The 140076-nt window shown below is 36.9% G+C and overlaps 21 protein-coding genes across 30 annotated transcripts; 9 read left to right on the top strand and 12 right to left on the bottom strand.

The window, feature by feature from the left end:
- Window positions 1-1251: 1251 nt before the first annotated feature.
- On the bottom strand, window positions 1252-2642 carry LOC131009157 (protein LIGHT-DEPENDENT SHORT HYPOCOTYLS 10-like). The gene is made up of 2 exons (XM_057936385.1): window positions 1950-2642; window positions 1252-1719 (listed from the first exon to the last, which is right to left on the bottom strand). The coding sequence occupies exon 1, from the start codon at window positions 2480-2482 to the stop codon at window positions 1973-1975; it is 510 nt and encodes a 169-aa protein (XP_057792368.1). The 5' UTR covers window positions 2483-2642; the 3' UTR covers window positions 1252-1719; window positions 1950-1972.
- A 10190-nt stretch (window positions 2643-12832) lies between these two features.
- Window positions 12833-15304, top strand: LOC131009156 (F-box/LRR-repeat MAX2 homolog A). The gene is made up of 2 exons (XM_057936383.1): window positions 12833-15203; window positions 15247-15304. Exon 1 carries the CDS (start codon window positions 13005-13007, stop codon window positions 15144-15146), a length of 2142 nt encoding a protein of 713 aa, XP_057792366.1. The 5' UTR covers window positions 12833-13004; the 3' UTR covers window positions 15147-15203; window positions 15247-15304.
- Window positions 15305-15364: 60 nt separating this feature from the next.
- On the bottom strand, window positions 15365-24496 carry LOC131009154 (serine/threonine-protein kinase EDR1-like). Of its 5 annotated transcripts, none has more exons than XM_057936378.1 (16): window positions 24303-24496; window positions 22730-23097; window positions 21203-21406; window positions 20575-20760; window positions 20142-20401; window positions 19843-19959; window positions 19448-19534; window positions 18770-18853; window positions 18516-18633; window positions 17549-17741; window positions 17017-17140; window positions 16902-16921; window positions 16249-16405; window positions 15825-16110; window positions 15659-15731; window positions 15365-15578 (listed from the first exon to the last, which is right to left on the bottom strand). In XM_057936378.1, the coding sequence occupies exons 2-16, from the start codon at window positions 22958-22960 to the stop codon at window positions 15499-15501; spliced, it is 2220 nt and encodes a 739-aa protein (XP_057792361.1). In that variant the 5' UTR covers window positions 22961-23097; window positions 24303-24496; the 3' UTR covers window positions 15365-15498. The 5 variants fall into 5 exon arrangements, with proteins under 5 accessions (XP_057792361.1, XP_057792364.1, XP_057792362.1 ...); XM_057936381.1 differs by having other exon boundaries at window positions 18770-18848; window positions 19448-19524; window positions 24303-24488; XM_057936379.1 differs by having other exon boundaries at window positions 24272-24477.
- A 3613-nt stretch (window positions 24497-28109) lies between these two features.
- LOC131009152 (uncharacterized) lies at window positions 28110-30175 on the top strand. Of its 2 annotated transcripts, XR_009096405.1 has the most exons (4): window positions 28110-28262; window positions 28621-29184; window positions 29289-29767; window positions 29847-30175. XR_009096405.1 is itself a non-coding variant. In XM_057936376.1 (3 exons), the coding sequence occupies exons 2-3, from the start codon at window positions 28636-28638 to the stop codon at window positions 29694-29696; spliced, it is 957 nt and encodes a 318-aa protein (XP_057792359.1). In that variant the 5' UTR covers window positions 28110-28262; window positions 28621-28635; the 3' UTR covers window positions 29697-30175. The 2 variants fall into 2 exon arrangements, 1 of the variants encoding a protein (XP_057792359.1); XM_057936376.1 differs by having other exon boundaries at window positions 29289-30175.
- A 313-nt stretch (window positions 30176-30488) lies between these two features.
- On the bottom strand, window positions 30489-35068 carry LOC131009153 (plant cysteine oxidase 4). Its single transcript, XM_057936377.1, has 6 exons — window positions 34765-35068; window positions 34039-34329; window positions 31888-32033; window positions 31567-31714; window positions 30906-31112; window positions 30489-30787 (listed from the first exon to the last, which is right to left on the bottom strand). Exons 2-6 carry the CDS (start codon window positions 34136-34138, stop codon window positions 30669-30671), a joined length of 720 nt encoding a protein of 239 aa, XP_057792360.1. The 5' UTR covers window positions 34139-34329; window positions 34765-35068; the 3' UTR covers window positions 30489-30668.
- Window positions 35069-42338: 7270 nt separating this feature from the next.
- LOC131009151 (phospholipase A1-IIdelta-like) lies at window positions 42339-44459 on the bottom strand. Its single transcript, XM_057936375.1, has 2 exons — window positions 43385-44459; window positions 42339-42841 (listed from the first exon to the last, which is right to left on the bottom strand). Exons 1-2 carry the CDS (start codon window positions 44201-44203, stop codon window positions 42407-42409), a joined length of 1254 nt encoding a protein of 417 aa, XP_057792358.1. The 5' UTR covers window positions 44204-44459; the 3' UTR covers window positions 42339-42406.
- A 2118-nt stretch (window positions 44460-46577) lies between these two features.
- Window positions 46578-48121, bottom strand: LOC131009150 (phospholipase A1-IIdelta-like). The gene has a single exon (XM_057936374.1). It carries the CDS (start codon window positions 47955-47957, stop codon window positions 46788-46790), a length of 1170 nt encoding a protein of 389 aa, XP_057792357.1. The 5' UTR covers window positions 47958-48121; the 3' UTR covers window positions 46578-46787.
- Window positions 48122-54412: 6291 nt separating this feature from the next.
- LOC131009149 (phospholipase A1-IIdelta-like) lies at window positions 54413-55810 on the bottom strand. Its single transcript, XM_057936373.1, has one exon. It carries the CDS (start codon window positions 55790-55792, stop codon window positions 54638-54640), a length of 1155 nt encoding a protein of 384 aa, XP_057792356.1. The 5' UTR covers window positions 55793-55810; the 3' UTR covers window positions 54413-54637.
- Window positions 55811-62021: 6211 nt separating this feature from the next.
- LOC131009147 (sec1 family domain-containing protein MIP3) lies at window positions 62022-66789 on the top strand. The gene is made up of 8 exons (XM_057936371.1): window positions 62022-62190; window positions 62340-62406; window positions 62640-62783; window positions 63003-63152; window positions 63715-64224; window positions 64656-66197; window positions 66274-66342; window positions 66471-66789. Exons 2-8 carry the CDS (start codon window positions 62359-62361, stop codon window positions 66597-66599), a joined length of 2592 nt encoding a protein of 863 aa, XP_057792354.1. The 5' UTR covers window positions 62022-62190; window positions 62340-62358; the 3' UTR covers window positions 66600-66789.
- Window positions 66790-68147: 1358 nt separating this feature from the next.
- LOC131009148 (probable serine/threonine-protein kinase PBL7) lies at window positions 68148-71245 on the top strand. Its single transcript, XM_057936372.1, has 6 exons — window positions 68148-68534; window positions 69265-69506; window positions 69588-69723; window positions 70098-70356; window positions 70444-70576; window positions 70749-71245. Exons 1-6 carry the CDS (start codon window positions 68378-68380, stop codon window positions 70995-70997), a joined length of 1176 nt encoding a protein of 391 aa, XP_057792355.1. The 5' UTR covers window positions 68148-68377; the 3' UTR covers window positions 70998-71245.
- A 1254-nt stretch (window positions 71246-72499) lies between these two features.
- On the top strand, window positions 72500-74879 carry LOC131009146 (60S ribosomal protein L11). Its single transcript, XM_057936370.1, has 5 exons — window positions 72500-72618; window positions 72724-72831; window positions 72917-72959; window positions 73718-73913; window positions 74447-74879. The coding sequence occupies exons 1-5, from the start codon at window positions 72616-72618 to the stop codon at window positions 74643-74645; spliced, it is 549 nt and encodes a 182-aa protein (XP_057792353.1). The 5' UTR covers window positions 72500-72615; the 3' UTR covers window positions 74646-74879.
- Window positions 74880-75598: 719 nt separating this feature from the next.
- LOC131009967 (cytochrome P450 CYP72A219-like) lies at window positions 75599-84304 on the bottom strand (the record flags this gene model as incomplete). Its single annotated transcript, XM_057937363.1, has 5 exons — window positions 75599-76192; window positions 76296-76668; window positions 82229-82467; window positions 83003-83220; window positions 84097-84304. Coding segments are annotated over 5 exons (1470 nt in total), but the record flags the coding sequence as incomplete, so codon positions are not given.
- Window positions 84305-91936: 7632 nt separating this feature from the next.
- LOC131009145 (cytochrome P450 CYP72A219-like) lies at window positions 91937-96099 on the bottom strand. Its single transcript, XM_057936369.1, has 5 exons — window positions 95646-96099; window positions 94463-94680; window positions 94140-94384; window positions 92945-93317; window positions 91937-92604 (listed from the first exon to the last, which is right to left on the bottom strand). Exons 1-5 carry the CDS (start codon window positions 95917-95919, stop codon window positions 92173-92175), a joined length of 1542 nt encoding a protein of 513 aa, XP_057792352.1. The 5' UTR covers window positions 95920-96099; the 3' UTR covers window positions 91937-92172.
- Window positions 96100-97836: 1737 nt separating this feature from the next.
- On the bottom strand, window positions 97837-104055 carry LOC131009144 (cytochrome P450 CYP72A219-like). 2 transcript variants are annotated; one of them, XM_057936367.1, is made up of 5 exons: window positions 103694-104055; window positions 100195-100409; window positions 99420-99664; window positions 98767-99139; window positions 97837-98374 (listed from the first exon to the last, which is right to left on the bottom strand). In XM_057936367.1, the coding sequence occupies exons 1-5, from the start codon at window positions 103965-103967 to the stop codon at window positions 97943-97945; spliced, it is 1539 nt and encodes a 512-aa protein (XP_057792350.1). In that variant the 5' UTR covers window positions 103968-104055; the 3' UTR covers window positions 97837-97942. The 2 variants fall into 2 exon arrangements, with proteins under 2 accessions (XP_057792350.1, XP_057792351.1); XM_057936368.1 differs by lacking the exon at window positions 100195-100409 and having other exon boundaries at window positions 103694-103831.
- A 542-nt stretch (window positions 104056-104597) lies between these two features.
- On the top strand, window positions 104598-105099 carry LOC131009966 (protein AGENET DOMAIN (AGD)-CONTAINING P1-like). Its single transcript, XM_057937362.1, has 2 exons — window positions 104598-104991; window positions 105080-105099. Exons 1-2 carry the CDS (start codon window positions 104598-104600, stop codon window positions 105097-105099), a joined length of 414 nt encoding a protein of 137 aa, XP_057793345.1.
- A 577-nt stretch (window positions 105100-105676) lies between these two features.
- On the bottom strand, window positions 105677-109827 carry LOC131009142 (cytochrome P450 CYP72A219-like). The gene is made up of 5 exons (XM_057936364.1): window positions 109281-109827; window positions 108102-108319; window positions 107311-107555; window positions 106649-107021; window positions 105677-106277 (listed from the first exon to the last, which is right to left on the bottom strand). The coding sequence occupies exons 1-5, from the start codon at window positions 109552-109554 to the stop codon at window positions 105846-105848; spliced, it is 1542 nt and encodes a 513-aa protein (XP_057792347.1). The 5' UTR covers window positions 109555-109827; the 3' UTR covers window positions 105677-105845.
- A 2210-nt stretch (window positions 109828-112037) lies between these two features.
- Window positions 112038-116300, bottom strand: LOC131009143 (cytochrome P450 CYP72A219-like). 2 transcript variants are annotated; one of them, XM_057936365.1, is made up of 5 exons: window positions 115939-116300; window positions 115450-115667; window positions 114987-115225; window positions 113326-113698; window positions 112038-112490 (listed from the first exon to the last, which is right to left on the bottom strand). In XM_057936365.1, exons 1-5 carry the CDS (start codon window positions 116210-116212, stop codon window positions 112059-112061), a joined length of 1536 nt encoding a protein of 511 aa, XP_057792348.1. In that variant the 5' UTR covers window positions 116213-116300; the 3' UTR covers window positions 112038-112058. The 2 variants fall into 2 exon arrangements, with proteins under 2 accessions (XP_057792348.1, XP_057792349.1); XM_057936366.1 differs by having other exon boundaries at window positions 115450-115677; window positions 115939-116039.
- A 1475-nt stretch (window positions 116301-117775) lies between these two features.
- Window positions 117776-118216, top strand: LOC131009965 (protein AGENET DOMAIN (AGD)-CONTAINING P1-like). The gene has a single exon (XM_057937361.1). The coding sequence runs from the start codon at window positions 117776-117778 to the stop codon at window positions 118214-118216; it is 441 nt and encodes a 146-aa protein (XP_057793344.1).
- Window positions 118217-120258: 2042 nt separating this feature from the next.
- On the top strand, window positions 120259-126043 carry LOC131009141 (cytochrome P450 CYP72A219-like). Its single transcript, XM_057936362.1, has 5 exons — window positions 120259-120682; window positions 122853-123070; window positions 123939-124183; window positions 124568-124940; window positions 125454-126043. The coding sequence occupies exons 1-5, from the start codon at window positions 120409-120411 to the stop codon at window positions 125889-125891; spliced, it is 1548 nt and encodes a 515-aa protein (XP_057792345.1). The 5' UTR covers window positions 120259-120408; the 3' UTR covers window positions 125892-126043.
- A 1090-nt stretch (window positions 126044-127133) lies between these two features.
- Window positions 127134-130506, top strand: LOC131009140 (cytochrome P450 CYP72A219-like). 3 transcript variants are annotated; one of them, XM_057936360.1, is made up of 5 exons: window positions 127134-127511; window positions 127678-127895; window positions 128505-128728; window positions 128971-129331; window positions 129921-130506. In XM_057936360.1, the coding sequence occupies exons 1-5, from the start codon at window positions 127445-127447 to the stop codon at window positions 130383-130385; spliced, it is 1335 nt and encodes a 444-aa protein (XP_057792343.1). In that variant the 5' UTR covers window positions 127134-127444; the 3' UTR covers window positions 130386-130506. The 3 variants fall into 3 exon arrangements, with proteins under 3 accessions (XP_057792343.1, XP_057792342.1, XP_057792344.1); XM_057936359.1 differs by having other exon boundaries at window positions 128484-128728; XM_057936361.1 differs by lacking the exon at window positions 127134-127511 and having other exon boundaries at window positions 127690-127895; window positions 128548-128728.
- Window positions 130507-137723: 7217 nt separating this feature from the next.
- LOC131009964 (NDR1/HIN1-like protein 6) lies at window positions 137724-138089 on the bottom strand. The gene has a single exon (XM_057937360.1). It carries the CDS (start codon window positions 138087-138089, stop codon window positions 137724-137726), a length of 366 nt encoding a protein of 121 aa, XP_057793343.1.
- Window positions 138090-140076: the final 1987 nt, after the last annotated feature.

Genomic DNA, 140076 nt, shown 5'->3' with positions numbered 1-140076 from the left:
TGCCTTATTCATCACTATATACTGACTTATTTATTAGTCTGACATTTCACAAAAAATAGCAATATCATTAAAACCTAATCCTATATATATAGCATTATCACTGGATCATTATATCTCTCACTATATTCAAAATACTATACATATAAGCCTTATTCATTACTATATACTCATTTACTTCCTCCGTCCCACGAAGCATGATCCAGTTTTCTTTTTGGTCCGGCCCACGAAACTTGACCTATTTCCTTTTTTGGCAAAAAATTTATCATTTATTCACATTTTCACTTTTCCACCTACCACACTTAACACACAAAATACCAATTTCTTAATTCTCGTGCCGAAAAAAACTAGGTCATGCTTCATGGGACGGAGGGAGTGTTTATTAGTCTGATATTTAAAATATATATATATTTATATAGTAATTCTCAGTGGATCATTATATCTCATATATAATAACACATGTTGTTCAAATGAGAGATAGATACAATACAAAACAAAATATAATAATTACGATAAAATTATAAAGGAAAACAAGGGCTACATATGCTTCTTTCAGCAGCAAGAGCAAATTTCATATCAGGTTCATTTAAAGTAATTTGTCCATTATATATCTGAAAATAGTACACAAATATGTACTCATTGAAACAATTTTTCAAACTGGGAATAATCAACTTTAAGAAATTTAGTTAGTTTTCGTTTTGTATTAAAGGGGAAAATATGGCATTAGGACAAAAATTGAATAATTGTGATGTCCCACAAAATCTCAACAAAACAGAAGGCAATCTGGTATAAAGATCGATGGTAAAGACAATCAATTAAACATTCAAATTATATACTCCTTCCGTCCCATGAAGCATGACACACTTTTTTTCGGCACGGGAATTAAGAAATTGATATTTTGTGTGTTAAGTGTGGTAGGTGAAAAAGTGAAAATGTGAATAAAGGGTAAATTTTTTGCTATTTTTAGAAACGTGTCATGCTTCGTGGGACAGACCAAAAGGAAACTGTGTCATGCTTTTCTAAAATTGCCCTCACTGTTGGTGATACCATGTTGAGTAAAGAAATGAAAATTAGTGGGATCAATTAAATTATTGGTGCTTTTTTCAACAGAATCTCAAGGTGTAATTAAAAAAGTTAAACAAAAAATATATATATTTCTGATTTCTCGTACGCACCAAATGATAAGATATGTGCATGGTCTAAAATATAATATCTTTTGATTTGATTGGCTTTGTTGTTGTACCATGAACAAAGTAGAGCTTGAAATTAATGAATATGCATATTATAATTTATATAATATAGTATATATGTGTGTCCCATTCTTGATTTAATTAACATATACACTTACCCTCTAACGCAATTTACTATTTGTGGGGGCAAAAGATCTGCCACAATCTCTAAAGATGCTCATGAAATGGAAGGCTGACATGCAATACTGCAGAGCTACTCAATTTGGTGGGGGATAATCTTACTAGCTAGCTTACTGTGTGTGTTTGTGTGTTTTTTTTTTCTCCCTTTTTTTGTATGATTAATGAAAAATTTGCCTAAATAATGTGAGCTAAAACTTTGGCTTTCTGTCAAGAAATGTTCATGTTTTAGGGTTTTTGTTTTCATCTGCAGTAATTTTTGCCTTCTTCTCTCTCTCTTTGTGTGTGTGTGTGTGTCGGAAGATTCAGCACAAGATGTCAAGATCCTCAATCAGATTATTCCAGAACAGCGAATCTAGTAAAATAACATAAAAAAATATGCAATTAAATAGCTAGTTAATTTATAGGAGAAATGAACATAATGGATTTGATTTACATGATATATCCACGGTTTTGACATAGAAAGATTAATGAAACACTGAGTCATATATATATTTGAAAACATGCAATCACTTAACATGATATATAGATTGAAGAAGAAATGAAGAATATATATATATATATATATATATATAGAAAAATTACCAAATATTAATCCGATCCGATTCTTAAGAAAACGGCGTCGTAGACGACGAATTGGAGTGATCATCATCATCGTTTCGCGTGGCTCCGGATCTCTTCTTCTTCTTCTTGTAAGGAACCCCTCTCGCCTTCGCCTGAAACTCCTTCACCTCCCTCAGATAAACCCTAATTTCGCCGCTCGCGAAGGGGTTCGTCTCCGGCGATCCGCCGTGCTCCTCGTAGGCGGCGCGCAGCCGCCCGATCAGCGCGTCCAGGCTGCCCCACGCCTGCCTCAGCGGGCAGGCGCACGGCGCCGGCGGCTCGGGCTGCCCGTAGAAGAGGCATCCCTGCAGATGGACCTTCGTCTTCCCGAACTGATCCAGATACCTCATGAATTCCAGCACGTGGCTGCTGTTGCAGTGGTGCAGCTCCACCGCCGGCTGCTGGTTCCTCAGGAACTGCCCGAAGGTGTTCCAATCGCGCCGCTTCTGCGACTCGTACCGGCTCGGCGCCGCCGCGGACGGCTCTGCAGCTGCCAAATCCTTTCCCCTCTCCATGATCTGATCAATTTTTTGCTTGATTTTTGACTGCTGATTGCGAAATTGAATTTTGTGCGTGTGTGTGTGTGTTTGATGCTAAATAGGGCAAAGTTTGAAGGAAGAGAATGAAGGAGATGACGGAAAGATCTGACTATTGAGTTGACATGCAATGGGCCACCGAAGCTGTTGCTTTCTGCTTCTCTTTTCTCCATTAAACTTTGAAAAATAATGGAAAATTTCGTGAATTTGGATCTTTGCATTCATAATTAATTTTTATTATTATACAAATCTGTGCTAAATTATTGTGTATATTTTGCACTTGAGATGTTTATCTCGGTGCTGGGAAACTGATTAGGAGGGTGACGTGGAATATTTGAAATAAAGGAATGACAGATTATTAAGATACAAACTATATTTGCAATATTTTTGAAATCAACCATATATCTCTGACCTTTGATAATATATCAAAACTATTAAAAATTATGCAAATCTTAGATGTGTGCTCTTAGATGAAATTAGGAAAATTAGAAGATATGCAATTTTGTATTATAAATTTTTGTGTGCTTTTTGTATACTCCATTCGTACACAATATCGTTGTTATTTTGTGGAAGACACATATTTCAGAAAAATAGTGGATAATAATTGATAATAGTAAGTATTATTGTGAATGGAATTTGGATTTCACTACTATTGCGAGTGAAGTTTGTGGACCATACTATTATATATGAAATTGACAAGGATATATATTATGGATATATCAAAGTGACAAAAATGGCAACAATATTATGGACAGAGAGAGTATTTTTTTTTTATAGTTCATGATTGCTGTAATTGATATTTTCAATCATCCAGGAGTATAGTAGTTTAGGATTTAAAGTGATAGCATCGTTTTTTATAGTTCAAGATATTAAGTGGAAATTTATATAGTTTAAGGCATTTTTTATTCTATAAAATATTGTGGTATTTTGTACTCGATTCCTTCGTCCCACTAAATACGACTCATTTTTCATTTTGAATCGTATCATTTCTATAAAATACAATATTTAACTCTTGAAAAGTTATAAGCCCTACTATTTTTATCTAATTTACAGCTTCATAATTTATGTACAATATGAAATATGATCAGCTCTGGACCCTGTTAGAGATTTTTTTTTTCTTTTGAATTTTGAATTGGGAGAGTGTAGAACAGTAAACATTGAACCCGATAGTTCAATTTCTATATGTGCAGGTGAAGAGGCATGATATGTACCATGATCAAAATGTGACGTAGAAATAAACCATTGCAATTATCATCAAATATTAAACTAATTTTATATGTGTATCATATAATAATAGGATTAATTATTGAAACTCTCTCCTTAATTAATTAATTTGTGGTCCCATACGTGATGACAGTTCCACAATCCTCTAAATTGGAGTCAGTAAGTATTACTATGCGGATTTGAGATGACAATGTGTAATAAACGATTATATTATATGTGTCTTACTTTATTTTTGACAGAAAAAAGAGAGATTTGATTAACCACACGAACATGGAACATGGAGATGACCCTCCACAAACGACGGGGGTTCATTCCAAACATGTAACGTAGAAATATTTCTCGCAACTTTAGCTAAGCAATATGTTATAGCGTTTCTAGTACGACGAACATTGCAAATACGGACACTCGGCATGGTCAAAAGCTCACGTCGACAGTAATCGACAAGGACGCCTCGCTCATTGATAAAGCCCGCACCCTTCAAGACTGCATCACAAGTTACCTTACTGTCGCAATCAATCCAACCATGCACATAAGACTTAAGCCACGACAACGCCTCCTTTATACCCATGAGCTCACCTTTCGCAACGTCCCTACTCCCCGACACCTTCATCGACTTTCCAATCACAAACTCACCTGCATGGTCTCGCACCACCATGCCAATACCCATTGACTTATCATATATGCTTAAAAAAGTGCAGCATCCACACTGCACCGCACCCGACCCTCCTGAATAGCGTGCCAACCAGCGCACGAGTTAAGGTCCGGTGGCGCCTTACTTCGTAATGTTAATTTATGTTTTATTTAGACATGTAAGTAATTATTGTAACAATTCTTATATTTAAATAATTAGATATATTATAACTTTAAATGAGTTTTGGTAATTAATAGATATTACTATATGGGTTTGGTACGTGAATGAGAATGAAAATCAGTCGACAAGTCTACGCGTTCCTTTTTTGGTCGCCCCACATTTTAGTATCCATTTCTATTTTCGGTAAAAATAAGTGGGGCCTTTACTCCACTTTAATTATTTTAACTCTCACATAAAATGTGGGACCCTTATTCCACTCACAACACATCAATCATTTTATTAAAACTCGTACCGTTCTCAACTGGATACCAAAAGTCGGGACGGAGGGAGTATATTTTAATCGAATATAGATACGTAAATAAATCGTACTAGCCTGATCATCATTTCAATTTATCGTCGTGTTTCACCACTATTAACAATTTCAAATCACTGATCATACCCAAATACTCCTAGTTCCTAATTATAAATTACTCCAATATAAAATAATGCACATCAAAACTCGACAAGTTACACCTAGTTCTCTGTAACTTATATTATGATCATGTCCCAAATTCGTGAACTGAGGGTTTAAGAACAACACAAACGTAATACTCCCTCTGTTCCAACGAAGATGTTACATATTTCTTTTTGGCTCGTCTCAACGAAGATGCTACATTTCTAAATATGAAAAAAATAAGGAATTTTAATTGCAGAATTACAACTAATTAATCACTCTCTTATTACCTTCTCTCTTCTACTTTATCATTTTATTACTTTCTTTCTCCTACTTTATCACTTTTATACTACACACTTAAAACACTTATTTACAACTCCTTAAGTCACGTGCCAAAAAGAAATGTATCATCTTGGCTACGACTGAGGGAGTATAATTTATCTTTGAAAAAGTATATATTATATACAATTATTTCAAACATAAAAACAGACACAAACCATAAGCATTATCGAGTAGTTTTGAAGTGGTGCTTGAGGAAATGTCAATACTCATGATCCCCACTGCCTTGTACGATGATTTCCCACTTGTTGACATTTTGTAATCTCCATTATATCGAAGAGTGCAATGTCTGCCAATACCACGACTATATATAATACTCCCTTCTCCCTTCGTCCCGTTAAAAGTGATATATATTTTATTTTGGATCGTTCTACTATAAGTGACGTATTTTCATAAATAAAAAAATTTGACTCTTAAAGTGTAGACCTTAGCTACCACTTTTAACCAATTTACACATTCTTTTTAATTTTCGTGCCAAATTTTTTTGAGCCACTTATAGTGAAACGAAGAGAGTATATATACGAGATTCAAACAAGATTAATTATTAAATAAAATAAGAAAGGATAAATTATTAATTTATATGCACACATTCTCTATTAATTATCTAACTATATATATGTGGAATAGGGTATAAACACTTCTTAACATATAAAATACGAACTAGCTAAAATATACGAATTCTATGTAGAACATGTACAAATTCGCTGTGTAATTATATGAATCGTGAAATAATTTTTTTTGCTACCTATGAAATTCGAACTCGGAATCATGAATTCATGATCTAACAAGGTGACGAATCAATCGTAGATTTTGATGATCGGAGGGCTGAAAATGAATCATATTTTATATTCTAAGAATTTGTCACCAAACTAATACTCGATTCGTTACGTGTACACGTGTGCCAGACTGATTGACTCTAACCTCATAAGTTTCGTTATTTAGGCACTCCCAACTTGATAGATGTTATGTTACCTCAAAAAAAAAAAAAAAATCGAAAAAAAGGAAAAGCTTGATAGATTTGAATGCACAACAAATCTGAATATTCTGATGTTGGGCCTTCTATTGGTTCATGGCCCAATCAAATCACTGAAAACCCCAAAATATAATTTTATAGGGCCACATTAAAATAAATCAGCCCCAAATCATTTTAATTTTTTTTATTAAGACTTTTGCATTTCTTTAGGCCCAATAATATTTTTAAGACTCTTCTCCATTACTTAAGGCCCCAAAGCATTTTTTTTGGACTTTTTGTTTTTTTTTAATGACCTCAGCCGTGACCATAGATTATAGAATATGCATATAAGATATCAACTTATAACTTATAAGTACGGATATCAATTGAACCAACTTATTCAGTTTTGGGTCAATTTATATATATTGAGAGATACAAAATACAGATATATATTACACTTGAATTAATTAAATAATAATTATATTATTAAAAATTAGATTAAATATTCAAAATAAATACAATTCAATATCCAAATAAAATATAATTTATACGCGAACCATGGATACTTGAACCATTGACTTGTTGAATAGAAAGTCCTTAGTGTCTTAATTTACTGAATTATTTTTTTTTTGAGGGAATTTACTGAATTATTTGTCATAGTTAATTGGGTTAAATTATAAATTATATATATGTACTAAATTAAAATACTGTGACGAGGTAAAGTCGTTATATATTTAGAATAAAAAACTTAACAAGAAATTAATTTCTCTCTCCGTCCCACGCTAATATGTTACATTTTGTTATTGGAACTTCTCATTTTAATAGACCATTTCTTAAAATGAAAAGTCAATAAAAAAAATAAATATTCTCATATAACTAATTATTTACATCATATGCCATTAATGTAGTTCATACATAATTAATTAATTATCTCTATTTTTATTTACAATATTATCAAAAATATTTTTGAAATTGTAAATAATATCAAATTAGATCATAATTCAAATGACAATTATCTCTTGTTATAAACACCTCCTATTTGATCAAGTTTTTTTTAGTTTTTTTTTTATATAGGACGTGGTTAGCTTATAAATCTAAGTTAAAATTTGAATTACGAATCATAATATTTTAATGAATTTTATCATCATGAATTTACCGTGAAAAGTGATGAATTTAAAAAAATAAAAGAGTCGACCTTTATGGGATTTAAACCTAGGGTTGTGAATTCATTCAACAAACTGATGAATTTACTATAGATTTTCACCATTGAAGGATTGAAAATAATTCTTTTGAATCTTTTCATAGGTATAAGCTAAAATAAAAATTTATTTTAAAATATAAAATATGATTTATTTTCAACACTTAGAACACGAAGATTTACGATGAATTAATGACTTTGTTGGATGAATTCATGATCATGAGATCGAATTTCATATGAAATAAAAAATTAATTTTTAAACTTCATATATTTACATAGCGAATTGACACGTATTCTGCATAGAATTGAGTGATTCACACACATATATATATATATATATATATATATATATATAAAGAGAGAGAGAGAGATAGAGAGTTTGGGTGTGCGAAAATGACATGATGATTGGTGGAAATTGTAAAAGTGAGAGAGAGGGCATGAAGGATGTGAAGTAAGAGTAATACTCCATTCAACTAATCATTCCAAAACATTGACAATCTGGTTGGCCCTTTCATATCCAAAACCTAATCCGAAGAGAATCCTCACTGTTACGATAAGGCGACCCAACGCTTTAGATATATACAAATATGTTCATCCATCCAAACATTTGTTTCATGCTCTCTCTCTCTCTCTCTCTCTCTCTCTCTCTCTCTCTCTCTCTCTCTCTCCATAGAGCTTTAAATAAGAATTCTTATTTTAATTATTCTTAATCTTTTTATCATATATAAACATTTTAATGTATCATTGCAATGAATTAATATGGCACTTGAGTTCAAATCTTAAAAAAAAAATAAAAAAAAAATATTTTCTTTAAAATTGTAATAAATTTTATTACGAATAAAGTAAGTTTATGTGTCAAGCGCAATATTCTCATGCTTTCGCCAACCCCCTCTATCTATATATTGGTCAATGTAAAAATTATATTTTATCGTGAGAGCTGAAAATACGGTACTAAATGTATAAATGCTATTGAAAAAAAAAAGCGCCCTCATGGAATTGAAATCGAAGTGATGCATTCATTCATCTAGATGATGCATCAATCGTAAATCTTGACGATCCAAGGACCGAAAATGATTTTGATCACGTTCATAATTTAAACAAAAAATAGTTAGTCCAACCATTTCTTTTGGTATTTTGGATCAATATATAAATATATAGTAATAAATTGGACCAAAATAGAAACCCCTATTTTTCTACTTCTATTACCGTAGAGGCATGCACTTGTTCATCTACTTTTTCCATTATAAGTGTAGCATCTTTTTTCTGTGAAATAAATTAAAAAATATAGTGTTGGAAACTTTAATAGTGGGATGGTAGATTTGGATAAATCATAAGTTGTGTATCACTATCTCCCGATTCAAAGCTCTCTAGGCTACAACGTGGTGGGCTCTTTGCACCGTCACTTTCTCACTTCACTTGCGCCTTGCCCCTTCTCAATTTACCTTCAATTTATGCTATACTTGGTTAATTATATATGTAACTTTTTATTTTATAGGATTAAAAAAGTGATTAAATAATCTATTTAATTTTACAATAATAAATAATCACTTATTTGAATATTAGATATAAGTCGAGTTATCAATCATGAACTTAATTATACAAATTAAATATTTGATTAAAATAAATTGTTTTACCAATCATGTCTTATCACTCAAATCAAATACCAAAAAGGAAATTCACATTGCAAAATCTACTAACTATCTAAAAATCATATCATTTGAATCTAATCCACATCATCCAAACTAATTCTCAAGTAGTATCTATACGTCTATAATAGCTTGAAACTTGAGTAGTACCTGTATCATCCATATCAATTACTCCATTCGTCTCATAACAAGTGTCTATTTTCTTTTTGTTACAAGAATTTAGGTGATTGGTGTTTAAAGAGTAAAAAGATAAAAAGTATTGGGTTATTTTTATTTTTTGAGAGGAATAAAATTCAAATCGAAATGACTAAATAATAAAAGGATAAAAGAATAATAAAATCCATTTCTGTTTTAGAAGTAATTAAGACACTTGTTATGGATCAACTTAAAATGAAAATGTAAATACTTATCATGAGATGGAGGAAGTATAACATGTAGTCATCTTACACACACAAAATACATATTGACAATTTTAATTTCATTCGACAATTAATGAAATAATAATAATAATAATAATAATTAAAGATGCATGGGTAAGGTCCGAATCGTCCGATCACCGATTTACATATAAAAGTTAAAACATATCGGATCGATGGAATAATCGCATCACATTTTTATCTAAGGTGAAAAATAAAGTGGTAGACAACTCTAATTAAAATTTACTTTCCAATCATCACGTATATTGTTCTTGGAATCATAAACACTATATACAAGTAGCAGGAAATCCGAAAACCAGCTCAAGATAATTCATCAAATTACTAGAGGCAAATTCTTGCAGCAGTGCGATGATCGATCGATTTGAAAGTTTACATTTTTTCACAATAATATTTACTTTTATTCTTAAGAATTTTTACTCACTAATACTTATATTTTTAACTATTTGATCAAGTAATCATTGTCGTAATAAAAAATAATTATTGTTACATGAAATATAATATTTCTAAAGTATTACATTTATTCATGAAAACTTGTATTATTATATAAGTATACATTTGTGCGAACAAATGCACATCTTATGCTTATTAAAAATAATCGGCCGCATGTATGACCAACCCATTATCAGACCTATAAGAAATATAGCCTAAATCTAAAATAATAAAATTCATTCTTAAAAATTAGGGTTATTAGCCTGTAAATACACGAACTTTTTATATTTTCTGAAATTTAACATGACTTTTATTTTTAGCCCACAAATACACGAACTTAGCATTTTTTCTGATTTTTGACATCGACATGAAAAAAAGTCTATTTATTGTTGAGGTGGAGGCCGGAATACATGATGTGGACTACGAAATATGCACTTGAATAGAGTAATTTGATTCATTATTTTGATTAGAGAGTGAATGACATGGTACACCGGCCTTCACGTTAATAGTAAATTAGAATTTTTTATTGTCGATGTCAAAAATCAGAAAAAATGCTAAGTTCGTGTATTTGTGGGCTAAAAATAAAAGTCATGTTAAATTTCAGAAAATATAAAAAGTTCGTGTATTTACATGCTAATAATCCTAAAAATTAATATCTGCTTGTACCACTCTAGTCGTGCACTATTTCAATTCGACCATGACAAAGAAGAGCCCATAATTTGGGAGGTGCACCTAGCTGGCTAGCCCTCGTCCCAACTGTAAAATTTAATGCTATTCATCTAATTTTGATGCGCATTTATTCATTTCGTAATTTCCTGCCTTTTCAATTTTGTAACTTTTTTCCAGTTCAAATGCTCAAGTAAATTTTATTGAAATGTTTATTTTTAATGCTTCAATCGATCGACTTCTTTTTGAAATTTAGGATATAGAGTAACTATTACGAGTATATTGAATAATTACATCTTAAATTTGAACTGAGATACATTCTAATTCCTCCATAAAAAATGAACATTTTTGTTATTTTGAAATGTTCATAAAAAAATAATCCATTTCTATTTTTAAATATTATATGAGCTCATTTTTTCATTCACAATATGATTAATTATTAATTCATTCGTTCCATAAAAATATGCATATTTTTCCTTTTTTATCAGTCTCATAAAAACATGCACACCTTATTTATAGTAATAATTTTCACACTAAATATCATAATTAATGTGGGACCTTTCTCCACTCACACTACACTTTATAGAATTTCTTAAAACATGTGTTGTCTCATATTATACATGTTTTTATGAGATGAAGAGAGTATTATTAATACTCGCTCCGTCCCAACGAAAGCGATGCGTATTCTTTTTTGAGTCGTCCCAACGAAAATGGTGCATTTCATTTTTTGATAATAATTTTACACTATAAACAATGTGGCCCCACACACCTTTTACACAGTTTTACACTACAATCTTATTCTCCCTAAATCCGTGCCGAAAAGAAGCGCATTGCTTTCGTTTGGACATAGGGAGTATTATTTTTTAAGCGAGATCTCTTGTCTACTTACAGTACATTCAATTATTTTTATTACTCTCTCCGTCCACCAAAAATATGCCACTTTACTTTCGGCACGGATTTTAATAAAATGTGAGTGAAGTTGGTAGTGGAGTAAGGGTCCCACTTTAAATGTGAGTGGAATGGTGTGGACCCTACTACTAAAAATGGATGTGGCATATTTTTTGTGGATGGACGAAAAAGAAAATTATGGCATATTTTTGGTGGACGGAGGGAGTATAAATTTTACTCCCTCCGTCCATGAAAAAACTTCTTAGGAGGGAGTGACACAGATTTTAAGAAAGAAGTTGTTGAGTCCATTGAAAGTAGAAAAAAAATTGTTGAGTGTATTGGAATTGGTAAAAAAATGTTATAATTATTATAGAGTTGTGAAAAAATGAAAAATAAGTAATTATAAGTGGTGGGACATAGTTCAAAATAGGTAGAAAGTTTTTTTATGAACGTTCCAAAAAAAAAAGATAAGAAGTTCTTTCGTGGACAGAGAGAGTATAATTTTTTAATAATATTTTTTATGAACATAAAAAATAGTAGTAATAAATTTCATGCCATTTTTTATTGGTGGATAATAGTGTGAAACTATTTATATGGAAGTATTTATCATATTTTGTGTGTGGGTAGTATAACAACAGCAAAAGGGGTGATATATCACCTTTTTTGTGCCTGCTGAAACATTTCCACGTTTCTGCAAATTTGGGAGCTCCAATCTTTAGACTTCAAGACCTCTGTCACATGCATCATGTCACGTGGGCCAAGTCGTATGCAGACAAATCAATTTCATTAATTTAAAGAAATTAAAATTTAGTTTTTCTTTGCCACAAAGTGTTCTTAATTAATTTATGTCTACGATATGAAGAAATTAAAATTTAGTTTTTCTTTGCCACAAAGTTTTCTTAATTAATTCATGTCTACGATTCAATTCTGTCTCATTCAATTACATCGAGTACAGAAGCAGATCTTATTACTTCATTCAACACCAGTACAACTAGTATCCAGGTACAATATTGAATTTTACCACTTTCACTTATTTTATTCACTTCAAAAACTTGCATCTTTTCTTTAATAAATTTTTTAAATAATCTTCCGTCCCATTAAATATAATTTCTTAATTTTGAATATATATATATATATATATATATTTTAAAATAAATCATTATTGAAAGTGAGATGTTATTAATGAAATTGAGGGAGTAAAAAGAAAGGCCTAATTATGTGAAACCAAACTGCAAATTTAATTATGGTTTAATGCTAATGACTCCGTTTGTTTAATTCCTCCAGCCCCTAAACTAGACACGTCACAGAAACACTATTTTAATAATATTTGCTGAAAAGATCTAGGAAAGAAAAATATCGAAGAAAGAAGAAGATAAATACTACAAAAAGAAAGACTGAAGAAAATTAGCACTCACCAATCGAAAAAAATAAATAAAAATCAAGCCGATACCACCAGATTTGGATTTCCGCCGCCGCGCATGGCCTACGCCGCCGACGACGGGACCACCGTCAGCGACCTCCCTGACGTGATCCTCTCGAACATAATCGCCGCCGTGTCGGATGTCCGCAGCCGCAACTCCGCCGCCTTGGTGTGCCGGAAGTGGTGCCTCCTGGAGCGCGCCAGCCGCGCCGCCCTGAGCCTCCGCGGCAACCTCCGCGACCTCTTCATGGTCCCCACCTGCTTCCCGTCCGTCTCCACCCTCGACCTCTCACTGCTCTCCCCCTGGGGCCACCCGCTCAGCTCCGCCTCCGACCCCGCCCTCATCGCGCACCTGCTCCGCCACGCCTTCCCTTCCCTCTCCTCCCTCACCTTCTACGCCAGGAACCTCTCCACAATCCAGCTCGTCGCTTCTCAGTGGCAAAACGTCGAGCACGTTAAGCTAGTGCGGTGGCACCAGCGCCCCCAGGTCGCCGCCGCCGGCGACGAGCTGAGGATGCTCTTCTCCGAATGCCGCCGCCTCAAATCCCTCGATCTCTCCTCCTTCTATTGCTGGACAGACGACGTGCCGCCGGCGCTGGAGTCGCACCCCGCGCTCGCCTCCAATCTCACTCGTCTCGATATATTGAATCCGTCGTTCTCGGAGGGTTTCAAATCCGACGAGATCAAGGTCATCACCAAATCGTGCCCTAACCTGAGGGAATTCAAAGCCGTCTGTAGGTTCGATCCGCGGTACATCGGATTCGTCGGAGACGATGCCCTAGTTTCTATATCAGTTAACTGTAAAAAATTGGGGATACTTCACTTAGCCGATACATCGGCGCTGTTGAACGCGCGTGGCGATCCCGAGCACGACGGATTCACGGCGGAGGACGCGAGTATCAACGTGGCCACCTTGATCGAGAGCTTCTCGGGTCTGCCATTGCTGGAGGAGTTGGTGCTGGACATTTGCAACAATGTCCGAGATAGTGGCGCGGCGTTTGAGGTGCTCAATTCGAGATGCCCTAAGTTGAGATCGCTCAAGCTGGGGAATTTCCATGGGATCTCGATGCCTATTGAGTCGAAGTTGGACGGCGTGGCGCTTTGCCAAGGGCTGAAATCGCTGTCGATTAGGAATGTGGCGGATTTGGATGATATGGGTTTGATCGGAATAGGTAGAGGTTGTTGCAGATTGGCCAAGCTGGAGGTTCACGGCTGCAACAAGATCACGACGAGAGGGATGAGGACTCTGGCTTCCTTGCTTCGTAGGACTCTGGTTGATGTGAGAATCTCCTGCTGCAGAAACCTCGCTGCGCGCCAGTCCTTGAAAGCGTTGGAGCCCATACAAGATCGGATCGAGAAGCTTCACATCGATTGTATTTGGGATTCGGCGCAAGAACTCGAGGATCTAGATGGAGTTGGTTTTGATCTCAACTGCTTGGATCAAGGCGATGCGTCGATTCACCAGCCTGCGAATTCGGATTATGATTATGATTATGATTATGATGGATTGAGCAAGGCGAGCAAGAGGTGCAAGTATTCATATGATCTGAATTTGGAATTGGATGTGAATAGCAATGGCAATGTACATGGTGTGAGGGCATGGGACAAGTTGGAATACCTTTCGCTGTGGATTGCGGTGGGGCAGCTCTTGACTCCTCTGGTGTCAGCGGGGCTCGACCACTGCCCGAATCTCGAGGAGATTCGGATCAAGGTGGAAGGAGATTGCAGGGAGATGTCGAGGCCGAGGGAGCGCGAGTTCGGGCTGAGCATGCTCGTCAGCTATCCTAAGCTGTGGAAGATGCACTTGGACTGCGGGGACACCATCGGGTACGCCCACACGGCGCCCTCGGGGCAGATGGATTTGAGCCTGTGGGAGCGGTTTTACCTGATCGGGATCGGGCACCTGAGCCTGACGGAGCTCGACTACTGGCCGCCGCAGGACCGGGACGTGAACCAGAGGAGCCTCTCCCTTCCGGCGGCGGGATTGCTGCAAGAATGTTTCGGGCTTAGGAAACTGTTTATACATGGGACTGCACACGAGCATTTTATGATGTTCCTGCTGAGGATCACAGAGTTGAGAGATGTTCAGCTGAGAGAAGACTATTACCCGGCGCCGGAGAACGATATGAGCACGGAGATGAGGGCGGACTCGTGCAGCCGCTTCGAGGCTGCTCTTAATCGGCGGCGGATTTCGGATTGACTGTTTTCCGATGTTGTGTTTTATATATTTCGAGTTCAGTGACACATTTTTAACATCTGTGTTTTATATATTTCGAGTTCAGTGACACATTTTTAACATCACTTGTATAACAAAATTTTGCCATTTGAATCACGTGAGTCTACTGTTTCATTCACTCATCGCGGGAAAATTGTTTATCTAGCATGCCATTTATTCGCTCGTGAGTCTTGATACAGAAGTGGCAAAACGGAAATTGATTCCTTGGATGGAAAACTCAAATGAATTTTACAGTGTGCCGGAATTAGATGGTGAAAATTCAAGAGTGCTGTTTTTCTGTACAGAGAGATGAGCTTAAAGATGGTATTTTGTGTTATCAAGGTTGTAACTCGCAGTCTAGCAGGCGAGCAAGTATCTCCTCACAACTCGGTCGAGCATGGGGTTCTGCCCAGCAATCTGCAGCCAAGAAATTTAAATGGTTACAATCGACGAAAAAACAATAGAGTTTTAAGATCTTTTTTCAACGCGACTCATACCTGCAATTAACCTGCCCACAGGCCCTTGAGGCATCTCCAATCGCAAACCCTCGTTTGCAACGGCGTGAACAACCTGAAAAAATGGGCGGAATGTTGGGGGAAAGCCGATTAACATCTAAAGCTGAATTGGTGAAAACGAAAGAAGTGGAAAAGAGTTGGGGCATACCCGCTCGGGTGGCGTACCATCCCACGGCCGATTCAGAGTGTAGAGCTCCCATATGATGACGCCGAGGCTGAAAATGTCACATTTCTCCGTGAATGGCTCGTTGCGGATGACCTCAGGAGCCATCCATTCCGGCGTCCCACCTGATGATGACTTGATGGGCGCATCCGTCATGATTCTGGAGAGACCGAAGTCGCAGATCTTAACTGTCCAGTGCTTGCTAACGAGACAATTAGCACTTTTAAGATCATGGTGGATTATCTTCATTCGATGTATGCACATCAGCCCTCTAGTTGCCAAATCAGGAGAAAATCGAATCACTACTCTCTTCGGTCGTCAATTTCAGAGAACTTCCAGGAGTTGCAGAAGTAGCCAGAACAACGTATTTTAGAGAGACATTATCAGAAGGGAGTTTCGACTGACTGACCTGCATATGTCGCGTAGCATCTTGATTCTCCTCCGCCAGCTGAGTTTATTCTTCTGACCACTTAAGTGGATCAAATAATATAGAGATCCCATTTCCATGTACTCAGTGATCAGTGACAATTGTGGAGGCTTCATGGAGGCACCAAGAAACAAGATGACTGCAGGAACATTATAAGTTGAAACCAAATGAGTTTGACGTCAAGATTCCCAGTGAGGGCATAGATATAAGAACACAGATTACAATTTTCAATTGTAATGAATTCCATAGCATATATAACATTGAAATTAGCACTCTACTACAGACAATTTTCCATAGTTAAAGCTTTCAATAAAAAGTTGCATATGGAGATAAGAGCATTGCCCTATCAATATGAGAGAGAGAGAGAGAGAGAGAGAGAGAGAGAGAGAGAGAGAGAGAGAGAGTAAAATGTACAGCAGATCAGAATCCACCTGGCTGTTCTGTAAATCTGGTGAACTGCCCGGAAATAAACTTTGTTTTGATATTATGAATCTTTAAATATTGCTTTAGATATGTGAAGTTAAGGTTAATCTCAAATCCCTTTATATTGTAAGTAGACATCGCCAAAAATTATAGTAATGAATTTGCTCCAAACTAGGTAGAACAAGTTCAAGGGCTTGCTTGAAGAGAAGTACCATTTGGATGGCGAAGGCGACTGGAACAAGAAAAACCAGATGAAAATTTCCGAGTTAGAATGATATCTCAGAAAAACTGGATGCCAGCAAAGAGCCAAAACCATATAGATCACACCTGAGGATGGATATTTCATTACAAAAATCCTCCATGTTTTCAGCAGTGAGATCCTGCTCCAGAAACACTTTGATAGCAACCTCTGTTCCGTTCCAAACGCCACGAAAAACTTCCCCAAAGAACCCTGGAAATGTGATCTTCATTTGTCAAAGAAATAATTGAATTGTACGTGGAACATCAAGCGCTAGCTACAACTAAAAAATCAAGAAGATATTTTACTATCAGATCTAATATGAGATATAACAATTTCAGGGCCAAGACAACTCTCATGTTCATCTTCTTTCATGAAATTCAGCGCACCAAAGAATTAGTAATAAAAGACAATTGCAGTTACCTATTATTGGCTAACAAATTAACCAAATCTTCAATAGTCGTATTAAATGCCTTCCTGATCTCCTATCTCCATCTTTCCATGTACTTTTTGTGACTATAAAAATTTTAATTGCTAAGTGCATTCAGTGGAGTGCATAATGCAGAGTTTTTGGCCTCCCAACTTTCTTTCTAGTCAATGATATAGTGTTATGGCTCTTACCGATCCCAACACGAGTGCCAACAGTCAATTCTGAGAAATCAATATTCCACTCTTCAAATGGTAGCAAAGGCTTATTACGGAAGATTGGTAAACCCAGAACTTTGTTCCATGTTGAAACCATTTCTTCAGTCAGCCCACGCATCCCACTTCCTTGAGAAGACGAGGACACTGCTTTCTGAGAGCTATGCTGTCTCTGTGGCGCATATAGGGAAGACGTGTCATCAGATGCCTCATTAAGTACCAGTCATTATAATATTAATAAACTTAAGCTCTTATAACATGATTCATTGAGTAAATGAAGTGAAGACCAAATAAAATAATGGAATGGAAAGAAAACCAGGATTTCCAGTTACATCTTATGCAGGACAGATGACATTTTGCCTACCACGGGCATAGGGCCACCATCAGCATGAAGACAAGCATTAGATTTGATAGCTAATCCAGACTGAGCTTTATAACTGTGCTCTCTATTGAAGAGTTATTAAAGGGAATTGTCTGTTTTAAATGGTCATCAAGTTATAATGACATACCAACTTTGACAAGCATACTGAACAAACCAAGTATGAATATTCTTCAAAAACATATAAATTGAATCTCCGATGAACTAGAGTTTTAACATATTAAAGAACAAGAGAATTACTCTTCAGATACTCGCAAGGCAACTCAAAATGGGTAAAATCGCAGAGAAAGGTTCAGTAGAAATGGAGAGCAGCTGATAAGTTCAATTTCCTAATTGACTGATTTAATGAAGCTCGGACTAGATTTACAATTTACAACCCGTCCACAAAAGAGAAAATGAAGAGGATATAATCTGTCTGGAAAAATGAGAAATATGTGGAATCAACTAGTGATACAAAGTATGGGTGGATTGACAATAAAATATATCTTTAAGAAACACTTCTGATCAATAAAGTAAAATAAATATATAGCAGTTTAATGACAAAAGGACAGATTAAAGCATACTTACATCTTTTGTTTGACCTGTGCTGTGCTTCGCATTTGAACCTAAGGACTCGCAGCCACTGTCCTCATGTTCTTGTACAGGGCGATTCTGCTTCATAGATACATTCATTGCTCGCACAGCCCTAGTATATAGTTCAGAATATGTGATGTAAAAGGTGGGCAAAAAATCCTCATCTTCTACCCAGCAAGAGCTTCAATTGGAGTCATTTTACAAGTGAAAGTATTGAAATATAATGTCATACAAGATTCAATACTAACCTTACAATCTCGTCACTAATCTCTGGAGTCATACTCATGCTTCTTCTTCTTAATCTATGCATATGTGATGATGTACCTTCTGACCTGCAGAATGGCTTAGATCAAAAATCAAGAAGCTCAAACAACACAAAGCAACCTAAACCACTCTAACTACATTAGTGCATTCGAGTTCATGTCTTGAAGTACCAAGAAAACAAATATATTTTACTTTGTTTCATTATAATCCAAGAAAAATGATTGCAAACAGAAAATGTAATAAAGGTGAAAGATGATTTTGGCTATTAAGTCACTACAGATGATGATGATGATGACGACGACGATGGTATGAAACCAAGAACGATGACATCAAAGTCACTAGAAATTTCCTTCAGTTTACTAGAACAAAATGCTCCGTAGTATGTAATCTTCAGATGAGGTTCATAGTTTGTTGAGACAAACATCCCATTGTCTTCACTTTTTTTCATAAAAACATCGAACGATCATATGACTTGCTCTGGTAGTGTTACCAACTTGTTAACCATTAGGAGATTAAAAGAGTTCTCAAATTTTAGCATTCAGAAAGCCAAGGAAATGCAGAGGAAAGCAGGAACCAAAATCTTAGCAGTTAGCAGTACTTTTTGAGTTATATGAATTGAAAGTTAGAGCACAAGTTTTATCTGAACGTCTTATAAAAAAAACCTTGGATTTGCTGCCCTATTAGAAGCAATGGCCTTCCTCTGACTCTTCCAAAATGAATCAGCAATGTTCGGATCACTCTGTGACAGGCTGAACAATAATGTCAAACCTATGGAAATAGTCTCCTCATTCTTGAGAGAAGAAAACAAGTAAAGAAAACTAGCACTAATCAACGAAGCAAAGTTTAGGAGATTAAAAGAGTTCTCAAATTTTAGCATTCAGAAAGCCAAGGAAATGCAGAGGAAAGCAGGAACCAAAATCTTAGCAGTTAGCAGTACTTTTTGAGTTATATGAATTGAAAGTTAGAGCACAAGTTTTATCTGAACGTGTTATAAAAAAAACCTTGGATTTGCTGCCCTATTAGAAGCAAAGTTTTGAAATCTGAACTACTATAGTACCTAAATTTTCTATCAATAGATTTTGATCGCAGCAGCATCATATTCCTTAACGAAGGGCCCGCTGCATTTGAAGATGTTTCTCGCCTATACTGCATCAGACCATCTTCTTTTTCAGCACTGCAGAGAGTAAATAAATTAGCTGTGGCAATATACATGCAGACATCACTCAAAAAAGTCTCTCTTTACCAGAAGATGGCAGATCCCCCACCCAATATCGAAAAACCAAAATCATCAATGATGTGTTGAGTTTAAAACTACAATAGTGGTCGAACAAGAACGAAAATAACCATTCTGCTAACCTCTGAGCTTCAGCTCTCTCAGAAACCCCATAGAGAGGGCTGTTTGGTTCCATTGGTGAATCACAAGAATCATAGTCTCCAGAATCACTCTCCCCAGCAGCAGATATGTGAGTCATATAAATGGCCTTAGATGATCGAGGTATCAGTTGGCCAGGAAACCGCATTAGATCCACTAGCAACTCCACAGAATTTAGTACTACTAAGACAGACATGTGCTTGTATGAGTCTACACACTCAGAATAACCTTCTGTAGGTAAACCCTGATAAGATAAAACCATGAGGAAGGATGAGATAAGATAGTGGAAAATTTTCAAAGCTTTTTAGGATTCCAGAGTCTGAACTAAAATTCCCAGTCAAAGCTACAACAATAAGAACACACCTACGCAGAAATAAATAATAGAATAAAAACATTCCCCATACACTTAAATCTTACCACCACCAGCCTACTTTCAAGTCCTACAGCATCTGCAAGAACTTTGAACAATATTGCTCGAGGTCTGCAAGAACTATACTTGATTTGCCCCAGCAATTGAACACCCTCATTTTCAGATAAAAGCGCCTCTGGAGAGGCTTTCTTGGGACTTAGATCGAGATTTGGTCGTTTGTAGACATCAGATACCTAAAAAGGGTGTGGGATGATTGGTCAAGAATCTCTCATCACAATTGACCATGAGCAATGCTGAAGGACAAATGAACACTGACATGATGAGAACGGAAAAATCGACTGAATAGGTATTATAAGAGACAAAATGCGCCACTGTGTTTCATACATGATATAAAAGAAAGACGTTTAAGAAGATTGATCACAACTTCATAAACCATTTCAAAGCCATAAGACAATATGCAATATGTGTCTCATAGAGCAAGTCTGTAAGACTTTTTATCGCACACTATTCCTTGGACAGAGCAATGAAACATGATAGTGAAGTAACCCGTTGAAGTCCTTGAATATTACAAAGTGAATAAGATCATACAAGCAATTGAAAAGAAATAGATAGTGTTCCGGATAACAAATTGGTTATGTTTGATATTCAAATTTGAGAAGACTAAGATGAACTTACTAATCCAGCAATCTTTTTTATCATAGCTGGAGGATTCGCATGTAAACCCTTGACCAGAGCTACAATATACTGCTTTAGCTTAGAAAGCTTCTTATCTTTCTCAGCATCAACAAGAATGATGTCAACTTTAAAACCATTAGTCTCCAATCCACGAAGATCATCTATAGTAGGTATATCTTTGTAAAGCTCTTTGAGCTTTTTATCCTGTCAGAAATAAGACAGTAAGTATTGCCGTTAGAGAGATAGATCACAAAGGTCATGAGCACAGTACATTTAGTTACTTGATTTAAGAAAATGAAACATAAAGTTGTTAGGACAACCACGAAAAAGAAATAAATTGCACACTGCTAAAAGATACAAATGCATTGCATCCAACAAGAGTGTATTAGACAACAACTCCCAGACTTTACAATGATAAATCAGGACATTTCACAGTTGTACATGCTTGTTTGACAATAACAATTATCCACCAAAGAATAAAATTTGCTTTTATAATCCAGTTTAATCTTGACACATGTTGTACAAGAAGGGCAGAATATAATTTTAAATAAGGTGGTGATATCCTCTCTCCTCTATCTAATGAAGAGGACAGTTAAAAGACTTGTTGCTTTTTCTACTTGTGAAGCTGTATGAACAATATTTACCTATAATGAAGAGGACAGTTAAAAACTTAGATGCTAGTGCCTATAATCCCTCTCATCAATAGATAAGATCACGAGAAAACTTGATCATGCAGTAACTAAAAGGAGAATCTGTCTAGAAAAAACATAAAGAGAAAGCAGACTTCAAGTGTTCACAAGTGATCTACATGAATAATATATTTTTAACTTTTCTGAGAAATATATAATATGACCCAAGTTAGAAGGTTTTCTGCCAAGTGTGACTGTTTAATTCAACTAAAACTGTTTTATCTTAGCATTTAATACTCTTAAAATTAGAAACCATGCACACAAAAATTTATTTTCTATAAAACCACAACTTGTAACTGCAAGTCTTCGACTCTTAATGCTTTTGCACAGCATGATCTATATACCGGCTGAATGTATTACCATATTAACCCTGATTTTCTATTCATATATAGATCAAAGTACCACGAAAAATCTAATGACATGCTTCAAAACTACTTTTCTTCGCAAAGTTTTGAAATGGACTTCTCTAGAATAGATAAAGAAAAACTCTATGCAGTTAGAGACGGAATTTTGAAGTTCTGAAACTAATGGAACAACATTTGGATGTCTATCCAAGGATTGACTTAAACCCCACGACTTGCAAAGTTAGTGTCCATGTATTGCTGCAGCCAGAATATAGAATGTCAGCTGACATTTATGCATGCAGAATTTAGTTTCAGATTCTTAAGCTACCCTCAAAGAGCATCATGATTACTAGGATAAATTATCTCTGCACAAGGTAAGTAACTACTACTTCCTGTTAATAATGATGCGTATTTTAATCCAAGTCCAAAGGCATGAAATCAGAAAATTAGGATAGACATATATATTCGAAACATGATATTAGGCGTATGCTTACAGCAACAATAGAGTAGAAACCGTTGGGAATTGGCTCAGAGAGCATCCCTGTGGTCCAAAGAATCTGTGATGCTGAAGTGCATGAGGACATATCATACTTTTCCTCATCATTCAATTCTTTATTTCTCAGATTATTGTCCTTGGAATCCAAGGAGACAGAACCGGACTGTTTGTCACCAGGTGACCTATGCTGTGAAGACTCAGTGTCATCTCGTCTATTTTCCATGTCCATAGTCTCGTGAAATGCAATATCATCTCAGTACTCTTATTACTCTTTTAAAGTGCTTATCCGTTGCACAGTTCCAAAAAGCAACAAACTTATTTCTGCATCAACTATCTTTCAGACCCGAATGGAGGGCCACATGTGACCTGAAAATTAGAGAAAAGTTGAGCATTTAGAACTTGCATGCAAGTATTATCTCATCAAAATCCAAAATGGAGTGAATGTAGATTCAAAGTGACAAATGGAGTAGTAACTAGTAAGTAACTATTGAAGAAAACCTACTAAACTTGGTATTCAAACTTCAACAAGCACAAAAGAGAATACCATATAGCTAATGCAGAAGGCACAGACAAGATGTGGAAACTTCACAATAAATTAAAGAGAGTGAAAAACTTCGTAGACCTCTATTCTCCAGCAAAATAACCTAAATAAATTAATATCTAATAAAAGATAAAGGAACAATACAATCAAAACACGAAGTCTATTGCAGTGACACCTAGAACGTCCTCATGCGTATATAATTTTGTATCTTCAGTACCAGACTTCTCAGATCTTAATTTCTAATATCTTTACCATAAACAAATGGTCTAGCATTTACATCTGGCTTATCTCCATATAATCCACATCTTAAATCTCACTCCTCCTTGATCCTATCATTTCTAATTTTCCAACATCTGGACTTCAGAAACAGTGTGAATATGAACAAATACTGTCCGCATCCCTCTCACATTCAAAACTAAACCAGATCTCCACACCGTGAAACTCAACTTCCAGGTTAAATAGAAGTAGTATCTAACCCTTGTGAATTTCAACTGAAAGGATTAACAAAATTTCACGGTGCAAATCCTCACGAATAACAAAAGTGTCAGTCTCTTCTATTACATTCAGGATCAAAGGCGCTTATCAAACAAGCAAAAACACATTATTGTAAGGCATCCGATTCCGCCCTAACAACTTGAATTCAAGCCCAACCATCAATAGATTATGGTAGCATTAACAGCAGCAGCATTAATTACCGTCAAATTTTCCAGCCGTACACCTCTGACACCACGCGTATCTAAAATAACAACGAAACAGCTACTAAAATCGAGTTTCCAGATCTAAACCGACATCAACTTATTAATCACCAGTTCAATCACATATCCTCCTCTTCCACATAAACGAGGACTTCGATCACTTCAGCTCAGTGCAAATTAACACAAACAGCTCGAACAACTCGCAACTCGAATAACACAAAATTAATAATAATAATAATAAAAAAACTAATATTATTAATCTTAATAAGAGCAAATAAAATTTGATCAAAACTTAAACAAATACCAAAAAACAATGTTGTGATTGAAGAACTAACCGCCAGCAGATCTTAGCACGAAAATTCAACTACATTTGAATCCAGCAACTGGCGAAACAACTTACTTCATCTGCTGAATTCGACAAAGAAAAAATTCAATGCAATCTGTTTGAAGTATTAAGTTGCGAGAGAAAAAAATAGAGAGAGCATAGATGTAAACGAGGTAACAGTGAAATGCTCAAATTTATATACCGAGAGGGGCGGGGGTTTTATTCCTTTCAACGATAATTAATTACTTTTCCGGGCGGGTTCAGATCCGGGTTTCCATTCGGATTTACTAGATTAGGAAAAATTGAAGTAGATGGGCGCGGCGAGCCACCTCTTTATACTTTGTTTCAGCTTTCAAATATTTATATGCATTATTTTTTTTTTATTTTTTTTTTTTGAAGAAAAAGTAAGCTTATATTTATATGCATTATTATTCAGTATATTATTAACTTTAAAGTTCCATAAAAGAAAGAAGAAGAAACTTTTATGATATCATTATTTTATTATGTAGCGGTAGAGCCTAAAAGGGGTTAATAATTCGGAAAACCTTTTTATTTTTATACGTTATATACAATATAAATGATGTGTTATTTGACCTAATTATGAGCAAGAAAATAAATGAAAAAAAAATACTCAAATTTGGAAATTAAAGTTTGACTTTAAGGTTGAATTATCACATAATGATCCGCAAGGTTCATTCCACTTATGTTGGTTATTTCTTTTTTAGGAAAGACGTGATGTAAAAATTAAAGTGTTTAATGTAAAGTTGATAGTTGAATCCGAATAAATTTGTAAGTCCCACGCAAACACAGTTTATCATTCAAAATATGGAATTGATCTTGAAAATATTTTTAAGAAACACACATATAAAAACCAACATATATGTCAGACTCCAAAATCAAGACGAATTTTGTATTATACACTCACAAATTTATTAGTTGAAAATTCAAAAATACATAAAAATATGTAAGTCGGCTGTTTATAGTTTCTATATTTTGCTTAAAATGAAGCCAGTTCGTGGTTACAACTGTTGAACGCTTCTACGTGTCGATATTTCACTAAGTGATAAAAGTTTTATCAATAAATTAATAGTTTATATTAATATAATGAATATATTACTGCATGGCAAAGAAAATACACAATCCGTGTAGCCTATTGCATGTATATAATGAAAGATTAATTATAGCATGCATATGCATTATGAGGTTTGTGTTTATGAGGAAAATAATAATATAAAACCGATTAAAATAATCTTATTACTATTCGTTTTAGAAAAATGATATAAATGTTTTTGGGGCATGTCACGAGTTATTGGTTTGACTACAAGATTAAAGCAAGGTTTAGTCAAATTAGGCGCAACAAAATTAACTTACCGTGGAAGCGAGATATTTGACCCTAAAGAATATATTAAGGTCTAATCTAGTATAGTCTATTTTCTAAAGTCACCTAAAATTAGGTTCATTAATTTAATAGATTGTGAATTTGCAAATAGAATTTATTATTCTTATCATTTAAAAATTGCTACATGGGATCATTTATTGATGTCGAAAAATCAGTTTACCACGTGTATCTCAAATCGAATAAAGTAACGATGACGAGGAAAGTTCAAGCGATCTACGATCGTCACGAATTGAACGTACAACCTTGCTTTTAAAATGAGTAATTGATGTATAAATTACATTGAATTTACTTATTTTTTAGTATTTGATATGAATTTTAAATTTAAATTATAAACATATAAATTTTACTCACTTTTTATTTTTAACATGAACTTTGAATATATTTAATTTTTTACCCATTTTTCATTTTTTCTACAAATTAAATTTAATTTGGAATGCCTGAATCTTGACATACATGGACAATTTTTCGCTTTAAAAAATAATCATTGCCAATTCAGTTTCTGACCCGTTTTTTTATATGATGAACTTCTGAATTTGACTTTCTAAATGACGAAATTGGCTTTCTGAAATCTCCAATTTTTAAAGACGAAACTGGCTTTCTAAATTTGTGAAATTTATAGGTAAATTTTTATATATCGTTCATTTTCATATTTTAGTTTAGAGTTATTTTTTGTTTTTAAAAAAATATAATTGTAGACATTTAGTATTTGGGTTATTTCATTAAAAGAGTGAAATCGAAGAAATCCTAATCTCAATAATAAAAATATCCAATCATCCATCGTATTATCATATGCAAACGTCCTTATTAAGAAAATATTATCCAATGGAACAACACGATTCATTCTTCCCTTTTTTAAAGGATTAATTATAATTTTTTTCCCCCTTTGGGTAAACAATATTAATATATAACGAGGTAAGTTTATTTTAAATTTTTCTATATTTCTGTATTTTCACATTGTTTTTGTAAAGTTTCTATGAATTTAGAAATCTTAGTTATTATAACAGGACATCGAACTCAATTGAGGTGATAATTCATACTAAAAAGTAAAGCATGCACATATATATATCATATACTAGCTTCAATTAAGTACATATATTAAATAAACATTGTGTAAAAGCTAAAGTGGAAACATATAATACTCACCAAGTACATGCCATTTTTGAAAGATAATTAAATTATTCTTACCACAAAAGCCAATCGTGTTCAGTTTATGGTGAGTGCAAAACTAAGAAAGAAAATGGCACATATGATTCACCTAATTTTGTAGATTGTGTACCTCATGTAATAAGTATATTCACATAGTATAAATTTGTAGAAATATATATTAATTACTATTTAGAACTGAAATCCCCACTCAGTCAATTATGAAACAGAAGTTATTGATAACCATTCTCAAAAAAAAAAAAAACCGACAAAAAGGGATTATATATCATCCAATCTAAAACACACAATCCAGTTGAACTATTAATATCCTGAAAAAACACTACATGATATATATATTTTTTGACAATATTACTACATGATAATTTAAGTACGCATTTTTTGAGTTTCTATAATTCCCATTTATTCCGCATAATCCAGAACAAATAAAAAGTAAGATGAGAAATCCAAATTCCAGGAATTTATTCTGCATATGATGCCTTAAATAACACACACATACACAAAGAGAAAAATATAGTGAGAATGCTATCTTTCGTGAGATGAAAATTAATTTGAAGAAATCACTAAAATTTATGAATAAACATCTTCAAATGCACGAATAACCATTTAAATTTGACTTCGAATCCTAGAGAAAACGAAAATTTCACCATATTCTCTAAATACGTTATTACTATAATGCATTACAAAATAACTTATTCATGAATTTATATTATATATATGCACGCTCCATGTCTATTTATAACTCATTAATTAAATAGTAAAATATGTATATTTTCCTACAAATAACGAAAGTAGGTGACACATAAAAATGTCGATTACTGCACATCAAAGTGCAACACATGCATACTTACGAGATTATTTGTGCGTGTATTGGCCTAACAGTAAATGATAAATGTCCAATGCCTGATGTTTTGGGTTCGAGTCCATACCACAGTCTTTATATTTCTTTGGATAAAAAAAAGAGAATAGAGCTTAGACTTTGGATATATCACTTCCATTATTCCATATTTAAAATAAGGTCACGTGATCCAAAAACGGATTGTAACGAATATGCAAAATCCAGAAAATACTAATACATTAATTTACAGATTTCCCTAAGGAAAGTATAGATTCTCATAATTAATAACGAGAAATGAATTTCGTGAGCATAAGATAATGAAGATATATGCATAAAACATGCTAAGTTATTTTTCTCCATTTTACACAAGGTATAAGCTTCTTCTCTTTGTCTCCACGTAGTTTAATGATCTCTGCCAATTGAAATCATTGCAGAAACGTGCAAACTCGTTTACTCTCTCTCTCTCTCTCTTATAAATATTGGGGGCATGACTATGTGAGTGTGTGGCATATTTGTTTACGAAGAATTTGACCAAAGTTTGAACATATCTCTCATTTCTTGGATATTAAAAGGTAAGACCTTTTCATCTCAAGATTTTGGTTGTTTTTTTCTCTCTTCTTGATTCCATGTTATGCAATGCCAACATTTCTTTCACTTCAAAATCTAGCTCAACGTTGAAAACCTTAAACTTGAAATGAAACAAAGTCTGGTTTCTTGTTTCTGATTAATGTTTTATGGTGTAATTAAGTTGGAATATCACTTCTTTTAATTTGAATAAATACTCAAAATGCAAGATTTTAGAGCCTTGAATGATACCTAATTTAATGCTGTATATTTTACAAGCAAAGCATGTGGAGCTATCAATGAGAATATTTGAAGATTTTTGGTTTTTCAAAACCTATAAACTTCACTCTTGTGTTTTCACAATAGAGCTGCTGAAAAAACATGGTGGAGAAGAAGCTGAATTTCAATCAACCAATATTATCTGTGAGAAAATACTCACCCAAGAAGGCCTCACACATAGTTGATCAAAGGGAAGGCCTCCCACTCCCTCACAGACCAGAGCGGAGCTCTGGTCCTGTGAGGAACCCGGGCTCTGTCCCCTTCATGTGGGAACAGATCCCGGGGCGACCAAAGGAAGAGATCCTGGCACAGTCCCACGTCTGTGCCGGGCCCTTGGTTTCTCCAGAGCCTCCGCCCAGTACTGGGATGGAAGCTCTGCTAGAAACCAGTGAACCGGTTGAAGACGAAGGAGATGATTTAGGCACGAAGGCGTTGGTTCGCCAACAAGAAGAGGCAGTGGAGAAAGCATGGAGTGATCAACAACATGAAAATGTGATCACAGTTTGTTGCTTGCTGCCTCGATCCTGCTTGAAAAGCTCGGCCTTCAGCCTGAATCCTGTTTCTGCAATGAGCCGCGTGATGACATTCCCCGGCAGCAGGATGCTGTCGGAATCTCCGGTGTCGGGTTCCTCGACAGACACTGAGAATGAGGTACTAATAAGTAGTAGCCCTGTTTTCCAAGATCAAAAGGTATAACAATTTTGCACCATGTTTATGTACTTCACTTGTTTGTTTTGTTTTGTCGCGTCGTGCAGTGCAACGAACAACACGGGCCGTTTCTTGAAGAGGCGCCGCGCAAGAAGAGCTTCAAGACCTTGCAGGAATTACTGGCTGATGATGGTGTGAGGAATGTGGTGAAGATGATTGAAGATGATGGTGTCAAGATAGGTGGTGAGGTGAAGATGATTGAAGATGGAGATGGAGATGAAGATGAAGATTCGGATCAAGATTCGAGCAGTGGAGACGACATAAGGTTGGCTGTGAACAAAGCAGCTGAGAATGCAAGAGAGCGGCTGGCAAGAGGGAGTGTTGGTCCTCCACCACCACCACCACCTCTGCCGGTGTCTCCATCGGATTCTTGGCTTTCGCGCACTCTGTCGTCCGCCTCTGCGAGGAAGGCGTCGAGCTCTGCGTTCGTGTCTCGGTTCAGCAACAAGTGCTGAAAACTACAGCAGATATAGAGTGGAAGGCTAAGGTTAAAACTACAATGTCATACTTTGCATTTCTCTCTGAGGTAACTTCTGCTTTGCTGGTTTCAGTGATTTCCAAATGTAATATACCAAACTTACTTTGTTTTTGTTTTTTTAAATCAGGAATGGTAGCTAGCTAATCTTGAAGTTCATGGCTTGATTCTATTTTGAGGAGGAAGAAAAAGGGTTAACACACACACACACGAAGCTTATTTTGTTTCATGAGTTGGTAATGGTATTGAGGTTGACGAGGTTTTACATGTCGAATGTCAACACAATAAGAATTCTTGAATTTTGTATGATTTTTGTTTTCTCACTTTTTTGTGATAGGGAAATAAAATCGTTTCCTTTAATGATAGTTTGTCTTGTATAATTGTAACAGGTTCTCTTGAAGCACGAAGAGATATTTTTGTGTTACACAACTAGAAATCCATAAACTGATTATTTTTAAATGCTGTCAAATCATAAGGAACAAAATACACTTTAAATCCTAAATCATTTCAAGCTTCACAAACTATCCCAAATTATTGAAAATTGAGATCAAACGATCGAATACAATTGGCAATCCAACAAGCTCAAAGTCGAATTAGAAACTCAAATAATATGTCTAGCTTTTAACTAAGTTCATCTATATCTGCAATTCCAGCTTATAGATAGTTATATTACACAATTAACATTCACCTCCAACCAGGTGCATTGAAGATGACAAATTAAAAGATTAAAGAAAATATAAATTATATGATCTCAGAATATGTAGGGGCCCAGTAAGGTCAATCAAATAATAATATATAATACCTCAACTATGTACATCTCAAAAGTCTAATTTCTGCTAAAGGAATATTATTGTCACCACAGTTAAAAACCATACTAAAATTGAGGCAAATTAAGACAGTCTTGGCTCTTTGAGAGCTTATAGAATTTGAATATATGACATCAAAAAATTCTTCAAGTTTTGAGCACGCGGCCTTTGTACTGTCCTCTCCTTATGACAAAGTCATCTGGAGGCTGAAACTCTTCTAACCAAGTAATTTCGGGTATCGTTTCTCCGTCCACCTCGATAGTACCTTCATTAAAGACCAGAATTGAGAATAAAATAAATAAATGATCAAATTTTAGGACTTACCAACTTTTGTTTTAGCAAGAATGCACGTAAATGTTTTCAGTTGCAACGAGTGGTTTTACCAGGTAGATCTGCGGCAGGGGACATTCTAAAATAAGTGCAATGGCGTCCGTCTTCGGATGAATAGGGCGGAGAAAGGATGTCAAAGATGGCGCAAGGAGTGATGGCCTTGAAATAATGGATGTTACCACCACTAGTTGGATAAAGAACTGTTGTATCACATGGAGCTATCATCTCACAATCTCTCACAACCTTTACAGGTCTTGCTCCTGAAAAAAAATCAAATAAATAGTCTTAAGAACATTATTAGTTTACCAAGATTGTAAGGAAGTGGTTAATATTGCATTTATATGCAGCATCATGTACCTCTTGAGGATTTTAATACACAAATACAGATGAAAAAAAAGATTTAGACATGTTTTGCATATTCTGATAATTTCAAGAATCGAGACAGAAAAAGAAAGAAAGCACACGCGTCGGCACGTGCAGAGGGGAAGTCTGGAAGGAAAGAGAAACCGAATCATCATTGACAACAACATCAAGAAATCTAAGTCGGTTATCATCCTCTAAAGATGGTTTTTCCATGTTTATATGGAACATTCACGTTATTAGCTATAAAATCAACATTCAAGAATCAAGATAGACTGACGTTTCAATAAAAACATTAGCAACCAGCATGAAAGCAGAATCCAACACTAAGACAGATGCCTAAAGTTACTCAACCTTGAGATGGATCAGAAGGCCCAGGAATGTTGATCCAATCATAGGATTTTACTTGTAACGAACCATACAGAAGCTTACTCAGCACTGTCATCCCAGGATGGTTATGAAGAGGGATGACTGAGGAAGGTGGCATACAGAATATTCCCATCTGCCAAAGAGAGAAGTTACTTATTACACTACTTTAAGGCTTAAAAAATTATAAAGATGCATACAAGCTCATCAATAAATTGTGGACCGTGTGAAGCAAACTAGTCAGAGAAAATCTGAAATGGAATAAGAAAGGAAAAGAAAACGTTGATAAATCATAAGGAATAAACTTACAGAGAAGCCATCACACTCATGCAAATGCAGGTATTTAATTGTGGGGGGAGACCGAGTGCTCCCATTGCGTTCTGTGAAGGTACCTTGCCAATTCCGTAATAGTTGGGCCTCTTGCTCGAGACCTACATCAGAAGGCTTGATTTTCTCTGAAACAAAGGATGTAAAGTGTTACTAACCAATAAAGCTAGCAGCTTAAGGACCTACAAAGCAATTTCAGATTTAGAATGTCCTTTCACAAATTCAAAGCACGCAATCCCTAAACCAACATAAGATTAATTATGTATGGCAGGTAATGGCATGTGGAACATGAGACCGTAAGGATGATCAAATAGAGCGATAACTAAAGAATCATGGTAAAGATGGATAGAAAACTCAAAATAGAGTTAGGTTTACAAGAACTTTATTTGCATCATCATACAACAGAAATATGAATTCCATATAAAAGCCACTGGACTTAAATTGTCAACAAGATATTCTCTACTAAAAATTGACACTCCTTTCTAATAGCTTCAACCTTTGAACAAGGTATGAGATGGTCATGAACATAAAATGAGAGACAAACCAGTAAAAGGTCTTCATACTATCTTTAATTACAATAATATATAGTTACTCATCTCAATCAGTCTTTCATACATAGCAGACATCTATCACGGGCAAGATGCAAATTGCTATGACTAAGTACTATAAAAGTTGTTTTCTACTATTTAATTGTTGACATGACACGCAAACATAAAAAATGTGTTGACATGAAAACTTTTGTGTTCAAGTTCATGTAACCGATGTGGCTTATAGTGTAGTGCGCCGTGATCATGTCAACCCAAAAAATGACACGGCTACACAAATTGAAATTGAAATTGAAAGCTCTAACTTTCAGCCTTTTGTGTCTAGTTGAACTCAGCAACATCTGAATTATGATACAAAGTACATGCAAAAATTATGGCAATGAAGCATAGTAGTTGCCAAATCTTCAGAAATATATAAATTTCCTCACTACAGTTATATTTGATTTTAAAGAGCTAATAAAATCCAATAGCTTCGCGTAAGTTAAATCAACCACCAGCTGTACAACTCAATCCACATAAGAATACCCTTACTATTATAAAATGTATTCCGTATTTAGCTATCTTAACTGGCTGATTTTCTATAGCCAGTAACAGCTATTGCAACACTTTTCCTTTACATTGTGAATAAGCTCTAAAATAGAATATTTATATTTTTCATATCCTAGAAATACTATTTACCTACAATGAACCTCAACAAATTCACCCATGAGGCCATGAGTACATGCTAGAATTTCTTGATACAAGTCAATAGGTGCATAGAAAGACAAACCAAAGAAAGAAGCCCTTCGCCAATTAATTATCATTATTTCAACAAGAAATATGGCGATATTATATGCCATAATGTATGCTATTCATGTTTTCATTCAATATGGCAGGTTCATCTAGCTTTGTAACATCAGCAAATTTATCTCAAACAAAGAATACACAAGAACACATTCGTTATTACATTCATTAGCACTGTAACACCAGTTGATATGGGAAATACAGTTATAGACAAAGGGCCACTCTCATTTAGGAAGTCATTTATGAGGCACCCAGACAAAAAAAATGCACGTGAACAGAGGAAGATGATATACATCGTGGTAATGTCATCATCTAATAAAACAGTTGTCTTACTTGAGGTAACTACCTTTCTGATGCCTAAACTGAATTCTATTTCACTGAATACAAACTAAGACCACCAAAAAGAAAACAAGAGAAAACCACTAAGCCAAAAAGGTGGTTCATTACAATAATTCTAGGGCACGCAGATACCATTTTGCAGACACATGGAGAATGATCATCAAAGTCAATTTCAGATCTCGTTTACTTTTTTGTTCTTTTTTGTCCCGAGTTAATCCAAATTATCATAGAAAGTCAAAGAAGAAAGAACCACATGTTGATTGTCCTCTAAAAAAGAAAGTCTTCTTCTACCAACTTTATTAACTACGACGAACTTCATCAAACATTACAAAGAGATACCAAGTGTCACCATACATAATCATAAATGCATATGTGCTTCCGTTTTATCCCTTTCTAAGAAGGTCCATAATAATAAAAATGCAGGGAAAGAATAAAAGTAAAGGATGGGGACTTTTCTTCTTCTTACCTAATAGGTTGCGAACTTTTTCTAAACCCTCTTCTGAAATGGGTCCGTTAGGCGTAAGTGATGCTTTACACGCATTATAAAGCTTCTGCACGGCTGGCATTGTCTAGATAACGAACCAACTAAACTCTAAGAAACCGTCAAAAACAACCGCTTGTGTTCCAAACTGAATCAAGGGTCCTCTCTTGAAGACCCTCTCACTTAATTGCACCCAAGTTTATGCAAAAAACTGCTGATCATCAAATCTGTGTATCCACATGAGCACCTCACTTAATTCATCTCCGCCGACAATACCTATTCAACACATGAACATTGCAACAGTTTAACTTGATTTCCAGATAATACTGCAAAAATGTACCCATGACAGCTCAAAGAACTCCCAACCAAACCCAAAACCGAATCATGCAGGCCCACTTGTAACTGTCCAATCCGAAGAAACTAAACAAATAGACTAACACTTACTCATGCGCAACTTCAATTAAGAGAGTGCTGCAAAAACTTGGGGGCGCGCCTAATAATTCAAATTAGTCTCAAATTACGACTTAATAGAACAAAAGAAGAGGTGAATTGAACCCAAAACCAATAGAAAACGGGAAAATCGCATCCGAAACAGATCAACAAGCATGAAATAAACAGAAACTATTCAAATACAGCAAAACGAAATCACGTAATCAACCGAGCACAAAAAAAAAACTGGTATTCGTGGGGAGGAGGCGTAGAAGGACTTACGGCGAATTCGAAATCACAGCGCGCCCCGCAGAAATGAAGATCGGTGGCGTCTCCGAGAGAGAGAGAGAGATACGTATTGGTGAGTATTGGTTAAGCGATGAGGGGAGGGGGAGGGGGAGGGGGCGGGGGTGGGAGTGAAGGAATTTGAGGAGGTTTGGGGGTCCGGCGAAAGTCGGAAGCAGATTATAGCTTTCACTATAATTTGATTCTGTTCAACATTTGACGATTTTGCCCTTTGCCCCCAAAACTATCTTCGCTGTATGTAGACTGCGTCCAACGCCAACTTGTCCAGTTACTTCTAACTGAAACGCCGTTGGAGTAATTAGTAATGGGGCGTTGCAGAAATCCAATTAAATAGTAATAAATAGTAATTTTTTTTTTCTCCTTCAAAAAAAAAATTAATTTTTTTTTTTTGATAAACTAACTGTATTAAATAAATAAATTTAAAAACCGCATCACAAGGACTTAAACCCAAGACCTTTGATCTTAGGCATTAGCCCTCTTTGAAATTTAGTTGTGGGTGAAGTGTTCCTTCTTACCCGTATATAGTTGATTATTTTATCAAAAAAAAAATTATATGGTTGATTATTCCATTTTCTATTGGATTTACTTGGAAATTGTGAAGGAAAAAAAAAAGAGAGATCCAAAAAGTGATTCTGATTAATATATTCGTATGCGGTGAGTGTGGTTCAAATGAGTTCAGCTTCGATCATACACTATGAATTTGCTCTAAAATATTATGAATTCAAAACATAACAAACATTCGATGTCTTTAGAGTTCAAACCACCATGAATTTATTTATTAAAAAAATAAATTTATTTTAGATATTCACAGTTTAATAAGTAAATTCTTTTTTTATAGAATAAGAACCATTTTCGATTACACGTGTAATTTTGTAGTTAGAATAAAATTGAAGATTTATTTATAAGCTATACATCCTTTTTTTTTCCTTTTTCTTTAATTTCTTATTTTTCTATTTTATTTCTTTTTTAAAATTGTGAAATTCGACTAATTATAAAATATTCGATATGCATATCAAATTAAAGATCATGACAAGAGCTTTAATTCGATACATGTTATGTAAATATTGGATTTAAAATATAAAAAATATATTTATTTAAAGATTAAAACTTAAGAAAATTCTCTCTCCTCTCTCCTCTTTTTTTTGAATAAATCTATTTTTTTCAATTATCTTTTAACTTATATTGTTTTCTTTTTTCACAATATCATTTTTTATTAATATGAATTATTCTTTATTATTTTTATATTAAACTAAAATATATTTATCTTAAATTATTGTATTTTTAATTATATTTATAATTTTTATATTATAATCAAATGATAAACAATTTTATATTCTAAAACAATTGAAACCAAATTTTAGTTAATTTTATTACAGTCCATTTCAATATGAGACAATCCGATTTAGTTTTTCTAGGCAAAATCTATCGAAATTAATTGAATGGTTAATGATCGAGTTTAAAAAATTTGAGTTTGAATTCATTTGTGGCGTGATTTTTAAATTTAATTATTAGTAATTTATAAAAAAAATTATGAACTCTCCAAAATATAGCTTCACTCCACTCCACTCCACTCCACATGAGCGAGATGTCTTTCCAGGAACGTGTACTTTTATTTTATGACTAGGACTAAGAATAAATCTAATTAAAAAATTATGTGCAGTAGATTCGTTTTGAAGAATATTAATTTAGAATTAACATCATTAATTAATTAATGAATTGCAAATTACCAATCCTACCATTAGGTCACCCATTGACGGGTGAATTAGAAAGTTCTTCGTATGCACCGATAGTAAATAAAACCGAGTGTTATTATGGTAGGATAATTAAAATATAATACTCCATCCGTCCCATCGAAAGTGGTGCACTTCTTTTGGGCACGGGATTTAAGGAGAATAAGATTGTAGTGTAAATGTATATGGGGTCACATTGTTTGTAGTGTAAAATTATTACCAAAAAACGAAATGCACCACTTTCAGTGGGACAGCCCAAAAAGGAATACGCACCACTTTCAGTGGGACGGAGGAAGTATCAAAAATATCGAATTTAAGTTTACCATGACGTGGTTTTATAATGTTGTTTGTTAGGGTCCGTTTATTATAGATGTAAAATTTTCATTGGAAACAGATAGATAAAAAGGATGCATGAAAAAATATTATCTTGTTCTCATGTTTTTATCATATGTTTATAGAGATGAAAAGATAAGAAAATATTGAAAAATATTTTCACATTCCAACCCTAGGATAATATTATCCAATATTGGAGAGAAAATGAGTGTAAAGAAGCTGCCTGAGAAAATATTCTACTCTGTTCAATCGGATAAAAAATTTCATCATAGTACACATATGAAAATAATAGAAGATTGATGAAAATTAATATATATTTTTTCTTTTTTTCCATCAAAATAAACGCAAGTATTGAAATTTTTTTAAGACGTATATTGCATATCGTATTGATACTTTTTGAGCTTTTACAGTACCTTTTAGTTGGCGAGTAAGTATCCTTAATTTCTACAATATTATATAGTATAATTTGGGTTGACATTGATAGCATTAATTTTAAGCAACAATATATTAAGATGTGCACAACAAAGATTCGCACCTTTTTGTTGCAAATAGTGTCAATTGCAATATGAATGGTGACAGTAGCAAAATGAATTAATATGATATTTCCATGCATAGTTATGTGGTGATTTGAGAATTATAGTATCTCGATATGCTATAATTCATAAGTTATTTAATTTATATTGCATAAAAAAGGTAAATGCTTGCTGTCACGACAATATTCTTTGACTAGCTTTTCAGCAAAATAAAAAAGAGAAGTAATGTAATAGCGTACTACAAAGTAACAAAAAGTTGGTCGATAAGTACTTTTTGGGATATAATATTTGTTTTTTAAAGGTTTGGGATCTTTTAAAGAAAAGATCAAAAATAAATAAATATGATGAAAAATAAAAATTAATTTGCAACGTGAGATATTTAAATTTTATAACTGATATTATTTCGATATTTGATATTTCAGAGAAATTAAAAGCATTTCAAACTCGGATAAAATCTATAGATCTATAAATAATAATCGAGTGATGAATAAGATTGATGGAACACCGGAAGGTAAATTGGTGGGTAAAGATATTTTACCTTACTATTGGGTTGACTGAATTTTTTTTTTTAGAATTACAAGAATTATCTGTTATCTGATTAAATAAGTGACTGCACATAAGTGAGATCTCTACATTATATAAATGTGGAAAAATAATCGTACGCAACTACTCACACAAATGTAGGAAAACTACTCACATAAAAGCGAGAAAACTACACAACACGCAAACGTAATTGAACTCAATACTTCTCACAAAAAAAAAATGAATTTAAGACCTTTCATAAATGAGAGTTATTGGATGCCTCAACTTTGTCACTTGAACTAGGCCTCGTTGACGGTTCGACTGAATTTTTACTCTATCATATTTTCTTTTTTTACTGAATATTTACTCCATCATATTTTCTTTTTTTACTACTTTAATGCATTATCATTATTATTGAAAATGGAATAATTAGTGTTAAAGATCAGCCGTTACATGACTCATAAATTCATAATCCATAGCTGCACATGAGCTTCGAAACAATCTCATTATCGATGATTGACACTTTTTTTTTTGAATATATAAGTTGGTAGGATAGTATTTAAAGTTAATTTTATCTGAAAGAGATGTGACTACTCCTAATTATATCATAACTGGAAATTTAATGGCGCAATTAGTCAATTAATGTTTAATTAGTTGAGTTTAAGCACGTATCTTATTCGATATGATCGACGTTACATCGATTTGAAATGTTTATAGGGAGAGAAGATGCTACAATCTTTTTGCATATTTTTGTCACCGTATTAAATCATTAGATGATAAGAAATTGCAGCACTAATCATCATTATCATTATTATTATAAAACTAATTGGATATTTACTACTTTCCATCAGCAAGAAAGAAGCATATGAAAGTGATGACTTGAAAACACTACTAAAAAAACGCTCATACGTAACGGTAAATTTCCGTTATGTATGTACCAAAACTACCGTTGTATATAGTCGTGTTATGTATGAGTGCGCTCATACATAACGGTCATATACCGTTACCTATACTATGTATACATAACGGTAAATGAGATATACATAACACTTTAATTACCGTTCTATATGAATATCATAACGGTAAAATCTGTTATAAAATGTATTTTTTCCATTATGTATTGTAACTATACATAACGGTTTTTTATATTTTACATAACGGTTAATTACCGTTTTCTTATGATAGCAAACATAACAATTTTTCACCGTTATAAAATTTATTTTTTCCGTTATAAAATATATTTCTTACGTACTGTGTGTAGTTGTTATACATAACGTTTTTTTGAATTTTACATAACGATCATTTCTGTTATCTTTTGTTATGAAACATAACAGTTGTTTTTTTCGCCTATTTTTATAATTTCCCAAATATAAATTATACAATAGCCTCAAACACAACAAATACTACAATCTAAAACATATATTATATAAATAATTAATCATCCAAACATTGTACTAAAATAAACATTGTAATAAAATTCTCATCCGAAGATAATCAAAATGCTAAGTACAATATTTCTATCTAAAGTCAAAAGAAAACAAAAATAACATTAAAAAAAAAACTACCATAAACCAATCTGCCCATACAACACCTTACGAAACTAACTCTGTCCATGTCAACACCACTCAATAGATCCATGTACAGCAAGAGTACCTGAGATTGAGAGTCATTCACGATAGCTTTCAAGTTTCAACTAATAGCAAACGTGAACAAACAAGCAGACAACATTATAATTTTATAATCCAGTTATGCCATCAATTTTACTGTTGTAGCTAGGAAGAAACTTAGAACTTTTAACTCATATTAAAACACTAATAATTGATATCTTTAAAGTATCCAATACCTCTTGCGGAAAAGACAAAGAATGAATATCTCGCAGCATAAGCATTTTCATATATATCAATTTCACTTGAGCTTATATCTAACTTTGACATAGATTCAATTTAACTAATATACTTACCGAATTATGGCTTGAACTACACTTCGAGTTTGAAAAGGACATGACTTTAAAATTTAAAATTAACATCCTAATTAAAATAATCCGATTTCGATTTTCTAATAAAAATCGTAAATGTAATATATATGATATTTTAATTTTTTTTTTAGAGGAATAAATATAATTTGATATTGCTTATTCGCTAGTGTCATTTTTTACGTTATTCTCACCAACTCCCATGCACTAGCTATATATATAAAGAGAGTTAATAGACCAACCTATACATTCTCAGTTAGTAGTAAAAGAGAATAAATATCCATGAAGACAAAAAATTGGAAAAACTAGTTTTTTGGATGCAAATGTACAAATATATCCTTAATGTAATTTTTAAAAATTAAAAAATTCAAACTCTTCCCCCAAACCCTAATTTTCCCCATCCGTACCGCCATTGGCATCTCCCCTTGCATTGTTGTTGCCGCCAACGCTTTCAGGTTTCTTCTTCTTCTCTCTCTCTTTCCAATTCTGGGTCAACCCCTCTGTGACGCTGCCGCCATATCTTCTCTGTGGCGTTGCAGACGCTAAATTCAAACCCCTCCTCTCCAACATATCGTTTCTCTCCCTTCCCCCAAACTTTTAATGTCCCTCTCCGCGTCGCCGCTTCCCGCCCTATACCAATGTTGTCACCACTCCACCGACGCTTCTAGGTTTCTTCTTCTCTCTCTCACTCCCTTTTCTGGGCTACTCGCCGCCTCTTGCCTACAACGTGACTCTCACTGTTGTCCCTTTTCCTCTGGCGCAACTCCATCTTCACCTCCTGTTGCCTCTGCCCCGTCGATAGCTCCTCCACCAACATCCGCCTCTCTCTTCGCCTCACCGCCTCCCGCCTCCATGCTGTTGTCGTTTTCGAATGCCACCTCCGAAATCATTATTATTACACATATTTTTCGCAAAAATGTATAATAATAGTAGTATAAATGTGTAATTGTGAAAAAAAAATGTAATAATTCAAAATACATTATTACACATTTTTCGCAATTATTATACGATTTTACAAAATCATGTAAATTGAAGAAAATGTGTAACAATATATTACACTGTTATTTTATTATAGGGGTATTTTCATCAGAAATATTATTATTTTTATAATTTTATTTGTATGACTAATTTTTTTAATTATTATTATACTATAGTTTTGGGTAGAATATATATGGTGTTGACTCTCTCTATATATATTCCTTTTGAGTGAACCAAAATGATCATTAAGTACGACAATACACGCATTAAAGAAATAGTTTGTAATCATAACTAAACATAGATGTATTTAATTCATCATAGGAATCGAATCCAAGTTCTTGTTAAATTATATACTGCCAGGGTCCAGGGGGGATGAACTTCTGCAGCTTAAATTATGAGAGAGAGACAGTGAGAGGGGGATGTTTAGTGGCTGTCTGCTTACAATTGTATTTCTGGTGGCTGTCTGCTTACAATTGCATATGCATACAGATAAAAGATTTCCATAAATATATAGATATCATAAATCACAATATTTTTTCTTAGAAAGTATAAATCTTCATTTACACTTTTAAAATGCACTGTCGCAAAACGTGATACTCGGTTTGAACAAAAGTTTTGTTGCAAATCATCATTTTTTGAAGTTGCTGTCTGATTTGTCTTAATGCAAACAGTATGATTCCTACACGTATCTAATTACCTCACCAACTTATAAGATCTAACCAAAATAAGGTTTTAAGGAGAACTTAAAAGCATTCACATCAGCTGAGTTAATTACTGATTCATCCACATTCGGGATTACTTGTGAGTTATGAGCCAATGTCCTATATTTATCTGGCTCATCCTGTTATCTCATACCCATTAATTTTGATTTTTGCATTTTTCATTTAATTGCATTAATGTAAATTACATTAATTTAATTTAAACGACATCAATTTAAATAACACATTTTCTTAAATTAAATTATTAAAGTTAAATTAATTAAAAAATTGAAAATTAAAATAATTAAATAAATCATTTTTAATGTTTAGCAAAGCCCAAACTAATTTTAAAAGCTCAAACTAATTTTAAAAGCCCGTTATCTAATTTTATGGAGTATTTTAAAAGCCCACTCAAAACTCTCTCTCTCTCACGATTTCACCTTCTCCATCTTCTCCATACGAGCCGCAGCTCGAGTTGAGGGAGGCTGCATTGGCCAGCTCATCACTTGGGCTGACTCGAGTCAGCTCTATGAGGTGACTGATGTGAATGCTCTTATAAGCTGTAAAAATATGCTCTAAGAGCTTATAAGCTTAAGTTTCTCTACCTTAATTGTTTTTTTATTATCTTATAGGCAACACTCATTTTACAAAAATAACTCAATTACTATATAGTATATTTTTTTAGATGTTGTTTCTTTTATTGCAAATTTATCATAAAAAAAATACTAATAATGAAAAATGGGAAAAAAAATTAGTAATTCCCACCTAAATTTAAAACCAAAAAGAAAGGAAAAAAGCAATGAATGCGATTAGCTCTGTATAAATCATTGGCAAACAACAACCGAAACATATTCACGGAAACTCCGGCACCGGCTGATCCTCATCCGCCGGCGCCGCCAAAATCCAGTCACCATTCTCATCAAGCACAATCCCCTTGTTCTTCTCCACCCACCACGAACCGGGAATCAAATACTCATCCTTCAAATACTCGCTCGATTTATTCACGAGCGCCACGCTCCTCTTCACCTTGAGCTCGAACTCCGCCTCCGCCCCGTTCCACCCGGCCACCACGTGCAGCATCCCCTGCAGGTTATGCCAGTCCGAAGGATTCGTGGAATCCTTCAGGCTCGGCGACTTCCTGTTGTCAATCACCAGCTCCACCCCCACGTCTCTGTACCCGAGTATCGCGCTCGGGTACAGCGGGATCAAATCGATCTTGTTCTTCACGTGCAGGATTTTCAAATTCGGGTATCCCGCCACCCTATCCCTAAAGGCCTTGTCGCCCACCTGATCCAGGGACGAAGTCGGGATTTTAAAAATAAATGAATGAAATTATATTTAAATATTTAAGAAAAAGTTTGACTAGTCGGTACTAAAATTATGTATTTAAAAAAATTTCAGAACGAATATAAGGATTAATTGTCTATAAATACATAAAATATTTACAAATTTTAGTTTTAACCAATATATTTTTATTGGTCATAAAATGCATGATCATGTTTAATTATTTAGAATTTTAGAGGAATAAAATTTCGATCACACTTGATCTCGTGTGAAAGTCGAAAATTAATTACGTAGCAATTCAGAAGTAAATATGCATGTCAGAATTGATATATGTTCGATAATAATGTTTAATTTTCGACTCCCACATAGAATTAAATATGATTGGATGTATATTTCGGCTGAATTCCAAAAAATAAAAAATTTACGTTTTTTATTTAAAATAAAACAAAATTGAATTAAAAGTCAAAATTTAAATATACTATAATGTATTTAACTCTAAATATAAAATGCAAGCTAAATATAGTTTAAAAACAAGCGATCCCTGACCTGGGGGCTGCCAAACACGACGGCCGCGACAGGAATGTCGCGGACGCCGTTCTCGACGAGGTCGAATGCGGCGAGGATCGCCAGCGACGCGCCGAGGCTGTGCCCCGTCAGCGTGATGCTGAGGCGATCCTCATTGTAGAGCTCCCTCAGCTGCGCGATCTTCGTCTGCAGCTGCGATCGCGCGCTGAGTTTGGTGAAGGAGGAGTTCGGATCGGAGGAGACGTATATCGTCATCCACCCGCTCATGACTTTCGGCACATTCTCGCCGTCTTCATCGCTGCTGCTACTGCCGGCGGCGGCGGCATCGGCGCCGGCAAGCAGCTGCGCGGCGGACTGGGGGGTGGCGCCGAGGACGTTGATCCACTCGTAGTTGCGGGAGGTGCCGCGCCAGACGACGTAGATCTCGCGGCGGCCGAGGGCGGCGGTGGCGGCGTCGGTGGTGACGGCGATGTAGCCGATCCAGTTGGACTCGCGGTCCCAGGCCTGGCGGGAGAGGGAGTGGAGGAAGACGGCCTCGGCGACGCTGACCTTGGCGGTGGCGTAGAGGAAGCAGGAGACCTGGTAGTCGGCGGCGGCGGACTCCAGCATGACCTTCTCGAAGAAGGATTTCTTGCCGTAGCGGCTGCTGCCGGCGTACTTGGAGTTGGCGTCGTTGTTGAAGGCGTCGTAGGTGGCTTGGCAGAAGTCGCCGCAGCGGAGGATGAGGCGGCGGAGCTCCAGGTTTAGGGGCTCCAGTAGGCCGCTCCAGTCGTTGCTGCCGAGAAGCTCCGGCCACGGCACCGCCGCTTCTGCGTTTGTTGACGCCTGAGTTTCTTCCATGGCTAGCTAGAATTGAATGATTAATTTTTTTATCGAAATTTTTGAATTTGAGAAAGATATGAGACAAGTAGGAATTGAAGAAGATATGTTCATTATTAGAGGATAGGGTTTGTGTGAGTGTTGTGTGAACCATTCATTCATTCCAATTAGTGTAAAGGTTAATTAGCAATTATGGGAGAGAGACTGAGATTGAGAGTGAGAGTGGTATGTGTGATATAACAATGATGTAAAGGTTAAATTTATATAATTTTGGAACTAATAATGTGGAATTGAAGATTATGTTGCATTTACGTGTTATTGGTGTAATATATATTGTTATGTTGAAAATGAGATGGGCATGTTAATTAATGCCGCTATGAATAAGTTTGAATAAAAATAATAAATTCGATATAAATTTTCATTCAACATAATTCTACAAGATGGGTTTATTAGACGAGTGAATTACAAACTTTGATTAATTTCAATAAATTTGAAGAAGATTGAATCACAAGTTGAGTTCATATCGTCTACTAGCTAGCTGAGTGTTTTTATTGACAAAAATTTATAGTATGAGTTTTTCCTCGTTATATAGGTATGCTAAGTGAAAAGTGACCGTTCTTGTAATTAAAAGTGATATGAGTTGGCCTAGCGGTAGGAGGTTAATGCCCGAGAGCCCGAGACCTCAAGTCCTTGGTTTGAATTTTACGTCGCACGGTTTTTCAATTTTTTTATTTATTTATGTAATTTATATAAAAAAATGTAATAATATTTCGAATAAAATTAATAATAATAATAATAAATAAAAGTGATAATTTTTATAATGTGTGAGTGTGTTGATTTAGTGTTAAAATAATTAACGTTTAAAGCCAAAGACCTTGAATTCGACTCCATTGTAAGTTTGTAACATGTTTTTTTTATTTATCTTTATTCAATAAAAAAATGTATTTTCTCATTTCACGAAATATTTTTCTCGACTATGTGGACACATGATTTAAAAAAAAATTAATTATATATTTGATGAGTAAAAGGAAAGTCCTTCAAATTAAAAAAGTGATATAGTTAGTGAGTTTATTATATAAGAATTAAAAGATAATAGTAGTTAATGAGATTATGTCCGAGGTGAATAGGAAAATATTCTATAAACGGACAAAAATATAGAGTTAGAAAGATGATGATTGTGAACGTTGAGAGCGTGAGTGAGAGTGCACTTTTTACTAGTAATAGTTACAGCCTGCAGGCCCAAGATCGGAACATATTTTGGAGGCCCAAACGCATTTATAACTATCTATGCAAGCATTAAGATCAAAATGAAGAATAACATGCAAGTATCTGGGTACAAAAGTTTAACCAGCTAGGGCTTTTAAAAAAAAAAAAATCCAAGACGGGTATTTCTTTTAAGAATAGTGCTCCTCATAAAGTAGATTACAAAGTCAACGAGAAAAATCAGCAATCCAATAGACTGGTTGCTGATAAGAATGCGCAAATTGCATAAGACTATGAGCAATACTATTCGTCTCCCTATACATATGATTAACACTAATAAGCATAGACGATCCAACAATTGAAAGAATGTTCCAGAATATCATCTGACAAGATTCGACCCTCATTTTAATTTGGGGCAGGTCCCCTAAACATGTATGTGTATACATCTATACACTATATTATTAAATTTCTTTAGTTAACAAAAACAAAATTTTCTCATGCCTATATATTACTTATAATAAATTTGTAAGTAATATATGAATCCATATATCATTAAAAAGGTATGTAGAACATATACCAAAAAAACCATTAATTTATTATGGAGTAGTTCCTTAAAAAAAATATTATTTTATTTAGGATTTATTGACTGTAAATTCATAAATTATTTGTGAATTTTGATTCTTTTTTCATGTTCTAAGTTGGTGAATAAATTCACGAATTTGGATAATTTCAAGTCGAAAGTGACGTGACATTCGAATTTTCCCAATTTTTCAAAATCCCTCGTGTGTAAAATTTTTAATGTCATGTCATGTCAGTTTTGAGTTGATCGAAACCTTCATTCTGGATTTTTTTTTAAATAATAAAAATTCATACATTCATTCATCAATTTTATAGAGTATGATGAGAATCAGAATTCACTTATACTCCCTCCCTCCCTCCTTGAACCATATTCCTTTATTTTTCATAGTTTATTTTTTAAAACAATTCCACTAACTATATTATCCTTACAATTCTCACAGACGCCAATTGCCACAAATGGACCCATCACTTTTCATTTTAATTGGTTCACTAATCATTATCGTTACTTTTTAAATCATCGATTTTCCTAATTTGTCGAACTTCTTCTTCACTCATCAAATACACAACTAATTTTTATTAAAATATGTGTCGCCTCCCCCCATACTCACTCATCAAACACACAATTATTTTTTATTAAAATCTGTGCCGTTTTTCCTTACAAAGATGTTTTAGAAACGGATGGAGTACTAATTTATAGATAGAGCCAATTACACTTTTATTTATTAATACTCCCTAAGTAAGAACCAAATACACAAATTACTGCACGATTGATTATGCAATAGAAACACAAATTCGCAATAGAGAGGATCCCGTCCGGTGTGGATCACTCCGGCACGGCGGGGCAATCGTCGTCGAGCGGCGGCTTCAAAACCCAGTCCCCTTCTTCATTAAGCATCATCCCTCTATTCTCCGCCACCCACCACGACCCCGGGATTTTACACTCATCTTTCAGAAACGCGCACGACTTATTCACCAACGCCAAGCTCCTCTTCACCGCCACCTCGAACTCCCCCTCCTCCCCGTGCCACCCCGCCACCACGTGCAGCATCCCCTGCAAGTTATGGAAGTCCATCAAATCCTTCGGAATCACCCGCAGCCACGGCGACTTCCTGCTGTCCACCACCATCTCCACGCCGGCGCCGCTGTACCCGAATCCCTGCGGGTAGAACGGGATCGGGTCGAGCACGTTCTTCGCGTGCAGGATCTTGAGGTTGCGGTGCGTCCGCAGCCTCTCCACGAACGCGCCGTCCCCGACCCGCGGGCAGCCGAAGACGACGGCCGTCACGGGGATGTCGGGGACGACGACGTTTTCGACGAGGTCGAACGCCGAGAGCACGGCCAGCGCCGCGCCCAGGCTGTGCCCCGTCACGACTATGCTGAGGTTTTCATCTTTGTAGAGACCTTGAAGTTGAAGAATCTGGGCGCGGAGCTGATCGCGGGCGCTGAGGGTTTGGGATTGGGAATTAGGGTTTGAGGAGGTGTAGATTCTGAGCCAGCCGTCCATGACGTTGGGGGCGGGGTCGGCGGCGGGGGTGATGGCGGAAGCGGGGACGGGCTCGAAGTGCGCGACGTCGATCCACTCTTTGTTGGTCTTGGTGCCGCGCCAGACGACGTAGATCTCGCCGCGGCCGCCGGGGAGGGTGGAGGCGGAGGTGGCGACGTAGCCGATGAAGCTGGTCTCGCGGTCGGGGGTGACGGGGATGTCGAGGGTGGCGGTGGCGTAGAGGAAGGAGGAGATCTGATAGGCGGAGGCGGAGGGGAACTTGACCTTGTGGAAGAAGGATTTCTCGCCGTAGCGGGAGGAGCCGGCGTAGGGGGAGTTGTCGTCGTCGTCGAAGGCGTCGTAGGTGCACTGGCAGAAGTCGCCGCAGAGGAGGAGGAAGCGGCGGAGGGAGAGGTCTAAGGGGTCCAGAAGGCCTTCCCAGTTGTTGCAGCCGAGGAGCTCCGCCCATGACGGCGGCTCTGCTACGACATCGTTAACGGTTTCTTCCATGGCCTAATTATAAGTATACTTTGCTTGCTGAAATGCTGTGGTTGATAGTTGATATCACGAAAACGGTTATGGATAGCTATATACATAGTGTTTCAAAAAGGAAATTTAACATTTTTTTTTCGCGGTTGAATTAGATATTTATGTTATTGATCGAATAAATATCTAATTCGGGAGATCGAGATCCAATATCCCACAATTTTATGTGTACCCTAATTGGGCTTATAACGAGTATGAGATTTTTTTTGTTTATTATTACATTTTGGTAGTACTATATATAAAATAAAAAGAGAGCGGACTTTAAAAATGTCGGTTTTGAAATAGTAGTAAAAATAAATTAAAGATTGTCCATTTAAATAATTTTTTTTAAAATAAGTCATACTTACCGTTTTTATCTTTTTTGTTTATTATTACATTTTGGTAGTACTATATATAAAATAAAAAGAGAGCGGACTTTAAAAATGTCGGTTTTGAAATAGTAGTAAAAATAAATTAAAGATTGTCCATTTAAATAATTTTTTTTAAAATAAGTCATACTTACCGTTTTTATCGTTGACATAAAAAAATTTAAAAATTATCCATTAATTATCCATTTTAATTACCATTTTGTTACGAAATGGGACACAATTAGAAACTTTGATATATATGTGAAAATGATGTTTTGAGTTTATGTGAAAATGTGAATGGTATGTTTCCAATAAACTAGGTGGAGATTGAATAGCATGTGGAACGAGATAAGATAAGGATAATATAACTTAACTATATATAAAAAAAAACTTAGCTATATATTTTTGGACGTCAATAGAAAGTAAAATTAGGTTGCGTAACTCGAACAAAATATTATAAAATAAAATGATGGAACTCAAAACATTTTGGCGCATACATGCCACAAAAATTAAATATTAGGACCATCTAGACATCACGTTTTTTAACTTCGAATAAGCATATGTACAGTATTTGGAATTTTGGAGCACACAACATAATCATGCCGCAAGTATTATGCGTTAATTAACTTTATTTGCAATATGCTCAACTCTTTTTTTATTTTTGAATTTAGGAGAAAACTTTATTGATAAATCTCACAAGAACACCCGGGAAGAGGAAGACCAACCACAAAAGGAGGTGTGACTCAGTCCATACATAAGAGATAATGTGATGTAAAGCATTACAAGCAATATAATGAGCTAAAACATTAACCTCTCTACTGATATGTGTAATCTGAAAAGAGTTATTCTCAGGAAACAGGATCTTACATGTTTCTATTATTCCTCCAAACTCCCACCTATTTATACCTGAATCCAAGGAATTGACAGCATATATATATATATATATATATATATATATATATATATATATGTATATATATATATCCACCACGATCTTGCTGTCCATCTGAAACACCACTTGACCAAGGCCTAAACTTTTTATCCACGACAATGCCTCATGAAAGCCCATTGCTTCCTCTTCATTAACACGCATGCAGCCATGGAAACAACGAGCAGTCCGAGCTCTAGCTTGCACCAGAACAACAGCGGATCTAGCATAGAACGTGGGGGTACAACTGCATCCCCAAAAAATAATAATAATAATAATAATAATAATAATAATAATAATAATAATAATAATAATAATAATAATATTTTTTATATGTAAATTATTTTAGATTTAGTTTTTGCACCCTAATTAAAAATATAACCTCAAACAAATATATAAGCTCAACTTTAAAACAAATCCTAAACTTCAAAATTAAACAATATTTGGGGAAGTTTATGTTTATTATTAAATATTTTTTAAATTTATGATCATGTAATTATTTATCGCACCCCCAATTTAAATATTCTGGATCCGCCACTGCACCATAACTCCACCCTCATTTCGCAGCACACCGATTTTCAGCCTTGAAGAAAGCGGCATCTATGTCGCAGCAAATATTTCCTCCAATCTCTTATCAAAGCAGCTTGTGAAAGCCGAAAATAACTAAAACGAAAAGAAGTTACTCCAAGTTGATATATATCTTTTCGTTCTGATTAATTAATGCTCTAAGTTCCAGTTAATTTCTTTAATTATGATTATTTGGTTTCAAATGGTCTATCATTGTAATTAGGTTTGTGTTGTTACTAAATTTAAGGATGTTTACTTTGCATGATTAATGATAAATGCTCGATTTAGTATTTTTATTAATAGGATTTTTTCAATTCCACCTTTTAATGAAATAAAAATCAAGCAAATTTATATTAAATGATAGAAATATGATTTTGGGATATTCTAAAGTTTCAATCCATCAAAATAAATGAGGGATTAATCTTATTATTTTTGTCTAGCTCTCAAGATATAATAACCTTTTAAAATAAACGCCCCTAAGAGCATCCACAATGGTGAGCCCACCTTGGCTCACAATTGTGGTTCACACCACTATTGCACCCACTCTCCATAATGGGAGAGCCTACCCTTGGCTCTTTAAAACAAATCTATCTTCTCAATTATAATTTGCCACGTGGATAATAGGGGAGTGACTTGCACGCGCCCTCCCCTTTTCACCATTGCACCCGGAGCGGAGGGGTGCTCCGAGTTCGCGCAACGGGGGTGCAGCAATATTGGTGGGGGCTCACAAAAAGGGGGCTCGCACCCACTATTGATCCCCCATTGCTGATGCTCTAACATAATTTTCAGACAATTAGTCTAGATGGTGGTGCATGTAGTCAATGGAATAAAGAGGAGTTTTATATGTTAATTAGTAACTATAATTTGGTACATGTCTCTTTTATTTCTTTTTGTCTTCGGTTTCTTTTGTTGTTAATTTTGTTATTGTTAATGTATATGTATTTCTTTAAACAATTAAAATATTGAGTGTTTACTTTCTATGATTAAATATTTTATTCTTGTTCTCTAAACTCATTTTTTCAATGTGATAAAAATCAAATAAAATTAGCTCAAATAATTGAAATAATTAAGAACATTTGAATATCTCAAATTAAGTTCCAATCAATATAAGTAAACAAGAATTAACTTTAATATTTTTATATAACAAGGTTAATCTTCAAAAATAAACTCCCCTTATTGATGGAGTGTTTGAGTCAGCTTCATCGTTGTTGAAGGCATCGTAGGTGGCTTGGCAGAAGTCGCCGCAGCGGAGGATGAGGCGGCGGAGGTCAAGGTTTAGGGGCTCCAGTAGGCCGTTCCAGTCGTTGCCGCCGAGCAGCTCAGGCCACGGCGACGGCCCCGCTTCTACGTTTGTTGACGCCTGAGTTTCTTCCATGGCTAAGCTAGAATTGAATGATTAAATTGTGATCGGAATTTTTGAATGTAAGAAAGATATGAGACAAGTAGGAAATATGGGAGAGAGAGTGAGAGTTGAGAGTGAGAGTGAGAGTGAGAGTGATATGTGTGATACAACAATGATGCAAAGGTTAAATGTACTATATAATTTGGAATTAATGTGGAATTGAAGTTTATGTTTCATTTACGTGTTTTTGGTGTAATATTGTTATCTTGAAAATGACATGGGCATGTTAATTAACACCGTTATGAATAAGTTTGAATGAAAACAATAAATTCGAAATAAAATTTCATTCAACATAATTATACGTGTGAATTACAAACTTTAATTAATTTCAATAAATTTGAAGGAGATTGAATCACAAGTTGGGTTCATATCGTCTCTCTTACTAGCCGAGTTTTTGTTATTGACAAAAATTTATATGAGTGACAATTTTTATAACGTATGAGTGTGTTTGATATAGTGTTAGAATAATTAACGTTTAAAATCTGAGCAAAAAAAAAAAGAAAAACGTTCAAAGCTAAAGACCTTGAATTCGACTCCATTGTAACATGTTTTTTTAAAAATTTATATTCATTTAATAAAAAAATGTACTTTCTCATTCCACGAAATATTTTTCTCGATTATGTGGACACATGATTTAAAAAAAAATTAATTGTATATTTGGTGAGTAGAAAAAAGTTCCACAAATTAAAAAAATGATATAGTTAGTGAGTTTATTATATAAGAATTTAAAAGATAGTAATAGTTAATGAGATTATGTCCGAAGTGAATAGGAAAATTTTTTACTCCCTTCGTCTCACCTATCTTGAGACATTTTTCTTTTTGAGCGTTTCATCTATTTTAAGACATTTATTTATTTGGCAAAATTTTTACTCTTTATTCATCTTTTCACTTTTTCATCAGTACTTTTTTAATTTTCGTGATAAAAAAAAAAAAAAAAGTCTCAAGATAGTCGGAACGGAGGGAGTATAAACGGACCAAAAAAATAGAGTTAGAAAGATGATGATTGTGAACGTTGAGCGTGAGTAAGAGTGCACTTTTTACTAGTAATAGACTAATAGTTACAGCCAGGCCCAAGATGAGAACATGATTTGGAGGCCCAAACACATTTGTAACTATATATGCATGAAGATCCAAATGAAGAATAACATGCAAGTATCAGGGTACAAAAGTTCAATCAGCTAGGCCATTTTAATTTGGGGCCTGCCCCCTAAATATGCATGTTTTGGAGGCCCAAGAAAATTTATATATGCACTTATTTTCCCTCTAGAATTAAGATGTTGATTTAGAGAATGTTTGGCTGACCTTATAAGCTCTTTAAAATAGCTTATAAGTTGTTTAAAGGTTTATAAGCTTCTTCAAAGTATTTGGCAAAATAAGCTCCTAATTATAAGCGGTAAAATTAAGCTTTAAGAGCGCTCCCCAAAAAATAAGTTCTTCTATCTCAACTTACTTTCTCATTTTCTTATAAGCAACACTCATTTTACAAAAATAACTCAACTACGTATGATTTTTTATTTTCATTATATATCATTCTAATTTTATCTCTTTTCGATTTTCTCTCTCTAAATAAAAATTCTTTTTCTAGCTTATATGTAAGCTCAATTATCCAAAACACTTTGACAACTTATAAGATCTTAAAAACTAGTACATCTTATAAATTCTTGAAATATCTTATAAGCTCCAAGAACTTATAAGCTTTTTAAAATAAACATAGCCAAACATCCTCTTAGTCGAACGTTAGAAAGTTCAGTTTTTTCTAAGTAGAACTCCAACTTATTCTACAAGCCAGTGTAGACAGCAAACTCAAAATTCAGCCATTTTCATTTATGCAACTTCAAGAAAATTTCACTATAAATACCCCTCTCTCTCAATACATTTTGCACCACCATCTTCTTAAATTTGTAGTTTTAGTACTCAAATAATTAAGTAAAGCAATTTGTAGTTTTAGTCTCAATATTTTTTTATGATTTATTGTGCTATATATTTTTGGCATAGTTAACTTTAATTTGCAGCAGCACAACTGTGCATGTAGTTGGAGACAGCATGGGATGGGATATTCCCCCAAATAAATTGGGCTTCAGCCAAAACATTCATGGTTGGTGACATAGGTACATACATGTATATCTCTCTCATCGTGCTTTCAAAGGTTTAAATTCTTTTTTTCCTTTTCCTTTTTAATGCAACATCTATTTCATTCAATAGCAACAAAATTAAAAATTAGTTAATAAAACACTTACAAGTATTCTATTGGAGCATGTGAGTGGTTGATTGACAAGTTTTGTGATTATAAATATACTTATATACACTTGATAAAATCGACCTACCTATATTGATATGTTATATTAAATTATTTGTCTAGTATTCAACTAACCAGCATGACGTAGTCCAAGTGCCCAAAGCTTCCTACGATGACTGCAGCGACGATGGTGCCATCGGCAGCGTCATCATCGCCGGACCAGCGAATATCACCCTCGACTCTGCCGGCGACCGCACACAAATTGATTGATTAATTATTATACAAAAGTAAGTAGAACATATACCAGAAAAACCATTTATTATTTTCTTAAAAAAAGATTATTTTATTTAGGGTTAATTGATTAAATAAATTCATAAATTATTAATGATTTTTTTTTTTGCATGCTCTATTATGTTGTGAATAAATTAAATACATGAATTTGGATAATTACCCAAAATTAAGATTTTCTCTGATGAGATTTTATTAAAAGTCATATCGCTTCCCCATATAAAGGTATTTCACAGATGGAAATGAGTACTAATTTATGGATATAACCAATTAGCATTTTTTTTCTTTTTTCTTTTTTATAAATTACATAACTAAATACAGAAATTTAAAGACTTTTCTTTTCTTTTCTTGATAAATTACATAAGTAAATAAAAAAATTTAAAGACTTTATTTTTTTTTCATTTTTTGATAAATTACATAACTAAAATTAGTAATCATTGTTAACTATTTGGTCAAGTAATCATTGTCGCAACAAAAAGTAATTATTGTTACAATAAAATGTAATATTCATAAAGTATTACATTTATTCACGATAAGTGTTACTTTTATTCATGAGAACTTGTACAACTACATAAGTATACATTTGTGCGAATAAATGTATATCTTATGCTATATATTAAAAATAACTAGTCGCATACTATGCGACCGGCCACATGCAAGACCAACCCCAGAAATTTAAAGACCGTACGACGAAGGACTCAAACCCATAAGACTTCAAGTCTTGGACATTAACCTCCTGCCGTACGTTAGGGCAACACGCGCGCGCATTAGCACGTTTATTTATTAGTAATACAAAGCATGAACGAAACATACAAATTATTACGACACGTACGATTATGCAATAGAAACACAAATTGGCAATAGTAGAGGATATGATCACTCCGGCACGGCGGGGCAATCGTCGTCGTTGTCGTCGAGCGGCGGCTTCAACACCCACTCCCCGTCCTGATCAAGCATCATCCCTTTATTCTCCGCCACCCACCACGACTCCGGGATCTGACACTCTTTAGTCAGTAAGTTACTCGCCTTATTCACCAACGCCAAGCTCCTCTTCACCACCACCTCGAACTCCCCCTCCGCCCCGTGCCACCCCGCCACCGCGTGCAGTATCCCCTGCAAATTATGAAAGTCCCCATTATTATCCGTCGGCTTCAGCGACGGCGACTTGCTGCCGTCGACCACCAGCTCCACGCCGGCATCCGTGTACCCGAATTCGACCGGCGGGAGGTTCGGAACCGGGTCGAGCAAGTTCTTCGTGTGCAGGATCTTCAGGCTCGGGTGCGTCCCGAGCCTCTCCACGAACGCGCCGTCCCCGACCCGCGGGCAGGCGAAGACGATGGCCGTCACGGGGATGTCGGGGACGACGTTCTCGACGAGGTCGAACGCCGAGAGCACGGCCAGCGCCGCGCCCAGGCTGTGCCCCGCCACCACTATGCTGAGGTTTTCATCTTTGTATTGATCCCGAAGTTGGAGAATCTGGGCGCGGAGCTGCTCGCGGGCGCTGAGCTTTCCGAATTGGGAATTAGGGTTTGAGGAGGTGTAGATTCTGATCCAGCCGTCCATGACATTGCCGGGGGCGTCGGGGGTGATGGCGGACGCGGGGACGGGCACGATGTGCGCGTTGTTGAGCCACTCGAGGGTGGACTCGGTGCCGCGCCAGGCGACGTAGATCACGCGGCCGCGGCCGGGGATGGTGGAGGTGGAGGTGGCGACGTAGCCGATGAAGTTGGTCTCGCTGTCGGGGAAGATGTCGAGGGTGGAGGTGGCGTAGAGGAAGGAGGAGATCTGGTAAGCGGAGGCGGAGGGGAACTTGACCTTGCGGAAGAAGGTTTTCTCGCCGTAGCGGCTGTTGCCGACGTAGGGGGAGTTATCCCTGATGTAGGCGTCGCCGACGCACTGGACGAGGTCGCCGCAGTGGAGGAGGAAGCGGCGGAGGGAGAGGTCTAAGGGGTCAAGTAGCCCTTCCCAGTTGTTGCTGCCGAGGAGCTCCGCCCATGACGGCGCTGCAACATCGTTAATGCTTTTTTCCATGGCTTAGTATATATACTTTGCTTGATAGTTGATATCATGAAAACGGTTATGGATAGCTATATATATAGTGTTTCAAAAAGTAAATTAACACTTTTTATTTTTTCGCGGTTGAAATTAGATATTTAGGTTATTGATGGAATAAATATCTAACTGAAAAATTTAAAAAGAATCGACTTTAGAAATTCTACTTTCAAATAGTAAAAATAAAAATTTTCCATCGAAATAATAAAACATTGGTCACTTATCATTTTACCATTGACATAAAAAACTTAACAATTATCCACCGATGTTTTAGTTGTGCATTCGAGTTCTCAAGTTACATTAATTCACAACTAATAATATTTGTAGACGTGAATTCAAATTTTACAGTTTGAATTCATCATTAAAAAGTGTGTTGATTGTGAATTCCACTTTTAAAATTTGAATTTACGATTAATATTATTAGATTTTAATTAAAACTTCAATCCACAACCAATAATAATGTTGATTGTCAATTCAAGCCGCATGCATGCATATAATACAGAGACAAGTATTAAACTAACCATTTTAACCAAAAGTTTATTCTAACCGCAAAAATGATGACCACTGCTATCTAAAATATCCTATCATATTTATGTATTTAAAATTTATAAAAAGACGATTGAAAAATTAACTAATTTTTGAAAATCTGAAAATTTAAGAAAAAATTACAAATCTAAATTTAAATACAATAGATAAAATATGTAAAAGTAAATCTTAACCCTAACATCAAAATTGAAAAGCCTCTACATCCTTATAATTAACTTCAGTCGCCCCCCACCCCCCCTCTCTACCCACACGTCGTTGCCGGATGAGCCTCGACATCAAAATCTTAACTAATTCTTCTTCTATATTTTAATTTCATCGGTATCATCAAGATGAGATCAATTTATTTCTGTTCAATTCAGACAACAAGCGACTTATATTGGACAAGAAGTGTTGAAAAAGAAGTAATTAAATTGTTGGATATAAGAGTATATATGAAAATTTAACAATATTATTTAAGAAGTGCAAGACATAGAACAGTTAAGAAGAAGAAATGGATTAAAGGAAAAAGGAAAAAGAAAGGAAAGAAGAAGAAGAAGAAGAAGAAGAAGAAGAAGAAGAAGAAGAAAAGATAGAGAAATAAGAAAATAATCGAACCAAAAAGATTAGATTGAAGAAAAGAACTCTCACAGTAAAAATAAGAAACAAGAAGAAACGAAGAAAATAATTTTATTCTTACGGAATTTCATATGTTTTTAAATTATTTTTTGCTATAAGTTTTGAAAATAAATAACAGTTGTCTCTTTTCTATAAAATTGATTAGTATTAAGATATTTTTATTTTTTTGGTTATTATTAATTTTAAAATCTTTATTAAAATTACTCAACTATTAATTTCTTCTCATTTTGTATATTTACCTATTTTTTATTGTGGTGACATGACATAAATATACTTGCTTGACATGAATATGCTCGAGTAGCATAAATATGACTGTGTGAAAAAATAGAACTGACATTATAATGTATAGTTTAATGAAAATGAGGCTCAAAGTTGGATTGGAAAATGAACAAATATGTAAACTAAGAAGAAATTAATAGTTCAATAATTTTAATAAAAAATTTAAATTAGTTCATGTGCAAAATGAGAATTTGTTGAAAATTCAGTAATAATTATATGCAATTAACCCTAAAAAAATTATGGGCAGACTTTGCAAAAAGAATCTGTATATAAAATCATTAGATTTACCCTTTAAAAAAATCATTAGATTTAAAAGCTATTCGTATATATATGTCATAAAAGCAGCTGGACCATTATATGGTACCATGCCGACGTTATCACGTTAACAAATTCTGCATGTATTTTTTTACGAAATGGGAACACAATTAGAAACTTTGGTACATGTGGAAATGATGTTTTGAGTTTATACGAAAGGGTTAATTGCATATAAATTACTGAATTTTTAATAAATTCTCATTTTGTGCATGAATTTTAATTTTTTTTATTAAAATTACTCAATTATTAATTTTTTCTCATTTTACATATTTGTCCATTTCTCATCGTAGTAACATGATATAAATATACTCATTTGACATGAATATGCTTGTGTAACATAAATATGATCGTGTGGAAAAATAAAATTGACATTGTAGTTACAATGTATAATTGGATGAAGACGAAGTCATTTTTAAACCCAAAGTTTGACTAAAAATGAACAAATATATAAAATGAGAATAAATTAATAATTAAATAATTTTAATAAAGATTTTAAAGTTCATGTACAAAATGATAATTTGTTGAAAGTTTAGTAATTTATATATATATATGCAATGAACCCTATATAAAAATGTGAATGGTGTGTTCCCAATAAATTGGATGGAGATTGAATTAATAAATTAGGTGGAGATTGAATTGAATTGCATGCATGTGGAGCGAAAATCGAACAAAATCTTAAATAATAAAGTGATGGGACTAACACAATTAAATATTAGGACCATCTAGACATCACGTTTTTTTAACTTCCAATAAGCATATGTACAGTATTTGGAGCACACAACATAATCATTTTCGAAAATCGCAATTATGTCGGCGGTGGGAGGCTAGATTCAGATCGGAAAATTTTTCACTAAGACCGACAGCGTAAATTTTACAAGTGATGGATGAATAAAAGATAGTCCCCTCCTCCCCTTCCCCGTATCCAATCTAATAAGCAAGCTTTCTATTTATGGATGATTCTATTCATAGCCCCTATTTTACTCTTTATAGCCCCATATATAAAATAATAATTAAAAATGTACTATTTTACCCTCTACTTCATAGCCCCTGAAATTAAATTAAATTTGTAATAAACTAAACGTCAAGCTTCTCCCTGCCTCTTTCTCTGTCCTATCAAATCGTCGTCGCAGCGGCCAAATATATTTACCGAATCTCCTCTCTGTCAGTCGCCCATGTGAGATTCCGTGTCGGCGACTCCACCTCAACACCAGTCCCTATTCCGCGACTCTACCGCGGCGGCGACATCACCTCGTCGATCTCCAGTCCACGGGGATCACCTCGTCGATCTCCTGAAGAATCATTTAAGTCATATCCGCCTCGCGAGAGGAGGAAACACTCGCCTACTAGCGGTGATTCGGCGTGGCATTTGCCGAGGCATGAATTGCCTCTGCAATCCGAAGCATCCCGGCAATGGCAAAAGTGGCTTTGTTGAGCATCGTAGACATCACTCAATAAATTTAATTTAATTTAAGGTGTTATGAAGTAGAGAGTAAAATAGTAAATTTTTAATATATAGGGCTATAAAGAGTAAAATGGGGGGCTATGAATAGAATCACCCTCTATTTATATGCACTACGGTTTAAGGCCCTTAGGCCCATTAGCACAAGTAGTTAGGCCTAAGTCCTATTACAATGATCTTTCTCTTTGGGCTGAATAAACAGTATTGGGAGCTAAAGCCGAATACCTACGCTAGAAGCCAAAGTTAGGATACTATCAGCGCTGAGAGCCAAATTTACATCTCGGTTGATAAAGTCGAACATATCAAATTAACGCAGTACCAAATATTCGAAACAATAATATTAATTGCATTAATATTAATAGTAGTTGAAATAAGTGCATAATTTAGCCCTCGTCACCTAACAAATTATGGGCAGAATTTGGAAAAAGAATCCCTATATAAAATCATTAGATTTAAAAGCTATTCGTATATATATGTCATAAAAGTAGCTGGACCATTATATGGTACCATGTCGACGTTATCACGTTAACAAATTCTGCATGACTATGTAATTTTTTTTTTATATAAAAAAAAAACGAACACAATTAGAAACTTTATATATATGGAATGCATGTGGAACGAAAATCGAACGAAAACTTATAAAATAAAGTGATGGGACTCAACACAAAAATATTAGGACCATGTAGACATCACGTTTTTTAAACTTCCAATAAGCATATGTACAGTATTTGGAGCACACAATATAATCATTTTCGAAAATCGCAATTATGCGTTAATTAACTTTATTTACAATATGCTCGACCCTTATCAAAGCAGCTGTGAAAACTGAAAATAACTAAAACGAAAAGAAGTTTCTCTCCAAGTTAATATGTACTCCATCCGTCCACGAAATAAACTCCTACTTGTACTTAAATATTTGTTCACGAAATAAACTCCTACTCTGCTTTTATGAACAATTATACCCTCCCTTGCTTTTAAATTTACTACACTTTTATCTATTGAGTCCACTTTATTCTACCGTTACTTATGTAATTAGTCTCCCCCTAAACTAATTATTGTTATTGTAATTATTATTATTATTATTATTATTATTATTATTATTATTATTATTATTATTATTATTATTATCCTTATTATTGTTATTGTTATTGTTATTGTTATTGTTATTGTTATTATTATTGTTGTTGTTGTTGTTATTGTTATTATTATTATTATTATTATTATTATTATTGTTGTTGTTGTTGTTGTTGTTGTTATCCTTAGTATTTTTTTATTATTATTGTTATTGTTGTTGTTATTATTATTATTATTATTGTTGTTGTTGTTGTTGTTGTTGTTGTTATTATTGTGTTGTTGTTGTTGTTGTTATTATTGTTATTATTATTGTTGTTGTTATTATTATTGTTGTTATTGTTATTATTATTATTATTTATTATTATTATTATTATTATTATTATTATTATTATTATTATTATTATTATTATTATTATTATTATTATTATTATTATTGTTATTGTTGTTATTATTATTATTATTATTATTATTATTATTAGGGTTAAGTACCAAATACCTCCCAACGTTGGGGCCCATATCGCGTATAGGACCCTATAGTCAGGGTAGACGCTGTTTACTACCTCAACGTGGCTAAACCTAAGCAAATTCCCCCTGCGTTTTAACACCGTTAAGTCACTGTTAAAAAAATTATTTTTTTTAATTTTTTAATTAAGATGGTCTCTCTCTCTCCCACTCCCCCCCATCGAGCATCCTCTCTACTCTCCTCTGCGTTCTCTTTCCCTCTTTGCTATACCGTCTCTCTCCCTCCTTTTCCAGTGAGCGTCGTCGGTTCTCGCCGCCTCCGGCGCCTCCCTTATTTCCCCTCTTTTCCTTCATTTTCTTCCCCTTTTCCTCAAATCAGAAATAGATCTAGGGTTTCTAATTTCCTCTCCACAATTCTTGTTCTCCAGCGAATAACGCCGCCACCGTTGCTGCTTGTCGCGCCGCCACCGTTTCTGTCTCAGGTAAGCTCCCTTCCTCACTCTCTCATGATGTCGCGCCGCTGCGCATGCAGTGCCCGCGGTCGCCGCCCTGCTCTCTTCTCTCTTCCTCTATCTCGCTATGTCATTTTCTCCCTCGTTCAATCTATATCTCTCTGTCTCCCCTCTACTTCACTCCCTCAATCTCCCTCTCTCTCTGCTATCGGCGGCCATCGAGGACCACCGTGGCGCGGGCAGCCCGTCTACTGCTCAAATTAATAAATCTCTAATTATTTCTTACTTCAGGAATCGATGGCTCAGACGTCTCCGGCGAGGCAGCCCGTCTACTGCTCAAGACTCTATTTTTTTTTTACCTTTCTTTTGTTATTGATCTGCTTTCCTATTTAAATACTGTAAAATTAAGGTTTTGATGGTGAAGCTATGCTTATGTTTAATCTGGTGTAGCTATGTCTATTCTGCTTTGATGGTGAAGCTATGCTTATGTTTAATTTGTGAGAGATCTTCGGAAATGATTGTTTGTGTACTGGAGGTAGAGAGAGAGAGAGAGACCATCTTAATTAAAAAAATTTTAAAAATAATTTTTTTAACGGTGACTTAACGGTGTTACAACGCAAGGGGGGATTTGCTTAGGTTTAGCCACGTTGAGGTAGTAAACAGCGTCTACCCTGACTATAGGGTCCTATACGCGATAGGGGCCCCAACGTTGGGGGTATTTGGTACTTAACCCTTATTATTATTATTATTATTATTATTATTATTATTATTATTATTATTGTTGTTATTATTATTATTATTATTATTATTATTTTTATTATCCTTATTATTTTTATTGTTATTGTTGTTGTTATTATTATTATTATTATTATTATTATTATTCTTATTATTATTGTTGTTGTTATTATTATTATTGTTATTATTATTATTATTATTGTTATTATTGTTGTTATTATTATTATTATCCTTATTATTATTATTTTAGATGAAAGACCATTGTATATTTAGGTATCATTTTTTAAAACACTTTGTTTTGTTTACGGAGTATAGTTTCTTTATCAATATGCAATATCTGGATCTGTTGGTCCTAACCTGGAGTCGGTCTTGTAGAAATTGAACCGCTTCTGATTATCTGCACTCCCCATTTTGTGGGTTTCTTCAGTCTTTAATCATAGGTAAAATCTTCAAAACCCTAGCTCCATGTGTCCCAATTTGATTTCATTGCTGGCCCCGCCTTTTTTTCCCTTCTTTGAAATCTCTAATTTTTGTCTGGTATGTTGATGATTAATTGAATGATTTCATGAATTTTGCTATTCTCCTACAGAAGAAAAAGGAGCTGATCGATGGCCACGGTTGATGTGATCAAATGCTGTCATGATTCCATCCGACAAGTAAGTTGCAGCTTTTCTTCTTCGTTGTTTCTCTTTTGCGACACACTAGAGTTTGTTAACAATTTCAGTTTGAAATTAAATTGGTACATTTCTTTTGTTGCATTGCCATTCTTGTGAATTCCCTAAACAAACGGTTTGGCTGTAATTAAATTGATCGATGGAATTGTTTTGGGGGGAAATTATGGGTTTTGGGCCTTGTCTATGATCTTTTATTGAATTTAATATTTTGTCAGGCCTCGGAGAATATTAAAGATGCAATTGTGTATTTGGATGCTGGAAGTGCTGAGAGCTTCCAGTTTCTTGGCGCATTTCCCTTGCTTTTGGAGCTAGGGGCACGAGCTATTTGTAGCTTGGAGAGCATGTCGGTTGTTGATAAGGTGCGCTCTCACGGCCTGTTTTCGTTACTGCATCCCCTTTAATTTGTCGTCATATCATGGAGTTGCTCATATGGAGTCAAAGTGGGTGGATTTGAATTATTGTGGGATCACTTGCCCGATTATTTAGAGTTCGTGCTATCCGTTTTGGAGTTTTGGTGGATTAATCTTTTATTGCCTTCTACGTCCATACCATTATTCTTATTGAACCTTGTTTTCTAGGTTGTTGACTGGAACACCTGTTCTGATCCTGCCACTAAGATTGTGGTCATCACGTCGCGTCTTCTGAGTGATGCACATCGCTATGTTTTACGTTGCTTGAGCACGCTTCAAAATGTTGGCTGCTGTGCAGTATATACTTCCATCTCAGAGGTCTTCTTTTAAATTATTGTTGGACGCCATACTTTTCTCTTTTTTATATCAATAGTCCTACAGATGCTCCTGATCACAACTTTATATACTCTTATATAACTTGGCTTAATTGGTTGGTTATGTATCTATGTTGCAAAGTTAAAGACACTGAAATGGGTTTATGGGAGCAATTATTATGGAGTTACAATTAAAACATTGAGTGCAGCCCTTAAAGATTTTGTAGGTTTCCAGGTTTATAAAACTACTGGGATGTGATAAAGTTTGAAATAGCTTTTCTCAAGCTTAGGGGCATCTTACGACGCATACAGGCACCATGCAGAAATCCTAGATGTTCTTCTATAAATTTATTTTGCTGCTGACAGAAAATATGGCTTAGGTTTTTATCTGTCAACTGTTTTTATCTAGATAGTGGCTAAAAAATCTCCGATAATTGCACCAACCAAGAGTTGCCCGTGTTTTTTATTGTCTTTTCCATGTCACTGTCGCAGATACAGGACAAGAATGTGAAGGTTCATACTCTGATACCCTGTTTGCTCATATATAGTCGTTCTTTATAATGTAGGTAGCTCACTCAGCATATCCTGATTCTCCTCTCGGCCCAGATGCTTTCCGTGAATATGAATCTCTACTCAACCAAGATTATGAGGAGCTTGTTAAGAAACACGAAAGACCTCGCACTGTTCCCGACGACAGTGGACTTAAGGAAGGTACTGCATCTGAAGCGGAAGGTTGGTCAGAACTAACTGAGATTGATGATCATAGTTCCATAGATTATGGCATTTCAAATGCAAAACTTCGAGGGGAAGATTACTTCAGTGGGTACCCGGAGGACGTTGGACAAAAATTGGTGGTCTCGGTGCACCACTTTCCTCTGATTTTGTGTCCTTTGTCACCCAGAGTCTTTGTCTTACCTTCAGAAGGATCTACTGCTGAAGCTAGCTTATCTACTGAGCATGAGAGTTCGATAAGCTTTGGTTTGCCTCCATTAAGTACAGGGAAGCTTGCTGACACTGAGGATGTCAGTCCTGGGGCAAATCTTACAGCTCAATTTCTCTATCATTTGGCTTCAAAGGTGCTAAAGCTTTGCCTTTCCTAGATTTTCTATTATGAAGTTCATTACCATATGAACAACTTGTCTTTCAGTGAATTTGCTTTGCTATATCCCTATATAGATTAGGTTTGTCAATGGGAATTTTCTTTCTTTTTACTTGGGAAAGAAGAAGAGTCTACTTTTGACATCGAGGATTTATCTTGATAATAAAATCAGAGAGGTTAAACTGCTCCTCAAGTACCTCATGGAATTTTAACAATCCTATGTAGATTTCAAGGCTTTATTACTGTGCCACAGGAGTTTTGTATTTGCAGTTGAGTCCAGATTATGACCTTAAACAGTTGCACTTGTATATTATCTAAGTGATAGTGTTCCTTTGTCAACTATGTTAATGCTGAATGTTAAATTTGTCTCTTTGATAATGTTATATTTTTTCTATCTAAAACTTGCAGATGGATCTGAAACTTGAAATATTTTCTCTGGGTGATTTGTCCAAAAATGTAGGGAAGCTTATGACAGATATGTCAAGTCTCTATGATGTTGGTCGGCGTAAACGATCAGCAGGGCTACTGCTCATTGACCGTACACTTGATCTTCTTACTCCATGCTGTCATGGAGACTCACTTGTGGATCGGATGTTTTCATCTCTGCCTCGTATGCAACCGATATCATCCTTAAGCCAGTCGAAAGGTTCCCAAAGCCAACTCAAAATTGCCCCTCTCAAAGTTGAGCGTGCTCGTCTTTCTGTACAGATTCCACTTGAGAAATATATTGTTGAAGAAGATACTGAATGTAATTTTCAGCTATTGGAAAATATCGAAGCATTTTTGAGTGGGTGGAATACTTTCAAATCAGATGCTCCGAGTGTTGACTTCATGAGGTTCAGAAAGAAACTGAATGATGAAAGTTGCTTTCAACGTACTGAGAGTAAACTTCTGCATGGGTCGTTTGTCTCGACTGATAACTTCCGTGGAGCACCATACCTAGAAGCGATACTTGACAGGAGGACGAAAGATGGGGCAATGCTGATCAAGAAATGGCTTCAAGAATGTCTACGTCAGGAGAATATAACATCTAATGTGAAAACCCGCCCTGGTTTAGCTTCTAAATCGGAGTTACAGTCTTTGCTTAGATCACTAGCCAAAAGGCAGTCCTCGTTGGTAAAAAACAAAGGGATTATTCAGTTAGCAGCTGCCACGGTGCATGCGTTAGATGAATCGCACTCTGCTAGTTGGGATGCATTCAGTAGTGCTGAGAAGATTTTGCACGTGAATGCTGCGGATACGAGCCAAAGCCTTGCTGCTCAAATCAGTGACCTCATAAATAAGACTGTTCTAGCGGCTTCTCAGGGGCAAAAGCACAATGCAACGGGTAAATCGCAGGGCTTATTCACTCTCGAAGACGCACTGCTCCTGACTGTGATCGGGTATATATTAGCCGGCGAGAATTTCCCAACCTCGGGTTCCGGTGGTCCATTTTCATGGCAAGAGGAGCATTTCATGAAAGAAGCTATCGTGGATGCCATTCTTGAGAACCCCACCGCATCGCGCCTAAAGTTTTTCCATGGTTTGTCGGAAGATCTTGAAGGCAAAATTAAATCTAATGAGAAGAAGGAAGATCCCAGTGGCCACTCGGATGGTTTGGATTTTGACGACGATCAGTGGGATAGTTGGGGCGATGAGGACGCCGATAAAGACACGAGCAAAGATGGAGCGTATGGTGACATGCAGCTAAAGCTAGAGCTTCGGGACAGAGTGGATAATCTTTTCAAGTTTCTTCACAAATTGTCCGGCATGAAAGGACATTCATCACTGAGGGAAGGGATGTCGGCTCTGGATAGCAGACGCAACGATGATCCTTCTTCGACTAAGGGATTGCTCCATAAAATCCTCACAAATGTCTTAGACCACAATGAAATACCTGGGATGGAGTATCATTCATCTACCGTGGGACGCCTTTTCAAAAGTGGATTCGGAAGATTTGGCCTCGGACAGGTATTAATTGTTCGATCACGAACGTCTCTGTTTCTGCCTTAGTTTCCTTACCGTGTTTCTCTTTTGCATCCCGCAGGCTAAACCTAGTCTTTCGGAGCATAACGTTATCCTGATTTTTGTAATTGGAGGCATAAACGCAGTGGAGGTTCGCTTTCTTCAACTCTATTCCTTTTCTATGCACCGTTCTTTCTTTATGAGCTTATTTTGCCGAACACTTCTCAAAACCTTCGTAGTTCTTTGTTGTGATACTTGTTTTCTCGTTGCACCGTGAAGGTGAGGGAAGTGCAGGAGGCGGTAGCCCGGAGCAGCAGGCCCGACATCGAGGTATTACTGGGAGGAACTACTTTTCTTACCCCAGATGACATGCGTGAATTGCTTTTTGGTGACTATTCTCATATCTAAAGGCAACTTTTACATTTAATTTTGCTCTGGGAATTGCAGGTTTTCCTACTGCTTTCCTATTTCATTTTCTAGGCACAAATGCATCAAACTAATGTAAAAAGTGAAAAATGTAATGTAACAGAGTAACAGTGAATATTACGAGATTGTCACTCTCAATGTTCAACGATGATAATTTTCTTTGATTCTCTTATGGTGTCTGTTAAACCCTAAAACAAGGTCAATCCTAAAATCTCATGTTGGTTTGTATATGAAAATAATCAACTTTTAGTCATGGTCAATTTCATGTTACTATTTCAAATTGTTCTATTAGTTCTAGATAGTTTACGAGAGACTAAGAGCATTTTCATTAAGTCTTTCAGTTATTGAGAGAGATTATTCGCGGCAACAAGCATGATCACCAAATTTATTAGAGTAAAAAATTAGTTCCATGAAAATGGATTAGTCATTGAGGGAATCTAAATTTGGAACCCAAATACCAAGATTTTGGGTCAGTTCTATTGGCCTCAGACTATTATCGATAAGGATCGACTCTAATCTTTTTTTTTTTTTTTTTAGGCTAGCCCACTTGAAGTTTACACGTATAAATTTCCTTGATAATTATATTTGAAAGATTACTATCATTTCATCATCGACTATAATGACTATAAAGCAAGTCGTCGAAAGATAAAGATTGACAACACTTTTTTAGGAGATTTTTTTTTTAAATTGCATTAATTTTTTCAATCATGTGTTAAACTAAAAAGATAGAGAAATGAAACGAGAAATACCCCTCCATCTCACTCTGCTTTTCTTTTTGAGTTGTCTCATTCGATTTGATCTAATTTTTTTGGACAATCAATTTTTATCACAATAAATATAGATCCACACACTTTTACATATTTTTGCACTATAATCTTACTTTCTTAAATAACTATGCTGAAAAGAATTAGGTTACGTGCCGAAGATAGTACAACTCTCGAATAAAAAATAAAAACACATTTTACAAGCACTTATTATCAAATCCAGAAGCAATAAAGTTCGAAGAAGAAAAAACTTATTATCAAATATCAATCCATCCAATTTTAGAACCAATTTCAGAAGCACTTATTAGTCTTTATTGTTTTCTTTGGTCTGTGGTTAAAGAGTGTTTAATGCCTCAGCCCTCAGGCAAAAATCTCGAATTATTGACGCGATTTTTTAATTTTCTTTTTGTCCCAAAAAAGGAAAACTAGCGCGGGTACTAAAATGATACTCCCTCCGTTCATCAAAAATATTTCACAATTTCGTTTTTCGTCCGTCCACAAAAAATATGCCATATCCATTTTTAGTAATAGGGTCCACATCATTCCACTCATATTTAAAGTGGGACCTTTACTCCACTACCAACTTTACTCACATTTTATTAAAATCCATGCCGAAAATAAATGGGCATATTTTTGGTGGACGGAGGGATTAAAAAAAAGGAAATAGAAAATGACGTGGACGACGAGGGACGTGGACGTAAATAAAAGAAATCCAGGGATGTAGATGCAAAATTGATGAAAACTGTCAACAATTGGTCTCCGCGCCACGGAAGAAGACAAACACAACCTGAGCAGAGAAAAGGAAAGAAATCAGAGGAGAGAGAGTGAGAGAGAGAGAGTCCCCCCTTCCATTGAGACACTGGTGCCCCATTTGTCACTTCAGACTTCAGACTTCACGTTTTCCTTTCCTTCTCTCTCTCTCTCTCACAGCTTCTTCATTTACATTTCGCCATAAAATATTCAGATACATAATACATATATTGGCAGTTTGCGGCAATGGGAGGTGAGAACGAAGATTACAAGAAGGAGAGCATTGCATTGGCTGCAATCCTCGTTTTTGCATCTCTCTCCGTTGCTTCAGTTCTTGTAACATTAACCTACTACTGCTACTTGAGGTACCAACTCTCCAAGCGTGCCAAGATCCAACAACAAAGTTAGTACCTTTTCCAAAATCCTTCTTTTTCTTGTTTGGTATGATTCAGCAAAACACTTTTTTGAGCATGTACAACTCTAGCACTCTTTAGATTCTAATAAAAAAGCATTCTTGGCTGTTTTTACAATGTGGGCATGCTGGATGAGATGAAAAACTTCAATTTTTGTTGTTGTTCCAGACAAAGTTGGTACCCTTTTAAAAATCCTTCTTTTTCTTGTTTGGTAATGCTTCGGCAAAACACTTTTCCGAGCATGTACAACTCTAGCACTCTTAGATTAGATTCTAATAAAAATGCTATCTTGCTTGTTTTTACAATGTGGGCATGCTGGGTGAGATGAAAATCTTCAATTTTTTTGTTATTTCAGACAATTTTCTTGAAAAACCCCTGTTGAAGGAACAAGAGCTAGTTTTGTCAATGTGGTCCTTCTTCTGTCAGTACCTATTTACTATTTGGACAGCTGAAAAATGTGGAGTAGATGGAAAATAGTTATTGCAATTAGTCCAAAGTTGGAAAACAGCTACGTCCCAAAATTGAGACATTCCTAATTTATCACTTGCTAATGTGATGTAAGGTGTATACCAAAGTGCATTGATTAAAGCTGTTATCTTCACATATTAGTATTAGCAGAACATTAAATGGGACAAAGGGTTGGTTGATCAATTTTCTGTGTGTGTGTTTCTGATTATGTATTTGTTTTTTTTTGGCTGTGTGTGCTTTTGGAATTGTAAGAGATCTACCATGAGGAGAAAGCTAGCAATTTTGCCAACATCCAAGTTGCCACAGAGAGAGGGCTTCAGGTCTTCACTTTCAAGCAGCTGCATTCAGCCACTGGTGGATTTGGGAAGTCTAATGTGATTGGTCGTGGTGCGTTCGGGTTGGTGTACCGTGGAGTTCTTCAAAATGGAAGGAAAGTTGCAGTTAAGTTGATGGATCAAGCTGGAAAACAGGGTGAAAATGAATTCACTGCAGAGGTTGGATCTTTTTTGCTCAAATTTCCTAGTAAAATTGTGGTGTGGAGGCTTGTCTAACTGTTTCTTATAATGAAATGATAGGTAGAATTGTTGGGGCGGCTAGCTTCTCCGTATTTGCTTTCGTTGATTGGCTTCTGTTCGGAGAGCAACCACAAGCTGCTAGTTTATGAGTTTATGGCCAATGGAGGACTGCAGGAACATTTGTATCCCATCAGTGGTAGCTTATTTTTGTGTTTTTTTTCAGTTTATTCATTTTTATATTGTGGGATTTGGAGGTTCTTGTGTGAAAAAGTGGATTATGATTCGTGCAAGAGGCAAAATTGGTTGTCGTTCATTCATTTGGATGTCTGCCTTGCGTTAATAATCAACTATGGACATCTTGAAACTTACTACTTTGTATTAGTTCAAGTTTTGCTTGTAAATAGTAGAGCTTGTATGCCAAGCTTTGAGCTTTCATTCTTAAAATCTTTGTCAATTATCTTGATTAGTATAATAATATGAAGTTTGTCAACTTGATTGGATTTTATTTTGAACAATCAAGTTTGAGTTTTTCTCATGGGAACTGCTTTGTTTGTATGGTGAAACACTCAGGTAGTAAATCCATGCCTTCAAATCTAAACTGGGAAACTCGACTGCGGATAGCATTAGAGGCTGCCAAAGGCTTGGAGTACCTCCACGAGCACGTTTCCCCCCCGGTGATTCACCGAGACTTCAAAAGCAGTAACATCCTTCTCGACAAGAACTTCCATGCCAAGGTCTCTGATTTCGGGCTAGCAAAACACGGGCCTGAGAAAGCCGGGGCTCATGTCTCCACACGAGTCTTGGGCACACAGGGATACGTTGCACCTGAGTACGCGTGGCCAACACTTTTTTCCCTCAACTGTTTCACGTACTTACAAATCAATGCTTTTCTAATTCTTGTGCAACGTTCCTGCAGATATGCTCTGACCGGACACCTGACCACAAAGTCGGATGTCTACAGCTACGGAGTAGTCCTCTTGGAGTTGCTGACGGGCAGAGTTCCCGTTGACATGAAGAGGCCTCCCGGTGAAGGCGTCCTCGTTTCTTGGGTTGGTTTCCCTACTTACTTGTCTTGTTTAAACTAGTCATTCCTTTACATCAACCTTAACTCTAGACCTTTTCAGCCGGCCCGGCCACTTTGGCAGCTCTACTTAGAACTAGCTAAGATGGCCATTATTGTCTCACCTCACCATTTGAGTCTCTCTCTCTGTCTCTCCATAGGCGTTGCCGCACCTTACGGATAGAGACAAGGTCGGAGAAATCATGGATCCGGCGTTGGAGGGCCAGCATTCGAGGAAGGAGGTGATTCAAGTGGCGGCCATTGCTGCGATGTGCGTGCAACCAGAGGCCGACTACAGGCCGCTGATGGCCGACGTGGTGCAGTCGCTAGTTCCCTTAGTGAAGCATCATAGACCTTCCGGTGCAGGCAACTTCGCAACCTCTCTAGCTACGCCATCTCCGACTGCGTGAGACGCAGTTGAAGCCCATTTTCGGAGGAGAAAACTGTTGCTAGATTTCATTCCACTCTTAGTATATGTTTTGTAGTGTAACCTAACTTTTCAGTTTTCGTGATCAAACTTTTTATGTAGTTTTTCTGATTAGCTCTACGCATGTTATATATTGTAGTTTCCATAATGTGTATATTTTTATGTTACGGTATCACTAGGTTATGTACTCAATAATTACTTATGAAAATTTGGATTTTCTTAATTTGACAATTCCATCTCTTCTTCTTGCATTCTTAAACTTCTGATTTGTATGGGTAATTAAATACTTGGATTGGTTTGTGTGATGAATCTAACTTCTAGTGGAACTGTAAATGAATAGAGCTACTAGTAAGCTATTCGAGATTTGATTTGAAAAAGTTCGTTCGAGTTTGAACATCATATATACGAACGTTTAATGAGCCAAGCTCGAGCTTAAGCTCAAATTCAAAATTATCGAGCATCATCCGAGCCGAGTTTGAATCGAGTTTGAGCTCGGCAAGTGGATGATAAGTGGAGCTCGATCAACAAGATAAAACTCGGATTAAGCTCGAGCTGAGCTCAAACACCAGAATATTTAAACGAATCGGGTTCGAACCTGTTAATACGCGTTTAGAGCCCTAACATATAGTGATGATTAATATATCTCCTTTGTTTTGGTTTCAAAAGAAAACACTTTTGACCTTTGATTTTGGCTCTAATTGTATCTTCATTTGAATAATAAAAAAAATGTGAGATAAATATTAGGGCGTGTATGAGAAGCACAAATACATATTATCACCCTAATTATAAATTTACAAGGCATGGTGAATTTATTTTCCTTTCCTCGTCATAATAAATTAAACAAAGTATTTTATTTTTAATAACTGAAAAGAAAAGTATCCCATTGATTAAGATGAGCTATATAATAAAATGACAACACAAAGTTCAAAGCCTAATCCTCCACCCGGCGAAGCCGGAACAAGTTCTTTTCAGCGCGAGTTTTAAGAAATTAACATTTTGTATATTAAGTGTGGTAGATAAAAAAATGAAAAGGTAAATAAAAGAAAAAACATTTGCCATATAAGAAAAGTACTTAAGCTTTGCGGAAAAAAAATATTGTTCAAGTTTCGCGGCAACATAAACTGCAACATCGTAGTAACCTAACTAAACCAAATAAAATTGTAAATCTCATCTTTTCATGTTTTAGTGACATGGCATCTTATAGATTGTATTTTCATTTATTTGATTATTTGATCTAATTTATACTAATTTAATTGTTGATTTTTAAATAAATTGATTGATTCATTGTAATATATATTCAATTTCATAATATATATTGTATCTAAAAAAATAAAATAAAATGTAAACGTCCAGTAAAGAAAACAAATTATTAAAAAACAAAAAATGAACATGTTGATTTATTTATTTACTATTTACTATTATTACTCCTAAAATATCATCTGTCCATGCTTATTTATAAAGAGGTCCTCAAAACTAGCAATAATTACGAAACACCCCCAACCCACTCATCAGTATTTAGTTAGGGTTTTTTTCTTCACCATTTCATAATCCCTAAAACCCTCTCAGTAGCTGCAGCGTCCGCGCCTCCCTACCTCAACGCCATGGTAAGCACTCCGCCACCCGCCGTCGATATTTGTATCTATAGTATATTTATGTTTATATATATGCATCTATGATGGTCTAATTATTGTGAAAATGCGTGGTATCAGGCATCGGAGAAGAAACTCTCGAACCCAATGAGGGAAATCAAAGTTCAGAAGCTCGTCCTGAACATCTCTGTCGGTGAGAGCGGAGATCGTCTCACCAGAGCCGCCAAGGTACGGCGGCCCCACCGTATTTTTCGTCTACCACCATTATTGTGTTCGTATGTTTTTATGATTGCTATATTTCTGTTTTTTGTAGGTTTTGGAACAGCTTAGCGGCCAAACCCCTGTTTTCTCCAAGGGTAATATATTCACACATATTCTGATTTTAGTTTTCGTTTATAAAGATTTTTAGGTTGGAAAAGAATTATACTTGGGCGGAGTAGTTTGTTTTTGCATTTTGATATTTGTAAATTACTTTTTGGGATTTTTTTTTTTCGTGTGGTATGTGTATGAAGCTGCTTGTCTTGATTCTCTACTTCATTAACTGAATTATGAAGGCTTCATTTATTTAGTTGAATGGTTGAAGAAGCTAAAGTTTTTTAATGAGTTTTGAGGTTGTTTTTATGTAATGGCGTGAAAATGGTACCGGAAATGTGATATGCACTTTTACCTTTATTTTGCCAACTATGGCTAATGTTTAGTTGAGATAACCGATCTCATCTATGTATTATTGTTGAATCGATTGATTTGGAATGATGGTAATATTTGCTCTGTGCAGTTGGTCGTTGGGTTTTTTACTTGCTAATTGCTATAAATATACACAAACAATTAAAAAAAAGTTAATCATTTGGTGTATTGTTTCTTTAACTATTTTGGAAATTATAGTGCATGATGCGTACAGTTAGCAGTTGAATGACCCAAAAAAAGTCTTGGATTATTTCTCATGCACATTCAATCTTTTGAAGAAAAATATTTTGTTGCTGATTTTTTTGGTTCTGGGTTTGGGGTTCATCGGGTTTCACTTGCATTCAAGCTTGATCTCTTAAAGAAACTATTGCAAGATATGTATGGCAGGGAAGCATATTTCTCATTCTTGGGTTGACTTTTTGTTTGACAGCAAGGTACACAGTGCGTTCGTTTGGGATCAGACGTAACGAGAAAATTGCATGCTATGTGACAGTGCGGGGTGATAAGGCAATGCAGCTCCTTGAGAGTGGACTGAAGGTCAAGGAGTATGAACTGTTGAGAAGAAACTTTAGTGACACTGGTTGTTTTGGCTTTGGTATTCAGGAGCATATTGATCTTGGAATTAAGTAAGAAAATCTCACTTGCTCTCCTGTATAAGTTGCTGCTTGATACATCTCGTGCTGCCATATGTTTTGAAATACAAATTGAATTATATGGTTGATAATTGCTCAATCTGCATAATGTTGGTAAGCTGACTTAATCATGAAAATGTTTGAATTTTGGTGTTTCACAATGTTTAAAAACAATCAATCTTGGCCTTCCACTGCACTTTAAAGTACAACAGTATGTGACAATGCCATGGCTTTCTGTAATTAATTAGGCTTAGCTGTGAGCTTTGCATAATTGTGGATTAAGCTTGAGGTCGTTATAGTCTATTTGTTATTTCGGTTAAATAGCCTCTAACTCACTCCCTAGCTTTAAAAACATTCAATTACAAATCTCAAATGGGAAAAGATAGTCCAAATTAAACATCTGAGATTCTGAATTAAAATTCTATTGTTAATCAAATCATGAGTGACAACTACAACTTGATTCATTAGTCATTACTATCACACTCTAGTATTATGTTTGTGTCTTTCTCACCATTCAATCTCCACAGGTATGACCCTTCAACTGGTATTTATGGTATGGACTTCTACGTTGTCCTGGAGCGCCCTGGTTACCGAGTTGGCCGTCGCCGTAGGTGCAAGGCCCGTGTTGGTATCCAACACAGAGTCACGAAGGAGGATTCAATGAAGTGGTTCCAAGTAAAATATGAAGGTGTTATCCTCAACAAGGCCTCCAACATTGGTGCTTAGTCTGGATCTCAGTCTCAACAAAAACCTCAGTGTTGGACCAGCTTAGGACATTCGACATAGAACTTGAATCATATTTCATATTTGCACTTGTTCCACCGACATTTTTTCTACTTTTCACCTCAAGACTTATCTATTTTCTGAAAAGAATTTTCATATTTTACTTTGTACTTTTGTTGGCAAGATTACATGGCTTGTACTTGTGATTTCACCCCTAAATTATCTTCTTTTTTTGGATGTGTTATGGTTGATACTGCTTCGAAGAGATCAATGTGCCTGTGCTTGTGGATATCGAATTCTTGAATCATCATAAAAATTCAGAAACAAGCGATTCCTCACCATGAAATTGTACTGTATTTTGATTCAAAGTTGTTCCTATTTCAGTTTTTGCTACTGTCAAGTGCTTAAATTTGTGTAAGAACTCAAAGTAACCAAGATTAACCAAGTCAAGAATGAAAGAAACAAGGGTTAACAAAGTCACCATTGCAAAGGAGCAGCCATACTAAGGTATAATAAATACATGATCTTACCGAGTTTTTTTTTACACCAACAAAAAAAATTCTAATTTACCGTGAAAGTCGAAATACCATTTCATTCGCTCTACAATCAAAATAATGAATGCAACTACTCTATTTAAGTGCATATTCTGTAGTTCACGTCTTGTATTTTGGCCTCGACGTCAATAGTAAATAGAACTTTTCTTTGTCGGCGTTAAAAATCAGAAAAAATGTTAAATCCCAAATAAAAATAAAAAATAGTTCCCCACAAAAACCAGCTTCTCGGGACAAATTATTATGTTTATAATAAGATTATAAAAACTGAAATTCTAGTATATAACTAAGTACAAGGCCTCATTAAACATACATGAAGCATATATAATCCCAATTTCAAATTCCACCACATATATAAAGAGTTGAGTTATTGTAAACATCTGATCTTCGATAAAACTATAAATCTTGCACGTATAAAGTAATTATACTTTCGTGGTCTTATAATTATCCTATAATTGCTTTACCTATGAGATTCGAATCCAACAACACGAAAGTACAGATACTTTATATGTTAAGTGCAAGTAATTTTTAAATGAAGTCCTTTTTAATCCTAATCCTATATCTACATTATTGTTGTAGTTTGGTAAGGATCAAGTGTGCTCCATGTTGAGGTTGGAGAATGATGACCGTATGAGGAGCATGCGTATACGACGGCGACAGCCGGAACGAAAACCGCTGCAGAATCATAGCCATCGCCATTTTAGCTTCCAACATTGCGAAGTTCTGCCCTATACAGATCCTCGGCCCCCATCCGAACGGAAAATACACAAGCTGCCCCTGCGTCGCCTTCGACACGCCTTCAGCAAACCTCTCCGGTTTGAAGCTGGTCGCGTCGTCCCCCCACAGCCGGGTGTTGTGGTGCACCGCCAGCACCGGGAGCATGAGCTGCACCCCCGCCGGTATACTAATCTCCCCAAATCGAGCTTCCTTGTGAGTCGACCGAGCAAGTGTCACCCCCGGCGGGTATAGCCTCAGCGCCTCGTGGAGGATCATGTTGACCTGCACCGGCAACAGAAATAGTGCAAATTTGACATATTTTTACAAATCGCCCTAAGATAGTGGTCTAAAATAATTTTAAACTCGTAGAACAGGACTAACTCACCGTTTTGAGGTGGTTTAGCTCCTGGTAGTCGGGCTTCCCTCTCCCGAACACTTGCAGAACCTCGTCCCTGGCACGGGCTTGCCAGTCGTCGTGCTTGCTTAAAAGGATCATTGTCCAAACCAGCAGAGACGAGGTGGTCTCCTGGCCGGCGAAGTAGAAGAGCTTGCACTCCTCGATCACTTCCTCGATGCTCATGCCGGACTCATTTCCGTTCTGTTTCATCTCCTTCAAATTGGACTCCAATAGTAATCCCAATAAGTCGTCTGCGCTACCTTCTGCTGCATTCATTCTTTTCTTGATGATTCCGAGCACCAATGATTTTATTTCCGTCGTAAGTTCTTTCATTCTCCTGTTGAATTTCGTCGGCACAAACCTGCACAAAAAGTATAAAAACCACAGATGAGTCTAAATACTACTCATATACTGCATCAGTCGACTCATCGGCTAAGTCGAATCAAACCAAGCGCGTGAAATGCATGCACCACATATAAAAAAAAGTTACGAGTCAAGCTCATCGCCTCGAGTCACCCCACCTTGCATTGGCTAATTAGTCGTCAAGACTGACTCGAGCCGACGAATGAGTCAGCTCGATATGAATGCTCCGATAAATTTACTACAAAAACAGACAGAAAGCGAGTACTGTATCTAACATATATACATACTGTTGGGAAAAGTGGTGAATAAATATTCACGAGTGTCAAAAATAAATGACACTTGCACAGCGGAACCAGGATAATTCTTTTCCCTCTTGCTGGATTACAAAATGGGATCCAAACCAAGAAAAATATTTGGTGCAAAATATAAGAAAATATGAGACAAGAATTTTTACGTGGAAAACCCAAATTGGGAAAAACCACGAGACCGTAGTCTAGAAATCTTCCACTATGTATATAGTAGGCTTACAAAATTCTCCCTACACAAAATAGGGGAAACACAAATCTCAAGTTTAATAACTTGGAAAACACAAGAGGACTGAGCTACTATTTTAAGAGAGATGAAAAATCCTATGATTTTTCCTCACAATTTTCTTCTCTCAAATGCACTCACCAAACTCTCTCTTGTTTTGCCTCACACCTCTCGCACTTCTGCACACTTCACCTTCTGCAGAGCTCCGCAATTTATAGGAGATTTGGGCTGTTAATTGTTGACATTCTACTGCCGCAATTGTTGATGAAGAACTGCAGCTATTCTTGAATGACTGCAAATGTTGAAATTCAATTCATCTGCACAACTAATAGTCAAAAGGTGATCCTCAATGTCAAAAGTGGGGTCCACATGATGTGGAAAGCTCAACAATTCTCCCCCTCCACGTCATGTGGAGATTCAACTAGACCTGCTTCACGTTTGCAGATCTCAAACTTATCTCGGGGTAAGGACTTGGTAAACATATCTGCACCATTCTCATCGGTGTGGATCTTCTCGAGCTGCATTAGTTTTCTTTCAAGTACATCTCGAATCCAGTGATATCTCACATCAATATGTTTCGTTCTTGAGTGAAAACTCGAATTCTTACTCAAGTGAATTGCGCTTTGACTGTCGCAGTAAAGCACATACTTCTCTTGCTTCAAGCCCAACTCTTGTAGAAACTTCTTCAACCACAACACCTCTTTGCAAGCTTCCGTCACAGCAATGTACTCAGCTTCCGTTGTGGATAATGCCACGCATTTTTAAAGTTTCGATTGCCACGAGATAGCTCCCCTTGCAAGTCTCATCAGGTATCCAGATGTGGATTTCCTGGAATCTATGTCACCAGCCATGTCTGCATCCACATATCCTTCAAGTAGAATATGGTTATCACCAAACTTCAGACAAAGTTTAGAAGTACCTCTCAAGTACCGAAATATCCATTTCACTGCTGTCCAATGCTCTTTTTCTGGGTTTGAGAGAAATCGACTTACCACACCAACTGCGTGAGCGACGTCAGGTCTAGTGCATATCATAGCATACATTAGACTCCCCACCGCAGAAGCATATGGAATCTTTTGCAGTTCTTTCTTTTCTGTCTCACTTGTCGGGCATTGTGCTGAGCTTAGCTTCATATGACCCGCAAGTGGAGTGGCGACTGGCTTCGACTTGCTCATTCTAAATCTTTCAAGAACTTTCTCAATATATTGTTCTTGAGATAACCAGAGCTTCTTGCTCTTCCTGTCCCTGAAGATCTTCATTCCAAGGATCTGCTTAGCCGCGCCTAAGTCTTTCATCGCAAAAGACTTGCTTAGCTCTTTCTTCAGCTTATCAATTTTGCTGGCATCATGGCCTACAATTAGCATGTCGTCAACGTAGACTGACAATATGATAAAATCACCTCCTGTGAACTTCTTGAAGAAAACACAGTGATCTGAGGTGGTCTTGTTGTAGCCATGGGTTGACATGAAGGACTCAAACTTCATGTACCATAGTCTGGGAGCTTGTTTCAGGCCGTACAAGCTCTTCTTCAACCTGCATACAAGGTTCTCTTTTCCTTTGACTTTGAAACCTTTAGGCTGGTCCATGTAGATTTCTTTGTCTAAATCTCCATGTAGAAATGCAGTCTTCACATCAAGTTGCTCGATCTCCAGGTCCAAACTGGCAGCAATCGCGAGCACCACTCTGATTGAAGACATCTTCACCACTGGTGAGAAAATCTCTTCAAAATCAACACCCTTTTTCTGACTGAAACCCTTCACAACCAGTCTCGCCTTGTACCTTGGTTGTGAGCTATTCTCCTCATCCTTTAATCGGTAGACCCACTTGTTTTTCAGTGATCTCTTGCCGGCTGGCAACTTCACTAAGTCATAGGTGTGATTTTCAACTAAGGAGTTCATCTCCTCCTTCATGGCTTCTAACCACTTCTCCTTTTGGTCATGCGCCATGGCTTCTACAAAACTCTGTGGCTCTCCTCCATCAGTGAGCATTACATACTCATGTGGGCTATATCTGGTAGAAGGTTGTCTTTCTCTGGTAGACCTTCTGACTGGAGGGACATCATCTTGTACAGGTGGAGTCTGATCGTCACCTGCTTCATCATCAACCGGATCACCATGCTCCGATTGGGTATCTCCCCCGTAATTCTGGAGTGTCGGTGAAGGAACTGGATCTAAGTTGACAGGAACTTCTGAATTAGATTCAGGCTTTTCCTTCGCATCATCAGGAACTTGATCTTCAAGGAATACAACATCCCTGCTTCTGATGACTTTCCTGTTAACTGGGTCCCATAATCTATAACCAAACTCTTCATGAGCGTATCCCAAGAAGATACATGATTTGGTTTTATCATCAAGCTTGGATCTCTCATCTTTTGGAATGTGAACAAAAGCCCTGCAGCCAAACACTCTCAAGTGTTTGTAAGACACGTCTTTCCCGGACCAAACTCTATCTGGAATGTCACCACCCAGAGGAGTTGATGGAGAAAGGTTGATCAAGTCAACTGCGGTCCTCATAGCTTCACCCCAAAAGGATTTTGGCAGTTTGGAGTGCGACAGCATGCATTTGATTCTCTCACAAATTGTTCTGTTCATCCTTTCTGCCACGCCATTGTGTTGAGGGGTCTTTGGGACGCTTTTCTCAAGCTTGATACCATGGTTCCTGCAGTGTTGCTCAAACGGGCCTTGGTACTCACCGCCGTTGTCTGCACGAACACACTTCAGTTTCCTTCCTGTTTGTCTCTCGACTTTTGCTTGAAAATTCTTAAAGACCTCCAACGTTTGGTCTTTGGTTTTCAAAGCAAAACACCAGACTTTTCTCGAAAAATCGTCAATGAAAGTGACGAAATATAGTGCGCCACCAAGAGTTCTGTCTTTCATGTAGCACAAATCTGTGTGCACCAAATCAAGAGGTTGAGCTCTTCTTGAGGGAGAGAAGCTCTTGAATGCAACTCTGTGTTGTTTTCCGGCCAAACAATCAACACAGGTTTCCAAGTGCATTCCTTTAACCTCAGGGATGAGGCTTCTTCTAGCCAAGATCTCCAGACCTTTCTGGCTCAGATGCCCAAGCCTCTTATGCCATATCTCAATGGAGGAATTTTTGACGACTGCATTCACCTCTCCATTGGACAACGTTGCATGCATCATGTAGAGAGAATTTTGCTTTCTACCCTTTGCTGCAATTAGAGAGCCTTTGATTAGCTTCCATTTTCCTTCGTCGAAATGGTTGATGTAACCATCATCGTCGAGCTTGCCAGTGGAAATAATATTGAGTCTGATATCAGGAACATGTCGGACATCTTTTAAGATAAGCTTACATCCAGTGTTAGTAAGCAGGACAATGTCTCCTATACCAGCAACTTCTGTCACACCATGATTGGCCATTCTGACTTTGCCAAAGCTGCCACCGGTGTAGGATGCAAACATATCACGATGTGGTGAAATGTGATATGATGCACCCGAATCAACGATCCAGTCTGTTTGTTGGCATGACGAACTCACAAGAGCATCATCGCAAACTACGACAACATCGCCATCAGTTGCAACTGCTGTTGTGTCTTTCTCAGCATTTTCATTATTTCCACGCGCTTGATCTCTTTTCTTCTTTCTGCAGTCTCTCTCATAGTGGTTTGGACCACCGCAATAATGGCATTTGAAGTCTTTTCTGGGTTTAGACTTCCCCCTGGATTTATCTCTCGAGTATTGAGAGCCTTTACTTTTACTTCTCCCTCGATCTTCGTTTTCAGCAATCATCGCCTTTGTCTCAGAAGAACGTTCTTGATCTTTTCTTCTGGATTCTTCATTAAGAAGACAATCTTTGACCATCTGCAAGGTCAGTGCTCCACCTGGAGCCGAGTTGCTGATTGACACTACAAGAGTGTCCCAACTGTCCGGCAACGAACTGAGTAGCAATAAAGCTACGACTTCATCATCAAGAGAAATCTTCATGTTGGTGGATTGGTTGATAAGACCCTGGTATGCATTGAGGTGCTCCGTCATGTTGGCACCCTCCGCATATCGCAAGCGAACGATTTTTCTGATGATGGAAGCTTTGTTTAAAGCATTTTTCCTTTCAAACATAGCTTCCATTTTCTTCCAAAGAACGTCAGCTTTTTCCTCATTAGCAAAATGATGAAAAATACTGTGTTCAATGAAGCGCCGGACGTAACCAACTGTTTTTCTGTGCATGATGAGCCATTCATCATCACTCATATCCTTTGGTTTGGCATCATCTCCATGTAAGGGCAAATAGAGATCCTTACAATAGAGAAGATCCAACATGCTTGGCTTCCAAATTGAGTAATTTGATCCGTTCAATTTGAACATACCACCAAGCGACGACGATTCCTCCATTTTTAATCCGCCTCAGAACCAAAGTGGCTTTGATACCACTTGTTGGGAAAAGTGGTGAATAAATATTCACGAGTGTCAAAAATAAATGACACTTGCACAGCGGAACCAGGATAATTCTTTTCCCTCTTGCTGGATTACAAAATGGGATCCAAACCAAGAAAAATATTTGGTGCAAAATATAAGAAAATATGAGACAAGAATTTTTACGTGGAAAACCCAAATTGGGAAAAACCACGAGACCGTAGTCTAGAAATCTTCCACTATGTATATAGTAGGCTTACAAAATTCTCCCTACACAAAATAGGGGAAACACAAATCTCAAGTTTAATAACTTGGAAAACACAAGAGGACTGAGCTACTATTTTAAGAGAGATGAAAAATCCTATGATTTTTCCTCACAATTTTCTTCTCTCAAATGCACTCACCAAACTCTCTCTTGTTTTGCCTCACACCTCTCGCACTTCTGCACACTTCACCTTCTGCAGAGCTCCGCAATTTATAGGAGATTTGGGCTGTTAATTGTTGACATTCTACTGCCGCAATTGTTGATGAAGAACTGCAGCTATTCTTGAATGACTGCAAATGTTGAAATTCAATTCATCTGCACAACTAATAGTCAAAAGGTGATCCTCAATGTCAAAAGTGGGGTCCACATGATGTGGAAAGCTCAACACATACCTCCATCCGGGGATATAGAGAGAGCGATTGGACTCCATGATGAGCTTTCCCTGCTCTCTTTGTAGTTCGAATATCTTTCTTCCTTCCTCATAGCTACTCCCAAACGCAGTTCTTGAAATCACATCGCTCGTCATTGTCTGAAGATGAGGCCACACATCCACTTCACCTTCATTTCCCACAATCTCATCCCATTTGCTCAACATTTCACCGCAGCTCAAGTAGAACGATGGAACCATATGCTGTTTGCATCGAAATGGACAAGAATTCCTCATCAGTTTCAACATATGTAAGAACATATATACTATTTCTTAGGGCTGACAAATCGTGCGCGTTGGATTGTTATCGGGTTCGAACACGAACTGATAAGGCCAGACCCGAACACGATCTGTTAAGGAAGTGCTCGACACGAACATGAACCCGACACGATTTACTCAAACCCGAACACAACACGAACTCGACACGAATACGATAACAATACGATTTGAATTGTGTTGACACGATACCATAATGACACGATTTGATTAAACACGAAATCCTAAAGGTTAAAGTGTAGAAATAATTAAAATTTTAAAATAAATATTTAATAAAAATAATAATATTAACTCTATCAGGTGACACGAAATTATATCAGGTCCTTATCATGTCGACACGATAAGGACACGAACCTAATAAGGCTTGACATTAACTCATTAATTTTGTGCGGTTTCGTTTCGTGTTTTCGTGTCGTGTCGAAAATTGTCAGCCCTACTATTTCTCATCGAAATATGAATTTACCTTCAATTTGTCGACGTGGAAGGCGGGGTTGATGAGTTTTCTGTGCTTGGCCCATTTATCTGTCTCGTATAATGCTACCCCTTTCGCGAGCATCTTACCAAATGGATTACCAGTAGGCTTTAGGAAAACATAATTCTTGGAAGTGATCTCTCGTATCATTTCAGGCTCTGTGATGTTTATTGCAGGCTTTGGTCCAAACCAAGTAAAACTTTTCTCACCTAATCACAAGTAAGTAACAAATTTAAGGCTGAATTTTCTTCTATTGTATATTTATTTGTGCAAAATCATTATATTTTTTTTTAACTTCATGTTATAGATATACTCCACTATTAAAAAAAGAGGGAATATGAGTTATCATACTTAGGTGTATTCTCTTTGATTGATAAATTTATTATAAAAACAAATGAAGAATAACAAAAACTTTTCCCTTTAAATCTCAATTTTATTTTCTCTCATTTTCCGTCGAAGAGAATTTCATCATTTTTTATTCCTTCTCCTCACTTCAAGGACGAATAATATTATCACAATAAAAATAGAGGGATATTATCCTCGAGTAAAAATAAGGAATAAGAAATGGTAAATTCACTTTTGTAAATTTTTATTATCCCTCATTTTTTCATAATAAATTTAACAATTAAAGATAACACAACCTTGGAGAAAAATTATTCACCCTACAAAATGGGACAAGATTCAATATCCTACTATAATTTCATATGTGATAATGTATTTCACTATTATATTTATTATTTTAACAATATTTAAAAAATTTATATATTATAACTTTGAATTTATCAATTTGATTTTGAACTACAGAAAGTGAGATTAAATGATATAAAATATAACTATGAACTACAAAAAGTTAATAATATCAAAATTAAATTAAAAGCATATAAAATTAAAATTAAAAAAAATATATTAAATAAAAATAAAAATAAGACATAAAATGTGACACCAACTGTAATACACTAGATTTTAAACTATAGAATATATGAAAAAATAATAAAAATATATTTTTTCTACCATTTTCCATGGATAAGGTACCCTAATTAATTATTGAAGGAAAAAGTAAATTAGCATTAAAAGTGTAGACTTACCATATCTTTTGCAGGTTTGGTGGTAGATGGGAATAGCTCTAGGCGCAATATCGTTTGAAAAATTCATAGGTTTGGACACGGCTTCTTTGGCGATGCTCCTTATCTCTTTGAAATCTCCATAGAAAAGCTTGTAAGAATTTCCATTGAAGCCCTGCTGTCGCAGGATTTTTTCGAGTTTTTTGGGGGTAAACCATGTTGGATTGCGATTGTTGGATTACAAGCTTGCGGGCGTAGTACAATGTAACACAGAAATGTAGGAGATGAGAATACAAGGGAAAAACTGTATTGAAATTACAATCTAATAAAACCAGAAAGGCAGCCGAGTCGAGGAGGGTCCTCTGTCCGCAAGACGAGATACGCCCCGGTAGTGCTCTCGGTTTGGCGTGTCGTCCCCAAAGATGAAACGGCTTCGTCTCGTAGGTAGCAGCACCGCACACCAACGAGCTCCGGCGAACTGGAACGAGGCGAGAACAGAACTCAACAGTGCAGTATGCAGAATGTCAGAGTGATGTTGCTTGTATGATTTTCAGGTGAAAAATGATGCATGAAGGCTGTCCTATATATAGGCACAGTCCACATCAATAGGGGGAGCCTGCTGGATTAATACCATTGATGGTATTCAAATGGTGTCGGGAGTTACAGGTGTAACAGCCCTGCTGTTTGAATCTGTCATGACTCCTCCGACAGCAGTTACATAGGTAACAGCTCTGCAGTGTTACGTGGGAAGCTTCCTGGGAGACCAAGGGTCCTCCCGGGCCAAGCCCTAGCGGGCTTCGTGTGCGTGCGCGTAGGCCCAACCGGGTTGGGCCTCGTCTCCTTCGAACCAAGTTTTCGTTGGTCCAAAAAGATAAGGGTCGATGTGGGCCTAGGGTAGGCCCAAAGACCACCCAAAGACCAATTGCCAAGATCCAAGTCCACGGCCGCGCGTCGGGTGACGGGGACGGGACCGGGACCGGGACCGGGGCCGGGCGCCGGGGGCCGGGGCCGGGGCCGGGCGTCGGGCGTCGGGCGACGGGCGTCGGGCGACGGGGCCGGGGCCGGGGCCGGGCGCCGGGCGTCGGGCGACGGGGCCGGGGCCGGGCCGGGCGGGCGGCGGCGGCGGCGCGCGCGTGTGGGCTGTGCAACCCGTCACGTGTGCACACAGTTTTATTACATCCTGTGATGTAATAGCTTTTATACTGTAATAAATGTGATCCACATTCCAATGTGGGATAAGTATTAAATCTTATTTAATGCTTATCTTTTCCCACAACTCCATGTTTCAAGTACCCAACTTTAAACAATTATTTCTCACTCACCGGAAATCGGTTTTGAGTAAATAAATATACTACGATCATCTACTCGGAACGTAGATCGATCCTGTCCCATTTAATTCTGCTAAATTAAATGTTTTCGGTACTCGAAAAATTATTAAACATTGGTTACTCACAACCAATTTCCAACAATCCCCCACATGAGTGGAAATAGCCAAATGCAAATGCAGACACAAGCTCTGTTCTCAAGAGACCTTAGTGCATTAGAATAGGTGGTTTGCGGCCTTGAACCATCCTTAGTTAATACTATCGGATATACTGGTGAATTGGTAGAACTTGATGTCTTTGAACCATTTCTCTTTCGTGTATACCGAGACAACAGTATTAACACACTAACGCCTCAACCTCATTTCGTTCTCACGTTTTTGTCCTTTGCGGGCCTTGGACAGTTCTTTGGATTCATAAGTGTTAGGTCGATGCGGCCCCCATATCTCACTTATATAGGTGATTCTTTCCCGAGTATCCTGCTATACTCAACCTCCCCGAGGTGTTTAGGAATCATTAAAAGTCAATGACTTAACATTACCACTAAGCAGGCTTCAACACTCAGTTGCTCTCTAGGGAATGCAAGTAGATGAGTGTTCTACTTGGAATCTTATAGCTTAGTTTTCCCATTGAACCACGTTCTTGGGATCTCCAGTCATCATGGTTGGGTTACCACTATAATCATCCTTATTTTGTGGATTTAACACCCATTCCCTCTAGCAATTTATACATTTGATCTCGATTCAAAGCTTTAGTGAGCGGATCGGCCAGATTATCTATTGACTTTATATAGTCAATTGAGATAACTCCACTTTCGATCAAATGTCTTACGGTATTATGTCGTCGACGTATGTGTCGAGACTTACCGTTGTACAACCCACTTTTCGCCCTCCCAATAGCTGCTTGGTTGTCGCAGTTTATCATGACAGGCGGCACGGGTTTTGACCAACATGGAATATCTTCCAAAAAGTTTCGTAGCCATTCGGCTTCTTCACCTGCTTTGTCTAAAGCGATGAATTCTGATTCCATGGTGGATCTAGCAATACATGTCTGTTTTGTAGACCTCCACGAGATTGCTCCTCCCCCTATAGTGAACACGTAACCACTCATTGATAACGAGTCTTTCGCGTCGGATATCCAGTTAGCATCACAGTACCCTTCAAGTATCGGGGGGTATCTCGTGTAGTGTATTCCAAAATTTAGAGTATACTTTAAGTATCTCAAAACTCTTTCAAGTGCTTTCCAATGTTCTTTACTTGGATTGCTTGTATAACGACTCAATTTGTTCACTGGGCATGCAAGATCAGGTCGAGTGCAATTTGTAATATACATAAGGCACCCAATGATTCTTGCATATTCTTCCTGTGCGACAGGTTCACCCATGTTCTTCTTCATGTGAACGTTGAGTTCTAATGGGGTTTTTACAGGCGATTTGTCAAACGCATTAAACCTTTTGAGCACTTTCTCAATGTAATGAGATTGTGTCAAAGTTATTCCATCGGTGGTCCTGAGAATTTTCATTCCAAGGATCACGTCAGCTAACCCCATGTCTTTCATGTCAAAATTCCTTTTTAACATGTTCTTTGTATCAACAATGATACGATTGCTGCTTCCCATAATCAACATGTCGTCTACATAGAGACATACCATAACGTACCCGTTATTGGTGTTCTTGATGTAGACACATTTGTCACATTCGTTGATTTTGAAACCATTTGACAACATGACATTGTCAAATTTCAAGTGCCATTGCAGCGGCGCTTGTTTTAGTCCATAGAGAGACTTTACTAGCTTGCATACCTTTTTCTCTTGTCCAGGTACTACAAACCCTTCAGGTTGTTCCATATAGACTTCTTCTTCTAGATCACCGTTTAAGAACGCAGTTTTAACATCCATTTGATGAATCTCAAGATTGTGCAGAGCAGCAATCGCGAGAAGCACTCGAATGGATGTAATCCTCGTCACTGGTGAATAGGTATCGAAAAAATCGTACCCCTCACGCTGCTTAAATCCTTTAACGACTAAGCGTGCCTTATACTTGTCTATTGATCCATCAGCTTTATATTTCCTTTTTAGGATCCATTTACATCCTAAGGGTTTACAACCTTCAGGTAAATCAACCAACACCCAAGTGTGGTTTTGCATGATTGAATCAATTTCACTCTGGACTGCTTCCCTCCAGAGTAGTCCGTCTGGTCTAGAGAACGCCACTTTGATAGATGAAGGTTCTTCATCTAGCATGAAGGCGATATATTCTGGACCAAAGTCCTTGGCAATCCTGCCTCGTTTACTACGTCTTGGTTCTGACACTTCAAGGTCAGGGCCTGGTCGCTTTCGCGATTCGGGCACTGTCACTGTCTCAACAGGTACAGAACTAGTAGCTTCTTCTCTAGTATCGTTGCTTGTACTAGCTTCTTCTTTTCCCTTGTCTTTACAAGGAAAGATATTCTCAAAGTAGACAGCGTTATTTGATTCCATCGTCATTCCTACAGTCATTGTTGGAATGTCTGACTTGTGAACCAAAAAACGATGTGCATTACTGTTTAGTGCATACCCAATAAAGATACAATCAATTGTTTTAGGACCGATTGTGACTTGTTTGGGTGGAGGCACTTGGACCTTGGCTAAACACCCCCACACTTTAAGGTATTTGTATGAGGGCTTTCTGCCTTTCCACAACTCATAGGGAGTGACGTCCCTTCCCTTGAGCGGTATTTTATTGAGGATATAGTTGGCTGATAGAACAGCCTCCCCCCACATGTTCTGGGGTAATCCAGAACTAATCAACATGGCATTCATCATCTCCTTTAAGAGTTCGATTCTTGCGTTCAGCAACACCATTAGATTGAGGTGAATATGGAGCAGTTGTTTGATGTATTATACCACTAGCATTGCATAATTCCTCAAACGGAGCAACATATTCTCCTCCTCTATCACTTCGAACCATCTTAATTCGACTACCAAGTTGATTCTCGGCTTCTGTTTTGAAGTTCTTGAAAGCTTCAATAGCCTCATCTTTACTTCTTAGAAGATAAAGATAGCAATACCTTGTGCAATCATCGATAAAAGTGATAAAGTACTTCTTACCGCCTCGAGTTTGCACAAACTTTAGATCACACACGTCGGTGTGGATTAGTTCTAAAGGTTTAGTGCTCCTTTCCACAGAATGAAACGGAGACTTCGTCATTTTTGCTTCAACACAAATTTGACATTTGTTTTGAGTGTTAAACTCGTTTATTTTTAGTAAATCCATATTTACTAATCTTTTTATCGCATTTAGATTCACATGTCTACAATGCTATAAATCACAACACTCAAATAGATAAGAAATAAACTTATTCTTATTATTATTGAGTTAGATAAGCTATTTGGCTATGCTCTACCAAAATGCTATCTAAACAATGATTATTACAACTTGGACTCAAACTCTAGTCTAAGCTTCCAAGTTGTCTTGATCAACTTTTACTCAATGATAATGATATCACGTCTCGCCTTCTTCTTTTTGAGCTTGTAGCAATCCTTTGCCAAGTGACCCGGTTTGTCACAGTTGTAGCAATCCTTCATCTTTGCCTTGCCCTTGTCCTTGGCATTTGGGCGAGCACGTTTGTTGTTGGAGGGACCGCCTTTCTCCAACAAGTTGCCTTTGATTTGAGGTGAGTTTTCGACCTTGTTCATACATTCCCTCACGTCAAATTCTTGGCGCAGCTTCACCATGAGACCTTCAAGAGTCATCTCCTCTTTGTTTTGCATAAGGTAGCTCTTGAAGTCAATCCAGCTTGGCGGTAGCATCTCGATGACCGCCGCAGTGATGAAAGCTTCGGGCATTTTCATCCCTTCGGATTCCAACTCATGCAAGATAAGTTGGAATTCTTGCACTTGATCCATGATCGATCTACCATCGATCATCTTAAAGTCTAAGAACTTAGCTATTACATCATCACTACGATATTTGTTCTCTAGTGCCTCCCAAAGTGGTTTGGAGGTCTTTACATTGGCGTATACATTGTATAAATTATCTTCTAAACATTCTAAAATATAGTGTTTACAAAGATAGTCACCATAGCGCCAATCGTCATACGCGGCATGTACCCAGAAATTGGTCTCGTTCTCTGCTGGCGCAGGAGGCTCGTCTTCCCACAGGAAATCGACCAAGCCCAAAGTCGTGATGTAGAACATCATCTTGTGCTGCCACATTTTGAAATGTGACCCACCAAACTTAGGTGGCTTTTCGGCTATTGCATTCACCCTCGGGGGCTGCATTGGCACCGATCCCGCCATGTTGCCATGGCTCACCACGTTGGTCCCGAAGGCCCCAATCGTCCGTCCAAAAGTGGACCCCATGGAACCACTCGAAGTGGAACCAATCGTTGGTCCAAACGAGGTTTGGCCAACCATTCCTTCCACGGAACTAACTCCTCCAAAAGTCGTTTGGTTAGTACCAAACATGAACGGGAGTGGTGTTGAAACACCAAAAAGACCACCACTAAAAGTGGAGGCAACAGCAGCAGAGGTGGCGGGTGCCACGGTTGATGCGGCCGCGGCAGAGGCGGCGGCAGCAGCGGCGGCAGAGGCAGCGGCAGCGGCATTGGCAACGGCATTGGCAGCCTCGGTGGAGTTCGCAGGACCGGTCGACATCTCCAGCAAAGGTGTTTAAGTTACGAAAGTTTTAAGTTCAGTTTACAAGTTCAAACTCCCACGTTGCAAGCCTATCTCGTCTTGCGATTGTTGGATTGCGATTGTTGGATTACAAGCTTGCGGGCGTAGTACAATGTAACACAGAAATGTAGGAGATGAGAATACAAGGGAAAAACTGTATTGAAATTACAATCTAATAAAACCAGAAAGGCAGCCGAGTCGAGGAGGGTCCTCTGTCCGCAAGACGAGATACGCCCCGGTAGTGCTCTCGGTTTGGCGTGTCGTCCCCAAAGATGAAACGGCTTCGTCTCGTAGGTAGCAGCACCGCACACCAACGAGCTCCGGCGAACTGGAACGAGGCGAGAACAGAACTCAACAGTGCAGTATGCAGAATGTCAGAGTGATGTTGCTTGTATGATTTTCAGGTGAAAAATGATGCATGAAGGCTGTCCTATATATAGGCACAGTCCACATCAATAGGGGGAGCCTGCTGGATTAGATTGATACCATTGATGGTATTCAAATGGTGTCGGGACTCCTCCGAGGGAAGCTTAGCGGGCTTCGTGTGCGTGCGCGTAGGCCTCGTCTCCTTCGAACCAAGTTTTCGTTGGTCCAAAAAGATAAGGGTCGATGTGGGCCTAGGGTAGGCCCAAAGACCACCCAAAGACCAAGATCCAAGATCCAAGTCCACGGCCGCGCGTCGGGTGACGGGGACGGGGACAGGGCCGGGGGCCGGGGCCGGGCGTCGGGCGCCGGGGCCGGGCCGGGCGGGCGGCGGCGGCGGCGGCGCGCGCGTGTGGGCTGTGCAACCCGTCACGTGTGCACACAGTTTTATTACATCCTGTGATGTAATAGCTTTTATACTGTAATAAATGTGATCCACATTCCAATGTGGGATAAGTATTAAATCTTATTTAATGCTTATCTTTTCCCACAACTCCATGTTTCAAGTACCCAACTTTAAACAATTATTTCTCACTCACCGGAAATCGGTTTTGAGTAAATAAATATACTACGATCATCTACTCGGAACGTAGATCGATCCTGTCCCATTTAATTATGCTAAATTAAATGTTTTCGGTACTCGAAAAATTATTAAACATTGGTTACTCACAACCAATTTCCAACAAACCACACCCAATTCAATAGCTTCCATATATATATAAGAGCTACTACACTGCAAGAAATTTCCACTGTAGAAATGAAAACATCCATGGTTAATTGATTGATTTTTTTGCAGTGAAGGAGAAGAGAAGAGAAGAGGGAAGAAGTTTATAGAAGATGATCGATAGCTAGCTGAGAAGAATAGTATTTAACTGAAAGAGTAGTTTTGTTTGAATTCTTTCGTTTTTCCCATTTGTCGTTTTCTTCGGCAATCAGTAAGTGGAAGTTTTTTAAAATAAAATTGACAAATTTCTATTTTAAGGAAAATTATGAGATCATTTCTCAAAAAAAGAAAATTATGAGATCGGATCAGATATGTATATATGGGGTAAATTTTACAATGATTTTCTGATCACTCAAAACACTCTTTCTATCTGTTTCGTTTGTCGCAGCATGAAGAGTCAACACCATCTACTTATTAAATCTAAACCAATGTTATCATAATTTGAGTATTTATAAAATAAAATAAAAAGTTAAGAGGGAGACACGATGGAACACAGTAAATTGTGGGACAAAAGATCTCATCTGCCCTATTTTGGTGTCCCATTCCATGTTTCACTATCGAGTTCTTAAGTATATATATATTTATTAGTCTTATTATATTGTAATTTAGTTTAATTTTATAATTACACCCATCCAATTAGATCTTATTCGGTCTCCTAGTTCTATTAAATGACAACTAAATTGTTTTCATCTATTAATAGGGAAATTCTTATCCAATAATTCTGATAGAGATTCAAATCTAAGAACATGAAAGTACAAATACTTTATAAGTCAAATATAATTACTCCCTCCGTCCCACGAAGCATGATACAGTTTTCTTTTTGATCTGTCCACGAAGCATGACACGTTTCTAAAAATGGCAAAAGAATTACCATTTATTCACATTTTCACTTTTTCACCTACCACACTTAACACACAAAATACCAATTTCTTAATTCTCGAGCCGAAAAGAACTATGTCATGCTTCATATCTACATTACTGTTGTAGTTTGGTAAGGATCAAGTGTGCTCCATGTTGGGGCTGAAGAGTGATGACCTTATAAGGAGCATGCGTATACGACGGCGACAGTTGGAACGAATAACGCTGCAGAATCATAGCCATCGCCATTTTAGCTTCCAACATAGCGAAGTTCTGCCCTATACAAATCCTCGGCCCCCAACCGAACGGAAAATACACAAGCTGCCCTTGCGTCGCCTTCGACACGCCTTCAGCGAACCTCTCTGGTTTGAAGCTGGTCGCGTCGGCCCCCCACAACTGGGTGTTGTGGTGCACCGCTAGCACCGGAAGCAAGAGGTGCACTCCCGCCGGCATACTAATCTTCCCAAATCGAGCATCCTTGTGAGTAGACCGAATAAGCAACACCCCCGGCGGGTATAGCCTCAGAGCTTCGTGGAGGATCATGTTGATCTGCACACGAAACAGAGCTTATAAGATGTTTTAAGAGTTTATTAAATATAATTTTTCAAGAGCTTAATTATTAATTAGAGAGAATTTCTTTTTTGCTAGATTGAGAAAATGAAAAATATGAACTTGAAATTGTATATAATGAAAATAACAAATTATAGTTAAATAATATTTGTAAAATAATTGTTGCATATAAAAAATAAGTTGGATAAGCGAACTTATTTGTTGGAATTGGATAGCTTATAAGCTTTGAAACTTATTTTTAAAGTTTATAAGTTGTTTAAGAAATTTATTTTGGCAAACACTTCGAAATATAAGATGTTTTAAAGAGCTTATAACTTACGGTTTTGAGGTGGTTTAGCTCCTGGTAGTCGGGCTTCCCTCTCCCGAACACTTGTAGAACCTCGTCCCTGGCACGGGCTTGCCAGTCATCATGCTTGCTTAAAAGGATCATTGTCCAAACCAGCAGAGACGAGGTGGTCTCCTGGCCCGCAAAGTAGAAGAGCTTGCACTCCTCGATCACTTCCTCGATGCTCATGCCGGACTCATTTCCATGCTGTTTCATCTCCTTCAAATTGGACTCCAATAGTAATCCCAATAAGTCGTCTGCGCTAACTTCTGCTGCTTTCATTCTTTTGTTGATGATTCCGAGAACCAATGATTCGATTTCCGCCACAAATTCTTTCATTCTCTTGTTGAATTTCGTTGGCACAAATCTGCATGTGGAGGGAGTGGTTCAAATCAATTCATGTATATATAGTAAAAAAAAAATCAGCCATTAGATGATGAATTTTTATTTCTTTTACATTCATCATTTTTGATAACAAATTTATAATGTTTCATAACAAATTTATAATTTAAATTTCATGTATCTCTCATTTAAACCAGCCCAAGCACCCTTAGACCCCTCTTTTTTCCTTATGTTTTTCTCTCAAGTGTGTATTATCTTTTTGTTGTAAATTCATCATGCGGAAATGAAGGATGAAAATAAAATTTTCCTTTATATTCCTCATTTTTTTACTCTAATACGTGTTTGTTTTTTATCCCTTTAATACTTCAAGAGAATTTCACAATTTCTCATTGCATATTTGTACTCTAATACGTGTTTGCTTTTTGTCCCTTTAAATTAATAAAGGGATAATATAATGAGGTATAAAATTTATCATTTAAAGTGGCAACCACATTTTTTATATCTTTTTCGATTTGAATGATAATATATTTATCAACACCTCATAACTATATAATTCTTAGACGTAAAATTATACCATATATTCGAATTTTTATTATGTTAAGGTAAACGAGGCATAAGGTAGTAAATAAAACTTAACCTTACTTATATATATATAATTTGAATATAAGCCCTTGAGTCCATCCAACAAAGTGAGAGAACTACCCGCACACAAGCGGGATTTGAACCTAAGACCTCTCACAAAGAAGAGTCTTTGGATTTAACCTTACTTATAATTAAAGAGATATTTAAAAAAATTCGATTTTAGCGCCATTCAAACTAAACTTTCCGAGTACTGCATTTAACATACCTCCATCCGGGGATATAGAGAGAGCGAGTGGAGTCCATGATGAGCTTGCTCTGCTCTCTTTGTAGTTCAAATATCTTTCTTCCTTCCTCGTAGCTACTCCCAAACGCAGTTCTTGAAATCACATCGCTCGTCATTGTCTGAAGATGAGGCCACACATCCACCTCACCTTCATTTCCATTTCCCACAATCTCATCCCATTTGCTCAACATTTCACCGCAGCTCAAGTAGAACGATGGAACCATATGCTGTGTTGCATCAAAAGGGACAAGGAATTCCTCATCAGATTCGACATATGTAATTATTTCTCATCGGAATTAATTTACCTTCAATTTGTCGATATGGAAGGCGGGATTGAGGAGTCTCCTGTGCTTGGCCCATTTATCCGTCTCGTATGATGCTATCCCTTTAAAGAGCATCTTACGAAACGGATTACCACTAGGTTTCTGGAAAACATAACTCTTGGACATAATCTCTCGTATTATTTCAGGGTCTGTGATGTTTACTGCAGGCTTTGGCCCAAACCAACTAAAACTATTCTCACCTGATCACAAGTTAGTTGCAAATGTAAGAAGTGGCGAAGGCAGGAATTTAGTGTTTGTTGAATGGGTTCGGCCCCAGATGGAATCATTTGTTCCACAATTTAGTGTGTACCACTCTTAATTTGTCTATTTTATAATTGTTTGTTGTAAAAATAAAAAACTCTAATTAATATTTATAACTAAAAATTGAAATTTAACAAAATTATATACCCTAATTTTGAATTAATTAACCCAAATAATCGAATTATTAATTCAAATAAATATAAAAAAAATAATTATAAACCCTAATTGGATGAATGAACCCCTGTTAATTATCTTCTTATTATATTAAAGCATACTAAATTAAAATTGAAGAAATATAATTAAAAATTATAATAAATTAAGAGTGGTACACGGTGGTACACACTAAATTGTGGGACAGATGATCCCATGTGATTTAGCCTCCTTTTTCTTTTTTGGGTATTCTTTACATTTTAAACATTTTTATCAAAAAAAAAAAACAAGTATAGTAGTAATAATAAAATAATTGAAGTATGACACCAACTCATGTGGTACACTAGATTTCAAATTCTATAGAATATATGAAGAAAGTTAAAAATAATGAAATTATATATTTTCCACCATTTTCAATTAAAGAGAAAGTACCTAAATTAATTATTGAAGTGAGAAGGGCTAAAATAAGAGCATTTCTTAATATATAAAATAAGAATCAGTTTCAGCCATTAGATAATCAAGATCTACAGTTGATTCGTAATCCTGTTGGATGGATTTATGGTCCTGAGTTCGAATCCCAAAGGTAGCAAAAAATTATTTTTCACAATTTATATATGTATACAACGAATTCATACGTGTTCTACATAAAATTCATACATTAAAAATTGCTCTTATTTCTTATTTTAAGATGTGCTCTTACGATAGCCCACCCCGAAGTGAGAATGTAAATATCATTAAAAGTGTAGAGACTTACCATATTTTTGGGTGGTTTGGTGGTAGATGGGAATAGCTCTAGGCGCAATCTCGTTGGAAAAATTCATAGGTTTGGACAAGGCTTCTTTGGTGATGCTCCTTATCTCTTTGAAATCTCCATAGAAAAGCTTGTAAGAATTTCCGTTGAAGCCCTGCTGCCGCAGTAATTTTTCGAGATTTTTGGGGGTAAACCACACCCAATTCAATAGTTTCCATACGTATATTAGAGCTACAACACCGCAAGAAATTTCCACCGTAGAAATGAAAACATCCATGCTTAGTTAATTGATTTTTTTGCACTCAAAGAGAAGAGAAGAGAAAAGGGAAGAAGTTTATTGAAGATGATCCATAGCTGAGGAGATAAGTAGTGGAGTAGTTGAAAACAGGAGTTTTTGTTTGAATTCTTAATTTTTCCCATTTGTCGTTTTCTTCGGCAGTAAGTTTTTTAAATGATATGAGTGGGAAACATTTTTCTGGATCGATCGGTACAAACTTTTAGAAATAAAGAAAAAGTGAATAGTTTGCCAATTAGAGCCAGTTAACTCTGTTTTTTGGATTTAATTAATTATCACTAATGACTTGATCATTGACCTTTACTACTACGTTACTTCCTCCGTCTCACCTCAAGTGTCTCGTTTTTCTTTTTAGATTGTCCCATTTCAAATGTCATATGTTTTCTTTTATGGAAAAAAATTAGTCTTACAATGTGAGAATATTTGGGATCCACGTCATCTTTTCAACTACACCACACCACTTAATAATGTAATTAACATTTTTCTAAAAACCGTGTCCAAAAGAAACATGACATTTGAAATGGGACGAATGAAGTATTTAATCTCATTAATGTAACTGGAAAATACGATGCTCCTTCCATCCCAATTCAATATGACATATACGTTCGTTATTTGGAGGCCGCTCCAATGAGACCCCCTAATTTTAATGAGATCTAGGGCACGATCTGGTGCGTTTATTTCATCAATCCTATGACTGATATTGTATCTGGAGAGTGATTTTTTTTCGCAGGGTTCGAATCCTGGAGGGAGCAGAATATTTTATATTTTGTTATTCATAAGTATATACTGCATTGTTCATCAGTATATACTGCCTTGTTCATTAGTATATCCTGGAGCGCGCCCCTATTATTAGTTTTAATATATTGTAATTTAGTTTAATTTTATAATACACCCATCCAATTAGATATATCTTATTCGGTCTCCAAGTTCTATTAAATGACAAATATATTTTTTTTCATCTATTAATAGTGAAATTCTTATCTAATAAGGGAAAATATGTGCCCCCAACTCAATTTGTAAACAAACATACCTTACATATATAATATGATAAGTAAAATCGGTCCACAACTCAACTTGGAAACATACATATCTATAGAGTTCGAGGGTTTTTTAGGACAGTAACTTAGATTGATTTGGAAATTAGGACAATAACTTTCGAATTTGTAAAAATAGGACACTAATTTTTTTTTAGAGTAAAACAGGACACTAATTAATAAGTGTTGCATCCGCAGGACATTTTTTAGTCAATTATCGGCTGAGAAATGTCCTATTTTTACGACGCTTATTAATTAGTGTCCTATTTTACTCTAAAAAATAATTAGTGTCCTATTTTTACAAATCTGAAAGTTATTGTCCTAATTTTCAAATCAATCTAAGTTAATGTCCTAAAACATCCCCTGACTCCATATCTATATGGAAACAAACCCTAACTCAACTTGTAAACGAACATGGAAACAATCATTTACATACGTCCAGAAACACTCTATAAATATACACCAACTAATCCCCCCAAAATCTGTATATCTCAATATTCAATTAATCAACAAATTTCTATAAATATACACCAACTAATCCCCCCACATGTACATATCCGCTATTAGAAACATGCAAACATATGTGAATAAGTCTACCATAATCTGAATATCTTACAATTAGACCCAAATAAAATAGAAATAGTCCCCCACAAAAACCAGCTTCTGGGGACAAATTATGTTTATAAAATAAGATCATAAAAACTGAAATTCTGGTATATAATACACGGCATCATTAGACATACATGAAACATATACTCTCTTCGTCTCACAAAAACATGAACATTTCTATTTTGGTACACCACCCCATCACAATCCCTTTACTTTGATGGTATATCCTATAATTGCTTTACCTATGAGATTCAAATTCAAGAACACGAAAGTATCAGATACTTTATGTATTAAGTGCAAGTAGTTCGTAATTTCAACGTTAAATGAAGTTTTTCTCAATCCTAGTACCCTATATATCTATATTATTGTTCTAGTTTGGTAAGGATCAAGTGTGCTCCATGTTGAGGCTGGAGAATGATGACCGTATGAGGAGAATGCGTATACGACGGCGACAGCCGGAACGAATACCGCTGCAGAATCATAGCCATCGCCATTTTAGCTTCCAACATAGCGAAGTTCTGCCCTATACAGATCCTCGGCCCCCATCCGAACGGAAAATACACAAGCTGCCCCTGCGTCGCCTTCGACACGCCTTCAGCAAACCTCTCCGGTTTGAAGCTGGTCGCGTCGTCCCCCCACAGCCGGGTGTTGTGGTGCACCGCCAGCACGGGAAGCACGAGCTGCACCCCCGCCGGTATACTAATCTTTCCAAATCGAGCTTCCTTGTGAGTCGACCTTGTAAGCGACACCCCCGGCGGGTATAGCCTCAGCGCCTCGTGGAGGATCATGTTGACCTGCACACGCAACAGAGTCGTATAGGCGTCCGTGGATCATATTTGAGCTCATATTAAGTGCAAAATAGTTCGATTATAAAATAAAACACAAAAACTCCTGTGCAACCGGTTGCACCGTGTAATTGTTTTCTAGAATGACACTACTTCATTCGGGAAATGGCACTTGAACATTTTCGAATGACACTACTTCAACGTACAAATGATATTTGAAAATCTTCAAGTGTCATTTGTATGTTGAAATAGTGTCATTCAGAAATCAGTTGCACGGGATAATGCCTCTAAATAAAATAGCCTAACTCCACAATCTCGAAAAAAAATTGACCTATTTTTACAAATCATCCTAATATAGTGGACTAAAAATATTTTAAACTCGTAGAACAGGACTAACTCACCGTTTTGAGGTGGTTTAGCTCCTGGTAGTCGGGCTTCCCTCTCCCGAACACTTGCAGAACCTCGTCCCTAGCACGGGCTTGCCAGTCGTCGTGCTTGCTTAAAAGGATCATTGTCCAAACCAGCAGAGACGAGGTGGTCTCTTGGCCTGTGAAGTAGAAGAGCTTGCACTCCTCGATCACGTCCTCGATGCTCATGCCGGACTCATTTCCGTGCTGCTTCATCTCCTTCAAATTGGACTCTAATAGTAATCCTAATAAGTCGTCTGCGCTACCTTCTGCTGCATTCATTCTTTTCTTGATGATTCCGAGCACCAATGATTTTATTTCCGTCGAAAGTTCTTTCATTCTCCTGTTGAATTTCGTCGGCACAAACCTGCACAAAAAGTATAAAAACCACATATGAGTCTAAATACTACTCATATACTGCATCAGTCGACTTATCGGCTAAGCCGACTCAAACCAAGCGCGTGAAATGCATGCACCACATATAAAAAAAATTACGAGTCAAGCTCATCGCCTCGAGTCACCCCACCTTGCATTGGCTAATTCGTCGTCAAGACTGACTCGAGCCGACGAATGAGTCAGCTCGATATGAATGCTCTGATAAATTTATTACAGAAACAGATAGAAAGCGAGTACTGTATCTAACATACCTCCATCCGGGGATATAGAGAGAGCGAGTGGAGTCCATGATGAGCTTGCCCTGCTCTCGTTGTAGTTCAAATATCTTTCTTCCTTCCTCGTAGCTACTCCCAAAGGCAGTTCTTGAAATCACATCGCTCGTCATTGTCTGGAGATGAGGCCACACATCCACCTCACCTTCATTTCCAATTCCCACAATCTCATCCCATTTGCTCAACATTTCACCGCAGCTCAAGTAGAACGATGGAACCATATGCTGTTTGCATCGAAAGGGACAAGAATTCCTCATCAGTTTCAACATATGTAAGAACCTATAGTAGTATTTCTTAGGGCTGACAAATCGTGCGCGTTGGATTGTTATCGGGTTCAACCTGATAAGGCCAAACCTGAACACGATCTGTTAAGGAAGTGCTCGACACGAACATGAACCCGGCACGATTTACTCAAACCCGAACACGACACGAATACGATAACAATACGATTTGAATTGTGTTAACACGATACGATAACAACACGATCTGATTAAATACGAAATCCTAAAGGTTAAAGTGTAGAAAGAATTAAAATTTTAAAATAAATATTTAATAAAAATAATGTAATATTAACTCTATCAGGTGACACGGACCCGACACGAAATTATCAGGTTCATATCATGTCGACACGATAATGATACGAACCTAATAAGGCTTGACATTAACCCATTAATTTCGTGCGGTTTCGTTTCGTGCTTTCGTGTCGTGTCGAAAATTGTCAGCCCTACTGTTTCTCATTGGAATATGAATTTACCTTCAATTTGTCGACGTGGAAGGCGGGGTTGATGAGTTTTCTGTGCTTGGCCCATTTATCAGTCTCGTATGATGCTACCCCTTTCGCGAGCATCTTACCAAATGGATTACCAGGCTTCTGGAAAACATAATTCTTGGAAGTGATCTCTCGTATCATTTCAGGCTCTGTGATGTTTACTGCAGGCTTTGGTCCAAACCATGTAAAACTTTTCTCACCTGATAACAAGTAACAAATTTAAGGCTGAATTTTCTTCTATATATTGTATATTTATTATTGCGAAATCATTATATTTTTTTTAACTTCATGTTATTACACTGATATACTCCACTGTGAAAAAAAAGGGAGAATCAGTGTTTTATAACACTTAAGTGTGTTATGTTTGATTGATAAGTTTATATGAAAAAAATGAAGGATAACGAAAAATTATCCTTTTAAATATCATCTTTCTTTTTTCTCATTTTCTATCGAGGAGAATTTCACCATTTTTCATTCCTCCTTCTCACTTCAAGGAGAATAATATATTATCACACCAAAGCAGGAGGGATAATATTATCCCTTATTGGAGTAAAAATACTTTTGTAAATTTTTATTATCCCTCATTTTTTCATAATAAATTTAAGGGAAAAGGTGCAGATAAGTCCTCCTAGGTGTAGCCCTTATAGCGTATACCTCCCCATTCTCACTGTGCGTGCAAATAAACCCCTCAACTCAAGAAAAAGGGTGCAAATACCCCCTCGCCATAATCTTCGTTTTCTCACCGTTAATCAACATTATTTTATTTTCTGTGGGGCCCACCATCTTCACATAATGCGTCTCCCTCCCCTCAATTCTCGTCTCTCTCTCTGCCTCAAAACGCACACACACATAGCAGCACCGATATATATCTCTCTCTCTCTCTTCCGGCCGCCGCGACTCATCTCCGGCGAAGGGCCATCGACTGTCGCCGTTCTCCCTCATCTCTCTCTCAACTCGTGGCCCTTGCCTCGATTCCCAGCGAGCGCACGGCTGGAGGGCCTCATCTCTCTCTCATCTCCGGCGCCGCAGCTCCTCCTCAGACGAAGAGCCACCGTCGGCCAATTAAGAAGTGGTTTCCTTCCCTCTCTCCGTCCGTGGCCGAGCGACAGCGGTAGGGCCGCTGCAACCCTGGCCTCCCTCTGCAAAATCCATCCTAGTCCAGCCACCACCGCCTGAACTTCCTCTTCTTCACTCAAACCGGCTGACATCAGCAGCAAATGAAGCAGACTGCCGCCGGCGCCCTTTATTTCCCTCGGCTCTCTCAAGCCTCCCAATTCTACGCGCTACTGAGCGATAAGGCCGATGGCGTCAGATCTCGAATCGAATTGCTGTGGAGAAAACTGCACCGATGAGCTTTTGTGTATAGGCAAATTCTGTAGGTTGTAAAACGTGAATACTGCTCTCTGTTAATTATTGTTGCTATGTGATTTAATTTTGAACTGATTTCAGTTTTATGCTTTCATCTGTATTTGGTAATCTCTGTTATTGATATGATGACATATTCCATCTTTTTTTTCACTTGAATTTTTTGTATACGCTGATCTCTTGGAAGAGTTTTACTCTCGTCATTAATTTTTTGAATTTCTTGAATTGGCTGTATTCAAGAAGGTGAAGAAGGTGGGCCCCACAGTAAATTTTAAAAAAAATGCTGACTAACGGTGAGAAAACGGAGGTTAGGGCGAGGGGGGTATTTGCACCCTTTTTCTTGAGTTGGGGGGTTTAGTTGCACGCACAGTGAGAATGAGGAGGTATACGCTATAAGGGCTACACCTAGAAGGGCTTATATGCACCTTTTCTCTAAATTTAACAATGGGTTAAGTATCAGATTAGCCCTTAACGTGGAAGCCCCTATGGCATTGAGCACCTTATGGCAAGGGGTGTGTCAACTAAACCCCTAAAGTACCTATTTTCCTCCAATTAAGCCCCCGACTTAACGGAGAGTTAACACCGTTAACTATTATTATTATTTTTATTTTTTTATTTTATTGGTGGTGGGACCCACACCGTCTTCACCACCAAACTCGCCGGAAACCTAATCAAACCCCTTCTTCCTCACCCCCACGCTGACCCCACCTCCACTCTCAAATCTCTCTCTCTCTCTCGGTTCACCCACATCCGCCGCTCTCCCTCAAATCTCCTCTCACCGCCGCCCGTAGGTCAGGCGACACCGCCTCCACTTCTCTCTCGACAGACTCGACAACACAGACGCACACCATAGACGACAATCGATGGCCTCACCTCTCTAGACTCCGACGACCGCAGCAGGGCCACGACCGCCGCTTCCCTCTCTAACCTTCCATCTCCTCTCCCCTGCTCTATCGACCCCTCACTCTCTAGTCTCACAACTGACAACTGATCGGAGGCAAAGCCGCCACCCGAAACCCCTAAATCCCCAAATTTTATCCGCCTCTTCTCGATCTCTTTCTCCCATCTTCCTGATTCCCGACAACTACAGTCAAGAGCTGCCGCCATCATCTCAGTCTTCCCTCGACTCACACACATAGTTCGACCTCCGCCCTTGGCCGGACAGCAGCAGCGAGTCGCCGCCGTGCCCTGCCTCCCTCCGTCTCTCGACTCTTACAGCCAACAACCACAATAAAAGGTGGTCGGGTAGAGATTGGCTTCGTGGGATCTAGGCTTCAAGGTCGGGGTGGGGGTGGGGGTGGGGGTGTGGGTGTGGGTGTGGGTGTGGGGTGGGGTGGGGAGGTAGAGGGAGGTGCTGTTGCTGCTGCTGCTCGAGCTGCCATTACTGTGGGGGGGAGTTGGTCGGAGAAGGAGATGGGTTCTCTCTTGATGAGGGAGAGGCGTATTTCCGGCGAGTTTGCAGCATGTTTGGTGGTGAAGAAGGTGTGGGTCCCACCACCAATAAAATAAAAAAAAATAACAATAGTTAACGGTGTTAACTCTCCGTTAAGTCGGGGGGCTTAATTGGAGGAAAATAGGTACTTTAGGGGTTTAGTTGACACACCCCTTGCCATAAGGTGCTCAATGCCATAGGGGCTTCCACGTTAAGGGCTAATCTGATACTTAACCCTTTAACAATTAAAGATAACACAACCTCGGAGAAAAATTATTCAACCTACAAATGGGACAAGATTCAATATCCTATAATTTCATATGTGATAACGTATTTCACTATTATATTTATTATTTTAATAATATTTTAAAAAATTATACTATATTATAACTTTGAATTTATCAATTTAATTTTGAACTACAGAAAGTGAGATTAAATGATATAAAATATAACTATTAACTACAAAAAGTTAATAATCACAAAATTAAATTAAAAGCATATACAATTAAAATTAGAAAGAAAAAAAAGACATAAAATGTGACACCAACCGTAATACACTAGATTTTAAACTATAGAATATATGAAAAAAATAATAAAAATATATTTTTTCTACCATTTTCCACCGATAAGGTACCCTAATTAATTATTGAAGGAAAAGGTAAATTAGCATTAAAAGTGTAGACTTACCATATCTTTTGCAGGTTTGGTAGTAGATGGGAATAGCTCTAGGCGCAATATCGTTTGAAAAATTCATAGGTTTGGACACGGCTTCTTTGGCGATGCTCCTTATCTCTTTGAAATCTCCATAGAAAAGCTTGTAAGAATTTCCGTTGAAGCCCTGCTGCCGCAGTAATTTTTCGAGTTTTTTGGGGGTAAACCACACCCAATTCAATAGTTTCCATACATATATTAGAGCTACGAAACCGCAAGAAATTTCCACTGTAGAAATGAAAACATCCATGCTTAGTTAATTGATTTTTTTGCACTCAAAGAGAAGAGAAGAGAAAAGGGAAGAAGTTTATTGAAGATGATCGATAGCTGAGGAGATAAGTAGTAGTTGAAATGAGGAGTTTTTGTTTGAATTCTTAATTTTTCCCATTTGTCGTTTTCTTCGGCAGTAAGTTTTTTAAATGATATGAGTGGGAAACAATTTTCTGGATCGGAACAAACTTTTAGAAATAAAGAAAAAGTGAATAGTTTGCCAATTAGAGCCAGTTAACTCTGTTTTTTAGACTTAATTAATTATCACTAATGACTTGGTCTCCAAGTTCTATTAAATGACAAATATATATTTTTTTCATCTATTAATAGGGAAATTCTTATCTAATAAGGGAAAATATGTGCCCCCAACTTAATTTGTAAACAAACACACCTTATATAATATGATAAGTAAAATCGGTCCACAGCTCAACTTGGAAACATACATATATATATGGAAACAAACCCTAACTCAACTTGTAAACGAACATGGAAACAATCATTTACATACGTCCAGAAACACTCTATAAATATACACCAACTAATCCCCCCAAAATCTGTACATCTCAATATTCAATTAATCAACAATTTTTGGAAAGAAACAGAATCAACAATGGCGCGGCGGTTCCGGCGCGGGGATCCGGTGGAGGTGGCGAGCGCGCAGGAAGGATTTGTTGGTTCCTACTACGAAGCCACCGTGATGACCGATCTCTCAAAACACGGTTACTACGTGCAGTATCGCACTCTGCTCAAGGACGATCTCTCGGGCCCGCTGCGTGAGGGCCACTCCGCCGCCGAGGTCCGCCCCAGGCCGCCGCCTGATCCGGCGACGGAGTACCGGCTGCACGACGTGGTGGACGCGTTCGACAACGACGGGTGGTGGTGGGGGAGGATCACCGGCAGAAGCGGAGATGGTTACACGGTGTTCTTCGAGACCACCGGAGATGAGATCTTTTACCACAAGAATAGGCTGCGGACTCATCAAGAATGGAGCAATGGAACTTGGTGTTTAGAAACATCATAAAAATTCAGAAACAAGCGATTCCTCACCATGAAATTGTACTGTATTTTGATTCAAAGTTGTTCCTATTTCAGTTTTTGCTACTGTCGAGTGATTAAATTTGTGTAAGAACTCAAAGTAACCAAGTCAACATTGTACAACATTCTAAACACAACCTACTTGTTCAAGAATGAAAGAAACAAGGGTTAACAAAGTCACCATTGCAAAGGAGCAGCCATACTAAGGTATAATAAATACATGATCTTACCGAGTTTTTTTTTATACCAACAAAAAAAACTCTAATTTACCGTGAAAGTCGAAATACCATTTCATTCGCTCTACAATCAAAATAATGAATGCAACTACTCTATTTAAGTGCATATTCCGTAGTTCATCTCTTGCATTCCGGCCTCGACGTCAATAGTAAATCGAACTTTTCTTTCTCGGCGTTAAAAATCAGAAAAAAATGTTAAATCCCAAATAATAATAAAAAATAGTTCCCCGCAAAAACCAGCTTCTTGGGACAAACTATGTTTATAATAAGATTATAAAAACTGAAATTCTGGTATATAACTAAGTACAAGGCCTCATTAAACATACATGAAGCATATATAATCCCAATTTCAAATTCCACCACATATATATAGAGTTGAGTTATTGTAAACATCTGATCTTCTATAAAACTATAAATCTTGCACGTATAAAGTAATTATACTTTCGTGGTCTTATAACTATCCTATAATTGCTTTACCTATGAGATTCGAATCCAACAACACGAAAGTACAGATACTTTATATGTTAAGTGCAAGTAATTCGTAATTTTTAAATGAAGTTCTTTTTAATCCCAATCCTATATCTACATTATTGTTGTAGTTTGGTAAGGATCAAGTGTGCTCCATGTTGAGGTTGGAGAATGATGACCGTATGAGGAGCATGCGTATACGACGGCGACAGCCGGAACGAAAACCGCTGCAGAATCATAGCCATCGCCATTTTAGCTTCCAACATTGCGAAGTTCTGCCCTATACAGATCCTCGGCCCCCAACCGAAGGGAAAATACACCAGCTGCCCTTGCGTCGCCTTCGACACCCCTTCAGCGAACCTCTCCGGTTTGAAGCTGGTCGCATCGTCCCCCCACAGCCGGGTGTTGTGGTGCACCGCCAGCACCGGGAGCACGAGCTGCACCCCTGCCGGTATACTAATCTCCCCAAATCGAGCTTCCTTGTGAGTCGACCTTGTAAGCGACACCCCCGGCGGGTATAGCCTCAGCGCCTCGTGGAGGATCATGTTGACCTGCACACGCAACAGAGTCGTATAGGCGTCCGTGGATCATATTTGAGCTCATATTAAGTGCAAAATAGTTCGAGTATAAATAAAACACAAAAACTCCTGTGCAACCGGTTGCACCGTGCAATTGATTTCTAGAATGACACTACTTCATTCGGAAAATGACACTTGAACATTTCCGAATGACACTACTTCAACATACAAATGACACTTGATGTCATTTGTATGTTGAAATAGTGTCATTCAGAAATCAATTGCACGAGAGAGTGCTTCTAAATAAAATAGCCTAATTCCACAATCTCGAAAAAAAATTGACCTATTTTTATAAATCATCCGGACTAAAAATATTTTAAACTCGTAGAACAGGACTAACTCACCGTTTTGAGGTGGTTTAGCTCCTGGTAGTCGGGCTTCCCTCTCCCGAACACTTGCAGAACCTCGTCCCTGGCACGGGCTTGCCAGTCGTCGTGCTTGCTTAAAAGGATCATTGTCCAAACGAGCAGAGACGAGGTGGTCTCCTGGCCGGCGAAGTAGAAGAGCTTGCACTCCTCCATCACTTCCTCGATGCTCATGCCGGACTCATTTCCGTGCTGTTTCATCTCCTTCAAATTGGACTCCAATAGTAATCCCAATAAGTCGTCAGCGCTACCTTCTGCTGCATTCATTCTTTTCTTGATGATTCCGAGCACCAATGATCTTATTTCCGTCGCAAGTTCTTTCATTCTGCTGTTGAATTTCGTCGGCACAAACCTGCACAAAAAGTATAAAAACCACAGATGAGTCTAAATACTACTCATATACTGCATCAGTCGACTCATCGACTAAGCCGACTCGAACCAAGTGCGTGAAATGCATGCACCATATATATAAAAAAAAGTACGAGTCAAGCTCATCGCCTCGAGTCACACCACCTTGCATTGGCTAATTCATCGTCAAGACTGACTCGAGCCGACGAATGAGTCAGCTCGATATGAATGCTCTGATAAATTTACTACAAAAACAGACAGAAAGCGGTAGTGTATCTAACATATATACTTACCTCCATCCAGGGATATAGAGAGAGCGAGTAGACTCCATGATGAGCTTGCTCTGCTCTCTTTGTAGTTCAAATATCTTTCTTCCTTCCTCGTAGCTACTCCCAAACGCAGTTCTTGAAATCACATCGCTCGTCATTGTCTGAAGATGAGGCCACACATCCACCTCACCTTCATTTCCATTTCCCACAATCTCATCCCATTTGCTCAACATTTCACCGCAGCTCAAGTAGAACGATGGAACCATATGCTGTTTGCATCGAAAGGGACAAGAATTCCTCATCAGTTTCAACATATGTAAGAACCTATAGTAGTATTTCTTAGGGCTGACAAATCGTGCGCGTTGGATTGTCATCGGGTTCGACCTGATAAGGCCAAACCCGAACACGATCTGTTAAGGAAGTGCTCGACACGAACATGAACCCGGCACGATTTACTCAAACCCGAACACAACACGAACTCGACACGAAATACGATAACAATACGATTTGAATTGTGTTGACACGATACGATAACGACACGATCTGATTAAACACGAAATCCTAAAGGTTAGTTAAAGTGTAGAAAGAATTAAAATCTTAAAATAAATATTTAATAAAAATAATGTAATATTAACACTATCAGGTGACACGAACCCGGCACGAAATTATCAGGTCCTTATCATGTCGACACGATAAGGACATGAACCTAATAAGGCTTGACATTAACCCATTAATTACGTGCGATTTCGTTTCGTGCTTTCGTGTCGTGTCGAATATTATCAGCCCTGCTATTTCTCATCGAAATATGAATTTACCTTCAATTTGTCGACGTGGAAGGCGGGGTTGATGAGTTTTCTGTGCTTGGCCCATTTATCCGTCTCGTATGATGCTACCCCTTTCGCGAGCATCTTACCAAATGGATTACCAGTAGGCTTCAGGTAAACATAATTCTTGGAAGTGATCTCTCGTATCATTTCAGGCTCTGTGATGTTTATTGCAGGCTTTGGTCCAAACCAATTAAAACTTTTCTCACCTGATCACAAGTAAGTAACAAATTTAAGGCTGAATTTTCTTCTATATATTGTACATTTATTTGTGCGAAATCATTATATTTTTTTTAACTTCATGTTATAGATAACAAATATTATTACACTGATATACTCCACTGTAAAAAAAAAAGAGGGACAATGAGTGTTTTATACTCCCTCCGTCCCATTAGAATTGGCACTTTTGAGTTGGGCACGGAGATTAAGAATAAAGAGTTAACGAAAAGGAGTAACATTTAAGTGTGTTCTGTTTGATTGATAAATTTATATGAAAAAAATAAAGGATAACGAAAAATTATCCTTTTAAATTATCATCTTTCTTTTTTCTCATTTTCTATCGAGGAGAATTTCACCATTTTTCATTCCTCCTTTTCACTTCAAGGAGAATAATATTATCACACCAAAGCAGGAGGGATAATATTATTCCCTTATTGGAGTAAAAATAAGGAATAAGAAATGGTAAATTCACTTTTGTAAATTTTTATTATACCTCATTTTTTTCATAATAAATTTAACAATTAAAGATAACAGTAACCTACAAAATGGGACAAGATTCAATATCCTATAATTTCATATGTGATAACGTATTTCACTATTATATTTATTATTTTAATAATATTTTAAAAAATTATATATTATAACTTTGAATTTATCAATTTAATTTTGAACTACAGAAAGTGAGATTAAATACTAACTATTAACTACAAAAAGTTAATAATCACAGAATTAAATTAAAAGCATATAAAATTAAAATTAGAAAAAAAATATATTAAATAAAAATAAAAATAGGACATAAAATGTGACACCAAATGTAATACACTAGATTTTAAACTATAGAATATATGAAAAAATAATAAAAATATATTTTTTCCACCATTTTCCATCGATAAGGTACCCTAATTAATTATTGAAGGAAAAAGTAAATTAACATTAAAAGTGTAGACTTACCGTATCTTTTGCAGGTTTGGTGGTAGATGGGAATAGCTCTAGGCGCAATATCGTTTGAAAAATTCATAGGTTTGGACACGGCTTCTTTGGCGATGCTCCTTATCTCTTTGAAATCTCCATAGAAAAGCTTGTAAGAATTTCCGTTGAAGCCCTGCTGTCGCAGGATTTTTTCGAGTTTTTTGGGGGTAAACCACACCCAATTCAATAGCTTCCATAGATATATAAGAGCTACTACACCGCAAGAAATTTGCACTGTAGAAATGAAAACATCCATGCTTAATTGATTGATTTTTTTGCACTGAAGGAGAAGAGGGAAGAAGTTTATAGAAGATGATCGATAGCTAGCTGAGAAGAAAAGTATTTAACTGAAAGAGTAGTTTTGTTTGAATTCTTTGATTTTTCCAATTTGTCGTTTTCTTCGGCAATCAGTAAGTGGAAGTTTTTTTAAATAAAATTGACGAATTTCTATTTTAAGGAAAATTATGAGATCATTTCTCAAAAAAGGAAAATTATGAGATCAGATCAGATATGTATATGGAGTAAATTTAACAAAGATTTTCTGATCACTCAAAACACACTGTTTTCGTTTGTCTGTTTTCGTTTGTCGCAGCATGAAGCAAGCCGAATCCTACAAAGGAGTCAACACCATCTACTTATTAAATCTAAACCAATGTTATCATAATTCGAGTTGTTACAGCACAAAACCGTTTACTTCCTTTGCAAATTTCATTTGGAAATTATTATATTTTTAAGTTATTAAAATATATATCTATGAGTCGAGTTGTAATGAATCTAGTCGCGCCCCTAGTTAGATAAATGACTTTAAATTATAGATTATGTTCTTAGCACCGTGTTTCTTCCTCAACCACAAGACAACTTTGATTTTCTTCCTCAACCACAAGACAACTTTGATTTTTCATCTTAAGCTATATTTTAAATTCTCAATCTTGAGAAGCAAGCATGATTTTCCAGCCACATTTTTATTCTTGCCAGCCACGTTTAAGCTTCCTCCACAGCCATTCAAATTTTCTTAATTTTGTACACCACAAATTCATGCTTGTGCAGCACGAATTCAACCCAGTATATAAATCTCCTTTACTTCACTGCATTTACCGAACAAATCCAACAAAAAGATTCAGTCTTTTATAATTCATCCTGTTTCTTCCTACTGCAGAAATCTCAATCGGTAATTTTAGTTATTTTGTAAAGCTATGAAATTTTATTCACAATTTTCTTCATTATTTTCATATCTCCATCAAAAACCAAAAACACCCACAATTCTGTTTCCTTTTCTTTACACTGCATAAATGAATCGATTTCATCTCTATTTCATAAACCAAATTGAACAAATCTCAAAAGAAAATAGAAGTAGTGAAAGAGGGATGGTGGCTTAGAAAGAAGGGGAGCGGTTGAGCAGCAGTACCGCCGGCGCTGCGCGCCACGGCGGCCGACGGAGGAAGAGAAGGGGCAGCGGTGCGGTGGTCTTGGCCTGGGCAGCGCCGCTGTCGACGCGGGGGCGGCGATGGTGGTGCTGCTGTCGGCCAGGAGGGAAATAGACGGTGAAGGTAATGCCGGAAAGGAGAGGGTGGCGGCTGGTGGCGAAGGTCGCCGGAGAAGGAGAGGCAGCGGTGGCAGGGCACGGTGAAGAGAGGGGCAGAGGGAGAGAGGTTGAGGAGAGGACAGGGGGAGGCAGAGCCGCCGGCCTCCGGCGGCGGCGTGCCGTCTGGTGGCAGCGGCAGGAGGCCGAGAAGAGGAGAGGGAGGAGGGCTGAGCAATGAGTGCAAGGCGTGAGTGTGTGTTAGGTGTGGAAGTCAAATTGGTTTTAAATTAGGATGAAGGGAAGAATGGGCTTGGGCTGGGTGGTTTTATTTTTTTTGGTGGGCTCGATTTTAATAGGTGGTTGGGCTGGACTCCACATTTTAATGTTTCTCTAATTAAATTGGATTTGGGTGTCACACGAGTATTTAAAAAAAAAAAAATTAAGAGTGAGACACGATGGGACACAGTAAATTGTGGAACAAAAGATCTCATCTGCCCTATTTTGGTGCAAATGGGATCCTCTGTCCCAAAATATAGTGTGTACCACATGTACCACTCTTCATTTTTTTATATTTTTAAATTATTTTTTATTCAATTTTAATTTATTATGCTTTTATATAATATAAAGATAATTAACAATGGTTCACTCATCCATTTAGGGCTGATAATTTTTTTTTTCATATTTATTTGAATTAATAATAGATTATTTGGGTTCCTTAATTCAAAGTTAGGGTATATAATTTTTAAATTTTAATTTTTCAATGATAAATACTAATTTGAGTTTATAATATAATACTAATTTTTATTTTTATAAAAAATAATTTATAAAACAAAAAAATGAAAAATGATACACGTGCTACACACAATATTATGGGACAGAAGATCCCATCTGATTTTGGTGTCCCATTCCATGTTTCACTATCGAGTTCTTAAGTATATATATATATCTATATTTATTAGTTATAATATATTGTAATTTAGTTTAATTTTATAATTACACCCATCCAATTAGATCTTATTCGGTCTCCTAGTTCTATTAAATGACAACTAAATTGTTTTCATCTATTAATAGGGAAGTTCTTATCCAATAATTCTGATAGAGATTCAAATCTAAGAACATGAAAGTACAAATACTTTATAAGTCAAATATAATTACTTTATATATTGCATAAAGTGCAAATAATTTGTAGTTTCAACGTTCAAAAAAAAAAAAAAAAAAATCCTAATCCTATACCTACATTACTGTTGTAGTTTGGTAAGGATCAAGTGTGCTCCATGTTGGGGCTGAAGAGTGATGACCGTATAAGGAGCATGCGTATACGCCGGCGACAGCCGGAACGAATAACGCTGCAGAATCATAGCCATCGCCATTTTAGCTTCCAACATAGCGAAGTTCTGCCCTATACAAATCCTCGGCCCCCAACCGAACGGAAAATACACCAACTGCCCTTGCGTCGCCTTCGACACGCCTTCAGCGAACCTCTCCGGTTTGAAGCTAGTCGCGTCGGCCCCCCACAGCCGCATGTTGTGGTGCACCGCCAGCACCGGAAGCAAGAGGTGCACTCCCGCCGGCATACTAATCTTCCCAAATCGAGCTTCCTTTTGAGTAGACCGAGTAAGCAACACCCCCGGCGGGTATAGCCTCAGAGCTTCGTGGAGGATCATGTTGACCTGCACACGAAACAGAGTTTATAAGATGTTTTAAGAGTTTATTATATACTCCCTCCGTCCGCGATATCGTTTCCACATTGTGGACGGCACGGGTTTTAAGAAAAGTGTTGGATGGTAGTAGATATATAGTGAGTGGAGTTTGGGTCCCACAATTGTTGTGAGTGAAAGTTTGTGGACCCTACTTCTATAAATGGAAGTGGAAACGATATCGCGGACGGACCGAAATGGCAAATGTGGAAACGATATTGCGGACGGAGGGAGTATAATTTTCAAGTTCTTATCAATTAGAGAGATTTTTTTTGCTAGATAGAGAAAATGAAAAAATATGAACTTGAAATTGTATTTAATGAAAATAACAAATTATAGTTAAATAATATTTGTAAAATGATTGTTGAATGCATATAAAATTATACTCCCTCTGTCCCAACACTAACGTTCCCAAAAAATGTGACACACAAATTAAGAAAATGTAGATAAAGTAAAAGAAAGATAAAGTAAATGAAGAGAGAAATAAAGTAATGAAAAAGTAAGAGAGCGATGAAGTAAACGAGAATAGAGATAGAAAGAGTAGATAAAGCAAGTAATTGTTTCATTTTTTGGGTTGTGACATTATAAATGAGATGCCGAGAAAGGAAATTTGGGATGTTATTATTAAGACGGAGGGAGTAAAAAATAAGTTGGACACATGAACTTATTTTTTGAACAGCTTATAAGCTCTTGAAACTTATTTTTAAAGTTTATAAGTTGTTTAAGATATTTCTTTTGCCAAACACTTGGAAAAAGCTTACAAGCTCCTAAACAATTTATAAGTTGTTTTAAAAAGTTTATAACTCACCGTTTTGAGATGGTTTAGCTCTTGGTAGTCGGGCTTCCCTCCTCCGAAAACTTGTAGAACCTCGTCCCTGGCACGGGCTTGCCAGTCGTCGTGCTTGCTTAAAAGGATCATTGTCCAAACGAGCAGAGACGAGGTGGTCTCCTGGCCGGCGAAGTAGAAGAGCTTGCACTCCTCTATCACTTCCTCGATGCTCATGCCGGACTCATTTCCGTGCTGCTTCATCTCCTTCAAATTGGATTCCAACAGTAATCCCAATAAGTCGTCTGCGCTGCCTTCTGCTGCGTTGATTCTTTTGTTGATGATTCCGAGCACCAATGATTCGATTTCCGCCACAAGTTCTTTCATTCTCTTATTGAATTTCGTTGGCATAAACCTGCACAAAAAGTATAAAAAGCATAGCAATGAAAAAAAATGCTTCCGCTTGTAGAGAGTGGTTCAAATCAATCTATGTATATATCGTAAAAAAATAAAGACATACAGAAGATTCATCACTTTGCTGAATGAATCGTGATTCAGAATTTGAAGATTTCTATTTCTTTTACACTCATCATTTTTCATAACGAATTCATATTAATGTTTCATAGCAAATTTATAATTTACGTTTCATGCATGTATCTCTCATTTAAACCACTACCTATTCTTATATACATATATATATACCGGCGGCAGAGCTAGGGTGTGAGCTCAAGCACACCATCGGACCCCTCTTTTTTCATTATGTTTTTCTCACAAAGGTGTATTATCTTTTAATGTAAATTCATAATGTGGAAATGAAGAATGAAATTTCTCATTTATTCTTTTTCAATTTCCTGCTAAAGGAAATTTCATAATTTTTCATTGCATATTTGTACTCTAATGTGTTTGTTTTTTATTCCTCTAAATAGACGTATAATATAATGACGTATAAATTTATCATTTAAAGTGAAGATCACATTTTTTATACTCCCTCTGTTCCACCGAAGTTGAGTCGTATTCCTTTTCGGGTCGTTCCAGCGAAGCTGAGTCGTTTCATTTTCTGGAATGAATTAAAGCTACTTTTTCATTCACGTTCTCTTCCATTTCACCTTTCTATTTCATTTTTTCACTAAACACTAATTCCTTAAATCCCGTACTTAAAAGAAATCCATCATCTTCGCTGGGACAGAAGAAGTATCTTTTTTGGTTTAAATGATTGATTATGTCAAAGCGAACGAGACATAAGGTGGTAAATGAATTAAGCTTATTCTTCCATTATACCTCAAAGCAAACACACCCTGAGAGGGCTACTATTATCATACCAAAAATAAAGTGATAAAGTGAAATTGCAAAATGAGAAGAGAGTGAATATTTATTTTGTAGAAAGGAAAGATAAATAATGAATTCAAAGAAATTTTTTTTATTCCTCATTTTCTAATAATAAATATGGTTGTTAATTTATTATGGGAAAAAGAGGGATAAACAAAATTTCATTATTTAAATATTTTCTTTCTTTTTCCTCATTTCCTACTTGACCCTTACTCATTCCTCATTTTCACTACAGAGGAGGAATAAGTAAGGGTCAAGTAGAAAATGAGGGAAAAAGATTTAAACGATGAAATTTTATTTATCCCTTATTTTTTCATGATAAATTAACAACAAAAAAGAACGCACCCTTAAAGAAATAAGGACTGTATTTAACATACCTCCATCCGGGGATATAGAGAGAGCGAGTGGAGTCCATGATGAGCTTGCCCTGCTCTCTTTGTAGTTCAAATATCTTTCTTCCTTCCTCGTAGCTACTCCCAAACGCAGTTCTTGAAATCACATCGCTCGTCATTGTCTGAAGATGAGGCCACACATCCACTTCACCTTCATTTCCCACAATCTCATCCCATTTGCTCAACATTTCACCACAGCTCAAGTAGAATGATGGAACCATATGCTGTTTGCATCAAAAGGGACATGAATTCCTCATTACTTTATTTCGACATATGTAAGAAGCTGGCTAGCTATTTGTCACGTTGTGACAAAATAGGATTATAGAGCAATAAACCAACAGAAAATATAAAGAAGCTAGACACAGAATTGGCTACATCCACGAGACCCTCTGTACATTTTCTGTGAAGCGGGAGATTCAAGACATAACAACGTATCATCGGAATTTACCTTCAATTTGTCGACGTGGAAGGCGGGATTGACGAGTTTCCGGTGCTTGGCCCATTTATCCGTCTCGTATGTTGCTATCCCTTTAGCGAGCATCTTACGAAATGGATTACCACTTGGCTTCTGGAAAACATAATTCTTGGACGTAATCTCTCGTATTATTTCAGGATCTGTGATGTTTACTGCAAGCTTTGGCCCAAACCAACTAAAGCTATTCTCACCTGATCACAACTAGCAAATGTAAACGGCGACGGAGCCATGAATTGGTGTATAAATACATGAACTTTACTCACTTTTTAGTTTTCAACATGAACTTTAAAATCTAGTTATAGATACATAAACTTTAAACTTATTCAATTTTTGACTCATTTTTTATATCCCATAAAATTAATGCTGACATGTCAAAATTAAAACTTAGTTGGCAAAATTAATCCTATAGTTAGCATCTAACTAAGAAGAAAATTGTAGATATCATTAAAAGTGTAGACTTACCATATTTTTGGGTGGTTTGGTGGTAGATGGGAATAGCTCTAGGCGCAATCTCGTTGGAAAAATTCATAGGTTTGGACAAGGCTTCTTTGGTGATGCTCCTTATCTCTTTGAAATCTCCATAGAAAAGCTTGTAAGAATTTCCGTTGAAGCCCTGCTGCCGCAGTAATTTTTCTTGTTTTTTGGGGGTAAACCACACCCAATTCAATAGTTTCCATACGTATATTAGAGCTACAACACCGCAAGAAATTTCCACTGTAGAAATGAAAACATCCATGCTTAGTTAATTGATTTTTTTTGCACTCAAAGAGAAGAGAAGAGAAAAGGGAAGAAGTTTATTGAAGATGATCGATAGCTGAAGAGATAAATAGTGGAGTAGTTGAAAAGAGGAGTTTTTGTTTGAATTCTTAATTTTTCCCATTTGTCGTTTTCTTCGGCAGTAAGTTTTTTAAATGATATGAGATCAGATCAGATATGCATAAATTAAAATTTACAAAGATTTTCTGATGATTTAAAACAATGTTTCTATCTGTTTGGTTTGTCGCGGCATGAATCTTTACAAAGGAGTCAACACAATCTACTTATTAAATCTAGAGGCAGTATACTTTCCCAATAGTAAAACTCAACGTTTTTTTTTTTTTTTTGAAGAGGAAATAGTAAAACTCAACGTTGCAAAGCTTCAGATGATGGGAAACATTTTTCTGGATCGGAACAAACTTTTAGAAATAAAGAAAAAGTGAATAGTTTGCCAATTAGAGCCAGTTAACTCTATTTTTTGGACTTAATTAATTATCACTAATGACTTGATCTTTGACCTTTACTACGTTACTCCCTCCGTCTCACCTGAAGTGTCTTGTTTTTCTTTCTAGATTGTCCCACTTCAAATGTCATATATTTTATTTTATAGAAAAAAATTAGTCTTAAAATCTACACCACACCACTAAATAACCGTGTCCAAAAGAAACATGACACTTGAAATGAGACGAAGAAAGTATTTAATCTCATTATTAATGTAACAGGGAAATACGATGCTCCTTCCATCCCAATTCAATATGACATATATACGTTCGTTATTTGGAGGCCGCTCCAATGAGACCCCCTAATTTTAGTGAGATCTAGGGCACGATCTGGTGCGTTTATTTCATCAATCCTATAGCTGATATTGTATCTGGAGGATGATTTTTTTTTCGTAGGGTTCGAATCCTGGAGGGAGCAGAATATTTTAAATTTTGTTATTCATCAGTATATACTGCTTTGTTCATCAGTATATATGTCATATTCATTACCAATTTTTTAAATTTTGTTTTTCATCAGTATATACATCTTGTTCATTAGTATGTCTTATTCATTGTCCTCATGTTACAGAAAAAATAGGGGGTCTCACTGGAGCGCGCCCCTATATATATATATATATATATATATATATATATATATATATTATTAGTTTTAATATATTGTAATTTAGTTTAATTTTATAATTACACCCATCCAATTAGATCTTATTCGGTCTCCAAGTTCTATTAAATGACAAATATTTTTTTTTCATCTATTAATAGGGAAATTCTTATCTAATAAGGGAAAATATGTGCCCCCAACTCAATTTGTAAACAAACATACCTTACATATATAACATGATAAGTAAAATCGGTTCACAACTCAACTTGGAAACATACATATATATATGGAAACAAACCCTAACTCAACTTGTAAACGAACATGGAAACAATCATTTACATACGTCCAGAAACACTCTATAAATACACACCAACTAATCCCCCCAAAATCTGTACATCTCAATATTCAATTAATCAACAAATTTTGGAAACAAACAGAATCAACAATGGCGCGGCGGTTCCGGCGCGGCGATGCGGTGGAGGTGGCGAGCGTGCAGGAAGGATTTGTTGGTTCCTACTACGAGGCCACCGTCATGACCGATCTCTCAAAACACGGCTACTACGTGCAGTATCGCACTCTGCTCAAGGACGATCTCTCGGGCCCGCTGCGTGAGGTGGCCTCCGCCGCCGAGGTCCGCCCCAGGCCGCCGCCCGATCCGGCGACGGAGTACCGGCTGCACGACGTGGTGGACGCGTTCGACAACGACGGGTGGTGGTGGGGGAGGATCACCGGCAGAAGCGGAGATGGTTACACGGTGTTCTTCGAGACCACCGGAGATGAGATCTTTTACCACAAGAGTAGGCTGCGGACTCATCAAGAATGGAGCAATGGAACTTGGTGTTTAGCAGAGTTGATTCCCATAGAAGATTATCATCATGTTTCTTGATTTTTACTTTTTTTTGAGTTTTCTTTTCCCTGTGGCTGTGGGGTTAATTAGTGACGAGCTGTGTGAATCTAATTCAAGATTAATATAATTAGTTTACTCGATTTCTTTAAATATGAGGGAATCATATTGATCATTTATTTTAGGAATCAAGAAAAGGCTTGGAAAAAAATCTGACATGTATATATGTTTCTTTCCTAAATAATGAAAACATACCAAAAGGAAAGAAGTTAATTTTTTCTTTTTGGATTGTTATAATTATTTGTATCCTGTTAATTTCGTGTTGAAAACTCATTATTCTATCATCCAAAATACTAATATTGCAATAAATATATTATTTGTCATGTGAATTGATTCTCCGTTTACAAGTAAATTCCATCAATATCTTAATACACGCCCCTAGTTTTCTTAATGGAATTAAACCTGCACGAAATTCATTTTATTTTGACAAATCACAACGTTAGAGACGACCATGAGATGATGGGATTTTTTTTAACCTAGTGTTGGGATTAACAAACTTCAAGAAATAAAGAAATTAAAAGTGAATAGTTTCCCAATCGCAAGCGCGAGGGATCACAAACAAATCATTTAAACTAGTTTTGCTTGATTTATATTCTATTAAAAATATAAAAATTCTATTATTAAAAATAAAAATATTCAATCCTGCATTTGATCAATTATGCAAAATAAACGCGACTTGGGTCTGACTGAAAATTCATGGCAAGTAAAATTCATAGCACAATCTAACTCAAAATTTGAACTTTTTCTTCGGCTTGAGCCCACGGCCAACTTGAGAATTCTGGAGCAGTTCAAAATCAAATTCGGCCCAAAACCGTAGCTTATTCTGGCCCAAAAGTAAATTTGCAAACTGCTTCAACATTGCTATTTATTTTTGAGGTTATGGCAAATAAATACACAAACATCGGTGAAAATTGCAATTTGATCTGGATTTTCAATTAAACTAAAAAATACATAAATTTATATTTTAGTTGTAATTTTCACGTGAGTTTGACTTCCAACGAAATTAAAGCTTAATTTGACCTAATTAGAAAAATCAAATTTTAATTCAAATCCTAATCGAATATTCATATTATATGCAAAATATAATAAAAAATACAATCAAAGCATACAATATCGAAAAACTATTTTTTTTGGATCAGATTGAGCTCTAATTTCGCCGGAAGACAAACTCGATCAGGTGAAAATTGCAACTAAAATATAAGTTCATGTATTTTTTTCAATTATAGCTTAATTAAAACTTGAGGTGAAAATTACAATTTTTTACCAAAGTTCATGTATTTTTTTTCTTTACAACCCCTTTATTATTTTAGTTTGTAATAGCCATAGTATTATCATATTATAGAACACCCAAATGATGAGAACCTCACTTGTATAAATAAGAGAGAGCTCGTAAGTAAGATATACCATTAAGAAAAATAATAAAATATGGCCATAAAATCCAATGCCAATACTATCAAAATCACGAATCTTATAGACAAAGAGAAAATAGATCTCATGAAAAAGACCCCTAAAATGGACACCAAAGTAGAAGGGGAGATAGAGGAGGTTGAACCTTACATACTAAGAAGGTCTTCATCGCTTGAATATCCTAAAGTGAAAGAGATGAATGTTTGTGCAACTCTACTTTTGTATTTAAATTTCCATATATTTAAAAAGATATACTCCCTCCGTCCCACGAATCTTGATATGTTTGGATTCGGCACGAGAATTAAAGAGTTGTAGATTAGTGTTTTAAGTGTGTAGTTAATAAAATATAAAAGTGATAAAGTAAGAGAGAGAATGTAATAAAAGTGATAAAGTAGGAGTAATAATTATTACCCAAAATGGAAATATATCAAGATTCGTGGGACGGCTCAAAAATGAAAACGTGTCAAGATTCGTGGGACGGAGGGAGTACGTAATTATCGATTGAAATCGTGTATTAATTTCTATATATACTCGTGATTCATGAATATTCTAGAATATGTCACTTCCCCCACCAGCTTAGTACTTAGTAGTTGAATGGTCTTTTTCTTGATAGATATTATACACATCTAGACGAAAAGAACACTATGTAAAATAAAACAAGAAAAAAGAAAATCAAAGAAATTACGAAAGTTCTCTTTTCTCTCTTATATATATATATCTATGGCATGAGCCTATGCTCTTTCAATAAACAAAACCACTAATAATTAATGGATGATTTCGCATTCATATTCGCAATCTCTTGCGCTATTATAGCATTAATATATGCTTGCAAGTTCTTGAATTGGATATGGATTAGGCCAAAGAAGCTGGAGAAATTCCTGAGGCAGCAGGGTTTCAATGGAAATTCTTACAAACTTTTCCATGGAGACTCGACAGAGATGAAGGCGGCTACGAAAGAAGCCATGTCCAAACCCATCAACTTCTCCGACGATATTTTGCCTAGAGTCACTCCCATCTACCACAAAGCCCTACACAAATACGGTATATATATTCACTCTCTACTTTCTACGCATCCAGGGGCGGATCTAAGATTTGTCGATGGGGGGGGGGCTGAACTCGAAGGTATTGAACGGGGGTTCGCCCCTGAGCCAAATTTTTCGGGCAGTCTGTACAATTCATTTTTATGTGTAAGTAGAATTTTAATGGACTTAGGATTCTCTTTCTATTGATTCAATAATATATACTAAAGTCACCCCTGCAAATTGTACAATTATAGTTGAAAGAATATAAAAAACTTCATCCATATATATATATATATATATATATATATATATATATATATATATATATGGAGTGGTTCAATTGAGAAGCTCAAATGTGTTGAGAAGTTGAGAAGCAATATAATAGATGAACATGTAAGTACATTTTGATGAACATGACAATTAGACCCAGGATCAATAAATTCTTTGAACATACCAAATATAACTAACGAACATACGAATCTATTTAATTTGTTAAATAATACGCCACCGCCAAGGATCGAACCCCAGATCAAACCCACGTTCATAAAAACTAATTGACATGTTCATCTATTGGATTGCTTCTCAACTTCTCAACACATTTGAGCTTCTCAATAAAACCTAACCCTATATATATATATATATATATATATATATATAGGAATGGGATCATATAGATCCCAATGCTTATAATAGATCCCTAGATCCAAATCTTGACCACACATTTATGACATGTGGCGCATCAAGATGGTGACACGTGGCAAGGATTCCAAGGCAAAATCTGGAGGGGTAAAATTGGAATGTAATTTTCGGATTTAATAATTAAAAAAATATATATATTTTTTAGATTTTCTCAAAATAGATATATTTTAGATGTATATAGTTTCACACAAAGATGCATAAAGTTTTCACATGAAATGCATAATTTTGAACAGAAAAATGCATTTAATTTTTCCAATTTTGGTATTTTCACCACCCCACCCCATACCACCCCCCAATCCAGCCCACACCACCCCCCAACCCTCCCCATTACCACCCCCCAAAAATAGGCATGTTTCACATGCATATAAAATCAAACAAAAATGCATAAAGTTTTCACATAAAAATGCATTAAATTATACAAAAAATGCATTTCATTTTAATAAATCTGGTAGTTTCGCCACCCCACCCCACCCCTGCCCCTGCCCCCCCCACCCCACCCACCCCCCCACCCACCCCCAAAATTTTTTTTTTTTTTTTTCAAAAACTGATTTTCTGATTGCTGGCCGACCCCCCCACCCCCCCACCCAAAATTTTTTTTTTATTTTTTTCAAAACTGATTTTCAAAAAAAAAAAATTTTTTTTGGGGGGGTGGGTGGGTGGGGGGGGTCAGTGGTCAGAAAATCAGTTTTTGAGAAAATAAAAAATAAAAAAAAAAAATTTTTTGGGGGGGTGGGGGGGTGGGTGGGTGGGGGTAGGGGTGGGTCAGTGGTCAGAAAATCAGTTTTTAAAAAAAAAAAAAAAAAAAAATTGGCGGGGTGGGGGGTGGGGGGTAGGGGGGGGGGTGGGGTGGGGTTCTGGGGTGGGGTGGGGTTCAGGGGTGTGGGGGGTGGGGTTGGGGTGGGGTGAAATCTTATGCATTTTTATATGAAAGTTCATGCATTATCGTATGAAACTTTATGCATCTAAAATATACCTATTTTGAGAAAATCTAATTTTTTTTTTTTTAATTTCGAAAATTACATTCCAATTTTACCCCTGCCAGATTTTGCCTTGAAATGCTTTGCCACGTGTCACCATCTTGATGCGCCACATGTCATAAATGTGTGGTCTAGATTTGGATCTACGGATCTATTATAAGCATAGGGATCCACCGGAACCCAACCCTATATATATATATATATATATATATATATATATATAATCTATCTTCTACAAGAATAAACTAATTTTTTATTTTTATGTTGAAAGAATTTTTTTTTTTTTTTGAAAGTTAGACTGGGCTAAAATTGAGCTATGTAGATATTAAGTCAAATATATGTAATATATATAGGATAAAATTTTGAGGTCCCCTTAATACATCCGCCCATGTAGGCATCTAAAATAAATTCATTTTCTCATCTCATCAAATTCTTGTTTTAGCACATGAACTAAGATGCACTTAATTAGTTTTGTAATATTTGGTGACAATTAATTAGTGAAAGTGCATGCAGGTGAGAAATGCTTTGTGTGGGTTGGGCCAAGACCTACATTAGTAATCTTGGATCCTGAAATAATACGTGAGATGTTGTTGAAGAATTATGATTTTCACAAGCCTCCTGGTTCACCATTTGATAGACAGATAGCAAATGGACTGTCATCGCTCGAGGCAGACAAATGGGCCAAGCACAGAAAGCTCCTCAATCCGGCATTCCATCTCGACAAATTGAAGGTATGTAGTCTGTGTGCGTGTGTTGGTCTAATGATAAGTGGTTAATTAATGCTCAATGCCTGAGGTTCTGGATTCGAATCCACTGCCGTGCGATTTTTAAATTTCTTCATTTACTTGTGTTTACTTTTCATAATTAATACTTCATCTGTCTCATTAGTAATGTCTCAGCTACTATATTAGGACGTCCCATTAGTTATGTCTCATATCTTTTTTAGTAAAAATTAACTATTTAAAATATTATTAATGGTAGACCCAACTCATGTTATACATCAATTAACTTAAATTATTAATGGTGCACCAGCTCACTTTATACACTAACTACATTTTTTTAATCTTCATGTGCAAAAGTAATGAGACATTACTAATGAGACAAATGAAGTATAAATCAAGTAAAATTAGCTCAAATAATAGAAATATCAAGGGCATTCAATCCATTTTACTCCCTCGGTCCACGAAACAAAGTCCTACTTGCATTTGTCCACCAAATAAAGTCTCTTTTTATACATTTATAGTATTTTTTTTACCATTTGCCACTAATGGACCTCCCCAAAAGTAATAAAATGTCATAGTCACCACCTTTTATCTCACTCATAATATCTTTATCAGCTTTTTTAATTTCTGTGCACTATCATTTTATCACACTAATAACATTTTTTATCAGCTTTCTTAATCTCCGTGCCCAGTATGAAATGAGACTTTGTTCCGTGGACGGGTGGATAGTAAATAATGGATTTGCCTACACTATATATTTTTATTTATCTACCTAAACCTCAAAACTATCTATCCCCTTACAAAGTTTCTGTATGAAATAAGACACCATTTTTTTTCTAGTTAAATTGGTTGCTAATGCTTTGATATATGCAAACAGCATATGGTTCCATCATTCTACTTGAGCTGTGGTGAAATGTTGAGCAAATGGGATGAGATTGTGGGAAATGAAGGGTGTTGTGAGGTGGATGTGTGGCCTCATCTTTTGACAATGACGAGTGATGTGATTTCAAGAACTGCGTTTGGGAGTAGCTTCGAAGAAGGAAGAAAGATATCACAACTCCAAAAAAAACAAGCGCAGCGTGTCATGGAAGAAAATAGCTCTGTTAATATCCCAGGATATAGGTGTCATTCATGTATTCTTATTCTCACTAGATTCATTTTTCTCTCTCTCTCTCTCTATATATATATAAAAGATAAGATGAAAATGATATTTTTAAGTGAAAACTAAGACATATGCACACACACATAATTTCCATGAGCAAGATACGAATTAATGTTACTACAAAAAAATTCTATCAGTGACTTGAGGCTTGGTATTGGTAATTAATATTCGTGTCATAACAATTAGTAGACTTTGAAAGTATAATTATCAGTAATTAGCTACATTATCAAATGTCATTAATTTTTATCACACACATATTAGCTAACAACCCGAATTTTTTTTTTTTTGTAGTGTGTGTTTGTGCATGTGTTCTCACCAACTTAATTATACCCAATTTTCTGCAGGTTTTTGCCCACAAAAGCTAATAGGAAGACGAGACAGACAACGAAGGAAATCGAATCATTAGTGATGGGAATCATCAACAAAAGAATGAAAGCAACGGAAGGCAGCGCAGATGACTTATTGGGATTACTGTTGGAATCCAATTTGAAGGAGATGAGACATCTAGGAAATGAATCCGGCATGAGCATCAAGGAAGTGATCGAAGAGTGCAAAATCTTCTACTTCGCCGGCCACGAGACCGTAGCTTCTCTGCTGGTTTGGACAATGATCCTTTTAAGCAAGCACGACGACTGGCAAGCTCGTGCAAGAGACGAGGTTCTGCAACTTTTCGGGAGAGGCAAACCGGACTATCAAAAACTAAACCACCTCAAAATCGTCAGTGTTTTTTCCCTAATCTCTGCATCAATATTTTTGGGTCGAATCATTTTTTTTTTTTTGCACTTAGATTAATCATATTTTGTGTCCTCATTTTTCGACGTTTCTCAATAAATGCTTCGTTATGATGAGTTAAGAATACGGCAGGATGACTCATTTGTCGAATTTTATATAACGAAACATTTTCTGAAAATTGTTGAAAGTTAAGGTTTTTTTTTTTAATAAAAAGTGGGTCTGAGAAATAAAATCATGAACTATTTAGACTTTGCAATTTTTTGACGTGACTTTTAAAATATAGCGAATTAAATCACTATCTTTTTAATTTTTGCAATTCCGTCCCCCTAATTTTTTTCGATTGTAATTTTATATGTTCTTCTGTTGTAGCTTTGTTCTTCTTGATAGTTTTGGCATGTCATTCTTAGGCCTATTCGCGGCAACGTGGTTCGGCTCTCACTTGAAAAAATTGGGGAATCGAATTGCAAAAATTGAACTGATGAAGATGATGATGTGCAGGTTAGCATGATCTTTCAAGAGGTGCTAAGGCTGTATCCGCCGGCGGCGGTGCTAGATCGTTTTGTCGAAAAGGAAATGACGGTCGGGAAGAAGGTGAGGCTGCCGGCGGGGGTCAAGATTGCGCTCCCCGTGATTCTGTCCCATCAGGACTGCAAAATATGGGGCGACGATGCGAGGGAATTCAAGCCGGAGAGGTTCGGCGACGGCGTGTCGAAGGCGGGGGCGGGGTGGGGCCCCCAGCCCGCCTATATTCCCTTCGGGTGGGGGCCGAGGATATGCATCGGCCAGAACTTTGCTATGTTGGAAGCTAAAATCGCGATGGCTATGATTCTGCAGCGCTATTCGTTTCAGCTTTCGCCGTCGTATTCGCACGCACCTCGCAGCGTCATCACTCTCCAACCTCAACATGGCGCCCACTTGATTCTTACAAAACTTTAACGACCTTAATATAGATCGTTTATCTTGTATTAATCGTGTAAAATAAATATATCTCCCACATGTTTGGACATCAAATATTAGTTGGGATCTTCTATTGTACTTTTTGGTGTCTCATCCTTGTTTTTAATTTGATTTTTGCTATTTTTCTTCAATTTCAATATCTAATGGTCTCACCGTCCCTCAATTTCACGCTCCTTTGAAAATAACAAAAATTTTAATAAATGGTTGAGTGTGTTGTGAGTGAAATGATGGTCTCATCTTTATAAGTGTTAAAATAGAGTGATGAGCTCACCTTTTACACGATTGTGTGGAGTAATTTTGCTATAGTTAAAAAGGGGCATAAATTTAGGGAATGACTATAATGAGAAAAGAAGCATGAAATTGGAGGACGGGAGGAGTATCAATTATGATTCACCAATTCAATCAGGATTTATAATTATTTTTAACATTTAACCTATAATTTTTAAGTATTAATATATGCAATTGATTTTTTACGATTTTTTCTTCCATATTTAATTTAGTTATTTTATTTTTTATGCTTCAACTTTTGATGATAAATTTATACTCCCTCCGTCCCGGCTTTTGGTATCCAGTTGAGAACAACACGGGTTTCAATAAAGTGATTGATGTGTTGTGAGTGGAATAAGGGTCCCACATTTTATCTGAGAGTTAAAAGTGGAGTAAGGGTCCTACCTACTTTTACCAAAAATAGAAATGGATACTAAAATGTGGGACGGCCAAAAAAGGAAAGTTGGATACTAAAAGTTGGGACGGAGGGAGTATTAAGATTCACTATGTAATTATCTCCTCAAAAAAAAAAAAAGATTCACTATGCAATTATATTTTTTTATTTTTTAATAAATAATACTCTCCCCGTCCCGCGAATCTTGAAACAATTCTTTTTGGCACGAAAATTAAGAAAATACTCTTTCGTCCCACTCCAATAGGCTCATTTTTCATTTTAAGTTGTCATATTTAGTCTTTTCATAAGGAAGTACTCTTAAAAGGTTACTTTTTGGTAGACTACACCATATTTAACTACGAAAAAGTGAATCTCTTAATTTCTGTGCCGAAAAAAAATGAGTCTATTGGCCTGGACGAATGGAGTAGTATTTAGTGTGTTAAGTGTGATAGGTGAAAAAATGAAAATATGACTCAAGAGTCGTGGAGATTCCTGAGTAATATAGAAATTCAAATTAAATATGACTAGAAATCACAAGAAATATTATTTTACTGATAAAAGAACAAAGGGAAGGGACCAAAAGAAAAGGTGTTGGAAGAAACTGTATTTTGGTTGACTTATGTATCTCATCTCATCTTCCACTCTTCATACATCCGCTCCTTCCCAAAATAGAAATTAAAAACGAAAATGGATATTTTCATCTGCACAGTTATAATTTCTTGCGCTTCCACAGCAGCACTTGTCTATGGGTAGAGAATCTTGAATTGGTTATGGTTTAGGCCAAGATACGTGGAGAAACGCCTCCGGCAGATTCTTCTATGGCGATTTGAAAGAATCAAGCGTGACGAGGAAGGAAGCCAGGTCTAAGCCCATGATTTTCTCCCACGATATTGTGCCTAGAGTTATCCCTAGCTTCCACAAAGCTCTCACAAAATATGGTATATATATAATTCTTAGCTTGTATTGCAATTTTTTTTAATAAATTGACAGTATTAAATAAAGAAATTTAAATATCGTGCCACGTGAGACTAATTTAAAGAATTTTGTATTGCATTTCTTGTTGCTCTGTTTTGAGGCCTAATAATTATCACCGGTAAAACACAGGCGAGAAATGCTTTGCGTGGTTTGGGCCAACGCCTGCAGTTCTAATCTTGGATCCCGAGATTATAAGGGAGATTATGTCGAAAAATTATGTTTTCCAAAAGCCTTGGGGCAACCCTTTTACTAGACTGCTTGCCGGAGGACTAGCATCGCTCGAGACAGATAAATGGGCCAAGCACAGAAAACTCATCAACCCCGCCTTCCACGCCGAGAAGCTCAAGGTAGAATACACGAACTTTCAATTGTTTCGATTTTTCACATAGTTGTCGGTTGCCTCCAAATTAAATGATGAGATGGACGCATGAACTGTCTACATCGCTTAAACAACCGACGTATTAAATAATGTAGAGAAAAGATTCGGTGAGAATGTTGTCTTTTGTGAGAACGAGAATTGATATGCATAAGTATATAAAGTTGAATAAGGTGGTTGTAATACACGAATAACCACAAATTTGGATTCGAATTTGACGGGGGACAAAATTTTAACCAATTAATTGAATTACGGCTATTAATGCATTACAAGCAACTTATTCAGCCCTAAATATATACTAGTTTATTCAACATTCTCATTTCTCACGAAAATAGTCATTCTCAACGTATTTGGATATTTGCTTCACTTCAACTTGTCACGATTGCGTCAATTCGCCACTTCAGCTAGCCACGATAACATTAATTGGTCAGAAATTGACAAATCGTTTAAAAATAAGAACAATTGAAAGTTCGTGTATTCACTTGTGAATACGATAGCAAGTTGAGTTTGATGGAGGAAAGTGATGATGGAATTGAATACTTTGGATATATATATATAGCATATGGTTCCTGCATTCCAGTTGAGCTGTGGTGAAATGTTGAGCAAATGGGATGAGATTGTAGGAAACAAAGGATGTTGTGAAGTGGACGTGTGGCCTTATCTTGAGAGCATGACAGGCGACGTGATTTCGAGAACTGCATTTGGCAGTTGCTATGAACAAGGGAGGAAGATATTCGAGCTTCAGAGAGAGCAAGCCAAGCACATTATGGAAGCCAATCGCACGGTTCACATCCCCGGATATAGGTTGCTTCAATATTCATCATCTTGAGCTTCCAAATTTTTAAAGTGGTATCGTTAGTTACTATCTACTCTCTCTGTCTCGATTTTTAGTAATGATACCGATTTTAATAAAGTGGCTGAGCATGCTGTGAGTGGAATAAGAGTCTCATCTTTATGAAAATGTTAAAGTGATTAAAGCGATCGAGTGAGGTCTCACTTACTTTTACTAAAAATAGACTCAGTACGTTTACTTTAAATTTGGGCAGGTTTCTGCCGACGAGATTTAACAGGAGGATGAAAGAAGGTAAGAGTGAAATAGAATCAATATTGAATGGTATGATCAAGAAAAGAGTAAAAGCAATGGAAGAAGCAAACAACAAGAATGACTTGTTGGGAATACTATTGGATTCCAATTTCAAAGAAGAGTCTGGAATGAGCATCAAGGAAGTGATTGAGGAGTGCAAACTGTTCTACTTCGCAGGGCAGGAGACGACGGCCTCCTTGCTTGTTTGGACAATGATTCTGTTGAGCAAGCACAACGAGTGGCAGGCACGTGCCAGAGACGAGGTTCTGCAAGTTTTTCCGATGGACAATCCTGGTTATCAAGAACTAAACCACCTCAAAATTGTGAGTATTTTTTCTCATGTTTCATACTAGCTAATATTCCCTTTGTTCACGATAAAACTTCATAGGAAAAGTGACACGGGTTTTAAGACGAGGCTGATTAATGTACTGAGAGAGTTGAAAACGTGCTGTAATTAGTACAGCTGAGAGTGATAAAAAGGTGTTCTAATTGTTAGTATTGTGAATAGCGAAAATATGTTGTGAGACTGTGTTTACTTTGATGAATAACATAAATTTATGTCTTTAAATGTATCATTTCTTTCTCCATATTTTACACAAAATAGAAATTCATCATTTTTTCTTCTTTATTTTCATTTCAATGATGAATAATATTATCCTTCCATTTTTGGTACTAAAATATTTCAAGAGCTTATAAGATGTAATAACTAAAAAATTAATTGTCAAAGAGTTTGGATTATTGAACTTATAAACTAGAGCGGGAGAATCCTAATTAGATAGAGAAAATTAAAGATAGATGAAATTAAAAATGTATGGGATGGAAATAACAAACCACAATAAAAGGTTGATGAACATATTTTTTTGAGAATTGAGAATTGAAACTTATTTTTACAGCGTATAAGGGTTGTTTTAGGGAGCTTATAAGCTCGGCCAAACACGTCTAACTCGTGCGGTTAAGCAGGTGAGCATGATCTTGCACGAGGCTCTGAGACTATATCCGCCGGCGGCCCTTCTTGCTCGGACTAGTCAAAAGGAATGTAGGTTCGGAGAGGTGAGTCTGCCGGCGGGAGTCATGCTTGTGTTGCCCGCGATTCTATTGCATCGTGACCCCAAAATATGGGGCCACGATGCGAAGGAATTCAAACCGGAGAGGTTCGTGTCGAGGGCGGGGCAGGGGCAGCTCGCCTACTTCCCCTTCGGGTGGGGGCCGAGGATGTGCATCGGCCAAAACTTTGCTATGTTGGAAGCTAAAATGGCGATGGCTATGATTCTGCGGCGGTATTCGTTTGAGCTTTCGCCGTCGTATTCGCATGCTCCTAACACAGTCATCACTCTCCAGCCTCAACATGGCGCTCACTTGATCCTTACAAAACTGTAATGTCGATTGATTTGAACTAGGATTTCAAAACACATCGTGTGCTTCCAAGTTCTAATATGTCGAATTTCATATGTATCCTTAAAATTAAGTATATAATAGGCGATCTATATTTTGTGCTCAATACGCTTTTTTTTATTATTGATATAGATAACTATTTTCGTGAAATATAAAAGTTATTTTTATGACAATATATACTATAATTAGTTCTTTAAAAAATATTAATATTTACATGTGTGTATGTTAATGTCACAAACTAAGTTGTTACCTGAATAGATGTGACAAAATTTGTTACACTATTTAAATGTAACAAAATTTACTTATATTATTTTTAGGGAGAAAGACATATGTAACCAAAAGCATATAGTTTGAGACTTATATAGCCACCACTTTTAAACCATGACTTTGGGGGTCAAAATGAAATGAAAAGACAAGCATGCCCTTACTAATTAGTGAATAAAAATAAAACAAAATTTAAATCAAATTTGTCTTAAAAAATTTGTAATAAAACAAAATAAAAAACTGAAAGTTGACCTTAATAATTAAAAAACAAAATGAAAAATTGGAGCTGCTTCTTATTTTTCTCCCCACCGCGACCTCTGTCTCTCCCGAACGAACGGCGAACTACGACTTCTCACCCGAACCGAGACTTCTTCTCCTTCCCCGTTGAACGTGCGGCGGCACTCGGATGCCCGAACGGAGACTTCTTCTCCTTCCCCGTTGAGAGTACTGTTATTGGGTAGTGTAGAAAATAGGATGACGATAAAAGAATTAATGCAGAACCGAGGCGAGATAAAATCTCTCTCCGTAAGGCAAAATTACTTCCGCTCTTGTGCTTGCGGATCTATAGTAATTGCCCCCAAGATACAACGGTATAGGGTCGATAGACGATTCCTTAGCACTAGGAGATCGTTATCCGGTCGAACGGCTCGATACTCGGGACTTGAGTATGAACACTAACTAGTATGATAGGAGATGATGTGAATGGAATTAATTGAACCACATCCTGGAGGGCCTATTTATAGTATGTAGAGGGGTGCGGTGGAAGGGTGCGTCTGTTGGGAAAAGGCCTTGACCGAACCATCACAGCCATTCGGTCAAGGGGTGCCATGACCGAACCATTGCAATGGTTCGGCCCAAGCAGCCGCCCAGCCTCATCCGCCATGTCATGGAACCGCCTGTGCCACGTCAGCGTCCGCCCACCCTGCCACGTCACCCGAGCCACCGTTTCATTTGTCAAAACTAAAGGCTCCTCAATGCTCCTCGCGACGACGCGAACGAGCGAAGTGCAAAGTGCGCCTACAAAGCGCCCATTGCGACAAGTGCGACGTGCACGTGCTCGGCCTCGGCCTCGGACTCGGACTCGGAAGGTGCTTCGCACCTTCCTCGTAGGAATCGAGTTTTAGCCTTAAAAGGCTAAGTCAAAACCTACTTGGGTGCACCATAGGTCCACCATAGAGGAGCACACTTGATTGTTCCTTTATGGTGGAGAGCACTTTATAAATAGCTTTACACTTCCTTAATTTTCCAATGTGGGATGACACTCCACATTCCCATCTTCAATGGCTATCTTTGGGCATTAATTACTCATTCAATTCTTAATAGATTTGAACAAGTAAATATACCAAATTAATCTACTCAAAATGTAGATTCCAAATATACCATTTAATTCCATTAATTACAAAGTAATTATGGACTAATAAAGCCATTTATTCCAACAATCCCCCACATGAATGATGATTAATGCAAATGCAAAAAACTAAGTCCCGACGACCCATTATTGCATTAGGATAGGTAGTTGTTAGCTTTGAACCTTCCTTAGTGTAATGCCATCGGATTTACTCGTTGCTCGGTGAACATGATGTCTTGAACCGGTCAACTTTTGTGTAAATCTAGTCAACAACATACACACAATAATAGATCTAATATCTTTCGTTCTCACGTTGTGTCCATTTCGGCCTTGGACCATTTCTTGGATTCACAAGTGTTATTGATAATTTGAAGCGGCCCCACTTCTTCACTTGTATAGGTGATCTCCTATAAAGAGTATCCTGCCATACTCCACCTAATAAGGCTATAGGAATCATTAAAGGCTTTTGACGGCTTACCCTTTACCACAAGCTGCAGGCTTTGCACTTGAGCAGCTATGAGAATGGATTTTGAAAATTTTCAAGTGCTCAACTTGAACTTCCATAATTTAGTTGTCTCATTGAACCAAGTTCTTGGGATCTCCAGTCATTATGGTTGAGTTACCACTATGAAAGTTCTTAACGTGTGGATTTTAATCCCATTCCCCTTACTGCGTTATACAATTGATCACGATTAATACCTTTAGTAAACGGATCCGCAATATTGTCTTTTGACTTTACATAGTCAATGCACATTATTCCTGTAGTGATCAATTGTCTAACGGTATTATGTCTTCGACGAATGTGTCGAGATTTACCGTTATACAAACTATTCTTTGCTCTCCCTATGGCAGCCATGCTATCGCAATGTATCATAACAGGGGGCAAAGGTTTTTCCCAACATGGAATATCTTCTAAGAAGTTTCTTAACCATTCGGCTTCTTCGCCGGCTTTGTCTAAAGCAATAAATTCCGATTCCATTGTAGATCGGGCTATACATGTTTGCTTAGAAGATTTCCATGATATTGCTCCTCCACCAATGGTAAATACAAACCCACTTGTGGATTTAGAGTCTTTAGTGTCGGATATCCAATTGGCATCACAATACCCTTCCAAAACAGCGGGATATCTCGAATAGTGTATACTATGAGATATTGTGTGTTTTAAGTATCTCAACACTCTTGTTAATGCGGTCCAATGATCCTTTCCGGGATTACTTGTAAACCGACTCAATTTACTAATCGAATATGCTATATCTGGCCTTGTACAATTTGACAAGTACATTAGGCTTCCTATAACTCTAGCATAGTCCGATTGTGATACGGGTTCTCCTCGATTTTTGGCTAAGTGTATACTTAAGTCAACAGGTGTTTTAGCCGGAGGCAGATCAAAAGCTTTGAATTTCTTAAGTACATTCTCAACATAGTGAGATTGTGATAAGACTATTCCCTCGGGTGTTCTAAGGATTTTAATTCCTAGAATCACGTCAGCTAATCCCATATCTTTCATGTCAAAGTTTCTCTTTAACATCTCCTTGGTTTGTATGATTATTTTATTGTTGCTGCCCATAATTAGCATATCATCAACGTAGAGACAAACAATGACAAAATTGTCGGATGTTCCTTTAATGTATACACATTTATCACATTCATTGATTTTGAATCCGTTTGCCATCATTGCTTGGTCAAATTTCTCATGCCACTGTTTGGGAGCTTGTTTGAGTCCATACAAAGACTTTACAAGTTTACAAACTTTCTTTTCTTGACCGGGAATCACAAACCCTTCGGGTTGTTCCATATATATCTCATCTTCTAAATCTCCATTTAGAAATGCTGTTTTTACATCCATTTGGTGTATCTCAAGATTATATAATGCTGCTATAGCAAGTAGCATTCTAATGGATGTAATTCTAGTGACTGGAGAGTATGTATCAAAATAATCATACCCTTCCTTTTGTTTGTAGCCTTTAACTACCAAACGTGCTTTATACTTATCAATAGATCCATCGGCTTTATATTTCTTCTTAAGAATCCACTTGCAACCCAAAGGTTTATTTCCCGGAGGAAGATCAACAATAAGCCAAGTGTGATTGGATAAGATTGACTCGATTTCACTATTGATAGCTTCACGCCATAGATCGGCATCAGGACCAGACAATGCTTCCTTGATTGTCTTTGGTTCGTCTTCTAAAGTATAAACTACGAAATCCGGACCAAAGGTTTTCGCAGTTTTTGTTCGCTTTCCACGTCTTGGTTGCGGTGTTAGTTCACGTGTTGGTCCGTTATTCTTAAGCGAAATTTCATCATAAGTTCTCTTTTTCGAACTTATGTCATTCTTCTCTTTCTTGGGGAATATTTTTTCAAAGAATATGGCATTTCTTGATTCTATAATCATTCCCTCATTCATATCGGGTACTTCCGATTTGTGTACCAAGAATCGGTACGCACTGCTATTGTTTGCATATCCAATGAAGATGCAATCAACAGTTTTTGGTCCTATTTTTATTTGTTTGGGTTTAGGTACTTCAACTTTTGCTAAGCACCCCCACACTTTTGTATATTTATAGGACGGCTTCCTTCCTTTCCATAATTCATATGGAGTTTTTTCTTGTTTCTTTTGGGGTAATTTATTCAAAATTTTATTAGCCGAAAGAATAGCTTCCCCCCACATGTTATGTGATAGGCCTGAGCTTATCAACATAGCATTCATCATTTCTTTCAATGTTCTATTCTTTCGTTCTGCAACACCATTTGATTGTGGAGAATAAGGTGCAGTCGTTTGATGAATAATGCCATTTTCACGACAAAATTCCTCAAAAGGTGCAACGTACTCGCCACCTCGATCACTTCGAATCATTTTGATCTTGGTGTTAAGTTGATTCTCAACTTCACTTTTGTATGTTTTGAAAGCTTCGAATGCTTCGTCTTTGCTTCTCAAAAGATACACATAGCAAAATCTTGTGCAATCATCTATAAATGTTATAAAGTAATTCTTTCCACCTCTTGTTTGCACAAGTTTTAAATCACATAGATCGGTGTGAATCAATTCAAGAGGTTTCGTTGATCTTTCCACTGAATGAAAAGGAGATTTTGCCATTTTTGCTTCAACACAAATTTCACATTTTTGATGTTGATTGAAAGACATCTTTGGCAATAAGTCTAAATTTACTAAACGACGTAGTGTATTTAGATTTGCATGTCCTAATCTATCATGCCATAAATTAGGAGACTCAACCAAGTAAGAAACATTTTTCTTTATTTCATTGTCACGTACAAGTACAGGGATAGCATTAAGCTTGAAAAGGCCATTATCTAGGTAGCCTTTTCCTATATAGTGACCATTCTTGGTCATTACAACTTTGCCTGCTTCAAACACTAGTCTAAATCCGGCGTTGCACAAAGCGGATCCTGAGATCAAGTTCTTGCGAATGTCGGGAACATGCAGCACCTTCTGTAGGGTTATCTTGAGTTCCGACGTCATCTTGAGCACAATGGTTCCAACTCCGATGATAGAGGATGAGGTAGAATTGCCCATATACAGCTTTCTGTCGCCGGAGAGAGCTTCATACGAGGAGAACATTGTCTTGTCGGCGCAGATATGCCGGGTAGCACCGGTGTCGATCCACCATCCTTTTGGACTGCCGACCATGTTGACCTCGTCTATGACGGCACACAAGTCAAGTTCGCCTAAGTCGAGGGGCACAGACTTTGTCTCCGTCACGTGGGCTTGATGGTGACCATTGTGCTTGTCTTTCTTCGGTTTGCGACAATCTTTCGCCATGTGGCCGGGTTTGCCGCAGTTGAAGCAATCTCCTTTGATCCTCTTCTGACCTTTTGAGTCGGGATTTTTGCCTTTGAACTTGCGTTTCTTCTTGTTGCTAGACTCGGCTAGGTTTGCTTTTGCCTCCATGGAAGTTTTGTTCGTCTTGTTTTCGGAGATTCTATTGTCCTCTTCGATTCTCAAGCGAACGATCAAGTCTTCAAGTCCCATCTCCTTGCGTTTGTGCTTGAGATAGTTCTTGAAGTCCTTCCAATGTGGTGGTAATTTCTCTATCACCGCGGCCACCTGAAAAGATTCAGACAATTCCATACCTTCGGCAAGAATGTCGTGCAGGATCAGTTGAAATTCTTGCACTTGCTCCACAACGGTTTTGCTATCGACCATTTTGAAGTCTAGAAAACGACCGACTATGAACTTCTTCAAGCCGGCATCTTCTGCCTTGTACTTCGTCTCCAAGGAGTCCCATAGTTCCTTGGACGTCTTGGCGCTAGAGTAAACATTATAGAGAGTGTTGTCTAGCCCATTCAGAATATAGTTGCGACACAGAAAGTCGCTATGATGCCATGCATCATATGCTATCCGCAGTTGCGAATCAGTCTCGTCTTCCCCCACAGTTGGAGGAGATTCATTCACAAAACGAGCCATATTCAAAGTAGTAAGATAAAACAGCATCTTAGACTGCCAACGTTTAAATTCAGAACCTGCGAATTTTTCCGGCTTTTCGGCAGCAGCAGGTGCTGGAGCATGTGCAACGTTGGTCGGAACTGGTGGAGCATTGTTGTTGGGCGGAACATTGTTGTTGTTGGTGTTGCTTCCTGTCGCCATCTTTTCACACTAATTTTGCCTTACGATTGTTATTGGGTAGTGTAGAAAATAGGATGACGATAAAAGAATTAATGCAGAACCGAGGCGAGATAAAATCTCTCTCCGTAAGGCAAAATTACTTCCGCTCTTGTGCTTGCGGATCTATAGTAATTGCCCCCAAGATACAACGGTATAGGGTCGATAGACGATTCCTTAGCACTAGGAGATCGTTATCCGGTCGAACGGCTCGATACTCGGGACTTGAGTATGAACACTAACTAGTATGATAGGAGATGATGTGAATGGAATTAATTGAACCACATCCTGGAGGGCCTATTTATAGTATGTAGAGGGGTGCGGTGGAAGGGTGCGTCTGTTGGGAAAAGGCCTTGACCGAACCATCACAGCCATTCGGTCAAGGGGTGCCATGACCGAACCATTGCAATGGTTCGGCCCAAGCAGCCGCCCAGCCTCATCCGCCATGTCATGGAACCGCCTGTGCCACGTCAGCGTCCGCCCACCCTGCCACGTCACCCGAGCCACCGTTTCATTTGTCAAAACTAAAGGCTCCTCAATGCTCCTCGCGACGACGCGAACGAGCGAAGTGCAAAGTGCGCCTACAAAGCGCCCATTGCGACAAGTGCGACGTGCACGTGCTCGGCCTCGGCCTCGGACTCGGACTCGGAAGGTGCTTCGCACCTTCCTCGTAGGAATCGAGTTTTAGCCTTAAAAGGCTAAGTCAAAACCTACTTGGGTGCACCATAGGTCCACCATAGAGGAGCACACTTGATTGTTCCTTTATGGTGGAGAGCACTTTATAAATAGCTTTACACTTCCTTAATTTTCCAATGTGGGATGACACTCCACATTCCCATCTTCAATGGCTATCTTTGGGCATTAATTACTCATTCAATTCTTAATAGATTTGAACAAGTAAATATACCAAATTAATCTACTCAAAATGTAGATTCCAAATATACCATTTAATTCCATTAATTACAAAGTAATTATGGACTAATAAAGCCATTTATTCCAACAAGTACCGGAGAAGCAACAGCAGCGTCGATCCAAAGCAACGGAAGCTTTGGTTTAGTCGGGAGATCCGACGCCGATGGCGACTCTCGCCGATTCACGATGACAGTGCGATGAGGGTGACGTTGAAGGCGGAAGTGACGGCGGTGTCGGTGAGGTTGAATCTTGCGAGCTGGAGCGAGGCGACGGAGAACGATGGCCGGTGCGGGCGGTAGACGACGTAGAACACGGCGGAGGCGGCGGCGGCGAGGATGAGGACGAGGATGATTAGGAGAGTCGTCCAGAGGCAGATGGAGCAGCAGCAGCTCCGCCGGTGGCCTCGTCGCGGTGGCCGTGGGCGGTAGGCCGGCCGATTGGCGTTATAGAGCTGAGCTTTGGTCGCCGGGAATGTAGGGTTGGCGGCGGCGAGGGCGGCACCGCCATTGGCGGTTGGCTTTGCTGCTGGATACACTCTGTTTGTCATGCGGATAGAGAGAGAATTAGTGTTTTTCTGAGAGAGAGAGAGAGAGAGAGAGAGCCACTGCGGGAAGAAGTGGTGGAAGAAAAAGAATATATCAAGTCGGAAAAGGAGAGAAACTGTTTAACTAATGCTTAGTTAGGTCTTACGAATTTACAATAAATGGCTATTTTACATAAATATTTATACCAATTTCTATTTACATCTGATGATATTTTCATTAAATAGTAAACCTAAATATAATAGAAAAGCTTATTTCAATCTGTCAGTATTCAAAGTTGTTAAGAATTAATTCAAGCACTTTAACTACATACAGGTCATGTTAGAGTAGAGAGTATACAAAACAAAATATAGTACTTTCCTAAAATGTTAGTGAAGTTTAATTTTAACAAGAGTTCTACGGTGCCTCATGTCCTTTAAATCGGGAAAATAGCAAGAGTTCTACGGTGCACGATGACAGTGCACAACTACGTACACAGTTTAACAACTACGTACACAGTGGACCACAAACGGGGCATGTTTTAGTAATTCCTATGCAATTAAGTCAAATTAAGTATGCAATTTCAATTAATAGACATTATATTCAATAAAAATGAGTCAATAGTGTTCAATTCCATTACCCCTCAAACATATTGAGCATATATCGCATGAGAGTTAAGTATACTAAGAGTACGTGTTAGAGTACATATGATAGCATTGTAGTAATTGAGACGTGTTTGATAAAAAATAAGTATTCCATTTGATGTGTTATTTCTTGAATTTGACATAAGAGATTAAAAATCCAAATTTTCGATGCCCCATGTCCTTCAAATGGGGAAAATAGCAAGAGTTATACGGTGCACGATGACAGTGCACAACTACGTACACAGTTTAACAACTACGTACACAGTGGAACACAAACGGGGCATGTTTTAGTAATTCCTATGCAATTAAGTGAAATTAAGTATGCAATTTCAATTAATAGACATTATATTCAATAAAAATGAGTCAATAGTGTTCAATTCCATTACCCCCTCAAACATATTGGGCATATATCGCATGAGAGTTAAATATACTAAGAGTACGTGTTAGAGTACATATGATAGCATCGTAGTAATTGAGACGTGTTTGATAAAAAACAAGTATTCCATTTGATATGTTATTTCTTGAATTTGACATAAGAGATTAAAAATCCAAATTTTCGATGCCCCATGTCCTTCAAATCGGGAAAATAGCAAGACAACTACGTACACAGTTTAACAACTACGTACACAGTGGACCACAAACGGGGCATGTTTTAGTAATTCATATGCAATTAAGTGAAATTAAGTATGCAATTTCAATTAATAGACATTATATTCAATAAAAATGAGTCAATAGTGTTCAATTCCATTACCCCCTCAAACATATTGGGCATATATCGCATGAGAGTTAAGTATACTAAGAGTACGTGTTAGAGTACATATGATAGCATCGAAGTAATTGAGACGTGTTTGATAAAAAACAAGTATTCCATTTGATATGTTATTTCTTGAATTTGACATAAGAGATTAAAAATCCAAATTTTCGATGCCCCATGTCCTTCAAATCGGAAAAATAGCAAGAGTTCTACGGTGCACGATGACAGTGCACAACTACGTACACAGTTTAACAACTACGTACACAACGGAACACAAACGGGGCATGTTTTAGTAATTCCTATGCAATTAAGTGAAATTAAGTATGCAATTTCAATTAATAGACATTATATTCAATAAAAATGAGTCAATAGTGTTCAATTCCATTACCCCCTCAAACATATTGAGCATATATCGCATGAGAGTTAAGTATACTAAGAATACGTGTTAGAGTACATATGATAGCATCGTAGTAATTGAGACGTGTTTGATAAAAAACAAGTATTCCATTTGATGTGTTATTTCTTGAATTTGACATAAGAGATTAAAAATCCAAATTTTCGATGCCCCATGTCCTTCAAATCGGGAAAATAGCAAGAGTTCTACGGTGCACGATG

Source organism: Salvia miltiorrhiza, chromosome 2 (genome assembly GCF_028751815.1).
Source record: "Salvia miltiorrhiza cultivar Shanhuang (shh) chromosome 2, IMPLAD_Smil_shh, whole genome shotgun sequence".
In the NCBI taxonomy this organism is placed as follows: Eukaryota; Viridiplantae; Streptophyta; class Magnoliopsida; order Lamiales; family Lamiaceae; genus Salvia; species Salvia miltiorrhiza.
The sequence above is the reverse complement of the archived record's forward strand: the minus strand, read 5'-3'. Positions and strand labels throughout refer to the sequence as shown.

Coding starts and splice junctions, on each gene's coding strand:
- LOC131009146 (XM_057936370.1), top strand. Junction 72,832..72,916: donor GTCTCACCAGAGCCGCCAAG/GTACGGCGGCCC, acceptor TGTTTTTTGTAG/GTTTTGGAACAGCTTAGCGG. Junction 73,914..74,446: donor CATATTGATCTTGGAATTAA/GTAAGAAAATCT, acceptor CAATCTCCACAG/GTATGACCCTTCAACTGGTA.
- LOC131009145 (XM_057936369.1), bottom strand. CDS start 95,919: ATGGATGTTTTCATTTCTACGGTGGAAATTTCTTGCGGTGTTGTAGCT. Junction 93,318..94,139: donor CTCTATATCCCCGGATGGAG/GTATGTTAAATG, acceptor CTCCACATGCAG/ATTTGTGCCAACGAAATTCA. Junction 92,605..92,944: donor AGCTAAACCACCTCAAAACC/GTAAGTTATAAG, acceptor TTTCGTGTGCAG/ATCAACATGATCCTCCACGA.
- LOC131009147 (XM_057936371.1), top strand. CDS start 62,359: ATGGCCACGGTTGATGTGATCAAATGCTGTCATGATTCCATCCGACAA. Junction 66,198..66,273: donor GAAGATTTGGCCTCGGACAG/GTATTAATTGTT, acceptor TGCATCCCGCAG/GCTAAACCTAGTCTTTCGGA. Junction 66,343..66,470: donor GAGGCATAAACGCAGTGGAG/GTTCGCTTTCTT, acceptor TGCACCGTGAAG/GTGAGGGAAGTGCAGGAGGC.
- LOC131009966 (XM_057937362.1), top strand. CDS start 104,598: ATGGCGCGGCGGTTCCGGCGCGGGGATCCGGTGGAGGTGGCGAGCGCG. Junction 104,992..105,079: donor ATGGAGCAATGGAACTTGGT/GTTTAGAAACAT, acceptor TTCCTATTTCAG/TTTTTGCTACTGTCGAGTGA.
- LOC131009143 (XM_057936365.1), bottom strand. CDS start 116,212: ATGGATGTTTTCATTTCTACAGTGGAAATTTCTTGCGGTGTTGTAGCT. Junction 113,699..114,986: donor CTCTATATCCCCGGATGGAG/GTATGTTAAATA, acceptor CTTTTTGTGCAG/GTTTATGCCAACGAAATTCA. Junction 112,491..113,325: donor AGCTAAACCATCTCAAAACG/GTGAGTTATAAA, acceptor TTTCGTGTGCAG/GTCAACATGATCCTCCACGA.
- LOC131009148 (XM_057936372.1), top strand. CDS start 68,378: ATGGGAGGTGAGAACGAAGATTACAAGAAGGAGAGCATTGCATTGGCT. Junction 69,724..70,097: donor ACATTTGTATCCCATCAGTG/GTAGCTTATTTT, acceptor TGAAACACTCAG/GTAGTAAATCCATGCCTTCA. Junction 70,577..70,748: donor AAGGCGTCCTCGTTTCTTGG/GTTGGTTTCCCT, acceptor GTCTCTCCATAG/GCGTTGCCGCACCTTACGGA.
- LOC131009140 (XM_057936359.1), top strand. CDS start 127,445: ATGATTTTCTCCCACGATATTGTGCCTAGAGTTATCCCTAGCTTCCAC. Junction 127,896..128,483: donor TCCACGCCGAGAAGCTCAAG/GTAGAATACACG, acceptor ATATATATATAG/CATATGGTTCCTGCATTCCA. Junction 128,729..128,970: donor GTTCACATCCCCGGATATAG/GTTGCTTCAATA, acceptor AAATTTGGGCAG/GTTTCTGCCGACGAGATTTA.
- LOC131009149 (XM_057936373.1), bottom strand. CDS start 55,792: ATGGAAAAAAGCATTAACGATGTTGCAGCGCCGTCATGGGCGGAGCTC.
- LOC131009144 (XM_057936367.1), bottom strand. CDS start 103,967: ATGGATGTTTTCATTTCTACAGTGGAAATTTCTTGCGGTTTCGTAGCT. Junction 100,410..103,693: donor CCAAACCTGCAAAAGATATG/GTAAGTCTACAC, acceptor ACTTGTTATCAG/GTGAGAAAAGTTTTACATGG. Junction 98,375..98,766: donor AGCTAAACCACCTCAAAACG/GTGAGTTAGTCC, acceptor TTGCGTGTGCAG/GTCAACATGATCCTCCACGA.
- LOC131009153 (XM_057936377.1), bottom strand. CDS start 34,138: ATGCCAGCCGTGCAGAAGCTTTATAATGCGTGTAAAGCATCACTTACG. Junction 31,113..31,566: donor GCCTTCTGATCCATCTCAAG/GTTGAGTAACTT, acceptor ATTTTTTTTCAG/GAGCAAGACCTGTAAAGGTT. Junction 30,788..30,905: donor CCCTGCCGCAGATCTACCTG/GTAAAACCACTC, acceptor TCTTTAATGAAG/GTACTATCGAGGTGGACGGA.
- LOC131009965 (XM_057937361.1), top strand. CDS start 117,776: ATGGCGCGGCGGTTCCGGCGCGGCGATGCGGTGGAGGTGGCGAGCGTG.
- LOC131009156 (XM_057936383.1), top strand. CDS start 13,005: ATGGCCTACGCCGCCGACGACGGGACCACCGTCAGCGACCTCCCTGAC.
- LOC131009152 (XM_057936376.1), top strand. CDS start 28,636: ATGGTGGAGAAGAAGCTGAATTTCAATCAACCAATATTATCTGTGAGA. Junction 29,185..29,288: donor CGACAGACACTGAGAATGAG/GTACTAATAAGT, acceptor CGCGTCGTGCAG/TGCAACGAACAACACGGGCC.
- LOC131009141 (XM_057936362.1), top strand. CDS start 120,409: ATGGATGATTTCGCATTCATATTCGCAATCTCTTGCGCTATTATAGCA. Junction 120,683..122,852: donor CAAAGCCCTACACAAATACG/GTATATATATTC, acceptor AAGTGCATGCAG/GTGAGAAATGCTTTGTGTGG. Junction 123,071..123,938: donor TCCATCTCGACAAATTGAAG/GTATGTAGTCTG, acceptor ATATGCAAACAG/CATATGGTTCCATCATTCTA.
- LOC131009142 (XM_057936364.1), bottom strand. CDS start 109,554: ATGGATGTTTTCATTTCTACAGTGCAAATTTCTTGCGGTGTAGTAGCT. Junction 108,320..109,280: donor CCAAACCTGCAAAAGATACG/GTAAGTCTACAC, acceptor ACTTGTGATCAG/GTGAGAAAAGTTTTAATTGG. Junction 106,278..106,648: donor AGCTAAACCACCTCAAAACG/GTGAGTTAGTCC, acceptor TTGCGTGTGCAG/GTCAACATGATCCTCCACGA.
- LOC131009151 (XM_057936375.1), bottom strand. CDS start 44,203: ATGGAAGAAACTCAGGCGTCAACAAACGCAGAAGCGGCGGTGCCGTGG. Junction 42,842..43,384: donor TCGTGTTTGGCAGCCCCCAG/GTCAGGGATCGC, acceptor TCCCTGGATCAG/GTGGGCGACAAGGCCTTTAG.
- LOC131009157 (XM_057936385.1), bottom strand. CDS start 2,482: ATGGAGAGGGGAAAGGATTTGGCAGCTGCAGAGCCGTCCGCGGCGGCG.
- LOC131009150 (XM_057936374.1), bottom strand. CDS start 47,957: ATGGAAGAAACCGTTAACGATGTCGTAGCAGAGCCGCCGTCATGGGCG.
- LOC131009964 (XM_057937360.1), bottom strand. CDS start 138,089: ATGACAAACAGAGTGTATCCAGCAGCAAAGCCAACCGCCAATGGCGGT.
- LOC131009154 (XM_057936378.1), bottom strand. CDS start 22,960: ATGGACATGGAAAATAGACGAGATGACACTGAGTCTTCACAGCATAGG. Junction 20,402..20,574: donor TTGAAAGTAGGCTGGTGGTG/GTAAGATTTAAG, acceptor TTATCTTATCAG/GGTTTACCTACAGAAGGTTA. Junction 19,960..20,141: donor GAGAGAGCTGAAGCTCAGAG/GTTAGCAGAATG, acceptor TACTCTCTGCAG/TGCTGAAAAAGAAGATGGTC.